General features: G+C 38.6%; 1 protein-coding gene across 1 annotated transcript; it reads right to left on the bottom strand.

Annotated features, from left to right (window-relative positions):
* Nucleotides 1–3,268: 3,268 nt before the first annotated feature.
* Nucleotides 3,269–91,010, bottom strand: SCAF8 (SR-related CTD associated factor 8). Its single transcript, XM_058802080.1, has 21 exons — nucleotides 90,772–91,010; nucleotides 70,560–70,643; nucleotides 69,040–69,084; nucleotides 65,370–65,531; nucleotides 62,496–62,652; nucleotides 61,236–61,366; nucleotides 58,234–58,410; nucleotides 54,616–54,695; nucleotides 54,092–54,209; nucleotides 51,199–51,330; nucleotides 50,961–51,073; nucleotides 50,280–50,473; nucleotides 48,004–48,104; nucleotides 46,267–46,380; nucleotides 45,474–45,630; nucleotides 44,201–44,331; nucleotides 43,080–43,224; nucleotides 42,481–42,561; nucleotides 41,670–41,891; nucleotides 39,322–41,038; nucleotides 3,269–4,230 (listed from the first exon to the last, which is right to left on the bottom strand). Exons 1-20 carry the CDS (start codon nucleotides 90,799–90,801, stop codon nucleotides 39,336–39,338), a joined length of 4,077 nt encoding a protein of 1,358 aa, XP_058658063.1. The 5' UTR covers nucleotides 90,802–91,010; the 3' UTR covers nucleotides 3,269–4,230; nucleotides 39,322–39,335.
* Between the last annotated feature and the right edge of the window lie 53,169 nt (nucleotides 91,011–144,179).

Genomic DNA, 144,179 nt, shown 5'->3' on the forward strand with positions numbered 1-144,179 from the left:
CACTGGACCAGGTTGCTCAGACCTCCATCCAACCTGGCCTTGAACACTTCCAGGAATGGGACATCACCAACCTCACTGGGCAACCTGTTCCTCTGCCTCACCTCCCTCACAGTAAAGAACTCTTTCCTAGTATCTAAGCTAAACCTTGATTACTAGACGAAGGTTACAACAGAGAAGTTAAAAAGCAAGGTACATAATTTCTTATGAAATATGATCATAGTTTCTAAGAAACTTGGGCTTTTTAGAGTAACAGCTAACAAATATAACCATTTGATGACTACTGGTGTGTTGTTATCTTACTGCAAAAGTTCCATACCTTCTCAGTGATTCCTCATGGCCAGCTCCTCACAGCACTAACTCCTTCTTCACAACACAAACAACAAACTCCAATTCTCTTCACCATCAGCTAACCCACTCTTTTGTAGCACTCTTCTTCTTATTGGACCCAGCTGTGGCCTATTAAGGGCAGGCCTGTTCCTAATCTTTGGTGATTAGTACAGCTGCAACTCTGCAGGTGTGAGACTACCTATGCACTATTTTTATTTTCTTACATTCTATCCCTCCACACTGGTGGGATTTTCTGTGTATGTACAGGCTGAATCAACAGTAGCATACACACACACACATAGTTCAAACCCAAGGAAATGTAACTGTAAGCAATCTAAAGCAAGCTGATGTTTGTAAAAGCCTGTGCTATCACAGCAGTGCAGACTGACAGCAGGAACAGAACTGCAGCCACAGGTAAGATTTGGTGTGCTCAGCTGTAGCAGACATGTCATTGAAACCTCAGCTGTGACCTGGAGAGTCAACTGTTTCTTACATGTCTACTGCCCAAACAATGCTGGACAAAAGACCTGTCTCTAAACCTACAATTTATTTCAGGTCAGCTCTGAACAGATGTTCTTATTCTTTGAATGGACTATTTTCTGCTAAGGAAATTACTTAAGATCATCTCATTTGAATGTGAAGTCCATATTCACACATTACATTTAGTCAGCAGAACCAACACTCTTGTCTGCTAAGCTACACAGTCCACATTTAGTATCTGTTCTAATTGAGCAAATACTGAATTGCTCCAAGTCATCACAATCAGCTAATACTGTTTGTAAAGCCAGCACTGCTTTACACAGCACAGCCCCATTCAGATGTTTAAAGTTGCCAGAAAATAATGACTTTTGAAACTTTCCTTTGAAGCAGACTGAAGAGAGGGTGCACTGCAGGCCTCTGCATATTCATGTCCCTTCACAAAGAAGGGCTTGTCCAGATGCCAAGGAAAAGCATGGAGAGGCATCTCAAAGGGGAATTCATCCAAAGAACAAAAAGCTTCAACCTTTGCCCTTACTGGAGTGCCAAAAGGTTTGCCTGTTTTGTTGTGTTTTGTTTTTCAATCACTCCTTCAACAGATGGGCAACAGTCACCCATCTTGTCAGAAAAAGTCAGAAAAGTTCACTCAATGGGACGGTCAGACTTCAGCAGCCTCTGATACAGACAAAAAGCCATTTCTCCAAAATAAGGCCCTGCTCTCGGGGCAATTCTTTCCTGTAATTCATATTCAAATGGTGCCATGGTCAAGCTCAAGCATGTACAGTTTTGGTGGCTCCAGCTGTCCACATACTGAGCATAAACCTCATTAATAGCTCAGGGTCTGCTAACAGAGTGGGCTTGTGCTGCCCTCTTACTGTTATGGCCCACAGCTTTCACTTCTGTTTTTCTGAAAACATTTTGATATTCAGAGTAATTTGAATGGCAAGAATGTATTCTTATGGCATTGTATTTTTCTGGTACCACAAATACTGCCACTGCACAAATAGTTTTAAAGACACCATTAATATTATTTTCTAAGGATTTTCCAGTGCTTTATTTTCCTTGTGGTGTTACTGAATCAAGGAACACCTTTTAGCCACAGGCAAGCAATGTCCTGAAACAGAAAGTTAAGGTAATAAGAACAGTTAATTCACAGAGGCACCTGAGGATGTGGGTGCTCTATCAGCAGAAGCCAACCTACAACTAAACTGCTGATTAAAAGGTGTTCCTTCCCACCCTCTCCCTGCTGTCAGAGCTGGCACATGAGCTAAACTCTTACACAAGGATGTTTTCAGTCACACCAGGAAGCCTCTTAGGTGTGCAGCTCTTTGAGGGGCAGGTTGTGGGAAGGTGTGAGCAGGGCAGAAGGTGAGCAGGAGCTCAGCTTTAGATTAGCTGAAATTGATCAGCAGCTCTGAGACGCTGCTGTCTGCCCCTATTTTTTTTTTTTATTTTTTTAATTTTAAACACATAAAACCAGTGTTTAAACGCACTGGTATGGATGCCACTGCAGTAAGCACTCCAACATCCACATGCAGCTACATAAAGGATAATAGTGATGACCAACTAAAAGATTTTGAAAGTCTGAGGTGTTCTGTTGATAGGAATACAGATATTTGCTATGAGCTAACCATAGTGGGACAAACACTTGTTTGTTGACAAACCAAATGCAGCATGGCTAAGATAGCCTTGTCAGGACCACATTTATTTTTGAAATGCCATGAGCAGTTTTTGCTCACACAAACTTCATTGGTACATGATGAATATTTTTATAATTTAAAATTTTGTCTTTGGAGAAGAAAATAAGAAGGAGGAAGTAAAAAGTATCTGATTGGCTTTTGAACTGTGCTGTACAGCACAGCTGTGTGTTCAGCACAATATATCACACACAGCAAATCAAAGCTAGCTTAGACTCAACTTTTCTGCAGCTTTTTCCTCCAATACCTTTGTAGGATTACCAATTAATAGAGACCAGATGCCAAATACTTGAGCATGGCCTTAAATCAAGAATGCAAAGAGCCTGATCTCCTTATTGTCCCGGGGGATCATGTGCAAATTGAATTTAAGCGTCTCTTTTGATTTGTTAACTTTTTGTATCTGTCCTCTAATCTGTTGTAAATAATAATACAAAGGAGAAGGAGGTTCAACCACACAAATACATTTCTTCCTAAAAATATTGCCAAATCTTCCAGGCACAGCAATGAGCAGGACTCCAATTAAGGACTCGCAGATACAACATAAAAATAGAGAAAATGCTGAGAAAAAAAATTTCAATTTAGATCTTTATTATACAGGCCCAAAGCTGTGGTCACCATGCAGTTACACTGTAATGGGAATGATTTTGCTGAAAGGCTCTCACTAAACAAATGTAAAGAGACCACAGACTACAGCATTCCAAATATCTGACACTTTAATTTTTGAAAGAGCAAAAATAAATAAAGGAATGGCAAGTATGTCCTTTTCACATATGTTGGGGCATATACATATTCCTTCTTTTCTATAGCTATTCAAGAGACAAAATTAGCAAATACTGTTCAAAACCACAGACCTTTTGTGTGATGGCTCAGCTAACTTTTAGCTGTTTCCCTCTCCTTGGATATTAGATCAAACACACATTTAGATAGGTGCATATGCCAAAAGAAGAAATGCAATGTGGGGGCTTTTGTAGTTCATTTCTACTTCCTGCCTTTTCCTTCTCCTTTTAGGAGAAGTAATGGGATGTAATTGGAGACAACCAGTCAAATAAAAACCCTAGAAGTTTTTCTTTCTAGTTTTCCATTATAATCTCATAATTTAAGGATTAATCACAAATTTTAAAAAGTTGAGGTGTCTTACAAGGCATTCATCATCTCTGGAATACAGATAGCCACAGTGAAGAGCTGCACATAGACTGCACACATAGTGTTATCTAAAAGTGGTTATCTTTAAAAAAACAAAACTTTTTATAAAATCTGTAGATCAAAACAGAGCATGTCTTATTCCTCACAGGATTTTCTTGCCACCTTCTTCAATTATTTGCACTAGGAGATGCTACAAATGATATTAGTTACAATATACAGTCCACTGTCATCTTCTGGTCCAGCAGAAGAACCTGTCTCTTCGATGGATGCAAAACTGTTCATCTGAGCAGATCATCCTCAACAGCACAAATATGGTCTAGAAACTCATAGAGTTTATTGTTTTAATTTATAAAATTAAACCTGCCCCAGACAGGTACTACTGGTGTGTAATATTGCCATCCCTGGGTTCTGTCAAGAAGGGGGTACTGAGGTGCTCAGAGCCGTCTCCGAGCGCAGCGCTGGGATCCTTCTGGCACTCCAGACCCAAGGTCGATGGGATGTGATGCGTGCTAGAACTGGGAGCACTTCTCACTTAGCTCTGCAGAGCCCGGGACATGGTAAGCTGCCAGAACTTCCTTCATCTTGCCTGTTGACAAAAGGAACAATAGCTAGTCATCACTGGTTGCTGGAGTTTAATTCCCATTTTTAAAAAGTCCTATAAACGAGACTTTTTGTTTTTTCAGCCATGCAATAGTAAATGCTTCACTAAGAAAATATTTGGGATTAAGTTTACAGTCTCTCTGTTAGCCACACAATGCTTATGAGGGAGAAAGGCCTTATTCTGTATGGTTCCTAAAACATTATCCAGGATCAACCATACCATTATCTAAAAAATAAATGTCCAGTAGCTTAGTACTTTAAAAATGTCAGTATAATACTATCCTTGTAAAAATTATTTTTGTATAGCAGATTTTCTAGATTAAAGTCCTATATTACACACTCTAATGTGTCTCTCTCACACACTGTACACAAGATACAGAGTAAAGGATTAACAAACAATGAGCAAGAATCCAACAGGTTAATAAGTGGCTTATATGAGTTTGTTGTAGAACTACCTCTAACACATATTGGTCATGTCCATTATGTATTAGTAACACCTGTAAAAGCTTCATAAATGACTCACTGAATTGGCTTCACAGAACCAAGGGTCAAAAGAGCCCTCTACATTATCTATTCTGATTTTCTGACAATTAGAATTTTTTCAGATAGTCCTCAGTGAAGTCCAAGAAAATCAAACTTTTAGTATCACAGACGGAGATAGGAAAAACTAAGAATACACCTCCAATATATATTTGTTGCAGAAAATGTAAGAGAGGCAGAGGTACCTCTGGAAGGTGATTATCCCCTCCCTTGGCATTCCAAAAGGCTTGTTCTGCTCTATGAATTAAGTGTACATTGTAACCTTTCATCCAAACCATCAGTGAGAATATTGAATATTACTGGAACAAGGAAAAAACACTTGAAAAACTCTACTAAACAGAGTATCATTGAGAACTATTCCTTGTATATGGTTTCCAAATAATTTATGCACTCACATCATCATAATTTATTCTAGCCCAGTTTCCCTACCACACAAGAACAGTAACAACTGAAATATTTTACCATACAGTCTTGTTTAAATAAATCTGCTAATACAAGCAAACATATTTCAAGAAGAATTATGTAGAGTTTGAAAATAGAAAAAATAGAACCATTATGGAAAGAAGATTTCAAGTGATAACACAGTCTTCCTAGCAATTGATTTCACATCTATATGGCTACTTTTATGAAGTATGTGCTTTATTGAAATATTGTTCAATTTAGACTACTGGAATTGTTTCACAGCCTTTTAAAATTGAATTTTGTTCAATGAAACATTCCACTGAGAAAATAAGAAACATATACCACTACAGTTTAGAAACAAATCAGTTGCACAGCTTCACAAAACTCTAGACCACAAAATTATTGTTTATCTTGCAAAAGATATCTTGATAAGAAACATACTGAAAAAGACTGTTGAGACCAACAGGACCAGTGATACTGAGCTTTGCAAAGAATAGGTTACCATTTATATTAATCTTTATGAAGATACAAGACAATTCCACAAATACAGGAGGCACAGATCACTCTTCCTAACCTAATTTAGATTATTAGCAGACCACTTCTACTTTTCACTCTATGATATATTTTGTTTGTGCCATCTGTGCTACTCAGAAATGTGAAATAACTTGCTCTCCAAGGTGGAAACAGAGTCCCCAGCTCTTTCTTGACTGGAGGAACTGGAGGCCAGCAGAAGCTGAAATACAACACAAAGCCCACCTTCAATTAACACAAAATTTAATTTGATGTTTAGGGAATATCCCACTGGATTTCCAGTGAAAGAAAAGTAAGACTGACTTCCTCTGAAAGATACGTGGTGACAGAGAGACAGCAGCATAAAGAGTACACACAAATACTTCCAGTTTTCTCCAGTGGAAAATAAGGAAAGAGGATAAAGGACAGGTGAGCCAACCTGACTGCTCATGATGTACAGCCTGCTGTCTGACTGCCAAGACAGAGAAGAAATCCCACAAAAAACACCTGCTTTTTACAGGAAGTCAGATGTCCTGAAAATGAGACAAAGCAGATGTCTGCTCCTTACTGAGAACAGCTCTAGGGGTTATAAATTACAGAGATTTAGGGGATTTTTATCAAGAATTTTAGACATACAGATACCAGAATTACTTTTGTCTTTTTGTCAAAAGGGCTAGGATCTCTGAAAGTCAAGACTTTGCTAACAGTGACAGGGAAAGAGAGACAAAGTATTCAGTCAGAAGCGTTACTGAAAGTCCAGGCAGCAGCTTGCTCAGGGCCAGAAGAGCTGATGGCTTGTTGACATGGAGAGATGTGTCATGGTGACTCCTGTCTTAAAAGATCATCATTGTTCTCTTTGCAATCCATGGCAAGCCTAAGTATCCAACCAGAGCTATCTGGAGCCAGTCAGTGATGGCAGGAGAATTTGTGCCACGCTTGCCTAAGTGCCTAACACAGGTGGCAGGAGCAGCCATGAGAGGTGTGTGGGTGTGTGACTCGCACTGCAGAGCGCTCACTGTGCTGCAGAGACAGAGCAGTCAGCTCTGCAGTGTAGATGTACGGCAAGAGTAAAGTGAGATGAGTCCCACGCCTTCTTTTCAAAAGGAGAAACAGGAGTCTGTTTTTAAACAGTGCAACGTTCCTGTGTTGGCTGACAGGGGGAAAAGTAGTAACACTCAGGGTAATTAAGACTGCAGTTATCAAATAGAGATTAATAGAAAGTGCAAAATTTCCTCATTTTAGCAAGCAGCATAGAACTTACATAATTTAACTGACTTTAAATTCCAGTGAAAATTTGTGGTTAAAGACTAGATTACTGATAATGACAAACCTCAATCTGTTTGTTCCTTGAGGTCAGATGTCTTAAGCTTTACACTATGCGAATGCTGATTATTACAATACTTGAATTAAATTATGAAGCCCTTGTCCCTGATGTTAGAGAAGCCTCTATCAAGATAATAATAACATTTGGAATGTCATATGATGTTTTGTATATATTGTGCTGTCATTTATGAAGAGGCAGGAGGAAACTTGAAAATTATCAGAGTGTTTTCTATGACTCAGCCTAAGGAGTATTAGGGGAAGAAATTGCAGTAATGTTCAATATTTGAATTGCTATGTTATTTCTGTATCTGTATACAAAAGTATTCCTATAAATCATTTTTAAAACAAATTAAAGGGTAAATATTAAGTGTTAGAGTATACCTTTGAGTCTTGATATCATCAAGTCATTGGGGATATAAAGTGAAGTTACAATGTGCTAAATTTAAACTATACTTAATTACAATGATTAACAAAGTCTCTAAAACTCTAGAGAATTTATTTAGAAGTGTATTTTTAAATTAACAAGAATTAGCTAGTTTAATAACCACATGAATCTGCTTAAAACAGTAGTGCATACTTTAAACGCAAGCAGTGTGTAATTTAAAGCAATGTAAAACCATTGGAAAAAAATCCTACCTAACATGATTCAAAAATCTGAAGGACTTTCAAAGCTTTTCTGCACTGTATATGGTGGTGTAAGTGATATCAGTTAGAAATGAACAGTCCAGTGGCACATTGCATTCTGTAGGTAAGACCTGATTAGGGTACCAAGTGACAATCCAGTTGCCAGTCCTCCAAAATCCAGGCTGGCATCAAGTATTCTTTTTTGGGAGTGGGTGAGTTCTGGGCTGAAGGAAGAATTTCACAGCCTTGAAGCAGTTTCCCTGGTGTGTGACTGAAGATGCTTGTACTGCACGGCACAAGACAACTGCAGCTCCCTCTGGCCTTTTTACTTTCCTCCCTTCCTTTCAGGTAATCTATACCTGGTGTTTTTCACTCCATATGTATCTTCTGTCAGCAAGAATTCTGAAATCTGAACTATATCATTCTTACAGCTGTGCAAACTTTGGCAATTCAGTCCCTGGCTTTGTCAAATCCAGTGTTATCAGCTCCAGAGAGTGAGCTCCACAATGTTTTTTTCTGTGAAGCTTTTCCTTCTGAAGAGAGTTGTTCCTGCATGAATAGTTTTCATTTTTTAGTTCATTTTTCTATGCTCATAGATGAAAATGTGAAAAAATGTGATTTTTAGGTGCTGATAGGCTCAAAAGAATCTGAGAAAAGCAGATGAAATGGATTTCTAGAGACTTTATTTTAAGATTACACTATTTTAAAGCCAGTCTCATAACCTTGGAAGGCACAATTTTTGAATATTTGGCATTTGCATGACAATAAACATCCAAATATACTGTCCTCCAGCTTTGCTGGCTGACACAGTTATCCTGCTCTGCCTTGCCATGATGGAGAGAAAGATTTAAGTTTGTTTGGGGGTATGCCTACACACTTACATGACTGAAACTTGATCATGAGCCAACTCTTGACATACTTGCTAGAGCACTTCATCTACATTCAAGCCAAACAGTGTTCATTGGTGTGGCTATGGAATGGCAGATGGTGCGAGCTGGAAACTGCAAACAACACTTCAAGGTGTTAATGAAGAACAGCCTTAATCTCTCCGCAGCTGAGCTCGACTGCAGGAATGCCTCTGGTTTGCTTCAAGGCAAAGGCACATCTATAAACACAGCAGGGGCACTTCAAGCAAACCCTTTTGGTATGCACTGAAGCTGTGAAGCTGTGAGGACAAGCTCGGAGTGGGTTGGTGCCTGAGCTGGCAGCGAGAGCATCCCCACAACAGTCACAGGCACCGTGGGAGAGCTGGGAGCCGACAGTGTGACTGCAGCCACGCTGCATCAGTCCTGCAGGAGAAGCCTTAAAACAACCTGGACCTCTTCAGCTTGCAGGAGCCTGTGACTGATTGAGGGAGCTGTTTGCTGTCCATGTCCCAGAGAACAGAAGTTGTCCCAAAGTGCTGCTTTGCCCCGGTGTGAGCCACTGGGAGGGCAGTGCTCGGCACCAGCGCCTCTCTCACCCAAGATGTCGCTGGATGGGTTGGACGTTGCTGCCTCCTGGCTGTGGGGCTGGTGTGCGCCTCTAAATGGGCACACTGGGACAAAGCAAATAAAAAGCCATTGCACAATCACTGAGTATCAGCTGGAATTGGCTAATAAATTGTATGCCAGCAGGACATAGCAGCTCCCTGTACTCTTCTCAAAGCAGGAACTCCTGGCTGGGCTTCCAGCAGCATGGAGGAAGCAAGCTGAAGCCCCAGTCAGTAACCCTACCCTGAAATGGAATGGAAGCTCTTACACCTCTCTAGTGTTTGTCAGGGCTGTAACACACTGATGGCTTGTGGCAATTCTGAGACAAATCAAACCACCAGGATTTTTCTTCTCTCTCACAACTGAAGTCTCTTAATTTTTTAACTTTAATTTTAACTGAATACCTATGAGCTTCTGGTTCCTGACAGCAAACTCTGGAGCATGCAAAAATAGTCCATAGCCCTTTACTATGTGGAATAGAAGGGGTACAAAGTAGGGGTATTTGAAAGGTCTCAGCATGCAGGCCTCTCCCATTCCATTCCATTAACTGCATTAACTGGCCAAGATGTATCCTAATTTTTTTTTAACATCTTTTTACTTACTGTTCCTGAAGTTCATTGCTCTGATGACTAGAATAATTATTTCCTGATTTGAAGCCTGCATTTTTATGATCAATTTATAATTGTGAGGCTTGTTTTCACAATAAAGATATTTTCTCTTTTTTTGGGTGTGCTCTTCTTGGAGGTGGTTAGAGAGACTCTATTCAATCTCTTTCCCAAATTTCCTTTTATAGGGTTAAGTCAACATTTGTTAGCATCCTCTTGCTAACATCCTCTTGCTTTCCTGTTCTTTCCCTAGCTTGCTTCTCAGTGTCTTCCACTTTTTGATTTAATCTTGCCGGAACATGAATGATGAAACTTTATCCTACAAAGTTCTGTTTAGGAGACTGATTGACAGAGTCCCTTGGAAGGCAGCTGTGAAGGGCAAAGGAATCCAGAAAGGCTGGACATTCTTAAAAAAACCCAAAGCATCTTAAAGGCCCAGGAGCAGGCCATCCCCACATCTCAATGGATAAGCTGTCAGGAAACAAGATGGGCTTGGCTGAACAGAGAGCTTCAGCTGGCATTCAGGAGAAAATGAAAAGTCTATAATCCTTAGAAGGGGCAGAGAAGTCCAGATCACTACAAGGATCTTGTGAGGTTATGCAGACAGAAAATTAGAAGGGCCCAAACCCAACCAGAACTTAATCTGGCTACAGCTACAAAACACAGCAAAAATGCTTCTTAAGGAGAAATTCCATCTTTTTCTGGATGTGGGGTGAAATATAGCCACAAAGTATGAGGAAAAGACTGAGGTACTTAATATCGTTACCTCAGTCTTTAATAGAATGACCAGTGGTTCTCAGGATACCCAGACTCCTGAGCTGCAAGACAGGGACAGAGAGTAGAATGAAGCATCTTAATCCAAGGGAAAATTGTTACACCCCTTAGACAGACAAAAGTCTATGGGCTGGATGGGATCCATTCAAGGATACTGAAAGTGCTGGCAGAAGTGCTCAGCAAGCCACTTCCCATCATTTATCACTAGTTCTGGTTTACCAGTGAGGTTCCAGATGGCTGGAAGTTGGCAAATGTGATGCCCAACCATGAGAAGGATTGAAAGGAGAATCCAGGGACCTAGAGGTTTCTCAGCCAGACCTTGGTCCTGGGGCAGGTCATGGACCAGGTCATCTTGAGTGCCTGTACATGCCATATGGCATGTACAGGACAACCAGGGGATTAGACTCAGACACTGTGGCTTTGTGAAAGGCAGGTCTTGCTTGACCAGTTTTGTCCATGGCAAGATGGCCTGCTTAGTGGATGAGGAAAGGTCTGTCCTCGTTGTCTACCTGGACTTTGACATCATTTCCCATAACACTGTCCTGGAGAAACTGACTGCTCCTGGCTTGGACAGGAGTTCCTGCACTGTTCACTGGGTTAAAAACTGGCGGGATGGCTGGGCCCAGAGTGGTGGTGGATGGAGTTCATCCAGCTTGTGGCCAGTGACAAGTGGGATTCCCCAGGACTAAGTGCTGGAGCCAGTTCTGTTAAATACCCTTATTGATGTTCTGGAGGAGGGCATCAAGCACATCCTTAGTTTGAACATGACGCCAGGCTTGGTGGGAATGTTGATCTGCTGGAAGGCAGGAAGGCTCTACAGAGGGAGGGATGCTCCCATAGGCTGGACCAGTTGGCTGAGCCAGTGGCACAAGCCAAGTGCCAGGTCTTCCACTTGTGTCACAAAAACCCCAGGCAGTGCTACAGGCTGAGGAAGAGTGGCTGGAAAGTGCCCTGGCAGAAAAGGACCTGGGGGTGCTGGTTGACAGCAGCTGAGCATGACCCAGCTGTGCCCAGGTGGCCAAGAAGGCCGATGGCATCCTGGCCTGGATCAGCAATGGTGTGGCCAGCAGGAGCAGGGCAGGGATTGTCCCCCTGTACTCAGCACCCGTGAGGCTGCGTCTCAAATCCTGTGTCCCGTTTTGGGTCCCTCAATATAAGAAATACACTGAGGTGCTGGAGCATGTCCAGAGAAGGGCAGCAGAGCTGGTGAAGGGTCTGGAGCACAAGTCCTGTGAGGAGTGGCTAAGGGAGCTGGGAGTGTTTAGCCTGGAGAAAAGGAGGCCCAGAGGGGACCTCATCACTCTTTTCAACTCCTTGGAAGGAGATTGCAGCCAGGTCAGATGAGTCTCTGCTCCCATATAACAAGTGGCAGGACAAAAGGAAATGGCCTCAAGTTGTACCAGGGAAGGTTTAGATTAGATCTTAGGAAAATTTTCTTTATGAAAAGGGTTGTCAAGCACTGGAACAAGCTTCCCAGTGAAGTGGTTGAGTCGTCATCCCTGGAGGTATTTAAAAGACGTGTAGAACTGGTCCTTAGGGACGTCGTTTAGTTGTGGACTTGGCAGAACTGGGTTAATGGCTGGACTTGATGAACTTAAAGGTCTTTTTCCAACCTGAGTAATTTTATGATTAAGACACTGATAACTTCACTTTCTCTGCTGGAGTTACCTTGCTTGATATGTCCTAAGATAGCATTTCCTTTTTTTTTTTTTTACGCAATGCACCAATGGCTCAGAAATATCTCATAACTAATAAACATACTTTTTTATTCTCACTTGTTTTGATGTCTCCAAAATGTAATTGTAGAAACTTTACTTCATTGAACACCCAACTTCATATTTGTACTACTAAATTTTATCCCAATCTTGCAGCATCCCCTTTGGATGAAAAGTACCCACCATCTGTTTTGTCAATCTGCAGAATGAATGCATTTCCTTTGTGCCCTCTGCTGTCTAACAATTGTATCTTCTGCCTGGTCTTAGCCATGTACTGGTGACCATTAGCCTGCCTCCCCACATGCCCTTCACAGTTGTCACTTTGCAGTGGCAGTACTGTTTCCAGTTGCTGCAGTACAGGAATTATGTCCCTGGTGAATTAGAAATGCATGAATAGCCAGTAAAGGTGAACCTTACAACATGGAGCTTCTCTTAAAGATCCTAAAAATTGCTTGAAAATATCAGTCTACCTTTAAATGCAATTATTCATATTTAGCTTTAATTAATGAGTTAAATAATCTTATTTTAGGTCCAAGTAATGATTTGCCATTACTTGTGGTTTCTATGCGACCTCAGCTGCTATTGATCACAAAGTCAGTAATTCTAGTCTGGTTCTGCCTTGTTGGGCCTGGAACTAAAATTATTTTGGCAACCTAATTAAAATTTATAGATTATGTAAACAAAATGCCTCTTACTTCCATACTCTTGTTATTCTATAAATGTCTCTGTGTTGATGGTAGATCAGTCCAGCATTAAATAAGCAGAAGACAATCTTCCTGTAGGTCATTTTGTTTCAGATCATTAACTCCATTTTCTAGTCAGCTGCCTCTCCACAAATTCTAAAAACATTGGCTCAACCTACATTGGTGTTACTGCTCATTCATTTCAGTTATTGCAATCAAATGCCACAACATATAAAAATACCTCAGATAATCATTATGGGACAGAGCTCCAGAGCACAGCCAAGGCTCTACACCTGTTGAAGATTACAGACTGCTGTGATGCCAGCAATGGTCTCCCAGTAACTTACTACTATTAAGTCCATGCTGGTAGGTTAACTGGATGAACTGTTTTTTTTGTTTTTTATTTTAACTTTCTCTCATATTACATTTTAGACTTTTTGGTGTGCTTAAATCTGTCTCTTAAAAAAATTTGTAATGTGCCTCTTAGCAAAACCCAATGGGAACAGCTCTGTATAAACAATTACCACAATCAGCAAGAACTTATTATTTTATCTGATCCCATCTTTTGGTTCTGAACTCTCCATATCGAGAAACATCTCCATCACCATTATTCTCCATTAGCCCTGACAAAGACTGATCTGTTTTTAAAGACTTGTAGTTGCATTCTCTTGATACCTTTGCTTTTAAAATTATCTCTTTTGCAAATGTCTACTTCTAAAATCTTGTGAAGTTCAATATTAGGCTCTTCAAAATGTTTAGCTTGTTCAAGTGTACAATTGTCAAAAGACACTATTTTTTCCAAGAAATGGGAAAAAATAATCAGCTTCAGTTGTGAAGAGACGGTATTTTTTTCTAAAAAAAGACAATCACTATTGCTAGAGTCTGCCCCTCAGCTCCACCACAGACCACCCAATCCACACAAAGTTATCCATCAGAATCAGTCAGCTGGGGAATGCAGCCTGTTCTGGATGCCAAGGATTTCCAGAGAGCAACACAGCCAAATTCATATAATTCTTGTTCACCAAAGGACTTAAACCAGAAATATTCTTCAAATTACTAAAATATCTTCTTACTGTAACTATCAACAGCATTTCTGAAGAGATCTGACATTACAGAAATCATGAAATACATTTAAAAGTTGTTTGAGACAGAGAAGATAAACTTCAGAGGATCTTTAGTTTCTGATCAGATTCAACTGCCAAGAATATTAAATTTAATATTAAAGATCATTAATAATACCTTGAAGAAATACTCTGGTTCTTGTTTTGAACAAAAATTCATCACAAAGGAAAACTCTCTTACTGTAAGCAAAGCTTTCAGTAGCCATTGCAATAGAAGGTTTTTAAGATATACAAAAAAGAACAATCTATTTCAATATCAAGACAGCATTAAAAAAACCCAAATAAAATACTGTAAATAACTTCATATCTGTTAGGCTGGGCTCTTTGGCTCATATCACTAACAGAAAAATCTTACTATCTTTATTTCATTAGTAATACTGCTAAAATGAAGAGGTATGTATTTTTTTCTCTAATTGCAGAACATATTTCCTCAGTGATCCAAATGTGAAAAGGCATGTACTGCAGAGAACAAATGCATCTGAACAGAAGTAAATGTGTACAATAAAATGGAGATAATGGAGTAAGAAGGCTTAATTAATTCATAGAAAACTTCATGCCCCCAGCTACTTTGATTATTGAATTCTTACATATGTTGGTATAAGATTGTTAAAATGCAATATTCCCCTAAATTATATACTTAGTATACTTCTTGTACAGTTACAGCCTAGGAAAATTGAGTCTGGTGCCTTTAAATACCATTTCTTTGGAGATTCCTAGGAATGTAGAGAACTTTCCAAATGTAAAGTTTTGGGGGTTTTTTTGCAAGTGCAGTGCTGCCAAATGTTTTTTACCACTAAATAAATGCTATTTCAGCTGCATTTGAGCTGTAATAGTGGTAGCTAATGGCCTATTCACTTAATCATAGTTATTCACTCCCTGGAAATGTCTCCGAATATAATAAATGTTTTGTTTTCATTGTGGACTCTTAAATTACAGGCATTATATAACACCCATGATATATAGCCTATCTGTATGAATACAAACTGAACCAAAATCACTCCCCTAAAGTATTTCTAGTATTTGGAACTTCCAAAGAAAGAAATATGCTGTTGTTACCCACAGAGCTACTAAAATAGCATTGAAAGCAGGGTAAGAAATGGTTTTAAAGAACATTCTGGTTTAACTAAAATGTGGCTATTTGTCATCCATTTGCAGAGGTCTGAAATAACTATTATAGAATATTTTTTAAACAAAGAAAATAAGAAACATACTCAAATAGCTGAACCACAGAGATCCTTCCCTAAAGGAAAAAAGGGCTGCAGATGCAGGATTTCAATCTGCCCTGTAAGAGACAGAATAACCATAAAGTCTTCACTCTGAGACCAATCCCCTCACTGTGTGATGTACCAATATAAGATGGATCTTGTTCACCTCTTTTTAAAAATATTTACATAGGTTGTAGAAGATCCTGCCAGTCTTAGCTCTGCTTTGTTCACTGCTCAGGAGAGATTATATGTATTATACTGCATGTTGACAGCCTATCCCAAGGGTAGTGTGATATATATATATATATATATATATATATATATACACACACGACAAAACAGCTGGTTCTATCTCATCACTTTGTAGTTGCCATTATATTGATGAGGCACAGAATCCTCCTCTGTAGTTTCTTCAGGAAGTATGTTCCAGATGTATTTTAAAAAGCTGCAGAATATGTTTTAAAACAATATTCGACTTCTGAGGTCAGGCTGTGTTTTTCAGCTACAATTGGTTTGTAGAAAGGATTAGATTGTAGGTCATAAAAGTCTGCCCCTGGTTACTTCAAGAAGTGAAGACAATCTTTGAAACAGTCTTCCGTTGGCTTCGCAGATGAAAGCACTTCTCCATGGAAGCATACAAAAACTCAGAAGACTTTCAAAATTAGAATATGGAGAAAGTTTGGTATTTAACACCTCTTTTATTTCTCCTGAAGAAAAACACACTCAAGTATTTGCTGAAGAAGTAATTTGGCAGGGCATAAAAGACATGGGAGGGTGTTCTGGTTTTAACTCTAGTTTCATAGAACATTTTTAGAACTTAGTAATGGAAAGGAAATCAAACCAAAGTGATTATAAAATGAGATTTCATCATTCCTAGGAAAGAAAGTGCAGACCAGTATTGAGAAGCACAGGGAATGCAGCCACAGCCAGCTTCAGAGACTAATCAAGGACACCCCTAGGCAAAGGCAATCCAGAGGGGGAAAGAGTTCAAAAGAGAGGACTAGTTTACAGAAGGGCAGCACTAAAGCACAGCAGCAAATTAACCCAGTGCACAGTAAATGAGCAGTGCGCTATACCAGGAGATAATTAATTACCTTAGAGCCCCAAAGGAGTAATTTAAGAGGTATCAGTAAGTACACATGGCTGGGAGAACTGCAAAGAATTCACCATGCAAACATGCAGGGAAAAGAAAGATAGAAAAATGTAAGAAAAATTCTGTAATAGTGTTAGAAAAGGAAATGCTGCTTTTTTTTTTTTAACAACCTTGCTAGTTCAAAATAAACTTTGCCAGTGAGAATACTGCTGCTATCCCCTGCAGCTCAGCAGAGATCAATTTAGCACCTGAACATTGCCTTTGGTGGCTGAAATGCCAGTGACCACAGGTCATCATATGCTGTGACAGTAACAGGCAGAGAAAAGTCTGACTCCATCCTATTACATAACTTCTGCTTGTTATCAATCATTAAAAAAAGGTCTTTCATGAGGTTTCTCAAAACAAACTTGTTGTAAATCTGATGCCTTTTATATTTGACAATCTCACACTTTGGTGGTAAAGTAGATTTGTAGCATCTGATACAATATATTAAACTGCATGAGGTTGCAAGCAGTTTATAAGATTGGACTAGAACTCACCATAACTGCAGTAAATTGGATAAATGTTCTGAAATTAATGCATTAGATCCACAATGAGAAGGACAAATTAACACAGAAAGAGCTGAAGGGAGTTATAGTGATCTATAAGCAAACCCAAAGTCAGCGTGCTGATGCTATCCACTTGCAGAAAAAGGGAGCCTGATATACAGGCAGAGTAATACTGTAAGCAAATCAAACAATTATTTTTCCCGTATTACCAGAGGCAAGGCCTTGACTGCATTACTATATCCAGCTCTGCCTACTGGGCTGTTGAAGCAAAGAGACAGCTGGAGGGAATCCAGGTAAAAGCCACAAAAAATTGATAACAGATGAAGAAGAATGGAAGGTTGAAAGAAATAGATTGTTTAGTCTAGAAAGAAGACATGATAACATATTTAAAATATGTAAAGGTTTGTTATGAGAAGAGGATGATAACTAATTGTTCTCCCTGTTCATCATGCAGAAGACAAGACTTAGTATGCAGTTGTGGAGAAAAGCTTTCTAACACGAGGCCAGTGAGCCAGGCAGCAGGTTATCCACAGGCATTGCATGTACTGGTGTCACAAGAAGCACTGGCAGTGGTGAGACAAACCCATGTGGAGATGAGACGTGTGCTTGGTTCTCCCTGAAAGCAGGTGAACAGTCCAGGTGATCCCGTGTGAGAACCTGTCCTGAGCCTCATGCTCAGCCACAGAAACCAGGCACAGATCACAGCTTTCCATCACAGAGACTGAATACTATGATGCAAATGACTGCCATTTGTCTCAAGATGCTTGCCAGGAAGGATGGAGCCTGCAGGACAAGGGATAAATGTCTCAAATCCATTTAGCTGGTTAATTCAATTGGCTGGAAGTAGCAGAGAGCACCCACTCAGTCACTGCTGGATGCTCTTCTACTTGTTTAAAGTGCTCATGCTCAGTCATACCTTTACCCCATCTTTGCTTTCCATAGCCCTTTCCAGGGGTTTACAGGAGTATTATCGCAGGAGTGGTTTACCCAGACTATTTAGGTGTACACTGCTGTGGGGCTACTGGTGGAATGAGTTAATGAATGTGTTAGAATGAGCTGAACAAGCTCTAAAAGCAGTAGGCAGGGTTGGTCACCAAGGCTGTACCTAGACAAGGTAGATGGCATGCACAGGAAAAGGGGTGACACACTAAGAGCTTGCACCATAGAGATTCCCACCATGGGGACAGCTGGCAGCCACCCATGCCAAATCTCTGCCAGGGAGGACAAGGCTACTGCATTGCAGGGCCAACCATCCCAGCCACCAACAGGACTGCTGTTCCCAGCTGGTTGAGAAAATAGGATCAGAAACCCCAGTATGACAGTGAGAGGGAAAGACAGATGGGAATATCTGGAGTGAGGCCCACCAGTTTTGCTGCTTTTAGAAGAGTTGAGGAGTAGAGATTAGGGAGAAAGATTGTGAAAGGTCCTATCCCTCACAGAACGGCAAGCCTGAGTGTGCAGACCCTTAAGTGACTTCACCTGTACACTACTGGATTCACAACAGCTCTCTTAGGTCTCTTACTTTTTGGGTTTTTTGTTTGTTTGTTTTGTTAAGAAGCATTGAATTTATTAACTACTCTCCATTACAATAATAAAATGAAGAGCAAGGAAAACAGGGGCAAAGGTCTGTTCTTATGCTCAATCACATGTAAAGACTGGATAGTGCACTGTGTATGTTGGATATTCCTTCTTACGTGACAATACTGACCGTAACTACTGTCCTGGCAAAATCAAAATCATTGACAAATGGGATTAAACAGCTCCTGTCAATGACTCAGTTGTTCTTTCTACTTTCCTGCTAAGCCTTATGGCTTTCTGAAAAACTTCCTCAGGTAAAGGTCATGCTTCAACCATTTTTAATGATGATTCCCATGATTTTCCTGCTACGATGTCAAAATTGCTGCATATTACAATAGCTTTTAATTATAAATGTAGACAGCTAATGAGAGTGTACAATTTAAAGACATCCAGTTTTGAATTATTTAATGGTCTCTGTAAGGAAAAAAAAGTAAAAGAAATGGTACAACACTGACACAGAAATGTTTGCAATGCAACATCCTGATTACTCCCTTTTTATTTTCCAAATGTACTGAGGGAGCATTTATATTTCATTGCCCGACACCCTTTGAAATTAATTTAAATTTAATAGATATTTGCAGCTCTAACTGCTTCAGGAGGAGGGGAGGGGGTGGGAAGGAGCATTTTCCTCCTTTGATTCCACAGTCACTCCAGAATCTCTGCAGACCATATTTACACGGGTAAGGATGACTTATAGAGTAAAGTAAATCTGAAGGTGACTTCTCTATCAGATGGTGTAACTAAGTGGGACATTATCAATTTTCAGAAAATACTTGCTTTCCTTCATTTTATACGATTGGCCTATTGGGTATCTGCTTTGGTCTCACTGTGGGATGGCAGCACCAGCTGAGTGCTATGTATGAATGTAGTAGATATTCCTTTTCTGCTATGCATCATGCCATCTTTAAGTTCCTGCGTGCTCAACAATTATTACAGACATTTATGGCAGCATAGACTGAAGAAACTATGCCAAGTAGGGACCGAGGATACAGAAAATCCTCCTAACAGTGAGCCTCCAGGGACAGAAGAGTTGTCTGTAACTTCCCAATTACATGAAAGCATCCTTGTCTTCGTTAAAGAGTTCAGTTAAAATCTCCCTGAAAGCATAGAGGTTGTTAAAGGAAAAGGCATCACAAAACTTCCCATTACCAGCAGTAGCAGCAGGGCCCAAATCTGTTCCAAATCTGTTCTGTTATGAAACCTAACACACAGAGGCAAGAATGTTCCTCGGCTAATAGGTCACACTCAAAACAAGTAAACCAAAGAATTGAAAAAAAAAAAAGGCAAGCACATTCTGTCATCATCTCTTTATCAAAAAAACTAAACTCTTTATCAAACTATCTAAAAAAACTAAACTATCAAAACTAAATGCTAAGACATAAAGCAATTTGTCCACTATCACATAAAGCCTACAGTAAGTCACATGAGATCTTTACTTTAGAGCAGTCAATCCAACTTTCATTAAACTATAATTGACATAATGGACCATATTCCTATGAATTAGTCATTTATATAACATAGGATTTTAACAGAGATAAAAATTCCTGATTCCTCTGACTTTTCTGAAATTTTACCATTGATGTGTTTGCATGAGAGCTCTAGATCCTCTCCAACAAGTAATAAAGCAAGGACACTTCTCATCTGGAACAAGAAATGCATAGCATGGAAACGAGAGCATGCTAGTCAAAATGCTCAGGTAATTAGATATGATAAGAAGGAGAAAAGGCTGCAATGAGAGATCAAGGTTTATGGAAGTTAATATGATCCCTTCCTCTGATCTCCACAAAACAAGCAGAAGAAAGAAGGAATTTACAGACAATCTGCAGGCATAATAGTTGTCACCATAAAATTCCATATTATTTGACTTGGTTTATTTTACAAGCATCCTAGCATGAGAGCTTGAAGGATAAAGCAGCACATTTTTACAACTGACCATGATTCCAGAAGAATACAGCCTTTTTCAGTACTGTACTTAACTGTGCCAAGTCAAAATCTTTGGACACAAAGTTAAGTCCTGGCTTAAGAACCTTGAGAAATAAGGTGATGGTGTGGGAAAGAGCTGGGCAGTTCTAGAAAGAAGGGAAGCTTGAACATAAGAGATATTACACTGAGTGGAAAGAAACAGGATAATCCAACATGAAAGACTAAGGAAGTGCATATTTATAAACACCCACAGAATGCTTATTCTGTGTTAATCTAATCCTAGGTAGGTTGATTTCAGCACAATTACCAAGAACCATCAAACATTTTGATCCAAAATGTACTTTACTTTCCGGGTGCAATTCCATCAGGATTTATACCCACCTGCCTGGGAACAATATTTGTGTCTATGAGAACTTTTGCTTTTGTGCAGTGCACTGTATCACACTGAGGATGAACAGATGCCTCAAAGGAAGGGAATGATGGACTTGGGTAACCTCTGAGACTAAAATTGTTATTTTACTTTCAGTACAGAAAGCCAGATTGCTGTGCCTTGTAATTGATTACTTTCCATAGTTATACAATTATATAACTAGAGAGACCAAATACAGTTAGAAGCATTTGCTTCCTGTGATGAAAAAAAAAAGATTTTTCACAAACAACCTGTCACTCTCACTTCTTGCAAAACAAAAAATAATCTATTATGGGAGAGAAGACCTCTTTTAATGTGATGACACATCAATTTTTGAATACAACTACAAGACAGCTTTATTTTGTATGGCAATTTCCATACAAAATGTATTTTTGTTTGAGCCTTATCTTTAAACAGTGCAAGTAATTTAATAATACAGCTTCAATGTTCATATGAAATAAAAGCAGATAAGGAGCCAAATAAAGGATGCAAAGCTATTTACGTGGATATCCTGACTGTGCAACAGGGACTTAATAGTGCTGTAAATTTTAGTCGATTTAAAAGAGTCAAGCTAAATATCATACTGGACTAAAAAGCAGTCCGATATCTGGAAAAATGTAACTGAAACTTCAAGGATCTTGGTGACAAGATATTTATTTATATCTGGGTTTATGGACACTCATTTGTAGTTATTAAAATATGGTTTAATAATAAGTAAAACTTCACTAAAGTGTATCTCAGTTAAAATCTTGGCCCTGGCAAATACACTTGCTTCTTGAAAACCTAATTAAAAGCCAAAGAAGGTATCATATCTCACAGTGCTAATGAAAAATCTTGTCTGCTTCTATCAAGTGAAGTGCCACTGAAAGCAGATGGGAAGAAGGAGAATCTCAAATTATTTGTGAAAGATATCACACAGAATATTTCAGAGAATTAAACTCCTTTACGTGAATTTATTTTGAAATTCATGAAAGGTAATTAACACCATCAAGTGAGAGCTTGCTGGTGGAAGGACAGTTTCTGAGTAATATTTCTCTAACTTCTAATATAAAACTTTGGGAAATCAGCCAAGTTTCAAGAAATGTCAGATTTTTAAAAAATATTTGAATGACATTTCACATTCCAGGATTAAAAAAAATGGTCTCATTAGAAAGAACAGAATAATCTCACAAGCTCATCTACCTTGAACCACAATGTCATAACATTAAAAAACTAGGAAACAGAAATAGAAACTGAACAAAAGGACAAACTAAAGGTGTGTTTTAACATATTAGAGTTTAAAACTTGTCACTGCTTTATCAATTGTGCTTACAATCAAGTAAGCAAAGGGTCAACTTTACATAAGTGTTATATTATTTTCTGTTTCTCCATTTTTGCCTTATTTGTTCCTTTTCCTTTAAGCACTAAAGCAGTGATGCTCCCACATGTGCTTTAAATGTAAGCATGTCTGGTTATTCTGGTTATTCTAAACAGACTAATCATATTTTGAGTGTTTTGATGGATTAGTATGTAGATTTTTAAATTTCATAATAATAATACAAAAGAAAGGTAAATCAATGAGGGAAGCAATTCAATGAACTTTTCAAAGTGTTGATGAGAAATCAAAAGCACTTATAACAGTTAAAGCACTGCTGGGTGTGTAAATGAGTTCTCTCACAGTTTCACAGAGATTGTCACAGAGCTGTGAAGGGACCCACAAGGATAAGTGAGTCCAACTGTTACGTGAACAGCCTGTACAAGGACCAAACACATTGGATCACGATGTTGGTGTAATTAGCATCATACTCTGACTATGCTCATCCCAGGAGCTGATCATGGTTCCAACAGACATATTCCAATGGATTATTTTTATGCTTTCTCTTTTTGGCAGTGCTGCCCTTCAACCTCTTCAAATGTGTTTTGATCCTGAAGGCTGATAAGGATGAAATAAAAGGTAGAAAAGAAGGCAGGAGAGCTTTAAATTACACACCACATACATACCACATTCAAGTATGTTTAATTATTGCTTTCAGATGATCACTATTGAGACCTCAGATGCACAAAGCAAATGTGCAATCAATAGCTACTAAATTGGAATCCATCTCATCCACTTACACAGTAGACAAAAGGAAAAAACATGTTATCTGCTCTGTAATAGTAGCATAATATGAACTGTCAGGAACTGGTCATAAGCATTCTTAAATTGACTTGCCCACTGACAAGGAATAATATAATACTTTTGAATTTATCTGTACTAGAGGAGAATCTAATCTAACTGTAAATACTTAATTTTTACTAAATTCTACCACAAGGTTATTTTCCTATCTACCTCTATATAAGCTTGAGCAGCACACTTTTTTTCTTTTTAATTACTAAAACTAACTTTATATTCTCTTGAAATGAGTATGGATGGGTACTGATTGTGAGTCAGAGGTGACCACTTGGACTTGGCTCTGGTCAGTTTGAAGGGTACCTACCTCACCCTCTCAGGCAGCTGCTGAGCAGGATGAGCATCTGCTCCTGACACCACAGTTGATGGTCCCATTGCCACAGGAAATCACCAACTGCTTCATTTGACATCCAGCAGGAATTTCAAAAAAAGGTGAGGTAGACATTTTGCCAGTCTAGGGACAGGTTCTCTCATAACTCCACGGTGGTCTCTGAGTTAATGTAAGCTACTGTCACTGGCTGTGTCAGCATTGAATATTTAAGATAAGTATTAGAATAACAAAATTTAAGGATATAGAGCATGTCTGGAGCAACAGTGAGGAATAGAGCAAAGCCCTGATAACCATAAAAACCTGAGTAATGCAGACCCTTTTCTGTGTCAATTCCTTTCATATTTGCACATGAAAGCACAAATATCCAGAATAAATTAGTTAAAATCAGTGAAAGTAGAATAAATCAATGAAAATAAATAAAATTTCAGAATAAATTAGTGAAAACTAGGAACATTTGATAGAATACATACAAAGTTCTGCTCTCAAAATCTCATCCCACTTCTAAGCAGTGAAAGGTTTGCCATGTTGGAGGTTGAGAATTGGACAAAACAAGTAATTTTATTGACTACTTCCAAATGATTTCTCCCGGGTGTCTCAGACTTTTATGAGTGTCTTAAAAGAAAGCTCATAAAGCTATAAAATAAAATGAGAAGCAGCAGTTTTTTCAAGGTTTGCTAAGTTGTCCGAAGAACTGTTTCTCAGCAGAATGACTCTGAGGTTTTGTTTCAAGCAATTCCTTTGGGAGACATCACCTTACCTCATACAGGCACGCCCAGCTGGGGATGAGCAACAGTAGGGTGGGTGGCCCAAACCTAATGACATGAGCAGGTGAAAAAAATCTATTTCCTTGATACCTGAAGTATCTTTAACAAAGCTGACCTTTGGAAACAGGTACTGTACAGCATATCCTCCCCTAGAAGATCCCAAGGAAAGCCTGTACTTTGCTCAGACAGGACTGAGAGCTTTTTGTGCCTGCATTTACTTGGCCAGCAAAGAGGTGGACAGAAGACTTCCTCATTCTTTCCCACCTCATTCCTACAGCAACTTTCGCACAGATTCACAGAATATTTAGAGTTGGAAAGGACCCACAAGGATCACTGAGTCCAACTCTAAATTAAATGGCCAATAGAGGGACTGAATCCCCAACCTTGGTGTTACCAGCACCATGATCCACCCAAATGCCTTCTCCCAGGACAGCACATGTGCCAAGCAAGGGTGGCAGCTGCTGAACAGCTACAGCCACAGCACGGGCACATGGAGCACAGGCGCTCCTCCTGCTGCTGTGGCTGACACAGGGGCCTGGAAACCTGGCAGGGAACCTGTCAGCATTTACAGTGGCAGCATAAAACATGAAAACTTAAAATTACCTTTAGGTGTTTAAGTGGAAATTATTTTTATTTTCAAGTTGTTCAAATCAGAAAAAAAAAATGAGAGTAATATGATTTATTTTATCTAGTTCTCCATTTGCAATTTTTGTTGGGTTTTTTTCTCCTTGTAGCTAGGTTTACTCTTACTAAAATGATCACCTAAACATTCTGATCTAGAATTAAATAGAACCATTCTATTTTTTATGAGAGAATATAGTATATCAACATAAATTTGTTTAGCAACGATATAGTTTAATATATATTCAGCTCTTGATTTCTAATAAACAGAATTATAGATGTTATGTATCTTATTTTGAAAGTGACAATTGTTAGTTATCTTCAATTCTCACCCTTTTGAGTCTACAGGCAGTCATAATTTGCAAACAATATTTGAAGACCTAATCATATTTCCTTTTGTTTTGCAGTCACTTACACAATGATGGTTGTCTTTTGCTTTATATGTGCAACATGGTTTTCTTTGCTACACTCACAAGTATTCCTTCATGTGCCATGTGAACAGTGTGACTCTACAGAAGCCCATCCATCTCCTTAGTGCCCTGGCTCTGCTGTGGGGAGCAGCCTTTATGCTCCCGTTACAAATGTGCCTGTGTGTTTCTCCACCCAAGCCATCTCTCTTGCCACCTCTCCAGTTACTATTCACTGAATATTCAAATGAAGCTACTCTTTCATCTCACCAGGAGCTGGATAGCCTGAGCTAGAAATCTGGAAGCTAGGAGACTTTTCCTTCGCTCTGCTGTGAGAAGAATGCACAAGTGGAGCTCTTGACAGATGAAGGGACCACAGGAGATTTACTGACATGCCTTCTGTAAGATGGTGGCCAGTTGATAAAGGAGTGACAGAATCCAAGACAGACAAGTGACAACATAAGGTTATGAATGACAAATACTGCCCTTGGCTCCACACACAGGGAAACCTGTCCAGAGTTTTGTGCTACCCCAATAAAAGTCATTCAAGCAGCAATCAAAAAGTTTAACTTCTGTGGATCAAACCTGGGCATTGCTATGTGAAAACCACTCTTTGATCCTTCTTCACACAACTGATTCTAACATGAGAAAAAGGACTTACAGATGTTTCTTTCTTTGCTGATATAAATAAAACTCAAAAAAAAAAAGCGTCATTCCTACTGTTTGGGACAAATTAGGATTTCTGTTATGAGATGCAATGAAAAAAATCTATTAGCTTGTTTTCTTTTTAAGCAGTGGTTTTTAAAAAGAGCTTATTGCTCTTATCTGTTTGAAAAACCTCATGTCCATGTAAAAACTGAAAGGGTATTTATACTGTAAAAGCCCCAAAATAAAACCAGATTCGCCTTTACTTCCTTCCTGTAATTCAGTAAAGAATACAATTTAATCCATACTCTGTACCTGCAGAGAATACTACAATCACATTGTTCTTGAACAGAGGGAAAAGATACTCACTGTAGTATGGGGAGGAAAGAAAAAGAAATGAAAACTTCAGAGAAAAGCCATGAAAGATCTTAATAAAGAGAGGGATAAGAAATTAGTCTCTCACGAAGGTTATCACATGAAAATCTCTAGCTTTCTGGGATTTCCTTTCACATTTCAACACTGTAAGACTGAACCTCTGGCTTCCTGTTAATGCACTGAGTACAAATCAACATGAAAAAACTGAAATACAAAATCCAACTAGTGTACAACAGAGGGTACACCTGTACACACAGCAATTGTAGAGAAAGCAGTGCACTGAGGCACAAGACTGAATGACTCTGAGAACTGCACTGAAGATATACAGCACGTCACCCCTACAGGGCTTAAGGCAGCAGCTCTCTGGTTTCCACAGAGCCGCACCACAGTGGGCTGGCAAGAAACAGCAATGACTGTGCATGTGCTGGGCACCCTCTGCTGGCTTCACAGCAGCAAGTCACCAGGCTTGGGAAATAAATATAACGAAGTGCGAGCAAAATCCAGGGAAGAAAAAACATTTTACCTACAAGCATGAGTAAAAAAGGAGGGATCAGAATGTCCTTAAAAAATTTAAAGAAATAAATACCTCCAGAACTTTTTCGATTTTAACTCAGCTATCTTAGCTATCTTAGCTGTTTCTACTTATAGTTACTATCAAACTAAAAAAGACACCCTGCTCTCATAAACAAAGCATTCAGCATTTCTTGCATTGAAAAATCACTTTTTTCCCCTTTAACATAACTTTTATCAACATCATGGCTAGCAATAATTTCTCCTAGTTTACAAGACTCCTCCTGAGTGTTGACAGGTTACATGTGACCCTTCATGGTCTGCAAAGCTGACATAAACAAAACTCTTGCACATTTGAAATTACCAAAAGCAGAACAAAATACAAGTATAACAGTGTTAACTCTCAGCAGCAGCCAGCTAGTTAGGCACCAATTCTACATTATAAGGAAGTGAAAACACATGTAAATCCTAATAAATTCACTTAACATTCCTCACAAATCCTTCAGTTTCACAGTTCTTCAAAACCACAGAAATCTCCCTTTGGTCACTACTGACACTTCTAAAAACGTTCTTAATCAGTACCTAAGCATTAAAGGCAGGAATATAAAATCTCAGTTTTGTTGTATCAGTAACAAAATCAGCAAGTGCTTAGAAAATTTTTCAAATGCAACACCTGCACCCTTTTGAGAGGGGTTGCCATACAGTTCAATTTTCACAAAAAAGAGGTTCTCTCAGAAGAAAAATCCTACGATACTCTGACACTTGATAACTTGCTATGTCCTATGGATATGGTTACAAAAGTGTTCAGCATTTTAGAATGCAGAATAAAATATCAATAACCACAAGTAAGATGACTGAGCTTCAAAGATCTTTTCTTGCCCACAATCCATTCCTCAGTCCCACTGGAAGAGATTTCCCAGTTTCTGTGCTGTTTGGCTGCTCATTTTTGCATCCTCCTCTAAGTCCATTAGGTTGGGATACATTCAGATGGAAAAAACATAATTTTTGAGAGAAGAAAGTGTAGGGGGATAGAATATAAGTAAATAAAGGTAGTATAGAAAGTAATCTTACCCCCTAAAGAGTTGCAGCTGGGTTAATTACTAAAGATTAGGAGCAGGCCTGATTTTAACAGGCCACAGCTGTAGCCAATCAGAATAGTGTTATAAAAGAGTGGATTGGTTGGTTGGAGGGAGCTGGAGTCAGTTGGCTGCTGTGAGAAGAAGGAAGAGTCAGTGCCTAGAGGAGATGCCTATGAGAAACATCAAGGAGGTATGAAACTCTAGCAACATGGAACCTTTGCAATATAATGACAACAAGAAAGTTAATAAAGTACTAATGCATTTTGCCAAGGAGCACGCTGTACACAGAATCAAGGTACAGGTACACAAGATACAAAGTATAAAGGTAAAAGAATAAAATGAAACTAGGTCAAATTTCTTATTCTGCAGTCTCTACAGCCAGAGAATGTGTGTTGTTTTATTGAAATAGCATGATCCAAGAAGTATTCGTTAAATTTTTCACCACTAGAAAACAAAAATTTAATGGCGCTCTGATCCAGAATATAGGATCCTCAACATATCCATGAGCAGGGGTATGAACTCCTCTCACTACTTTCATATTCATCAAGCTCTATTTTACACAGGAGAAAATTAAATAGTGGAGAAGCAATAGTGTTGTTCTCAAAGAAGCAACAGAAAAATGTGCACGTGAAAGGCAGCATTTGCCACATCACAGACAAGACCTAGCAACTCCTGTACTGCACAGGTGCCAGCAGAGTTCAGGGCTCTGCTTGGTATTTCAGGTGCTCAGAACAAACACAGCAGAAGTGGCCACCCTTCACAAAAGGCACAACCAGCTGCTGACCCTGCAATTCATGTAACACCCCTGAGCACCAATACAGATGATGAATAACCAGGGGAACAACTCATCCAGCTGCTATTCTTGTCTTCCTAAATCCAGAGGCTTGTTGCAAAGAAGGGTTCAAAAACTGGATAAGGTGTCCTGGAAAGGCAGGCTTATTCTTTTTGCATGCTCCTCTTGCTGCACACAGCTTGAGAAAATGCCCTTTGCAGAAAGTGTCAGCATGTTTTGGGGACACATTGGACTTCCTCTCTTAAGAAGGTGAGGAAATAGGCTGCAGTGGTTGGCTAGACACCACTGCTCCATGTAGGCAGGAAAAATATAGAGGAACAGTAAGAGTACATAGAACATGTTCCTTCAAAATGCATCAAAACTTCACTTTCACACTGAAGACACTGGAAACCATAATATAATAAGCTGCTTTGAAATGCTCACTGTGAAGTGCTTTTGCCAAAGAAATCAGGGTGAAAATAAAAATTGGGGCAAGTATTGCATGACTCCACCAGAGGTTTTGTTCCTAAAGAAAAACACTAAATTTCCTATTTCAATGTCTTTAGAAATGGCTAACAATGGCATCTGAAGGATTCAAAAGAGTATAGAAAGAGACCCAAGAACATCCTTGTTAGGAGCAGTGATGATCATGAGATGTAGTACGTTTGTGCTGGCTGCTACTTAGCATGGTCAAGATTACATGAGGAATGGGAAAACACACGCAGGTGTACTTGAGGTATCAGCCTACTGAGAGTATTTTGGAAAGTCAGAACCACAAAAAGTGTCAGAATTAACTTTTGGCTTTTTCCCAGAAAATGAGACCTTGAAGTAGGAACCACCTGCCTTTAGTATCTTCAGATACAATTCTGCTCCAGAACAATCCAAACAAGCACCCACAGTGATTTTATCATCTCTCTTGCTCGTAACTGGATTCCCTTCCAGTAGAGCCCCTGGTTCACAAACCTGATTTGGCAGTAATTATTATCTTGAAAAGCACACTAACTTTAAATACTTCTCCTATTTGTAAATATTAAACATGTGACAAAGTTCAGTATAAAAAGACTGCTGTAGTAATACCACTGTTGTGGCTCAGGTAGAAAAGACAATACCAGGATGAGCAGGAGCCTTGTGTCTCTATGGCTCAATAATATTCCACTCTCCAGCCTGTGCACCTGGCAAAACATAGCAGTTTGCCTGGACATATTTGCATATTTATCTCTGTGCTACCTCACAGCCTGAGATAAAAGGTTGTGGTTGGTATTTTTCCAGCCAAGTGTCAGGATACTTCAGGTTTTGCCTTTCACAGTTCACCAGCACATCATTTTCTATAGTATAACACTGGGAACCTGGTATTCTCTCATAGCAAAATCAACCACCACCAAGACTGAACCTTTCTTATATATGCAACAACACTATGTTTTGCTTTACTTTAAATAAATAAGACACTAAATAGTGTAAAAAATCTGGTGTAACCAACCAAATGTTTCATAGAAAGCTAGATGTAGAATACCAACTAAATATTTAATTTTTAAATATTCAACCGATTTTCAGAGACGATGTGCGGTTAAATCTGTATGTGAACACTCCCATGTCTAACTCTGACTTTTTTGACACGACAAAGATGGAAGTCAAAACAAATCTGTGTCAGCTGTAGGAAGAATTTAAGTGTAGCATGCATGGCAAAAGGAAGAGTGAATACTGAAGTCTGTGTTTCCTTCCACAGCGTAGACTGTAAATTCTCCAGCTAAGGTTTCCATAAGCTTCTGTAAGATGGATTTATAAATGTACACTGATAGTTCCACAATAATAAATTAAATGTGTTGTGTGTTTTGGGGTATATAGCTCAAGTCAATGTTAGAGTGTTACTGTAAGACAAGATGTGTAATTTCAAAGCTGCATTCTAGGATGCTTAATAGGACCCAGTTTTGGAAAAAAAAAAAAGTGAGACAAAAGAATAATGAAATTTCTTGAGAAGGGCCACAAAGAAAATGTAATTTTTAAGTAAAACAGCCCATTAATTACAATCTTTCCAGTTCTTTAGCAGGCTTTTTAACCCTAAAAATGCTAGAAATATGTGCAGAATTGCTTTCACAATTTATTCCTTTTGGACTTATGTTTGTCTACTTTAATGTATCAAGATGAGAGACATTTAGAACAAATTAATTCTCCAAGCTGGAAAAGTGAAAATCTTCTTAGCTTTCGTAGCAATCTGTTGGTTGCTTAAATTTCTTCACTTTGAGTAAGAATAATTAGAATATCTAGGGACAAGGAGAGGAATGGAAAAGGAAAAAACAAGACTTTGGTATTCACGACTATGTACAAGTTGCATGGGATAGCTCCTGAGGCTGCTCTAGCTTGTGCACAATTTTTCAAGTTGCATATTAGAGATGGGATAATCTGCTAGAATGGGTGAAAAATGCCATTTCAGTTAAATTCTTGAACATGCTAGAACCAGACTATCATGACAAATATATGTAATTTTGAATAAAATTTTTATTTCTCTCTTTTTTTTTTTACATGTCATTCATTACTTCTATTCTGATTAATACAGAAATATAAGAACTTTTCATGGAGAAGGAAATTTATTGAGGAGAGTTAAGCAACACATTCTAAAATGAAATAAGAAAACTTTATTAACCTAGTGCATTCATTTTTAAAAATCCTTTGAGGAAAAAAAATGCTATTTAAATAAAACATAAGCTTTCAAAAAAAGCAGTATGCAGATGAAGAAAAGAAAGCTGGAGGACATAATGGATTTTGAACAAAGAACAGTGACCATGTATTAAAGGGATGCTCTACGTGCTACAGTGAAAAGATCTACTTAGAAAGTACAATTGTTTTGGGAGAGCCAGAAGATAAGACCAATGCAGTTAAGAAGCTTTAATTTGCTTGCTTTCTTTCTCTATGAACTCTATGAATTTCCTAGCACAGCACTAGACAAGTATAGTGCTTGCAATTTTTTCAAATATTTTATACATTCTATTTCATCATACTTTTAAAATCCCAATAAAATCTTTACTAGGGTTGCCTGCTCATAAATACTTGCACAGGAAAGAGAATCTGAAAGGGAAAAAAAGTTATCCCCTAGAAGCCTCTGTGTTAAAAGCAGTAGAAAAATCAAGGAAATTAGAACCATATAATCTTCTATCACCTGCTCTTCTAAAGGCCCCTGTAAAAGAAACTGAGACCCAAGAGAGTTTGAAATCCTGGACCTAATTAAACAGTCATGTCCCACTGGTAAACAAGCGAGGCTGTATAACATATAGTGGTTTAGACTAAAGCAGCATTATTTTAAATTCTCTACCAATAACATGAAAGAATGTAACAACTTTAATCAAGAAAATGTCTTCTGCAGGTAGCAGAATGCAAGAAATGCTGCAGCCAGCACTTGTCAAACTGGGATACTATTGTGAAATGCACCCTTATAGCTACTGAGGTAATTACAAGTAATCAGTAATTATCTCTACTAAGCAGACATTCCTCAATAGTGATGTTTGAGATTGGTGATTCATACAATTTGATAATCTTCTCCTTTTTTTTCTGTGATAGCTTTGCCTTAAACAGCATCACTCCCAGCTTCTCACTAGTGTCTGTATCACAGTGATGCAACACCTACAATGTATTACTTATTGAACAGGTTACACAGGCATTAGTCAGAACATCCTGTAATCAGCACTCAGAGTGGAACCCTGAACAAGGGCAGTTCTTGGACTAGGATAACACAAACAAGGAATAAAATAATCTTGGATTTTACACCAAAACTTCAGTTTAGCACACGCCCTGCAAGTCATATAGTTCTTCATCATGCTTTTGGCTGGGTTCTAAAGTTTTTACTATTTAAAGATACCCAAACAGGTATATTAACATCTGTGTCAAGTTGTACCTCCAAGAACCTTGTAAGCTTACAAATATTTACACCTACCTGAGTTTTGGGGGGGGCTTTTGTGGTTTGGACAGAGTGAGGAGGTGTTCATTTTTAATTGACGTATGAGCAATACTAAGAAAAATGCTCAGGAGTACCTAAAATTTTTGGATGTTTGCTTGCTTGTTAATTAGTAAATATTTAATCAGAATGCACACATTAATTTCTGTCTGCTGAATCTAAAAAAAAAATAAAAAGATTCATTCATGCTTTCTAACTGTATTTTTTCTCATTTCAAAATGGGCTAACAAGCTATTGCTGCTGAAAAACCATAATCTGTCTAGTGATTTACATATAGATCCACTCTGTACAGTATTTTCAGTGACTGCTAGAATATGATACTTCATTCCACTTTCCTATTTTCCACAGTGCTCCTGATCATGAAATAAGGGTTACAGGAACAAAGCACGTGTGAAGTGTACCGACAGAAACTACAAGCAGTATGCACACAAAACTTAAAAATTACACTTCAATATTTTGTAAAAATAACATTTTATCCTAATCACTTCAAAGTTTTACATTCTAACAAAAATAATGGATGCCTCATTCATTTTATCAATTCATAGAACTTCAGTCCTCCAAGTTCATAGTTTTAATACAGTGTTTTCTAATCAACATGGAATTTGAGAGATGCCATTATTTTGCTTTTAATAAATAGCAAAAATCCCAAAACAATCAGCAAGCATTTTAATTTGCTGTCTGTATTTTACTTTTAAACACAGACAGCTTTACCACTAGGGTCCTCAACAGTGAATTACCTGCACTGGTAGTCATACTGCACAAAAGATCCATGACATTCAAGATAAAGACTTATGGTTGTCCTAGATTTTAACATCTCAGTTGTGCAACTGAATGACATAATTCAAAGATATTTCTAACCTACTGTAAGAGGAATTCTGTGATAGAACCACTTGACAAAATAATGTAATGCAAGCATGTGGAAAAAAAGGAAAATGAACTGGACAAACTAGCACAACTTTCAGTAAACATTTTTGAAGTTGAGTGTACACTTACTATTTATGTATTTGCAGAAATGAAATGACAAAGATTTTCTGGAAGAAAACCACTGAACCCAAAATTGCATTTCAAATTCTACAGACAAAAAATTTCTTGGTTTTCTCTACATTTTTGTCTGAAGTTTGAAATAGGTGTCCTTTTCAAAAGGACAAACTTAAGGCAGACTTAAAACTGCATTTCACTGCATTGCTGAATGAGATGTGATTACCTCAGAAACAGCATAAATCCAAAATATTTTTTCCTTTGATCAACTGAGGTGACAGAGCGCTCATTGGCTAGATGAAGGTGAATGCATTTTTAGAATGAACTTTATACACTGAATACACTTTATTTTTACTTAATTCCTGCTGTTGTCAAGAAAGAGTTACTTTGCTTACAATACGATCTCTACTTAGTGTGGAAGTGACATTCAGATCCAAAGTCCCTGCAACTATGGCTTAGATGAATGCTACTGACCTACATCTGAGTTAACAATTCTAGATCCATTTAACACTCTTCACCTATTCATCTGGTAAGGGTTTCTTGCACTGCCTTGCACACAATTGTAATGTTCTGGTATGCAAATCGATATGGCTGTGAAGTTACCTGTGAAGTGTTTGAGAAACATCAAGTCATCTGCTCTAAAGAATTTGTTCTTCTACATTTCAACAGAAACTTTAACACACACTAATGTGAACACATATGCATTATGAGACACATATGCATGAAGAAAATCATTCAAGAGGAATTTTGTAGCATTAAAACATAAAACATTAAAAATATTTCAGCTAGCCTATTTACAAGTTACAGTGCTCTCTGACCACACTGTTTTTTGCAAAGCACAAAATAGTCCTTTGTCTGAGGGCTTTAGTATGATTTCATTAGGTAAGAAAATTTAAAATTAGCACTAGTGACTTCACTTTAAAAGAAAAATGACAGAGTACAGAATAAGATTAGTAAACTAGTAATACAACTAATATCACTGTTAGTATGCAAGTGCTGAAATGTGCACTTTGAACTCTTGGAGAGAGTTAATCTGTAACTGTATAATATATCTTAAGATCCTCTTCATTTGTAAGAGTACTTAGACTGCTAGAATTGCCTCCTCTAATCTTTGGTAGCAGACCATCTAAAAGATATTAAGAGTAGGATATTCAATGAGACAACCCTTTTTCATCAAGTTCTTGCAAGATAGGAATAAAAGAATAACGGCAAATATAATTTTACAGCTTACCAACTTCAAGAAAAACCCTATTAAGAAACTCTCATCACTGACAAGAATGACTTTTCAGATCCTATATGCGAGTTATTACTCAAAGAGATGTAATGAATTTTCTTTTTAGTAGTTCTACTTGGCTTTTCTTGACTATGAAATATCAAGTACATACACTAATTGAATTATGTTTATTGTGCACCCAAAGAACTTGTACCAAATAAGTTAACGTTACTGTGACAGCCCTTCAAGGAAAAATGTAAGACTAGTTACAATTAAGGAAAGATACTTTTGCCATTCTCATTCAAATAAACAGCTTCAAATTTAAAAAAATAACATCCCACCTTTATGCCTTTTAAAACAATCTCTCATCTACACCAGTAAATGGCATCACAGTGAATGCCTACTTGTGGAAAGGAAGTTGAAAGAAAAATTCGACTACTGCAAAATTCAAAAGAATCAGCAGTAGATGTCACAATAGGGAAAGGAAGATCCTTTAATTACCTGAATCAACAACAACAAAAAAGGGAAAGGTTCTTCAATAACATGAATTAAAACAAAAATTTTTTTCAGTTACTCTTGATGACTCCTGATATTCTGAATAGGTTTTAGAATTATAAAGCTGGAGTATGACTTTTTACAAGAGCAAAGAACAAGGGGCAATGGCTTTAAACGGATGTACAGCAGACTTATATTAGATAGAAATTCTTCACTGTGAGAGTGGTGAGGCACTAGAACAGGTTGCCCAGAGAAGTTATGGATGCCCCATCCCTGGAAATGGTCAAGGACAAGTTGGATGCAGTCTCTAACAGCCTGGTCTAGTGTCCCTGCCCACGGCATGGGAGTTGGAACTAGATGATCTTTAAGGTCCCTTTCAACCCAAACCATTCGATGATTCTGACTGTTCAGATCTCCTATTATCAAGCAACAAAAGGTCACCATTACTGAAAAGACAGAGAATGAAATTTAGGATCCATTTTTATCAGTTTCAAATCAAATTACCCAAAGATGTTAGTTAGGGAAAAAAGTCAAGAGTACTTTCAGTTTGACCAGCAGAAAATATCTTTGCACATGGTCAAAACTGCTCAAATTGTATATTCAGAGACTTCTGTAATAAATTGGCTTATCTTATAAACACCTTCTATATGTAAGTTTATTTTATCATTTTCCAACTGTGCTTAAGGAATGCCTGACTGCCTCACTACAGGTTTGATTACAGTACTCCCATCTTGACTTACTCAGGCTAAAAGTTCCTTAACTTCATAAAGTCACTTAAATCACTTAAGTGGCTCTAGGTATGTTACAGAGTTCTCCTGAAGCAAAGGAATCTAAGTGAATATATTCTCCTGAGTCTGTAACAAAAGGAAGTACCACACATACAAAGAAAGCATACCAGTACTTCACAGGAAAAGGTTTCAGCAAAGAAATCATGTCCTTATAGCAAACGAAGGCTACATTTCACCTTTATGGATATACTGCTCTACTCAAATGCTCTACAGTGAAAGAACCACAGCCTGTTTAAAAAGGCAAATACATCAAACATCTTATGGATGCATATGGTTTTCAAGTAAATGTGAATGCCTAAATACAATGTGTTGCCTGCAAAGCTAACAGAAATATTTTTCAATGTAGCTGTTACTTATGTGAATCATACATCAGCTTCTTCAGTTGCTGGAACCCACAACCTTTCATCACTACAGCAAGCTTTAAACCGGCGTAAGCCAGAACTGCTACCCCAATGCCTGGGCCCCATCTGCTTTCTGCCCCAATCTCACTCTCTCCTTTGCAAAAGCAGAAATTAAAAGTCACTCCCATGAATCACATCAAAGATTTGCTCTGGGTGTCAGGACAGTTCCTTTCAGTGCACACATTGGCTTATGATGGCTTAATCTACAATAAAAAAGGGAAGTCTTCACTCCAGCTCTGAAACATTTAAAACTTCCTACTGGCAAGATAAAGAAACCAGAGTGTTTCATTTATATAAAGTCCCTTCAAGTTTCTAAATATGGCTATATTTTGGTAATACATATCTGCATGCTACATTATTTAAATAAGAAATAGAACAGTTCTAGCTGTAAACATAATGCAACTGAAGACTGTACAACAAACTTTTATTCTACAAAAAGACAGGGTTTAGAAACTGATAGTGTAACACATATGTACAGTAGCCAATTTATTAATGTTTCAAAGATATTAACAAAGATAATAGATTTATTAAATGCATTGTTCTATACCACTACCAACCAAATTGTTTAACAACTGTCACCTGGCAATTTACCTAAATCTTCATACTATGAACAACTTGGCACACTGCCAGTCCCAGTTTAGAAGAACAACAGATGAACTTCAAGTTTTCAGGAGGTTTTAAACAAAATATTTAAAAAGTAAAGCTACTGCCAATATGTGTTTGATTTTGAGTATTCATTTCTGTGGCCTATGACAGAAGCCTTTTCAAACCTAACATATTAAAATGAAATAAAACCCCTTAAGTTCATAAAATATCCTTAGAGCTATTTTGTGCTTTTGGGCTTTCACACAATCAAATCTGCCTGACCAGAACCCCATGAGTAGCTGGTACAGCAGCATCAGTTGAGCTCTTTGAGCCAGAGACTGCCCGTGACAATACATTTACCTCCAGCACTCACCTCAACTCCCAAGACACGTTCTGGTAATAACACATCAGCAAGGTCCATTACAAAGCAGTGGTTATTTAATGCAGACCTAATGACTACTACTTGCACAATAGATAATAATTCATTCAAGTCCACTCTTTCCAAGGGCTACCTTCATTAAGCTGTCTGTTTACTATCCAGAATAGAAGTCCCTGGAACTGAAAAGTTGAACCATGACACAGCATGAAAAATACCTCACCATCCAGAGGAAGAGGACTACACACACAAGTAGCTTCTAGGTTCAAAGGCTTGCTAATGCTTTACACTCATGTGATGTTTTCATACTTTCACCCCTTTTTGAGGGAAGCAGAAGGGGAAATAAAGCTTGCATGCTAATGCTTTAATGTTAAAGATCAAAAGTCTAATTTGAGCTAAAAACGTTTCTTTTACCAAAGGGGCATTCATGTAAGAGAACCTACCCTTATTATCTTATTATGCAAGAGGAAAACAACTTTCTTAAAACTGAGTGAAAGGGTGCTTTCAGACACAGAATTTTAACAAAACTTATTTTGAAAGAAGTTGGTGAAATGCACTTGAATGGAACAAACTGAAAATCTGACATCATCCTACAGCTTAACCTTTCCAATTAAAAGGATACACAAGTAGCAAAGCAGGTGAAAGAGGAGAGAATAGCACTACTAATTTACCTAAGCAGCCAATTAATCTCAACAGTTTAAAAAGAGGTTCAACTTCAATGTTATTCCATCAAAACACAACCCCCCAACTCTTATTTCTGTAAAACATGTAGGGTTTTTAGACCAACATCAGCTTACTTTTAATGCAACATTTCTGAGCTTTGAGTCATTAAAATCAATTAACCATGGAGTACTCAAACACTAACACTATCTATCCAGAACACCAAATATATTACAAAATAAAAAATGCAAATACTCATTTAAGTTTTGGCTTCATGCATATCTGCATTTTAAAAAGTAAGCTGGAATACAACTGCATATTCTTATTCTTCTTATATATATATTCCACCTTCTAGAAGCAGTAAGAACATCGTAACAATGAGCATGAGCAGATAAATAGAAGCTTGACAGCACTGCAGTGAAATAAGTTTTATCTTACTACCTAAAGAAGGTGAAAAGCAAATTTTCACAACCTAGTTTCATTTCAATTTTATTGAAGTGCCTACAGTATTCTGTGAGTGCTTGCACATACACAGGCACACACAGAAAAAATGGTATCTACAAACAGTTTACACAGATATTTACATACATGTTATTTACATAAACTAATATGACTGCATGATCTTTGATGTAAAAACCATATGCTTCTTGCACATGTAACTGTTGCATTGGTTTTACAAAAGTAATATAAACCTTTTGCAACAACTGGCTAAGCATATATCAGAGCTGATTCCAAGTTTTTAGAGCTTGCAGGTTTTTTAAAAAAATACAATACCTAAAACACTGTTATCAAACAAATATGCTTTATTGGCATCTAAAAACAAAATGCACCCAACATTAAAATGTACTTTTTCATTTTTTAAACCCACTGCAGTATGAGGAACAAATCACAAACACTTACTTTAGAGAAAACAGAGACTATAGTGTAGATTTTACAAAATCACTTTTAATCTCTGTGTTATGCTCCTTAAGTAACATGGGCCATTTTTTTTTCTGCCGAATTGTAGAGACATAAAATATCACAGCTTTATCTATACTTTAAAATTCTGCAGCAGCCTAAAAACACGGACAAGATACACCAGCACCTGTTTTCAAGTATAACAATTTTGATAGCCAAACTAAGGGTAGTATCTAAAAATTCCATTTTCTTCCATAGGAAGTCTTTGTTTGACAAGCTGTTAATTTATCATTGTGAAATTAAAAGCAATTGGGGGCAAGTTTATGCTTTACCAAAGAAATAAAATAAAATTTAAAAAAAAACCCAAAAGCAAAAAATGTTTACCTACCATGTTCAAATTAAGAACAGTGCTCTATACAAGTCAGTTGTACAGTTATTTAAGTGAAAGATGAACATGAACATCAGATTAACTTAATTCTGGCAGACAAAAGTGAACTGCTACGGTCCAGTCAGCCATTTATCTATTACAGAGAGATGACAACTTTACAAAAGGTATCTTTTACCTACTGAGTGATGATTATGTCCCCTCAGTTTCTGTGCTTTCTACCACTGGTTCACTCTCTATATCAGCTTCTGTGTCACTCTTCTCTTTGTTTATCTCGACAGAAGATGTCAGTTTTTCATAAAGTTCTGGATCATCCTGCACCTGTGCAGTTGGTGGCTGACTTTCTGTCTCTGTATTTTCACCATTTACCTGGGGCATATTATCAGCTTTGCGTTGAGAAGTGGCCCCATCAAAATATTCAAAAACCCTTGGATGTGGAGGTGGGATCCAGTTGTTTGACATTCTGTCTCTTCCAAACCTGTTTCCATTAATTTCTCTGCAGAAATTAAAATCTCTGTCATCCCTATCCCTCTGTCTTTCCCAGGGTCTTCTGCGGTCATCAAAATCTCTGTGAGCATCTTGTTCAAATCCTCTATTCCAGCTGGGACCACTTCTGCTATCAAACCTATAGTTTACATGCCGAAACCTCTCTCTGTCTTCATGGAAGCCTTTAGGGCCACCATAAATAGGGAAGGCATGGTGCTCTCTTTCATCATAATCTCCTCTCTGTCCCCAGTGCTTGTCTGAATTGAAACCAAAATGCTCTCTTCGGCCAAGGTTATCTATACCTGGTCTTCCAAAATTTTCTCTCATGTCTATATGTGGTCTAGCAAAGTGTTCTCTTCCATCTACTGGAGGCCTTCCTATACCTTCTCTTGGATCAACTGGTGGTCGTCCAACAGAATCTCTGACATCCACTGGAGATGGTCTGTTAAGATTATCTCGGTTTTCCACCGGAGGAAAGCGATAATCTCTGTCCCCCTCCTGTTGAATGTTATCACCTCCAAGAGGTAGCCTTTTCTCTGGATTAGAAATGTTATCGATATTTTGTCTTCCTGGTGTTCCAAAAGGTCTTTCTGTTTGATTAAAAATATCTGCTGGAGGAAAAGGACCTCGAGGTGGTGGTGGGTGAAGAGATGGATCGAGGATTGCGGGAGGAGGAATAGCACGCTGTGGTGGCATTCCTGGCTGCATTAAAGGAAACCTTGGTCCAGGCGAATGGGGCATTAGGCCTGGACGGATATCTATAAGAGGCATTCCTGGCATTCTTTGATTACTGATATTTAAATGAGGCATGTTTGGAACTGCAGTTGGATGCTGCATTGCCATAAGTCCAGAATTACTTGGAATATTTGGTGGTGGCACTCCCATAAGTCCAGAACTAGTTGAAACATTGGGTGGTGGCATTATGAGAAGCCCAGAGTTGCTTGAAACACTCGGTGGCTGTACTCCTGCCAGAACTCCTGAGCTGCTGGACACACTGGGTGGCTGCATTCCTGTCAGAAGGCCAGGGCTGCTTGAGACACCAGGTGGATGAACTCCAGCTAGAAGCCCTGAGCTACTTGAGACATTTGGTGGTGGCACTCCAGCCCTAAGTCCAGAGCTACTTGAGGCATTAGTTGGCTGAATCCCGCCAGCAAGAGAAGAGCTACTGGAGACAGCAGGTAGCTGCATTCCTCCGGCAAGACCAGAATTGCTGGAAACAGTCGGTGGTTGCACTACTCCTACAAGTCCAGAGCTGCTTGAAACACTGGGTGGCTGTACTCCCCCTGCAAGCCCAGAGCTACTTGAGACAGTGGATGGGGGCCCTTCTCCACTAAGCCCAGAATTGCTTGAGACACTGGGTGGCTGCACTCCTCCAACAAGTCCAGAGGTACTCGAGACATCACTTTGCACTGAAATGCAGTGACAAGAAAAACAATTAACAAAAAATATCAGTGTTAACACAAAATGCGATTTAATCCATGTTCAGGTAATGCATGCAGTGATGATACTGCTGACAAGGTGTGTCCTAGTTTCTATAGGTAATATATAATATTTCAAACACATTGGTGATACATAGACATTATGCCACAGAAATTAATGTCTCTGCATAGTAAAGACTGTATAGTAGCTAAAATTTACAAATCCCAAAGCCATCACCCAATTTATGCAATAAACTATTAAAATTTTTGATGAAGTTCTACAGATGTTATACTATCCTACACTCTCCTGCTCCTTTCCATTGCTACTTGTGTAATAATCAAACTGCATTTCTAAGAAGTTCTCTGATGAGTTCCCAGATTCAGCTTTACTTCTTGAGACTATGAGAAAAACATACTTAAGCATAAGCTGCTAGAAGTCACTGATCAGGTGATGACAAAGATGGTTCTCACCATTTCCCCAAATTAATTTCAGAATGACACCCTACCCAGCACAAAACCTCCTATTCTGTAGTTACTAGCTCAATGGACTATGATTTGCAAAAATCTCTGATTATGATGCTTCCTGTACAGGATCATATCATATAATGAAAACATTTCTTACCAGATCTATTGTTTTCACTGGAAGAAATCTGAAGGTCTGTAAGATGTGGTCCTTTGTCATCTGATTCTGGTTTGTTGATTGGCAGGGGATTAAAAACACTTCCAGCAGATAATGTTGGAGTAGCTAGATTGCTAGTAACTGTACCAACTGGTAGAACAAGGCCAGTAAAAGGAACATCCTTCATCGTCTCTTGTGCAATTGGTAATGGAGGCTGTACTAAAGCTGTAGAGATATAACAGAAATGTATCACAGTAATCATATAGTGAAACCTTCAAATTTAGTTTGGTAGAAGTCAGGCTGATAAATCAGAAGAAGTGAAATTAATTACCCTCACTGGTACATTTTTTGATAATAAATTTCTTATCCTCAATCAGCAATGTAATATTTAGGGATTTTTCCTAGAGATCATGAGCTCCAGGCAAACCTAAGCAATCAGTACTCTGACATATTTTTAAATGTTAAATGAATACAGTTAGAATGCTAAACTAAAATAAATTATTATATATTATTCACTGACTAAGACCAAATAATTCCAGTAATAGCTACATGTGTTAGAAAGGTCCAAATACTGAACTATGCAAACAAATAATTAACAATTTGCAACTTAACTCCATGTTAGGTATAATTTTTCAGTCTACATTATAAGCTCTGTAAGTCTTTATTCAATGCCTGCTTAAACCAGCTAAACAACTTCTGCGTTGCCATTTCCCATTACACAGAATTAACTTGCTTTTGATTAAATAACAAGGAGTATATAAACAAAGTAAACTTTTCATCACACACAAACAATTGTTACAGCAATCAAACTTACGTGTTGGAACAACTGGTGGGACAACAGGTGGGGGAACCACAGGTGGTGGGACAACAGGTGGAACTGGAGGAGGCATATAACCTATATGGAAAAAAATGACAAATGATTACATGAAAAGCAAATAAACTTTTGCAGTAAAAGACTGCCTACATTATTTATCCCAAAAAGTTGTGCCACTGTTTGCCACTGGCAAACAACATATTAATAGGAAGAGGCAACATGGTTATTGTTTTCAAAAACAACCCCATCTTCACTACAGATGATCTGCAGGTGCATCTTTAAGTGATATCTACCAATAGTATCCAAAGAAGAAAATCAAGAGTTTCAAACCTTTCAAAAGAAAGGAGATTGATTTTAAGTACTTTTAAATTTTAATTTTTCACAAAGGTAGAAATCTGTGATTCTTATTCTCAACAGAAGACATTGGTAAAAATAATACCAAGTTAGATAAAAGTAATTTTAATCTAGTATATAATTTAGGAGTCAAAGGCCAACTCACTGAGACAGTGACCAGTAGCTGACAGAAAACTTTGATGTACGCAGAGGCACACTAACTGCCTATGCTCATTACACACTGCATTTCATTTTTACTGACTTACCTGGAGGTGGCTGTGAAGGGTTGAAACTTGCTCTCAAGAAGGGTGGAGGAGGAATTGGGCTATAACCAGGAGGAGGGACAGACATTGTGACAGGAAACGCAGGTGGAACCAAGCTAACAGCAGGCACAGCTGGAGCTACTGGAATCTTTTTTCATGGAAAGAAAAACAAGCAGCTTCAATATTTAACAGTATTCAAGGACATTAAAAGGGATAAACTGATCTAACTGCAATTGACATCAAGCACTAAATGTTCCAAATGCTTTGTATATATTTCAAACACTGAAGAATTAGATTGCATTCTGAAATGGTACACTATGAACAAACAAGGACACTGGAAGAATCCTATTTTATCTTTACTTCATTCTCACACAGACAAAAATACAGTCTAACACTATGTCTATTCAAGAATAAAAATGTATTGCAGAGGGGTGAATGCAGCAATGCAGAGAGAGAAAAGGAAGAAAAATATAAATAGTGTAGCAATTTGGGGGCACTTTGAAAACAGTGATTCTAGTGTCTAGAAAAACTTAGGTATTTTAGAACAGTACTGGAAAATTAAGTTTAGTGTGCGTAATTATAAAGCTAATAATCCTGATGAAATCCTGAAAATTATTTATTATTTCCTGAATTTCTGTTTGAGCTATGCATTGTGTTACAGTGCATCATATTTATAAAGATGTAATTAGAAGCAGTATAAATGTAATATATAAATATGTATATTTAAACATATACTGATCACAGTGTACATTAAGAGATGGCTGAGATAGGAGGACTGAAGACAGTTTTTGCAAAAAGGAAAAAGCCCAAAATTCAATTCAAGTAAATGCAAATATATTAACATTCATATGATTTCATGTCAGTTCAACAACTAGAAATGTCTATATACATTTAGAAAAATAAAACACGAATAACATAAGTACAAAACTTATTAAGCAACTGCATGAAACTAAACATTATGGATGGAAACAATTCTAAAATATTTCAGAACTGAACACTAATGGATGCAGGACTAAAATCAAAAATATTTTATCACTTAACCTCAGCGTTAAAGTTTACCTGTATTGAATAAGAAGTCTGCCCACCAGTTCTGTGGGGCTTTTGCAAACTCAGACAATACCAACCTGCAGCATAGTGACTGGTTGTGTGTAAGCTTCTGTCTGTGTTGTAATCACGGTACTCTTATCCACTGTAGCACTCTGCGTCGTTTGAGTATTTTCTTTAGCAGCTTCTGAGCTTCTGGCTGTTTCCCACTCTTTAAAAATTATTTATTTTATTATAAAAAATAATTAATGTGTTATTTTTGTTTAGATGTCTTCCTTCTTAAACAATAAATTTGAATCTAGTATCTACACAGATTCATTACAAATAGCCCTCAAACTTATTTTTTAAAAGAACGAGTGCAATTATTTATGACTGTGTATTTTAAAGAACAAAACATCTTTATCTACCTGCAATGCTGTTTAATTTTGCCTGTATACAAACTGATTTTTCAAAACTTGCCAACTTTTTTTACCAATCATTCTGTTAACAATTTGCAATATAGAGTATGCTCCTGTTTTCTAAAAACTCCTGTAGCCAGTATATGTATATTACCACTTGGCAACTGTACAATGAGAAAGAATCCTGATGTTAAACAAACTTCACCACAACCTCCATTTCTTCCATCTGTCATTTCTCCAAGAATTTTGTACTTTAAGTGTAACAGAGTGAATGTATTTCAGTAATGTTACATGTTTTAATTTTTGTCATTTATACTCAATTTTTACTCAAAGCAAGATTGTATTTTGACCTGAAGAATCATTGTCACTATTGTGAAAGTCTTAATCTACTGTTTATTTCAGTATAATCTGTTTCAAGAAATCGCAATACAAGTAAATCTTTCATAAACCTGACAAACTATTCAATTGGGTTTCAGATTAAGGGCTAACACAATTTATTTTCCTGTCTCTCTGACTTTATGAAAAAAATACCATAAGGTTCTGCTAAGCTGTGCCTATCAGGACAAGTTCTAATTTCAACTTAATTCTTTAACCAGAATACAAGACTTTCCTAATCACAAGCAGATAACAATTTCTACACAAATTGATATTTCACATACCAGTGCACAAGAAGTTCAAACCTCTTAAAATATGCTAACCTTTATTAACTGGCCTAAACTAATTATCTTCTGTCACCAGTTCTTCATTGTCATGACAATCAACTAAATCCAAAATTATTTGATTAATCTAAAACTAAAATCTAGATTTCATTATTACAGTGCCATTTATATTGTAAACAAAGAGCTGGAAAAATCTAAGCAAATGAAAAAAGACTATGTATTTCCTAAAAAATAATGTGTCTGAGAATTTGCAATTACCAAAATAAACACACTATCAGAATTATTAATGTTTGTACCTGTATTTACTGTTTCCTGATCAATCATGCCACCTTCAGCAAAGCCCTCCAAATCATCCAATTTCACTTTCTCCCATGGAATATAGGAAACTCCCAGATCCACATCCCAGAATTGCTTGTATTCTGTTTTCACACCTTTATTCAAAGCCCAAGCAATCTGAAAATAAAACCCAATCAGACAGTATGGTAAATCATATAACCTAGGAACAGAATATTTCAGATTATTTCCTTCAAGTTTCTGTCACTGCACATCAATCCTCAGCGTCTATTAATTAAAAATTTTAACAATGTTTGGATTTTAAATGAACCTGCAAGAAGTTTACTTGGCCTCTACAACAGGTACATGTATGATTAATTATATCAGAAAGCTTAAATTTGTTCTACATCAATCCTAACATATATGTGGGGAAATTAAAAATACAGAATTTCAAGGACTTACCCTAAAGTATCAAGCAGGTAGAAGAAATCCCTATAGCATTTAACAAAATACTTATCTCTAAGACTACTATAAAATTTAATATTAAGTGACCCAAACTGTTAGGTAGAGGATTTATTCTGTATGTACATAAACTGTGGTCCAGGTGTTTCCTAAAGATCAAGTCATTTTTCTACCTTTCATATTGCCTGTTAAAAGCTGCATTTTACACAGCGAAAAAGCAGTTTACACCTCATTGCTTCATTCTTCTTCTCCACATTGTACATTTGAGTGAACAGCTGCTAAAAGACAAACCATCATAGTAGAATTGTACTGTGTTTGAAATGGACAGCATCCTTAAGATTGAAATCACCTTACCTTAATAATTTTAGATCCAATTTTATATGACCCAGAGCTAAGTTTCTGAAGAGCACGATATGCATCTTGTCTGTGTACCATACAGACATAAGCACATCCTCTTGGGGGAATCATCTATGGAAAAACAGCAGAGGTTTTAAAAAGCAGGAAAATCGGTACTTCAGATTATGTATATAGCATTTCTATAGTATTGTATATAATACTATAGAAAGAAAGGCATACACTGTAAGCAACTGTTACCTTAATTGGCCATATTAACAAGTTTGGGCCTGGAGAAAACTTAGTAGTGATACTGGCAGGCTACTTCAGTTACAACATTTCAAGAAGCAGCAGCAAGCTGAAGAATGAGTGTCATAAATGACATGAAAAATTTGAACAGGGAGCAGACTGGGACATCTACATTATGACATCAGAAAAGCAAAGTTTGCTACCTCTTCTTAAGCTCCAGATTGTCTGTGAGCTGAGCAATAACCTCTCACAGAGGAGTAAAATAGTGATTAAAAGTATATTGCATTTTTAAAGGGCAGACTCCTCATTCCTGAATGTTATTTTTTTTAACATTTTACTGTATTTATGTAAGTATAGCATGTTTTATTGATTGTATGTCATAGCACATAACCCTTGCAAGCTTATGCTAGCTGAATTGTCATGTATGACAATCGCTTACATCTGTTTTAGTCAAAATCTTGGTGTGCTTTTACACTGTTTAAATGCACTAGTAACATAACAAACATGTAAGATGACAGACTGTAAACATATTTTCTAAGAACTGCATTAAGATATACATTGTTATTCTAGGTACTTAAGCTTTGTGGAATGCGTAGGATGAACTATCTACAATATAGTTTGCCTTTGAAATATAACAGGCACTGGGACATATGTATAGCTGTTACATCTCTTTCCTTAATTGATAGCCCCTGCAAATCAAAATGAGGTTTAAATGTCTGGCTACGGGGCTAGTTTTTTCACTTGTGAAACTTTTTAGAAGATTCTGTAAAGTCACAAAAAAGTATTCCTTATTAATTACATATTTGACTATGCTAACATGATAGAAAAACAGTAGAAGTTTCATCTGAAATGAATGAAATTGCACAAGAAGCATTTTAAACTGCTGAAGCAAGAGGAAAACCCAGATTCCTCTCATGCAGATGTGCTGCTTTAGGAGAAAAATACTTCCTTTTGAAGCTGAATTATAGGCAACTGAGGTACTGCTCTAAACACCTGACTCTAAATTATTCTAAGTAATGAGAATTGTATGTCCAAATTATAAGCATCTTTTTAATTGTCACATTTTAGAATAAACATTTATTTACAGTACAATTTCTTTTCTTCTAAATGTTTTATCGAGAAGGATTCAACTTAGGGAATCCTCTGTTAGGAAAGTAACCAAGAACAATGAGGATACACATCCATAGGTGTCCGTAGGCCAAGGAAAAATGATACCTGCTCCATGACGCATCACTAAACCAGAACAACCATAACTTTTTGGTTAAACTCTAGTTTAAAAACTGCATAAAGTGCTAGAGCTTAGGAAGAGCCTTTTTACCTTGAAGTGTAGTCTTTAGTGCTTCAAAACAGAGTAGATCAAAACCAGGTGGCAAATATCACGGCCACAATTTTTAACTGTGATAGAAAAGTCTCCTAAATACAAGTTTAAGCAGCTGTAAAGAATTCAGAGACATAAGCATGCTTAAGTTTCTAGTCTAACATTTCTGAAATACCAACATGCTTACTTACATTAATTGACTCTATTTGTCCAAATTCTTCAAACAAGTTTGTTAAATCTTGCTGTGTAGCCTTCTTGTCTACTTGACCTACCCAAAGAGTAGTACTGCAAACTGTCAAGAGACACATTCACATCAATCAAAATATTGAATGTTAGCTTCTGAAATATTCTATAGCATCAATGTAAAAGGTTTTGAAACTACCCAGGAATCACTGCTAAAAACCCAAGAATGGTAAATCTGTTACTTACTATATAGAAAGTACATTAAGAAAAATTATAAAGGATTAAACAACATCAAACATATTCACCACAAGCATTTCTTCTTCTTGTTTCATATTCTTTTAAACAAAATAGTTGTTTTCATAGAAATAAAACTGTAAAATTCTGTAGATTAGCACTTAGGGCAAACTGAATTATAAATTACTTCTGGAAAAAAAACCAAAACATTTCTCTTCTAATTTCCATTAAAAACCCCATGCCTTTAGGATTCATGTCAATTTTAACAAAGTAAGACTAAGTTCTAACTGGCTAAAAATGTCTTACAGATGGAACTTAATACAGCAGTATTATGCACTGCATTTTCACAAGAAAATAGCAACAGTACTATTAATTTACTATGGGCAAAAACCTGAAAAGAAGTTTATCTGAGGCAAATCAGGCTGAAGACATGCATGATACTTCTGATTCTTGTCAATTCCACCACAAGCCCAGATCCCTGCCTTCAAATTTCCACCCACCATCCTCACCAAACACAAACACTCACTGACATGAGCCAAGACTTCCTTCTGCCATATGTACATGGTTCCAAATCCTCTGTCTTCCAAATACTGCCCAATCTATATGTGCAGCTTGGATTTCTGGGTTTGCCCTATCCTTTATGAAAGAAACATTCTTTCTTCATCATTACCTTGATACATCACATCTCCTTTCTGTACCAATCCTGGCGCACCAAAATGGAAACCAGAGCTGTGCATTCTGTCAACTGACATTTTAAACTGACTCTACTCTACAGTGGTGAAAATGACCAGCTGTATGATTTCTCTTGGACAAAACTTGTCCCTCACATGCTTGTAGATATCCCTTTTATATCTCATGGTGTTAAGCTCTAGGAAACAATTCTTTAGATCTCAACAAGTAATAGCGGCTGTCACTGAACAAATTTCATGAAGCAGAACACTTGTCAGGTGAATTACTTGTTTATTTAATCGCTTACCTCCCCCCAAAGTTTCCACACTTCACTTAGCCTACTTAATGTCTCCTTTAAATTTCACAGGACCTCAAATGCTGCTGCTGTTTGTTAGGTTACTTAACATCTCTGTCTCTCAGCTCCAACCATTTTGATTATAGCTCCCTGCCTTGTAGACTTCTGGGAGAAATCTATACCATAAAACCAATTTGTCTCTTTTCATATGAAAAACCAGAGAAGAAGAGGGAAAAAAAGTGCATTGGAACTGTTTAAAGTCACCTTGGAATGATATAAAATATTAATGTGAAGAGAACAGAACATTCTTTCCTTTACAAAAATGAGTTGTGAGCTGCTTTCTTGTCAGATAAACCATATAGCTCTAATACACAGGATAAATGCAAAACTATATCAGAAACAGTTTATAACCTATCTGAACAAAACTAAATTCTCAAAATACATTTCCTTTGATTTAAGCAACCGGGTGGAGGAAGTTATTTTTTTCCTTACTACCTTCTTTTTTTTCAGTATGTTAATTCTCTGTGTAAATGAATGCAATACACAGCAGCACTCTGCAGAGGCTGAAATCCACTTGATTTTTGAATACTTCCTTAAGATACTACCATTATGGTCCATCTTACACTAGCAAATTCCACCTGTTTTGGTGCTACATTCCTCTGAAAATCTATCTAAAAAACAATGTTAACGTCTTAAAACCCGGGCCTCTAAGATTTCCATCAAAGTGTCTGAAGTGTGCACCACACACTTTAACATTTTAACAATTTTCAGACCAACTGCTGGACATGTTCAAATGTCAAGTTAAAGACAGCATTAAAGAGAAAAGATTGTAACTTAAGAGACAGCCCTTGCTGCTCTCTGTTTTGAAGCATAATCAGTGGTGCAAGTGTGACTAAAAACATCAGTAGAAGAGTATGACACTTGTTCTTGTCTAAGATGACATGATGTACCTAAGCTGCAAGAAACATCAGAAATTAAACTTACAAATATATAAATAGCCAAGATAAATCTTGTTCTGTCAATGAAAACAAAGCCTTTTTTCCACTTAATCCCACATTATTAAAGCACTACACAGGTACTACATACCACTGAGTGTTTTTGACCGTATAGGAGGCAATCCCTTTTTCTGACGTTCCTTTTCCCTTTCCCGAGCCCTTCTTTCACTGGAGTATGACCGAGATGACTTTCTCTTCCTTTCTCTGGATCTCGAGCGCGAACGTTTTCTGTGTTTCCGCTTACGAGAACCAGACCGTGATCTAGACCTTCGTTTTCTTGGTGACCTACAAAATACTTAATTTTAGTATGCTGAGTTAAAAAAAAATACTCTGATTTAGTCATCTTTTAACTGTAAACTTTAGGCACTACACAGACATTTCCATTATATTTACTAAAACTACTTCAGGAAATAAATTTAATGCCATTTGGGTGAGGAACAGAATATACACGTTAAAACAAAACACATTCAAAATGTTCTGTAACTACAGTACCTAATTCTCTGGCACAGAAAGTCTGTCCAGCTGACTAGTGTCAGCTATTTCTGTAACCTGAACAGGTCTTAAAAAATTTCAGTTAAATCACACACGTAGCAAATAAACTGTCATACCAAAAGTTTGCATCTAATACACAAACATTTAACAAACATATCTTTTTTTTTGCCAAAAACTGCTTATGATAATTTTGGAAAATACAGAATTAAGACTGACAATCTCAAACTGCAACTTTTTTTCAGAAAAACTTCCTTTACTTAATGCAAGGTAATTACAAAACCTTGAACGAGATCTTGAACGAGTTCTTGATCTTGAACGAACAGCTGATTTCTTTTCTTCTTGTTCAAAAATCTCTTCTTCAGCAATATCTTGACCTTCATCTATATCCATGTCCTGAGATCAGACATAAAAATTGTTCAGTAATACTTAATAAATTTACTCACAATACATATGACTTGGAATCATATTAGTTTATGTTTTCTTTTCAATTTCTGTAATAAAATTTTAAATAATTTTACCTGTTGTTGAATATCCATGGAATCATCTACATTTGCTTCCACTTCTAAAAACTGCTGTTGACTACTCCCTTGTGATGGTGACGCAGAGTGCTCTGAACCAAAATTTCCTTCTTGATTCTCCTCAGGACTTGCCTAAATAACAGTTAATAATATACCATAAAGCCCCTTGCAATTACAAATGTAATACTATATGAAAATAATATTCTAATTTCTCATCAATATGAAAGCTGAACTGGATATCAATCCATTCTATTCCTTTTTTATGCTATCATCCTTAAACACAAAACTTTGAAATAATTAATATTTCTGATTACAAAATATTAGTATCTATTTGCTAAATAACAAAACTACAGTACACACAGAGTACACAATTTACTGCTTCAAAACAGAAATTCACAGGACAAACACAGCCATGTGTACAGTGACCCTGAAAGACAGCCACTTGTCCCCCATGCATATGCATTAATAAATGTCAATACTAACATAATAAAAATATTTGGAATACTAATTCAACTAGTTAAAAAATTTACACTAGCCTGAACTTTTTTATAGTGAATGATTTCGGACAAGCAATTACTGAAAAATAAGAGAGGAAGCTGTGCCATTTGTGTCAACATGGCAATTTCAAGAGATCTAACAAAATACACAGTTTTGAAACAACCACCAAAATTAATGAATGTGGAATACTCAAGGTGTTGATGATTTGCTAGAGAAAAAGCTGTAACAGCCTGTGCATTGCCTGAAAGTACAGATTTGGAAAAAATATCTCTAAGGTACAAATAATTCAAGAACTAGAAAAAATGAAATTAAAATATTCAGAAATTATATGAGAACAATTTTGAAAAGCAATTTAAAATCTATAATACATTACTGCAGGTAAATATTTCAGTGATCCTCACTATATTTTAACTTTAATTAAACAAGTCCTTCATGTTCTATCTGCCCAGAGAATGACAGGAAGTTAGCAGAATGATTAGTAGTAACAATTTTATGTTTATATTTTTAAACATCTTATAACAAGTTTGTAAAAAATATTCTACTATAATTCAGTTAATTTTTTTGCCTTCTGACAGAATGTTTTGTCTCATTTTCCTTATATTTAATTATTCTGCAACCATCTGTTTCTTGGTATCAATGCCTACAATTTTTGTTGCTCCTTCTGTTTTTGTCTTCTGTCCTCTCCTCCCTTTCCCTCTGCTCCTCATCAGATGCCTAATAATTTTGTTTTGTGCTTTATCTTTCCTTCTCTTTCCCTTTCATCTTTCTTAATGAAACTTACACAAGGAAATCAAGAAAATATTACCCATAACATACTGCAGTCACTACAAAGTAGTTTCAGCAGCAGTTTGTATCTTTTAGCTGTTATCAAAGTGAAAAAAAAATCCTTTCTCTCCATACTGACTAGACAAGAAGACTGGATCTGAAGGGAAAATTCATCAGGTCTTGTAATAGAAAATTAAATAGTAAGGGGAAAGTCAAGTAAAGGTTCTACCCATAAATATATTGTAAACTTTGATTTTGCTGATTTTACAACAAGGTAGGCATTCAGTATTTTTATTTTCAAATTAGACAGATACTTTTTGATATGACATATCAAAAGCTCCTCAAACAGATCATACCTCTCTTTATTCCTTTACAGCATTTTAGTGTTAAGAAACAGAAATAGCCAGATATCCACCAAGACCCAAAACTATTTAGTCTGTAGCTATACTGTATATTCTTTTCCATTTACTACACTTAAATGAGAAATGAAAACAAATCAGTAAAATAAAGCAGTAAATAAACAGTATTTAGTAAAAATTAAATTAATAAAGTCAGAAATTCGAAGCTTAAATGGCATTCTTGATTGAAAGCTGAGCCCCTTGGCTCAGGCAGTGGAATAGATTGTTCAGGGAGGTGGTGGGGTCACCATCCCTGGTGGAGTTTAAGAGGTATCTTGATCTGGGCTGGGTGATGTGGTTTAGTGGTTCAGGGATTACAGTGGCAGTCATGGTTGACAGCTGGACTGGATGATCTTAAGATTCCTTCCCACCCTGACTATCAATGGTTCTATGACTTGGCCTTTGCACAGCTTGAACTAAAGTCTCCAGCAGATGTTTGCTAAGTTTGTGATCCCTTGTCTTTTCTTTCAATCTGAGATTTCTATTTTCCTGTCAAAATATATCCAAATACACCACAGGAAGTCCACTTCATACCTGGCCAGGATCAAGACAAAATACTTTTGTCTGCTTTGGTTTGCTCCTTTTTTTTTTTTTTAATAGGATCAGGAGGGGAAAAAGAACATTTAAGTACAGAGGACTAATCTCAGTAGAAATAAGTCAAGTTATGTCAGCATAGAGAGGACACAATTCATGTAGTTAAGAGGAACCTTGAGTTATCTGAAGCACCAGTTCTTAATGAATTTCTCAGGAAATACATGACTATACTTTAGCTCAGATTCTTCAACAGAATTATTTCATCAATTATTAGTCAAGACATAAAGGGAAATTAAAGCTACCCACAGTCTTTATTCTGTCCTCCCCTCAGAGACAGGAGCATAATCACTTTATCGCTCACCTTATTCCTTCTGCAAGCACGGGAAAGCATTTTTTCCCCATGTAAAGAGCTGAACAGCCAAAGCACAGTCATGTCTAACTCACCTAATGAGTACTCTTTCCTAAGAGAAGCAAATTGTACTCCCCACACATTTGGTTGAGGGTTTTTTCTGCTTTAAGCACTTTTTTCCACTTACCCCACTTACTCAGCAAGTTTCTGTTACATGGTTAGCTAGCAATAAAGACTTTAATTATATGAAAACTGTTAGTAACAACACAATTTTTTTGTCCTGGAATATGCTTTTTTTAATCAGAGGAGAACATAAATTACAACAATAGCCACAAGGTGGAGTCCTTACCTTTTGAGGCTGCTGCTGCTCCAAAAGCTGCTGTCTGAGATGCTCTAAATTTTGCTGCTGTAGCTGTTCAGCTAGTTGGTGAAAAAGTGAGTTGTTCACAGATTCTGGTACTAATGGCCTAAAATGAAATAACTTAAATTAAAAAAAAAAAGCCTACAGTTTTTCTGTTTGTTTAAACAGTTAGTAAATAGATTTTCACAACTGGGTTTCAAGTTTAAGTAAAATGTAAAATAATGAGGACAATGGAGTTAGTTCCACCTTCTAATATCATCACTATTCCACCAACTGTATAAATATAACTATAAAAGACAAAGAACATGCTAACTTTATCCTAAAGTAAAAAAATATTCTGGAACACAGACTTAGAGTAAATGTGTATGTTAATTCAGAAAACTGTCTTTTCTCTTCCTAGTGTTTTAGTGTACTTGTGCTCTGAAATAAGTATTTTCCTTACTTAATCCTAATTTTCAACTAGCATCAGGCAAAATTTAGTATTTTCCATAAGAAACATAGCTTGGTCTTACAACTGGGAAGAGGGAGTTTCCTTTTTAGGCTCTTCATTTTGTTCAGATTCTTCCCCAAAGTCAAACCTGTCCATCAGCTTCTAGGAGAAAACAAAATAAGCATTACTAAACACTCCTTATATGTCCCTTTATGCATATTTCCTTTTCATTATGAAGATGCTGTCATTTCTCAACTTAAAAAAAAAAGTTTGGCAAATATCCTGAATAGAAAATTAAGTGGCATACTGTTATTGTTATCAAACTCTTGACTGCATCAGATTTTGGCCCAGTTTTCCTGAGCTCTGCTGCAACAAGTACAACCACATGTTCTTTCCACAGTAACTAAGAGCTATTTTGGAGTAAAGCTTAAATAAAGATTAATTTTTTGTAATGGTACCTTTAATTAGAAGAAATTACTACGAAGAGGCCAACTATTCAATCCTTTGGTAATCATCAAACTGCTCTGCTCATATCAAGAGAAGACCTACAGCTTGATTACTTCACAAAGAATTACTGTATTTTCACACACATGTGTCATTTAGACAACCTGAATTCCTTCAAATATACTGCTCCTTGAAAAGAACTTCTCAATACTCTGCAAAAAAAAAATCAAAGCAAGCAGTTATCATGTAAGAGGAATAATCCTTCTAACGGATAAAAAGAAAGGTATCTGAAAAGGAGAAAAACTTGGATAAACTTCCTGTGTTATCTGTGAAGATGTCTACACTGGAGTTCTGCTTAAGTAAAAAAGTAAAGTTTTTAAAAACTTTTTAAAAAGTTTGGAAGTATTTTAACAGCACCCTCCTTTCTTGAAGAGAAAAACTAAGGAACAAGCATAAAGAAATACAACAGATGTTATTTATCAGTGAGATTGCATTTTTTCACTGTTTAATGAAAGAACCATGCTATTAAAACCATGTCCATGCATCTTCACACACCTTGGAAGTTTTCTGAAAAGCAGAGCTAATGCTATACTACCAAGCACCATAACTTCCTCTCAAATCTTAATCTCAGAAAAAAAACCAGAGGATGAGAATGTATGGCAGCAATTTTGAAATACTAAGGTAAAAACATCTTCAGCAAAAAGCCACGATTATCCAGTACCCCATATTCTTTCTCAGGATGCTCTATTTATTCTCAGTTACTGGAGTCCAGCAAGAAGAACAAAGCATAAGCTAACTAGAAGATGGATCAATCACTGATCAATCAAGAATTTTTAGAACCACTTTACCCAATATAATATTTATGAGAAAGCAGGACTGAATATGTCTCTGAGAAAACACAGTAGAAACACAGACCATTCAGCTTATGTGAGATGGGATGTTAAAACCCAGAACAACTTTCACCATATATATCTAATCCATTAACAGCAAGGTGATCACCTTTTTTGTTTGTTTTGTTAGAATATTTCCAGTGAGACACTTACAAAATGTTGCTGCTCTGAAAAAAGTTGTGCATTTCAGAAAAACAACCTCAAACTTAAAATACTATTAATCATCATGTATCTTCCATCATGATAAAGCAGGAGGCAAAATAACAGAATATGTACTGTTTACACGGCTGAGAAAATAAATAAATAAAAACTAGTCACCAGTTCACAACAAACAAAAAAAACATTCAGATTAACCAAGGCCAGAGAAAAGGAGAGAACTTCCAGCCAAGACAGGTAAATGTGCAGCATGATTTTTTTTATATTTGGTTTAAGTAATATTGTACATACTGAAGCAAAAAATCTGAACTGAAATATCTTGATTTTACATAGTTTGTAGAATAATACTCTCTATAGTGAAGTAACAGAAATTAAACCAAATGATATACTAGGATACCAAGTTCAATGTTACACACACATGCACATAAAAGATGCAGAACCTTCCCTTATGCTACATATGTTACTTTAATTATGTAAGAAGAAAACATGTTCAGAAAAAGCAACAGAAAGGAATAAAGACATGAAAAAAGGTTTTTATTAGAAATGAAACTATTTTTTTCATAAGAATCAGGGTATGCTCTTTGGAAATTAAAAGAAAAGGAGTAGGGCAAATCCACATGTAATGTTCATCAATTTTTTTTTTTACTGTAATACAGTATTTGGTTCTATAGCAAGATCAGAAAACGTGCACATTCAATGTTGCCGAAAGAATTTTTCACATAATGCAGATTAATTTGCACGATTAAGTAACACAAGATGCTACAGATTGAAGAGATTGAAAACAAAGGATTGGAAGAACTGACAAATAGGTTCTTTTAAAAAAAGATGGATACTTATGCATTCATCAAAATTATTTTCTTGCACTATTTATTATTTCTTATCCAATTCACAAACATGATGTCATGGAATGAAAACTATGCTTCACAGTTTCCTTTGGATCACAATACTAAAAAATATTTGGGTTTTTCATAAAAGCTCCCCTTTCTTTTATGTCTCAAATATCTCATCAGGATATGAATTCCTTCCATTTGCTTCAATTTAAGATGTCCAAAATTCAAGACATCCACACCTACAAATAAACCAATCCATGGAAATGCTGGAATTCAAGTCTGCAGAACAATGCCACACTATAAAATACTTTCTGTATGTAAATAATACAGCAGTCCCTATTAACTGATGCCTTCATTCCCTGTGATTATGCCCTTCTCAAGCTGATGGTTACAGCTGTGGTACAGTAGAGTACAGGCCATTCTTTTCCTGACTTATTTTTACAGCTGCATTACTGTCAATAAAAAGAGATTATCTGAGTGAAGAATAAAAAAGGGTTTTTTGCTTCTTCAACTTCCTTATGCTTACTATTTATTCACTCCAGGACAATCCTACAGAGATTATGTACACACAAACTATTTCTTCCAAAGACAATAGAACAATGCTTATTTATTTCTTTCTTTAGCTAGTTAGTTATAATTCTTTGAGCAGAAGTTCTTCCTTTTTTATTACAGGTATTATACTACTATGACTGCAATTGCCTGCATGGTTGTTGCTACCTGGCATGCAATAATATTAGTATTCTTAAATTCCTGCGTTCTGATTTTGTTTGTAATTTGGTTTGGGGGTTTTTGCTCTTTTTTTGGGGTGGAGGTGGGTTGTTGGTGTTTGGTTTTTTGGTTGGTTGGTTTTGGGTTATTTCAATGAAAGTTTCTTTACCTACAGGCTTATTTATTCACTTACATCACCTTGTGGTGAAACTTAAAGTTTTCTTGGCACATACTTTATAATGAGAGAAAATTACAAATCCAACTTTTTTACTCTTCTGAGAAAACAGTGTATATTAAATTAATTCCTGCATATTTTCCATTTATTTCCTTGTAAGAAACAATTCTCATTGCTATGTTACAAAGAGTGCAGAAATACATGGCTTAACTTTGCTAAATCATAAATCAAATCCATTACCATATTCAATAACCTTTGTGGGTCTTTTCCAATACTAGATATTATACAATGGGCTATTTAGCCCTAAACTCATATAAAACTAATATTTTCATTTACACTACTGTCTAGACATTGTTTTTCATTTTCAAGCTGTATCACTTTATGGTATATTAATGTATTTTTAAAATGTCCAAAGTCAAACAATAAAATCCAAAAGAATTTCTAAATTTAAAAAAAAAAAAAACAACTTCTTCAAAGTTCTATTATTTTACTTCTACCTTATTAAAAGAGACACTCTGTTCCAGTGGATTAAGTGTGTTAGCAGCAGCAGCTGCAGCTGTGAGTTGTGCTGTGAGGGCCTGTAACTGGACAACAAGACCGGCATCCAGAGCTTGAAGTAGCGAAGGCTGAGGTTTCTGCTGCTGTATCTGCAGTGTCTGTATCAACTGCTGAAGCTAAAAGAGAAAAGATAACAAATACATTGAACAAGATTTTTTAAAGCAAAAAAGCCAAGTACAAAATAGACTTTTCCCCTTCCACTTAGTAAAAAAACTCCCAGGAATGAAGTATCATCTAACCTATGGCTATTGTTTTGTCTTTAATTTATTTACAGCAAATTTTGTTCCCACTTACTGGCTAATTTGTTTTCTGGGGCTGATAAGATAGGCAGATGCTTCTTCTTCCTAACTTGCTCTGACAGGTTTCATGATGATGCCAGTCACCACTCAGGATTTCCTGCTTTCTAGTGTTCCCCCTCTTCTGCTTCTCCAGTTTGATTCCTTTTGACCTGAAAAAAATCTGTTAGCCTATTCCAGCTTCCTAAGGGCCTACCTAAATTAGGATAATCTGTGTCCTGTAACAGCATTTGTACAGAGAAAAGAACTGCACTGTGGCAAGCTCCACAGGTTGCCAATGCAACCTGTTCATAGGGAGAGCTTGCACCTGTGTCTCTGCACAAGTCACAAGTGAAATCTCATGGTGAAACTCAGGTGTGGGTTGACAGAATGCAATTCTCCTACCATGTTAACAAAACATCAAAAGCAAATGTACAAACCAATCACTTGGTCTATCTTGATGTCCTTACTTCAAATTCATATCTGTATATAATCTTTTAGAGAAGCTGTCCTAATAAGGAAATAAAAGGCTTTCTCATAGGGAGATCAATTTATCTGTAGGACAGGAATGCTCCCAGAAAACTGTGCAATTTGCCTTAAGAAAAAATATTAGTCCTACTGAAAGAAGCTCTCCTAAACCACTGTGGAATTAGAGGAAGCAGTTCTTTGACACTCCTTGAGATAAATCTCTAGTCTTATCTTTAGATATTTGTGGGGAAAGGGTTGAGCAAATTCAGGTAGTTCAAACTTGCTGACATAAGTCCCTGATTACCCTTACCTTCAATACTCCAACCCCTTATAAGTTTCCCCACTAAACTCTTAAAGGGTTCAATGCCTCCCTTCTTACTAAGCCTCATTAGAAACTTCATAAAGTGAATTTCTTTTCTGCAATGCATCAAAAGTGTGTGACCCTTTTTCAAGATAGATTTAGAGTAACTTTCTGATAATGTGAAACCATTTTCCCTATTCTTTTAAAAAGTTATACAGATTTCTTATACAGCAGGGCCTCTGAAAAGGCTTCAATTGTTGTTCTACCTCAGCAGGAGCTTTCCCTGATTACTGCAATATGCAAAGCTGAAGAGTTCTCCCCTCACCCCTTTTTGTCTGGTACCACTGGTCCAGCCTGTACATTGCTCTCAGTAGGAAGGAATCAAACTGAAGAGGCAGAGATGGAGGCCCTAGAGTGGAAAAATCCTGGGTAGGCACCATTCTTGCTGTTTTCACATTCTTGCTGGTCACATATGTCTAGACTCTCAATTTACCTACACACATTCTCACCAATAAAACACAACTGTAGGATTAAATCAAGGTCTTTGGAGCTGGGGAGAGGCTGTGGCAGAGGACTGGTTTGAAGAACAAGAAGAAAAGAGACGGACAGGATATAAGCAAATATCATAGTTCCTCTACCAATCCTAGACATCTGCATGTACATATTTATTATGTACCCAGTCTGTCTCTTCCCTTCTGCTTAAGACTATTTTGAGCTAAATATCCAAATGGTATTTCTTTGTGATCTGCTGTCTTTAAAATTTTAATTCCCTTCTCATCTTCATTTTTTCATCTTGCTTTTCTGTTTTTATATTCTCTAAGCAAAAATCTTTAAAATTACCTCACTGACTTTCCACATATTTACCATTCTTATTTCATATCCTTTCCTTTTTAAGAGCTAGTCCACTATTTTTCCTTCATATTTCTCAAAGTATCTCAGAAATTCATTTTGCTTTACTTTTCAGTGACTTCATTTCTTCCAGTGTAAACCTCCACTTGACTTCTGAACAATTACAGACAACTCTAGCTAGCTAAATACTGTAAAACATTCTCATTAAGTAAAGTTGTTATTGCCAGCACCAGAGCTTTCACTGGCCACTGCTTCTTATTCATATGCATGAGATTTTGTTTTGAATGCCAGCAGGTAAAACAATCTCAATCCAAATAAAAATCACAATGCCAAACTTATGCAGGTGCCATAGCTCTAGCACAGCCTGAAAAAATTATCTACATTTTTACAGAAAGCCAATTGTGTGTGCTTAACTTATGTAACCACAGGTTACAAGGGCAAGAAGTTCTTGTGATGCTGGAAATTAAGACATTTTTGAAGTTGAGCATTTAAAAGATTGAAGAACATAGTAACTTCCAAAATCTTATTTTGAATGCTGCAAAATAAAATCTATGTTTAGCTGATGGAAAGATAAAAAAAGGAATTAATGTACAGTACACTTCCTGAAGAAGTTTGCTCCCATTCTGTAATGCTGAACAATGTTTAGCTCTTCCCCAGGCATCCAACAGAGACATATGCTTTAACTGGCATTCTATTTCATACCTTTATCCATGAAATCTTATTGTTGCTCTTGATTTAGTCATCTGCAATAGATCTGTACTTGTCATCTACATAGACAAGCATGTATTACAGATCATCTTATCTGAAATCATCTTCTGAGACTCTTTAAAGATGCTGGCTTTAAACGGGGCCGGCTACAAAAGGGAACACGGAGTTTTAACTGACCTGGAACTTACTTGTGGTGAACAACCTCATGGGAAAGTTAACATGGACATCGGATATAAAGACAAATAAGAGATACACGTGAAAGCATTCCTTACCTGTACCCCAAAGTCACAAAGTATCAGACAGTCTACAGTGTCTACAGTGTAACTGTCCACAAAATTACCTGTTGGCCTTGAGGACTCTGTAAAATCTGTGCAACAGCGGCAAGGGTGTCTGTGTTAGCAATCTGAGATACCCAAGGATCAGGCAAACTCTGTGTCACATTGGCTGGGGTAACTGGAGTCACAGGTGTACCTAAAAACCAGAAAAATCAGTATGCTAAAATATTTCACACAGAAAATAAAAATAGTATTAGAGGAGACAAAAGCCTGCTGTAATTAAACACTGAGAAAGCACATCAATTGAAACTACTTTTCTGACATAAACAAGAGCACACAGAAATAATACAGACTCACATCAACATTCCTCAAGTAGCAGAATTACTTAGTGTTAGTTGGGACAAGTGGGACTACTAACAAAAACACTGATGAAGACAAAATAAATAAGTTTCACACAGTATTCCAAAATATTCAGTGGAAACTACATATACCAAAAGATAATTATTAGCAATTTACTTGTCAGCTTGTCCAAATCTCACTGGACTTGCACTTTATCCCCAGGAAGACTCTTAAAGATTCTACTAAAAATTTCAACCTGTATCAGCTGGATTCATGAGGATTGCTTGTTTTATTGTTTTTTGTCAAGAGAAACACTGAGACTAAATCAGCACTCTGATAATTAGTTTCATGCCATAATCCAGAAGAATCCTCCATACCCGCAAATACTTTTTTATTTATAGCTCAGAAGTAGAGGTATACCAATGAATGCTAAATATGACTAGATTACTGCTTTGAAAGTCAATTTGCATCAAAATTTTAAAATTATGATTCCAACAATTTAATGTAGTCATTCTATATAAAAATAAAAAATACTGAGCTGGAAGATGCAGAAAAGGCACTCCAAGATCTGAAAATCTTACATATTTACTTTGTCAATGAAAGCTAAGGTGAATTTCCATCTCATTCCTTTTCAGCATGGGATCAGCAAAAGGTGAGTTACAAAAGCAGGTGCCAAAAGCCATTCCTATTTGACCAACGTACCATATATTCCAACTTCAAATGAATAAATTTTGATGAAGTGAAAAGTTAAAAATCCATTTTCCTGCTATCTACCTACATAAGCAAGGCAGATGCTCAGAGCACAAAATGATTAAGCCCACTTTTATAAATAATATTTTCCTGTTTCCCTGACCTTGATGGTGTTGGTAATACACTTCTTTCTAGCATTCATCTGAGTGAGATATTTCAGCATGTTAACAGGCAACATACCAAAGCTGACAGAAGTGTTTAGGTTCAAAGTATGACTTCCATCTGGTTTTGTTTACCTGGCGTATTGTTGCTCATAGCAGCTGTAGTGCTGGGCAAGACAGGGGTCACAACAGGAGGAGGAATTCCTGCTGCCATATCCAAGAGAGGCTGAATGATTTCACTCTTGAACACATTATTCTTCTGCCATAAATTTAGCACTCTAACAATTTTACTCTAAAATGAAGAAAAGACAGCAAAAGATCTGAGTCATGCTTATTTTTCTTGTTATTGATCATGGAATTCTTAGCTAGAAACTTTATAATCTGTCTAGACTAAAGAACCTTTAGGTTTGCAAACAGTAAGGACAGCTATACTGGGTCACACCAAAGATGTCTTAACTACAAACCTGAGACTGATCCTAGGTAACAGCAAAGAGCTACTACACACAGGTGACAATGTTCTCTCAACCAAAAATGTGCCTTTAGTTTTGGACATGAAATGAAAATTATTTGAAGGAAGCATCTTAAAGCATTACTAATAATTAAAATAATGAATTATTAGTCTGCTAATTTTTTATAGTTAACATTTATAAATGCAATTCTGTTCTGCCTGTGAACCAAAATCATTTAAGTGCACTGAAAAATGCACATATCCTATTAAGACTGCTAAATATTTTCATTAAAAAAGCAGCTTCATATTTTGCAAGCTCTCTTGATGAAGTGCGGAATTTAAAGTTTAAACTGGAATACAATTACCTGCCTGTTGAAAATACATAGCAATATTAAAAAAGGTGGATCATGGGGAAGGGAAAAAAAAACCCCAATTAAGACCTCATACAATTCCATTAGTTGTAACTCATTGTTCAGCTTACATTTCTATTATATTTTTTCTATTATGAAAAAGGCATTCTATTACATCACAAACAGATCATCATTTTTATCTGCTTATAATCTTTTTTCAATGTGCTTAACTTCCACCAAAAGGAAAGATTTTCCTCTGTTTTGGGAAAAAAAATCAGTTGCATTACAAAGAGCAGGAAATTCTTCATAGGATCTGGTGTTTGCTGTCACAAAGGTGGTTTAATTACTTGAGTTCTATAAAACAAGAACATAGAGCACTTAGCCACAGTGTTCAAAAACAAAAAAAAAGAAGTCTGTCCAGAATTACAAGAGGATCCTTAACAGTAATACAGAAGTGTTGAATTTTCACTGCATGGAAGATGCAATTTAGAGTTCCCTTAAAGAAATCTCTGATGGCTTCCACTCAGCATTTCACTATCTGAGCCCTTCTTCTTTAGAGTCTGTGTTATAAGCAGTCCTTGTCAAGTCCATCAGCGGCTCTAACTGCCCTCACCTCTCCAGAACAGGAATACAAAACTGTTTCTGGGGCTCCCTATCTACCCACACCTTGCACTTTCTCTGGGCCAGACAAAGGAATCTGTGGGGTTTTTGTTGTTACTTTAAATGAAATGTTACTCCATTTCTGTTTGATTTAAAAACAAATTCTACATTTGCTTGTATAAAGACAACTGCTGTGTTTCTCCATCATGCCTTTCAATCAAATTAAACATCAAAATGTTACAAACCAGGTACATATCTTGGTCTCTGACAGCTCAGTTTTTTGCTAGGCAATGTATAGGATAACTACTTTCACAGTACAAAGACCCTCCTATAATATTGAATCCATATGCAGCACAGCAGCAGCACTTAGGACTGAAAAGTACAGTTTTATGCTGAGGTGAAAAATATCCTAGAAATGAACCTGACAGGACTTTTGTGGACCCTAAATAGCCCAGGTTTTACCCTCTTTCTTCACATCAAACACCTCTAATGCAATACATTAATTGCCATGCATTGAAATATCACAGGCAAATAGTGCAATTTCTTACCCAATGAATTTATTTTGTATTTTTTAAACTAGACACAAAATAAATACTTGCATCCATCCTTGTTCTAACCTATCCTTCTTCAATACATCAGGGTCTTTCTGTATATTTCCCAAAGTAGCAAGCTAAATGAGTTTAGAAAACACACTAAAAAAGATAAATTCAAAAATGGTGCCTATTTATAAAAAAAAAAAACCACAGTAAAACACTGTGGAATCGAAGCAACACAAGTTAATCACACATATAACCTAAAACCAGATTGGAAACATGTCATTTAACCTAAATAACCTGTTCAGCAACACCTCAGAACTCAGTTGCAGAAGAGAAGACAGATACCCTTAGCCAAATTTATCCAACCAAGCAAAACTTCCAGGTCCTGACACATTTTTCTGCAGTAGTCTTAACTACTCTAAAAAGGCAGGATTCCTAAGATAACACAATGGCTGAATGTGCCTTAATCACCTTCCATGGATGCCTTGGGTTTTCATATCTCTGACTGAAAAATACAGCTCTAGGAATGCATGTAACTATTTTAAATACAACTCTTCCTGTAGCATCCAGCCTCACTTACTACTTTACCTAATGACTCTATTACACAAATTTTTGTCAAGACAAAACCCTTAGAATCCTCCACCTTTCTGCAGTTATTCAATAAGAAGAAACACTACCTATTTTACAACTAAGAGACAAATATGAAGGAAGTTGAACTGCCTGCACTCTGCTATTTCCAGCCAATCTCTTAGAAACAGAATTTGGTGGCTATCTCAACTATTGTGATCCAAGGGAACAGCTGAACTAGTGAGTCAAACTATACAAGTTAAACCTTATTTAGCTGCTGGATAATCATAGAGTCAAAGGAAAGACAACCATTTCAAAACTCTAATTAATCTCATTGGATACATCTTTCCAATCCCTACACTAAGAGAAGCATCATTAAGACATACATATACAGGGCAAGTTTCTAAGTAGATCCCCTCCAGCAAGTAGAAAGTGAGATGAAAATCTTTATTCTTTATAGATGGTATGTTCAATACTGTTTAACTAGAAAGATCTGAAAGTGGTTTACCTTGTCATCACCAGGGCAACGGTACAAGTTCTGGAAAGTGCTGATGATGTTATTGCTGAATCTTGGTGCAAATACATCCTTTTCTTGTCCAAATTGATGCCGGGACTGTCTCACAATGGAGTCAATGACATACAGACCAGGCACCTTGTACTCTGGTTTGCACTATAAAGAACAGTCATTTAAAAAGAGCATATGTGAAAAATAATCAAAACCATTAATGGCAGAGTAAATACAAACAATCCTCTCTAATTTTTAAGTGGATCCAAGTATACTGAAATGTTCTTTATTTTATAAATTGTCCTGGAAAATGAAGCTTTCTCAAGTACCATCCAACCTCTAATGTTTCAATTATCACATCTATATGCATTCTGAAGATATGTAAATGGTATGAAATCAATTTCTTACTGCTAAAGAGTTAACTTTCAAAAATCTATCTATTAAAAAAATTAGCACACAAACCACATATCCTTTTAAAATGTGCACTCTATTTTAAAAGTACTGCATAAAGCATGACCAAATTATGATCTTTATGATCAAAGTAAACATTAAAGTGAAAATTTGTTTACTTCATTTTACACTGTTGTAATTAGGGTGTGGTATATCCTCCCTGCAGCAGAAAAACATATTTATGGGGACATCTGTTTGGTTGAGAATACAACAATATTTATTTTACAACTCCGGAAAACTTGCATAATTTACAAACAGCATGATATATTCATAAGGCATGTCTGCTAATTAAAATACTAATTAATTATGTACTTTTACTTTCTTAACAACTAATGGTAAAATTTTTGTCTTTTAACTGCAAAGTAATTGCATGACATTACTGCAACCAGTTTTAAGACAGAACAAAACATGGTCCAAAAGTATAATGAAGTCATCATCAGAATATATTATGTTATGGATTCATTTAATAAATATTGGGTGTATATCACACAAGATATTATGGAAAACATAGGAAAGGACACCCTTTTCCTCTCTGGTCCTGTAGACATATTATGCAATACACTAAGTTAATAATCTTTAATAAAATGCCAAACAAACACTTCAGAATATTAATTTTACTATGCCCTAGATACAAATGTTCTGTTTTGAAAAGTGTTGATTTGCTAACACTTGCAACCTTTAGAAAGTCACCTTTCCTTAGCTTCTAAACATGGTTCAATGTATTTAAGTAAGGCACTCTGTATTTTTAGAATGTGTGCGACATCCTTTTAGGAATATATGTGCATCATTAAGCTTAAATTGGATATAACACACTGTCTTCAGAAAATCACTTCAATGTATTGCAGCCTCTGAAATTTTATTTAAATTATTGAACAAGAGTATTCTGCACACAGAGCAGACAGGTATATAACTTTTCACAATATTCAAATTAATAAAGCTCACAGAAATTCAAAAAGAAAAATCGGGACATGTATTAGCTGAAGTATTTTAAAACATGGCACATGAAGAAAGCAAAGTATGACAATAATGTAATAATATAGATTATATGGAAAAGGCAATAAAATACAAGTAGAAAATTAAATAAAAATTAAAACTGGGGCAGTGAACCTGCATATCCCTAATCTCAGATGGAACAGCCTTTACACACTAATATTTACTTATTTTCTGGGTGAGTAATCAATAATGTAATTTGATTACTCAAAGAAATTAAATCTGGCTCTCCAATGGAATAACCTCACATATATGAAATGTGATCATTTGACACCTGAAGTGATCTTCTGCCAAAGAATAAAGCAGTTGACCAAAATAACAATAGACCAGTGTGTTAAGTGGCACAAAATTAAGAAAGTCACGAGCAACTATTTTATCTGAAGTTTCAGTAACGTCATGAAATTACAAAATAAAATACTGGAGCTGTGAAGGATGAAGTGCAAACTATCTGAGATGGCATTGACATCATTCTGGTCAAGTCTACAGCAGACTTTAATGGAAGATTTAGTCATCTTGAGCTTTAACTTGAAGTAACTGCTCGCAGAAAACATCCAATTAGTCTCCAAATATACAATTTAAGCCCTTTAATATCAAATACTTAGCTTTCATCTGCTTATCTCTCATTCTAGTAAAGCAAAAACTTCTTATTTAAAGTTATTAATAAGTTGCACATTTCACTAAATTGTTCATGAAATAATTAAAAACCCCTCAGCAAGACCACTAAGGCGAATCATCTAATCCAGGGCGATCATTAACAAGGTTATCAATCAAAATGTACATCTGCCTTCTCTAATCAGCAATGAACAGTGCAGAGCTTCCTCATCGACCAGTACTGGACACTGAAGGCATGCAAAGATAACTCAAAGTAGCTTGTGGAAGGGTCATGAACAACCAGTCCCAATCCTGACAAACTGCCATTCATTCATGCAGAGTGTAAAACTTCTCTTGTGCCTATGAATACTGAACTGCCAATCACATCCACTGGAACTAAAAAGCACTGTTGGAAGTCAGACAATTCTGAGCTAATTTCAGGACATGGAACTGCAAAGTTTTACTGGTCAGAGATGAATAATATGTATTCCTGCTCTTCTCCTCCTGTGTTTACCTGCAGCATTGAACAGGGATCAAAGGGTAGTGATCCCTGTCTCAGAGATGGAAGAAGTCAGAGTCAAGGACCCAAAAGACAACTACTTGACAAAAAAACTAGCAATGTTGATAAAGTATACTACCTGTCTTTACTACTGCTTTGAAACACGTATATGACACTTTGTTCACATAGGACTGATGTACCAGTACCTAAATATTTAATTGATAAATAGTTCTGAGACAGATAAAAACACCAGGCTGAAGCTGAAACCTGTTTACACTGCCCAGTCACTGTAAAAAGGCAACACAGAGCAACAAGGAATAAAAGTTAATGAGGAAGACGGGTTACTAATACAGAACAATTCAGACTGCTTTGTAAAAACAGTAACAGAAGGAAAATTGCATCCAAAATTGCAACCTTAACAGCCTAACTTCTCTAGCTTGTCAAAACTAAATTTCAATTTGATAATAATTTACTGCTATTTACAAAGAGTGAAGAAATTCAGTACCAAAATGACCAACTGAACAATCAGGTACAACACAGATAAGGAAAGAAGACTCACAAATTCGAATCCATGCATTTCCAACTGGAAGTAAAATGCAGTTTTACCCAAAAATAATTAACTGTTGCAAGAAAAGAAAGTGCTATAAATTTCTTTGCTAGAAAGAATCATTAAATTAATACTACCATCTTCCCAAAAAGTAATTCTAATCTAGCCATATAAATTTTTTTGTTTTAATTTACTAGCAAGAACCACCAATTGAAATGCTACATCTCCTGCTACAAAAAAGATGAGGCTGAAGGTCATCTTCCCTTCAGCTTTAAAATCAATGGGAAAACCTGGCAGAAAAGCAAAAGCACCTGTCACCAGCCAAACAACTGTCAATTGTTTTGCTGTTAGCTGTTCACTGACAGTCTCTTTTAACATTAAATAAATACACACAGAAGCCGTCCTAAAACAGTACTCACAGTGATTCAGATCAAAGGACAAAATGAGAACAAAGTATTTGTCATTCTGTATCATGAGTTATGATCTGCTGCCAATTATTAGCAGAAACTGAATGCCACTAAAAATGGAGATGAACTAGTAAGTGCTAACTAATATTATTCTATATGTGAACCTAAACCCCCACTTGACTGACTTACCTTTTGAATGAACTTCTCAACACTCTGTACAACATGCTTGTAGAACTGAAAAATACAATAGTATTTCAATAGAGAAAATATGAAGACACATATACCTGTTCAAGTATGTTGCTACATTGATAGCAAAACCAGAAGCAGAAACTTTGGATTATTAGATAGCAATCCAATATCCACAGCTGAACATGCAAACTTCCTTAAAATACTTAATAGCCTATAAAAGAGTGTTTCTTCTTTTTCTTGAAGGTTTTTTACACTGGATTTCTTAAATAGCATGCTTATTTATTGAGACCAAGGAGAATAATCTAATTGTTCCACCAAAACACATGGTTATTTTACTGTACATGACTGAAGATGTTCACCTAATGTTACTAAAAATACAACTTCTCTGCATTTCATTAATTTATAGCATCGACTGCTACTTTTTCTTTAACGTTTGCATGTCTTTCATGGAGTTGTTTTTTTTAATCTCACATATAATCACAATGGCTCTAAATCATGTCAATAATTGCAATAACCACTTGCACAATTAAATGTTATCATTGAAATGGTAAGAGAGGAAGTAGGATTTCCAAGTTGAGTACATAATAAAACATTTGGGCATAATTTAATTGTTTAATTAATAGAACCATCTGTTATGATTTACTGCTTAAGTTCAATACAAGTTTTCAGCATTTCCATTCTATAGCAACACACAGGCTTTAACTTACAGACATACTTAAGAAAACCACTGAATTTCACTCTTCAGCCATCAAATTACCCTTTCCCAATTACACAAAACACCAATATGGATTTCATTATCTGAAAACATATCTGCATTGTCCGTAAAGGAATGCAGATAGGAAAAGCATAAGTTTGGTCTATCCTCTTTTCTACCTCTCCAGCCCTCACTGAGTTTCTATTTGTTTTAATGCTTAACACTAGTGGCATACTTCCTTCACCATTTTTCAGTGACTTTTTCTGCTGTGCTGTTGTTTAGCAATTAGTTTTACTTTGTGGCAGGAATAATCTTTAATGAGTGTACTAAAACTTGAACTTAAAGACAATTTGTATCCAAGCAACAAGAAAACTGAAATCTATGAATAATATCCATGAAAAGGCATGCTAGGAATTCAGAAAAATGAACAGTTGTATTGATCCAAAGGCATGCATAAATTTTGGGGAGGGAGGGAGAGAGGGGAGAAGGAAGGGTGAATTGCAATTTTCTATTTATTCATCTGTTAACAGGCATGTCAGTGTTTCCTTTGTAAACTAAGGAAAAAGCCCTGTCTTTCAGATCTGATGGAATTCAGATGGAGATAAATTGGTATAATTCTCACATATGACAACCAGGAAATGAAAGTCACACACCACTTTCAGCCTTCTGCTGTATTCCTGGATATCACATATGAACGTAACTTGGAAATTGTAAGCACAAGGGAGGTGGAAAGTTCTGAAGCAAATTCTTTAGACTATTTCACAAAATTATTTTGACATACATGAGAAATGTAAAAGAGGACAAAAGAAGATAACTGGTTTCATACCTTTATAGCCTTGATTGCTGCCTTGGTGATCTGTGTCATTTTAGCTTTAGAAATGGGTGGCTTATAATCATTTAGCGAGTACAACTGCAAGAAAAAAAACACTATTAGAAATATAATCTGCAGAATTGTAAGCAGAATACATTATTTTTCCACAAGAAAATATAATTTCTAATTTTCAGTGGATGTTATGTATTAAGCAAGAAAAGACATTCCAATTTAAGAAAAAAAAAAAGGTCAATAACATATAATGTAAGATTCAAAATGCTTAAAGGAGAGCAGGTTCTTCTTTGCAATGGTCCCTATATATACACCTAGCTTCACCAGCACTACATACTGGAGGCATTTCAGGTGAAGTTACAAAATAAATACTTCAAACATGCAAATACAGTAGCTCTTACTAAGTTTTCCAGGGCAAAGACTGATATACTTGACTACCTTTATGGAAGCACAACAAAACCTTAACTTAGTATATTCATCATCATATGCCTGCTGAATCTGGTCTTTTCATTTTCCATTAAACAAACGAACAACAACAAAATCAAGCCCAGAGAGCATGAGCATGTAGCAATTTGACACTTTAAACAGACTGTAAAAAGAATAGACTTCATTCATTCACTGCATTAACCCAGGAAAGTAACATATAGAAAGTATTACAAATGTTTAAGCAAAAATCCAGCTGTGTTCTCAATTTCAAGCAGAGCATCTTAACTCCACTTATATCTAACAGCAAAAAATCCAGAGCACACAGGCAGTGTAGTTTTGCAACAATGCTCTCCCTGGATGCAGCATTAACTGTGCTCATTTGACTGGTACATACATCTCTCAGCAGAAACAATCCAGCATGACAGGTATTCATCACAAATTTGTTGCACAGTGAAACTTTAACTAAATTCACAGCTATGACTGATGGGTTGTAATTAGAAGTAACTCCTCCCCAAAGCTATTTACTTGTTGTGAAAATCTCTGATTATCTACAATATATGATTTTGAACAAAATGCTGTTATTTTCTCCCTCAGGTCTAAGTGTTATAAGAGAAGGGACTGGCTGATGTTTGCTACTTTCAGGCATAAAAACACCAGACACAAAGTGCCAAACCTGATTTAAGGACATCCTTAACTTATATTTTATTTTTGTTTACAACACGTTTAGAAGCATTTTAGTTCAAAAATGTAGTTCTGATAAGAGGAATGATCATCCATAACCAAATTTTTATTTCCTTTCTAAAAAACAGGAAAAATTGCAGTTTTTCCATAAAACAGTAATTGAAACAGAAATAAAGCCAAAACCCTTTCTCCTCTCCTATAGAGCTTGAGAAATGCAATATAATGAACCAGATTAATATCCATACAGATATTTACAATATCTTTAACTTCCTAATATTTTCTCAATTTGTGGCAAACTGCTAGCTCAGAAAACATAGTTCAGAATTTTTTATATTTAATAAAGCAAACTGTAAGACTGAACAGGATCACACAGTGGAAAGGATTAGACAATCTTAAATTTAGGTCATGCTCCCCAAGTTGCTTATAATAATTTATTGCTCAAGGTAATAAGTAGATATTCTTTCATCATACTTGAGTTTCCAAGAGACAAGGATTTGTTCTCCTTGTAAACGAGGTACTTTTTTTCTATCCTTTCCTGTCAAAACCAGTTTTAACCAAAACCTCCTGTAGCTGTCAAAACACAAAGTGAAACAAAAAAGGTTTGTCCAAGCATAAGTGTCTGTCTTCTCAGCTTGAAAGGATCTCCATTAAAACTGTGAAATTATAACCACTTCACAGCTAGACATCCACTTTTAAAATAACTGTTACTACTTCTCACTAATGCTAATGCTAATTGCTGTTGCAAAATATTCTGAATTATTTACATGCTGCTCACATGACAAAAATCAATACATTTCTAAAATGTAGGTATATGAATGCTCTTCACCATCACAGGGAAAAGAGAGAAGAGAGACACAAACCCAAGCCACTAATCAGTTTCTTCTGTTTTCACAGAATCACAAGGTTGGAAAAGACCCTCAAGATCATCGAGTCCAACCCATGCCCTAACACAACTAAACCATGGCATCAAGTACCACATCCAGCCTTTTTTCAAACACATCCAGTGATGGTGATGCCACCACCTCCCTGGGCAGACAACTCCAGTACTTTATCACTTTTTCTATAAAAAAATTTTTCCTAATATCCAACCCTTGGTGCAGCTTAAGACTGTGTCCTCTGATTCTGTCAGTTGCTGCCTGGTGAAAGAGACCAACCCCCAGCTGACTACAGCCACCTTTCAGGGAGTTGTAGAGAGAGGTAAGGCCACCCCAAGTCTCCTTTTCTCCAAGCTAAACATCCCCAGCTCCCTCAGCTGTTCCTCATAGGGCTCGTGTTCCAAGTCCCTCACCAGCCTCGCTGCCCTCCTCTGGAAATGTTCAAGAAGTGTCTCAATGCCCTCGCTAAACAGAGGGGCCCAGAACAGGACACAGCACTCACAGTGTGGCCTCACCAGCGCCAAGAACAGGGATGACCACCCTGGTCCTGCTGGCCACACTATTCCTGCCACAGGCCAGGATGCCAGTGGCCTTCTTGGTCCCCTGGGCACACTGCTGACTCATGTCCAGCCAGCTGTGGACCAGCATCCCCAGGTCCTTTTCCGCCTAGGCACTGTCCAGCCACACCATCCCCAGCCTATAATGCTGCAGGGGGTTATTGTGGCCAAAATGCAGGACTCGGCACTTGGACTTAAACTTCATCCTCTTAAACTCTGCCCATCCATCCAACCATTCCAAGTCTCTCTGCAGAGCCCTCCCACCTTCCAACAGATCAACCCACGCTCCCAGCTTAGTGCCATCTGCAAATTTACTGATGACTCAATCTCCTCATCCATGCCATCAATAAAAATACTGAAGAGAACTGGCCCCAGCACCGACCCCTGAGGGACACCACTGGTGACAGGCTACCAGCTGGAGGCAGCACCGTTCACCATTACTCTCTGGGCTCAGCCATCCAGCCATTTGCTAATCCAGCAAAGAGTGCTCCTGTCCAAGCTGTGGGCTGCCCACTTTTCCAGGAGTGTGCTGTGGGAGACAGTGAGTTTTGCAGCTCACTGTTCAGCTTCCAGTTGCTCACAGGTAATTACCAAAATGTAATCACTCATCCTGGCTACTGTTTGGCTGGATGTTGTGCAACTACAACTAAACTACTTCTGGGAACATCATAGCACCAGAAACTTTTTGTTTGTATAGTGTTTCTTAGTAGAGTCATTTTGGGTGTTCCTGGTCAGCATTCTCAAGCCCGAAATACTCATCAGTAAAAGCAATTTACAAGTACATGAGCAAATGTGAAATCAGCCTAGATTCAAGAAGCCAAGCTTGTCAATCTAAAAACAGTCCCAGATGGGATTGGCACAGGAGCTCCTTTACCTACAAAACATACAGCTGTAAGGAGGGAGAACCACTGACTCACACAGATACTCACAGGGACCACACCTGACCAGGCCATCAGCTCTGAAATAATCTGCCCTAATGCCCTAATGGGACAGTTCAAAGTATCAAGGAAGCCACCACACATGGCTGGGAAACAAGCAAGAGTTGCACACAACTGACTCTGAGACATCGGCTGCGTGCAGTCAGATATCCTAGCACCGCTTATCAGGAATATGCCAAAAGCCAACAGGTCAACCTGGGTTGTTGCCAGCATCCTGATACTTTATTCCAGGTAGCAAACAGGCAAATTTAGCATTAAGGACTGATAATTCAAGGGGAAAGGTGGTGGTGGAAAGGTATCAATAAAAAGAGTAAAACAGTACTTCTGCAGAGAGAGACTTTTTGGACAATGGTTACATCTGTTACAGATTTTAAAAGCCATTTTAAAAACACACAGATCCCAAATTTAGTACCTGCAAAAAAAAAAACAAGAAAAGAAATAAAAATTCTTCAAAAACTATTTTTCCTTAATTGTCTTCAAGATGCTTTAAATTTACTATAAAACACTGCATTCTGAAAAGTGCATCAATTGCACCTCACTGCTGAGGCTGCATTCAATCCCATTGTCTAAGTAATCAAAAAAGATATTAAATAATATCAATCCCAGTGCGGACACCTGCAGGACACCACTTCATACTGGTCTCCTTTTGGACACTGTAGCCATTAATTGCAACTCTTTGGATGCTGACATCCAGCCAGCTCCTTATCCATCAAACAGGCTATCCACCAAACCCACTTTCTCTAATTCTAGGCTGACTAGAGAAGCAAGACTTGGTTGTTGCCTCTCTCATAATGAAAACTTCAGTTTTTCATCCAGCATAGATGACTATTTTAAACATTTGGAATTTGAAGAATAAGGAATTAAAGACACATGCATTATTTTTAAAATCTGTGCTTATATCCTAGTTTAATTTTTCCTGTGCCATCTCCTGGAGATGTTTAGCTAAACCAGTTTGCTCTCTAAGACCAGAGTCTTAGTTTTCTAAGACACTCATGCTCATTTGCAGAAGCTTGCCCTCACATAAAAGAAGTCTTTAAATAAACCAGGAAAAAAAAGGCAACGTGGTTAAATAGTAAAGTCAAGGAAACTCTCTGAAATAAAATGATACACTCGAGAAAATCAGTAGTAATATTCAAAGGCATGGGGAGGAGTGGGAGTGACCATAAACTCTGGCAGGCAATGTATGTGCAAAAGATAGTGCAATCAAGTTTGAGAAACAAACAGGAGAAAGCATGAAAATCAGTGCTTTTCAGAAGAGGGAAGGAATTGCAAATCTACTAAAGTCCTTGTCCTGGACAAGCAGCACTTACAAGAGATAAAGCACTCATAGGAGATAAAGCCCTACAGAAAAAGACACATACATACACCCTTTGTTTTTTTAATCTATACACTAAGGAAAAACTGATCCCACACCAGAATCATCCTGAAGTGTGTTTACAATACGGTAAATAACAAGCTCACAATGTGAAAAATAACAAAGTTTTAGAACAGAACTCCAGAATGCAAGACTTGGTAGCTATGATTCATGAATTCTCATTTAAAGCAGTCTCAAACTTATAGCTCTGAAAGACAGGAAAAGCAACATGAATTTCTGACAGGAGTTCAAGGGGAGAATTAGGAAACAATGGATCAGTTAGGTTAAATGTTAAAAAAATAGCATAAATTACTTCAAAGAAATGTATTAGTGGGGACACAGATAATTCCGTGCAGCTGTTGTAAGGAAAGGCAACATCTCAGTATATTGTTCTTCTCAGAAAGACTCCAGAAGCACAGTGAGAAATCACTAATATAAAACCAACTGGACTACCAAAACACATTTACCAAAGATCTCTCACGAAAGGCTCCCAAGAAACTAAGCTATTCTAAACAGGCCCTTGCATGACAAATGACCCAAACAATTAGTCCTTAAATAAAGCCAGCAAACAATCTGAACAGTCACTTGGTGCAGGGTAAAGGGAAGTCCCAACAGAACCCAGGTGGGTTCTATATTCTGGCTAGGACAAAGTCAGACTCTCAAAAGTTGGAGAGGCACATTGGTGACACTACCAAGTAGTAAATGCACAGGAAGTAGTGGACACTGGCTTTGAAGCTTGAAGCTATCGCCATTCAGCAAAGAGATCTGCTGATCCATGAGAGATGGCACTCTAGATATCAAGTCAAGAGCAAACCAGAAAAATCTCAATAGTAAATGCAGTAAATGGACATTTGGATCTACATTATTTAGGCAACAGTGATAACCTACAGGGCACTCTCAACTGTACAATCTCCAAAGCTGGCATGAAATCATCAGGGATAACTAAAATTGTGGAGAAGCTTTCAAGTGAAGAACAAAGGTTCCTCAGTTGGTGAACAGGATTACTAAGGAGAGGCATATGCCAATACAACCTCAGCACTGAAGATCAATTGGGAAGGATCTTCCTCACCCAAGGAGCACACCATATGAGATGAGCAGGGAGTATGCAAGAGTCCAGTTGGTGGATGTGGTTCCAAACTGCCCAGTGTGGTTTTCCTTAGCCTGCAAGGACAGCTCTGGCATGCCTCAGAGGGAATTGACTCAGAACCTAAACTGTCACCATGAGCTTGCTAAGTCTGTGCCCTGATACCATAATGAAACCCACCCACTCTTTTAAATAACTGTATAAATTACAGTCAGCTATCTCTATGATAGTATAAAATGTTGCTCTCTATTTAAAAGGTCTTATGCAAATGAAGTTCGAGCCTTATCACATCAAGCAGCTGCATTTTCTTCACAGTAGAAATACAATTCTTTTTAGAGGGTCGAAAGTGAAACACTGTAATCTTCAAGTGCCAGGTAAAGCCATAAGTTTCAGACATTTTGAAACAGACTAGTTCATATTTACAAGCTGGCAGAACAAAGAAAGGGAACAGACAGAAACCCATATGTAAACTTAAAAAATAACACTTTAAAGCTGAACTACCATATGATTATGAAAAAAAATCTTCCTTTTACTAGCCACTTACTGCTTTTCTGGATATACATCAACCCATATGAAACATTTGCTCAAAGGCAAAAACTGATCAGTATCTTTAAATATCTGATTACTACTAAAAGATATTTGAATACCAATTAAAAGTTTTTTCTAGTTATCTTCCTAAGTTTCATGTTACAGATTTGCAGTGAAAGTATTTGCACCATTTCGTATATGAAAACCCAGTAAGTACAAACATTTACTGTTGAAATCTGAGGCATTGTTGTGGAAAGCACCACATTGTGTGGAGTCTCTTTTTAAAATATGCATTGAGAATTTCTCTCCAAACACTGAACATTTATCACCTGTTGATGATGTACATGCATAATAAAACCTAATTTGAAAACCACCCTACAAGTTGATGGATCAATTTATTTTTCTTATTCATTTAGTAACTGATTTTACAGCAGAAAAGAGAATAGGCTGATTTCAATCAACCCAAAATTTATCTCCCATCTATCCTACCATCTAGAGAGAAGAAACAGTCTCCTGATATTTGCCCATAAAAGAGCACTGCTCCAGTGATCTATGTATTGACCCAAGAGTCACTCTGACACAAAGACTCTCCTAAGCAGTCACCACAACACAAACACAACATCTGGGAGAATGCTGCTTCAGTCAAAGTAGAGTGACTTAAAATAAACTGAAAGGTTAAACTCTGATTAAAAAGAAAAACAACAACAAAACTGCAAATATACTTTAAAATTTATACAAAGCTTTGTTTTGTACTGTCCGTTCTTGAACTATGGCATATGACTCAGAAAATTAAAGCTGAAACATTTTCTGTCTAAATGTAGATGGCAAATGGCATTATCACACAAGGACAAGGAAGGAACAAAGACTAAAATTCTACAGAATGGGGAGGGGGGGGGAAACAAGAGAGGATGAGGCAAGAGTTACACAATCAGTGCCAAGTCACAAGGAGTCTGACTGGTAAGGTAAACCATTCTCAAACTGTTAGCCCAGGTTTTGAAAAAACAAGTGTTAAATAATTAAGTCAGAAAGAGCATTAATGCATGATTCCTGTATGACCTTTTGGGAATAATTTTATTTTCCTCTAGGAGAAAAAGCATAGCCAAAGTTAAGAGAATACTTTCAAGTTGCTGTAAAAAATACCAGTGTTTTTTTCAAGACAGCACACTTAACAGCAGCATACATTTGATTTCAATGTAAATGAACGTTTAATGATCACTTTATACTAGGAACCTGTGGACAAGACTATTCTGCCTGCCTCAAGCATTCTAGATGACTGAACATGCTCAGCTCCAAATACACTGCCAACAATACAGGAAACTACAAAATAAAAATTAACATTAATCTTCTCAACCCATTTAAGCTAAAGAAAACACCAGATAAAATTTACAGTGTATTTGTGGGGGGAAGTTGTTTTACTGGTTTCCTGTATGATGATTCCATCCAACCATGTCCTACACACGCTGGCATTTTCATAATTAGGTGGGGGACAATCAATAAATCTTTGATAGAAATATGCATGTTTAATTAAATGCTTAATGTAAATCACAGGGAAGACCTCAATATGAATGGCACCTCAGGGACAAAGTGACTAGACAAAGATATACATGCTACAAATCCTAATCTTGTCTCAATGAAAGCAATTCCTAGGGTCATGTTCTTGCAAAGTAAGAATCAGATGACAGCCAAATGTCCATGTAAAGCACATAACAGCTTATTACACAGACAGCATTAGAATTCTTAATATGCTCAAAGTAATAGTGCTAAAAGTGGTTTCTAAGACTATGTCTTTCCTACAGAAATGCACATCTGTGTATCAGGACCAGGCCAGCAATTAAAGCCAGTTAATTATATTCACAAATCTGTATTTTCCTCTATCTGATAAAACAGTACAATTATTTGTACAGCAAAAAGTAATGATGGGAGAGCTAAGGCACTCCATACAAGGCAATATTCCAGTGTACATAAAGGTCAACAGCATTGTTAATACTCATTTTCCCCAATATAATTTTAAATAAACCAAGTCTTCTTTCCAAATTTTGAGGGAAAAAATACAGACTTGCTCGAAGATCTAATGAGCTATAAAAAGTACATGTTGGGTTTGGGGAGAAATGCAAAAGATCAGGTTGATGCTATAAATAAAGCAGTGAATTTCTGCTCTATATTTTTCTCTTTAATTCTGTTAAGAAAAGTAGTCTTCAGGAAAAGCCCTACCAAAAGTCAGGGAATTTATCAGCACATTTCAAATTTTCATCATTCACTATCACAAACAATATTTTTATGATTACAATCGTAACGAAAGAAGTACTTAAAAGTGAAATCTACTGTAAATACCCATAAAAAGCAAACTCTACTGCACACAGCTGTAGTTTACAAGGCAGTACTACAGGCTGCTAAGCTACAGCCTAAAGCTTCTCAAGTGAAGACCAGACATCATGCACATGAGCTTTCATCCCCCGAGGATGGGCAGTCGCTTACACAGCAAGTTACTACACACATCCGTGGAAGCAATGGCACACTGCACTTCTACAAAGCCCAGCACTTAATTCCAACATCTTTCAGTGCTCTTATTCAAGAGGCAAAAGAGCCAGACAGCTGTTCCTGTACCAAAATTTTGAATACAAAAGAGAAAGCAGTACTAATTTTATTAAAATTTTAAAAGCTTCATAAATAATATATCCCTTTTTTTATACCTCTGCCACATCCTATAAAGACAAGAAGAGCAGCTAGGAAATAATTTTTCATATAATTTTGCCATATAATTTTAAAAGGCTTGAAAGATGTGAACAACTCTAGTCTCATGAGATACAAAGGAACAGATATTCACAGAGACAAATCTCTGCAACACTGATACAGCAGCTAAGGGAATAAACATTTTGATGCTGATAGACCAGGACTCAGCCCATCTCTTAAGCATGAGATAATGACCAGTGTGAGGGATATCAGTTACAAATCCCTCTACAGAAATATTTTTGAACTTTTCTCTGCCTGCTACCAGGATACAACATTAAAAAGACATCAAGTAATGACATGACACTAACCAGACATCATACATACTAACAAGTATCTGCAATTTCAATGCAGAAAACCCAAAATAAATAGTTAGAAGTCAAGCCAAATACATACTATCTTAATAAATCAGTTTAATTTATTTCATATTTCAATAGCATTAAAATAAATAAAATCCAATTGGAAATACAGAAATAGTCACTGAATTGCTTACTAAATATTAATATCAACACACAGTAGAGAACAAGAAAAGAGTATTGTTATTTATTGCTAAAAAAAAAAGACACTTATCAACAAATTTCTATTAGGTTACATTTTATACACTTTCCTGAAATTAAATTTCTTGGCAAAGTTACTCAAAGTGCATGCCCTGATCTCTCAGTGAGTAGGATTTTAACTTGATGCTGAGTAGGACCTACCTGTGAGAACTGTTATTCAAAACCTGTCAGCACTTTGTTACCCTCAGAGCTGAATGTAAATGTTAAAATATATACCGTACATGTGCATGCAGGATGACCAGAATGGCAGATACTCCTTCCAGCATACGGTATTTAAGTTTGTAAAAAAAAAAAAAAAAATTCTATTCTTTCAGTTATCAACCAAGATGAATTGCCAAAATTCAACATTAAAAAAGTATAGAACAAGTGGGTTCCAGGACAACAGCCACTCCCTTAATACAACTGTTTTCATAAACAAAGCGCATGACACATGGTTTTAATTAGGAAACATTAAAAAATAGTGCATTTTCTTGATATCTAAGTGCATGTTCTTAAAAAAATTTTTAAAGCAACCAACAACACTCATGACAAAAACTCAGCCTCTCTCTACACATCAGCTGCATTATACACTATTTATGTTTAAAGAGGGCATTTAAATATTCATGCCAGCTACTACACAAGCAACTAAGTGAAGTAGGATGCAAAGGTAACACAGCAGTCCCTCAGCCCATCAGACACCAGCTCATGAAGTCAGGTGTTACCACTGCTGCACTTGTCTAGTGCTTCTCCTACTTCTTTTGTCTTAAGAAAACACAACTATGACTTTCAAGTTTACTGAACCTAAACAATTTGAGATGGAATGACAAAATTCCATTTTAGTTTTTACATTTCTGACCCACCAGCCCATTTACCATTTTCTTTAAACCCTCACCATTACTCCTTTCAAAGAAAGCTTCAAAGTACTCTTAGTACAGTCTGCTTTGTACAAATATGAACATAAAACCGGAATGTAAAGAAACTACCTGGATTTGGCTCCACTTTCCTGAACTCCACACAACTGCAAAACAGATGCTTACTTCATATAGTCTCTAGAACATGCTCCACTTGCTCTTAGGCATTTTTAAGTCATCAAACACAATTCCCCTTTTTCTCTTCAGAGTAACTTGGGGTGTTTGCTGCATGGGAACAAAAAGCTTAGAAAGACCAAAATGGACCAAATGAAATAGGTAGGTGAGAGTGAGCACTTCACCAATGCCTGAACTCCCAATCACAGAAAGGAAGGATTGACAAAAAATCCAGTTAAGAGTATCACACAAGGAAACAAGGAAAATAACAGAAGCATTTCACTTCAAGCAATTTTCTCATCTTTCCTGCCATACGGCTAATTTCCATCACTAACATTTTATCATTATTATATAGCTAATTCTAGATCAAGAGGAAAATGGATCAGCTTCTGCCACAATGTCAATCTTCACAGATATCCAGATGTGAGCTTGGGGGCTGCTCACACTGGAGAAGTACCCTCTGTCCTTGTTGTAATGCACTAGTTTGGTAAAGTATGGCACAATGCAGTTAAAAGCCTCAGAGAAACCTAACTACAATCATACCTCTACAATTCTGAGATATGAAATATAGGAACAGATCTTAAACATTTTGAAAATCAGACTCACACATTTTCTCTGCCAACTGTTTTTAGAACTCATGACAAAATCTGTCTTGTGTTGATTTCAAAATATCTCCTTGGATATAGTTTAAAACCCCTGCATTCACAATGAAAGTTAATGATTCAAATTTTTTTTAAAATGTAATCCAGTTTGTACTGGATTGGATTTCTCCAACCAATACACTTGTCATATAAATGGTCTTCATTTCCTGTTAAGTGCTTAAGTGCTCCACTTCACTCTTGTGAAAATTAAGCAGCAAGTGGTTACTACTACACATCTGGTAACAAGTTCTGAAGATCAACATGTTATCTGAAGCTATTAATTTTCATATGAACCAGCTGTGGTTTTTAATACATATGGGAGATTTGGTATTCTGAAAGAGTCTGATTTGATTTGATTTGATTTGGTCAGGTCTTTCCACTGGTTTCCAACAATCTGGTTAATATATTCTAAGCTCTTACCCTATGAAAAAGCCAAAAACATTTATAAGTATGAATATTTCTCTTTTTAAAACTGCAATCACATCACTAGCAAAATATTAGAATCATATTTTTATCTATCATACTGATTTCTAAATTATGCACTGAGAGCTCCTTAAAGTCCTGCTACAAGGCCAACATTTTTAAACCAAGAGTTTTATAGTGAGAGCAATTTACAGTATTTTGCATTTTACAGAAAAAACAAACGATAGAATAATAGGGGTGGAAAGCAAAGAATGCACATAATTAATTCTACTTAGGATTTTGAAAGTAACTAATAAATACTGAAGATGGAGAACAAAAAAAAAAAGTATGGAAACCTTCAGCACTCAACTCTAAACTAATTATTTGGAAACACTGAGCTCTAGACTGAACCACTCAAGATGATGGATCTTCTAAATTACCTTTCCCAAAAATGCATGCTATTTCAATAATAAATTTCAATTCAAATACATAAGACAGCTATTCACCTCCTTGCATAAAGGCAGTGCACCTTGTTCAGCTGTTATAATTTTTTATAAAGCACTATTTACTTCAATCTTTCAAAACTAATGTTATAAACAGTATGTTATAATAAAGAAGCTCAAGGCTACAAAATAGGTGGCTTCAACCTCTCAGGTGTTGCTACCCTCCACTTTTTACTGCTCAGCCACCATCCACCCAAACCACCATTCCTTGCTCCTGGATCTTAGCTCTACCACCCTTCTTTGGGGCACATCTTCTTTTGTGCCTTCATTTTAAATGAGAACCAGAACACTCTCTGCCAACCCTCAAAACTATCAACAGCAGACACATTAACAAAGGTGCCAAGCCTCATTTTCCACACGTGTAGTTTAGTAAACTAAACACATGCATTATATTTCTGAATGTCAAAGCACCAGCCACTCACTCATATAACCAGGGACAGGAAAAAAGAAAAACCTCATACAATCAAAGACTGTACCCAGTAAAACCAGCTAAGTTATGCAAGTAAACTCTGGCAAAAAGAAGTGGAAGCAAAATAAGTTGTTGTATATCCATAGTAATCACCTTTGTACAAATGCCAGCTCACTTCCCAAAAGCCTAACAGCAGAAACAGCAGGTTATTACAAGAAATATGCACTTCTAGTAGGGGTAAATCTGATAGAGAGAGGGTCACAGTGACAATGCACTAATTTCTTCTTATTTCCTCCAAATGTTAACATTTTAAATTCTACTTATAAAAATGTCTCCTTTTGGTCAGTACGTATGGCAAGAACAGGTAAAATAAGTACTAGTACAGCAGTAACTGGACATTGTGTTTTTGCCTCAAAGAACATGTACCCTAAAGTGAAGAAGCAACTCCTGAATAAGGTTAATAAAATTACCTACCCAACCACAGCTGTGTCAGTGCTCCTGAGAAATACTGCAGAAGGTAGCTCCAAAGAATTGAAAAAATGGAAGAATAGAAATACACGTACAACTTACAAAAAGTTCCAAACAGGAACAAGGACTAATATTGTTTGGAACTTTTTTCAGAAGTTGTTTTTGGTTTTGAACTTTCAAAGCCAAGGTCACTGAACTCTGACTACACATATGAACAGCCAATTATGCACCTCTGTCCTGGGCCTCACAATGGAATTACACCAGTGAGCCATGAATGTGGGCTGTAACCAAGGCTGAAGGAGCCACCCGGGATGAATTTCTTTGGTGGCTGTCCAGAGGTAAAATGATGAATTCATTTCACAGACAAGAAAATAGAAGACCTCCTCCTAAGTGAAAAAACATGGGAGTAACTTAAGTACCTTAAAGTATTTTTTAACCTGCCTTACCAAAAAGTTCTGTTCTGAATGGCTTTTTTCCCATAAGAAAGCCATCTGGATTACCAGACTCCACTTCTACAACTGCCATAGGAAGACACACTGTTGGTCACAGAATGGTTTGGGTTGGAAGAGAATTTAAAGGTCGTCCAGTTCCAACCTCCCTGCTATGGGCAGGGACACTTTCCACTAGCCCAAGTTGCTTTAAGTCCCATCCAACTTAGCCTGTAACACTTCCAAGGATGGGGCACAGCTCGAATAGTGGCATATTCAAACAAGACTTGTTAAGATAATTTTAAGTACTCTGTCAAAGACTGTAGCCCCAGGTATAATCTTGGTAAGCAGATGACAATCAAATGATCTGAAGGTGTAAGAGTTCAAAAGGGCATTTGTTTTAAACTGCAAAATGGCTTGCTGCTCTCTAAATGAGTAGCAAGTAGGATCAGTACTTGTAACTATCCAGTTACAACTCCAGAGAGTTTGCAGCATCTGGAGATCTACTCAACTGCTCCAGGCTCACAAGGATCTGATCTAGATCACAGTTTAAGAACAAATTTAAAGTCTATGTATCTAAGACTGAAAACCTATCAATGTCTGTCCTATACTGTTTCACTAAAGAAATTAGGTTCTAGAGCAAGACATGCACCAAAATAAAACCAAACCCTAACATTTCGGGCCTTTAACACACACTTGCATGAGCATGTCTTTACAAGACCAGAAGTCAAGTTTCTGTGGCTAATGAAAATCAAAGGTCAGATCAGTCTTCAAAAGTGTGATATTAAAACTGTAAATATTTATTCAGCACCATGGAGACATTTAACCAGGTGAACATCAATTTAATATTTACTGTATCTTGAAAAGAACTTTCCCTACACTCTTAAAAAAATCATTGAGAGCCAGCAAAGTTCAATTCTTGCTGGGAAACAACAGAGTAAAATACTTACATTTCACTGACACTGCTCCTAATGCTCCTGACAGTAAACAGGAAACTAACAAATTCTTGTTAGTTTGCAACATATTTTGTTGCATCTTAAGGGAATTCGTGTAAATATCCATGCTTTTTTTTTTTTTTTTTTGAGAAACACTACAGGATTATACAGCCAACTAAAATGGAAGACGTTTTTCACATCCAACCCAGAGGTTAAGAATGAAACACAGAAACAACTTTTCGTCTGCAGATGCACGTATCACTTTTTCTTCTGACAAAAGACAAAAGTAAACCAGAAGTTCACATCCCAATTTGTTACAATAGAATTTACAAGTATCTGACTATAAATGAGGCAGCAGATAAACAAAAAAGAAAGTTTTAAACTTATCACAGCTGCAGAGTCCTTTGAACAGCAGAGGATATGAAAGAAGGCAGTTCTCTAAAATATAGTGACAGACAAAACAGATAGAGGTTGTGCCATTGTCACAGCAGCTAGGAAAAAAAACCTGTAGATGTTTCAGGTGCTTCAGCCAACATGAAACATGCAGCAGAATCCAAGAAAAATATCTTGACAGGTAGTAGCTTATGTGTCTTCTCACTGTTTCTCAATATAACTGTTAGTATCTACTTTTACTAATCAAAGCCCTGGCTGCTCATTTTACAGAGAATCCCTTTTTTCCCCACTTTCCCCAGCTATTCAGCATCAATCTCTATTTAGCATCTCCATGAGGCATACCATTTAGCATTTTTTAGCGTCAACTGGCATTCTTTCATGAAAAACCCGCCTCGTTGACTTAGAATACGCCATTTAAATAAGGTAGTCTGAAATAGAATATTTAGTTTAGCCTTCTGTATTTTTATGCACCCATACTCCAATGTTCAGTATTTAAGATGTGGGTCATTTCCAAGGGTCACATTTCTGAAATTGTAGGCCACTGAACTGTTCCTCACTGACTCTCAAAATACACCCTCCAAAGAATTGTCATGATAAAGGTGGACAACATAAAATGAAGCACAAATGAAGTATAGAGACAACAGCATTACCAGTAAATGATCAGTGTCTGCCACATCTCTATCTCTGATCAATTTCAGAATGACAAGTGAACCCAAAAGCAGCAACAGCCACTTTATGCATCATCTTACTTGACTCTCAAAAGCATAATGCACACCAGAAGCTCAGTGTATTTTATGATGAACTATGCAAAGAGAACCATTTTAATTGTCAATAACGGCTCAACACCAACCTAGCAATGCTGCAGAAGTTTTAATTATGACTCTCACACCCTAGGAAAGACACAGCAACCCACACCACTCTTTAAACAAATCGTAATCACTACCTTAACCTTACAGCACTTTGTGTGCATCCCACTTTAAGATGGCAGATATTCCAGGTCTCCATGATGACACTTCAGTTTTCTATTCAATTCCCTTGTATGAAAGTATCAGCACCCAACTGCACAGACAAGAGAATCTGAGCTTTTCATTCAAGCACACAAGGCGTTTGTGAAAGGAATCAGAAGACACAACTTTCTTGTTCCTGAGTTTCAAGGGACCAACTCTGCCTTATTCTATGTTACTCTTTTAAAAAATATATAATTGTCCTTTTCTCAATTGCCTCTCCAATGCCATAATATACTGCATTGCCTGACAAATACAAATACAGCTGAAATTTGTGGCACTGGACAATAACAACTATTGTGCACTGGATTCAACAATGTAAATTCCAAATCTAGATATGCTATCTAACTCTCCTGAGTAGGTTTTACCACTACTGACCTTCTAAATGGCTGTAAATCAAGGATGCAAGTACCAGTCTCAGCTACTCAAAATGAAAACAATATTCAATTATTTGACCAAAGCACTCAAAGCTTATGCAGGAGCTATTTTTGGGTGTTTTTTTTTAAGAGAATGCAAAACCAAAAACATCAGTAAACATCATGAACAGCAAGACTTGATGAAGCTCATACATGATGAGATATGTGCCTGTATGTGAGTAAAGATATTGACAAACTTTAAATTATTAGAAATGCTATGTTTAATTGAACCAGATCAGTGAACTACTACTTTTTAAAAGAAATAAATACCTCAGTTGAGTTTGCTCTGTCTTTTCAAGATTCCTATTATTTAATTCTTACAGATGCAGTTAGTATGGCTAAACAAAGCACAACTTCAAATATTCAGTTTGTATTGCACTTAAAAATGAATTTGTGATCTCCATTCCCCCTAAAATAAATTACAATCCTGTGACTATTTGACTTCAAAACTATTTATATTTATTCTACATGTTAACACAGAAATAAATTTTAAAATAATTAAATGTGTTTTAGAATTAAAACATCCATTGCTCTTCTTTTTCCACACGGTCTTCATATTACAAAGTGAAAAATAATTTGGCTTGCCACTGCAAAAAGGACAAGTATAGCAAGAAAACTCTGTGCAGTATAGCTCCACTCAAAATTAACTTCAAGACCAGTACCTGAAAGCAACATGACAATGGCCAGCTAGAGTTGATGATGACAGCAGGACTTTAACACTGAACAAATGTAACAAATACTGAATTTTAATTATATACTTCTGCAATTAAATCACTGTCATCTAAGCACTTTAACTGTGACGATACACATGCTTGCCTCCAGTCCATTTCAAGTCCTCTTTAACAAAATATGCGTTATAGAACATATAGAGAATTTTAAATACTTGACTCATTTTCTTCTGTCAGGACCTGTTCTTGAATATGATTTTGTGCTTTTCTGAAAAATCTCAGGGCCTAAACTGAGGCCTGGAGGAAAGTGGCTCTGCAGTGGTAAGCCTTGGTGGTGCCAACTGTAGCAAATGATAAACTCTGTGGTACAAAACATCACCAATTACCTCAACTCTACACTACGTCAGTCATCTATTATTCCAATTTCCAGTTGCCAAACAGTTTTAATCAAATAGTAAAATGTCAACCATTACATGAAAACAATCCTGAGCATGTTTTATTTAGGAGCTTGACTATTTCTCAGCTTTAAATTTACCTTTCCCAAGACTTAAAATGTTAGGGCTAATTTTATATGTACAAGGTACAGCACAGACAGTACTACCAGACATTGAACAGCTTTCCACAATAGCCTCCATTATTACTGTTCAAATAAACTTGGAATTCTTCTTTCTAATCAAATTAATGACAAGCCCATTCTAAGCACTTCAATCCTGACTGCCATGTAGGATAGTCACAATACAAGATATTGCTCAGCTCATGTACAATTCTGGAGTTAGCTGTACTCCCTAGATGGATAGCTGCCTTTATTTTAGCTTCACTGCAGAATCCAAACACAACTCCTTCCTTTAAAAAAACCAAACAAAAAAATCAACCTGCAAACTTGAGTGTTTAAATGTACTGAAATTCTCCTTCTAAAGCATCATCTGGTTTTCACCAGTAAGTTACATAAACTGTTGTAAAATCATTAACTGAATGCAAACTGCATAAGAAAAAGTATGGTAAAAGTTTTTATACTATTTACTCTGTCCCATCTGCTGCTAAATTTAATTTACATCTATTTTAAGCCAAAAAACTCTAAAACAGGACTCAGACGTCAGTTCTGGAGTTTAACATGACCTTAAAACATAATATAAACAAAGAACAGGGCTTTACAAGTAATATTTACAACCAATATTTTGTAAATGAATCAAAACTATTTAAGAACAGCAATAAATAGATTCATACACTTTAGCTAATTCACATATTTAGTGATCATTTCACAGTTCTAAATTGCAAAGTGTGTATAGGCAAATTCAACCAGAGAAAATGACAGAAAGTTAAATTAAAGTTCAGTTCTGTACTGGGTACAGAGGTGTTAAGAGTGGCTAGCAATGACACATGGGATTCTTTAACTGTAGCAAGTCTGGTACCATTTACTTCCAGGATCAGGGTTTGTTTAGTCATGGCATCTTTAAAACCTTCCCATCATTGTAGCCCAGCATTCAAATACAGAGGTCAAATCAGACATACTGTCTATTTATACCATAGCAGGTAAGTTGGTTAAAATGACACTGTCAGATCTGCATTTTCTTTTCCAAGAACCTACTGTCTACCATTTTTAAGCATTTAGAAAATCTAAGGCATAATCTAAAGCTCTCCTCTTCAGCACAGCTGCCACCTTAAGTCTCAGACTTATTTTTACAGTACTTATACCCAAGTGCTCAGCAGGTCAGTCAGAAGCTGTTTTTCAACATGAAGAGGAAGACTTCTGCTCCTGCTGATAGGTATATAGCAGGAAAATATTCTGAACAACTTATGGTCTTCTGGTTTTGTGACCAGATTCTTCCTTTTCTCTGCATAACAATACAGCACATGTACCAATCAAGTAATAACATAGGAATAAAATTTTATAGCGTTTATTTTCTTCTAGTGGCCACAATGTGCTTATTATTCTACTTAAGAATTCAAATTGCATAAAGTGCAACATCTAGAACTGCACATCTAGGTTAGAGCTGTACAAGTGTTACTGGAGAGTACCTGCTCATTTTAGAAATCTATCTTACTGTACTCGTAGAAACAACTACATGGTTGCCACACTGTTCCACCACAGGTCAAATGAAACAGCATTACTTAAAACTATTCAAACTGTACTACATCCCTGCTGGGACTAGCGAGAGAGCAACTGGGAGCTTCAGTATGAGAGCAGTCTCTAGAAGTATACATTGTAACGAATGACGATACTATCTAAGGTCAACATAAGTTAAAAACTACTTTGTAAAATGTAGGACTTGGTAAGAAAAATGTGTATTTGTTTTTCTTGCTCGTACATTAACTTCAAAATACAAATGATACTTTCATAATGACAGAAACAAAGAGTTGCCACAAGAACAATCTTGCAATAAAATAAACATTGGCTCTCAGCACAAAAGAGAAGCCAGGTGCAATATGAACACCTCAGCCCATATGTGTGTATGTATGTATGTGTTCTTGGGTTCCATAGCCTGCTCTCTGCACAGTGCTTCAGTGCAAGATCTGAGCTCTGTGCAGCATGTAGGGAATGTCTGACTCCATCCCGACCACTGCGAATATACGACTCAAACACGGAGACGAACCTCCAATGCCTTTGTATTCCTTTACCCAGATTTAAAGCTTAGCAGCAAGAGGTGTTAAAAGTGCGCGCTGGCGAGGTTCGGACACACACGCGAGGAGGAAGAGGGTGGCAGGAGAGACGAGGGAAGGCGTGGAAGGGCACAGTCCCCGTGCCCGGCGAGCCTGGACCCCCCCGCCGCCCAGCGCAGCCTCCTCGGCCGCTGGCTGAAGTTGGCCGGGCATCACCCGCCCCAGCGCAGGCCAAGCGCAGGGAAGAGACCTCCTTCTCCTCCTCTTCCTCGGTCTCCTCACGCGTCCTCCTCTTCCTCCAGCCCGCCGCCAGATCTATTCTTCCCCTTCAGCCGCCCCCAGCTTCACGGCGGAAGAAGCTGGGGGGGAGGGGGATGTCTCCATTACCCTCTCCACCCTCCCGCTTCCCAGGGACGGCGACAACGGCCCTTTCCCGCCCGACGCGGGGGGAGCCCTGGGCCGGCCTGCGGGAGCGCTCCCGCACCCCTGGGCCTCCCGGAGCTGCCCCAGATCCCGCAGCTTCCCCACTGCGAGGAGGGGGCAGGGAATGCGCCAGGCCCGGAGCCCCGCCCGCTCCCCGGCCCCGAGGAGGGGAGGCCGCCGGCAGGGGGTTACACACCTCGCTGTTAAAGGCTTTCACAGCCTCCATGTCGCGGCGGAGGCGGGAGCCGGGCGGCTTCTCTCCGCTGATGGCGGCCGCGCCGGGCCGGGCCGGGCGGGGGCAAGTCTCGGTCCGTGCGTGCGTGCGCTCCTCGCTCAGGGGCCGCCCGGCCTCCTCTCCATGGCGGGTGGCGCAGGGGGCGGGCGCGGGGGGACGCGGGCCCCGGTCGTTTCCGTCTCCTCCTCGCCCCGCTTCCCGCCCGGCGGCGCCGGCGTTCCCTTCCCTCTCTCCTTCCCTCCCTCCCGCGCTCGGCTCCGGGCGGCCGCGCCGGCAGGAGATGGAGGAACAACGCGCGGCGGCTGCGGCGCGGGCGCCAATATGGCGGACACGCGGGGGCTCCTCGCAGTGCAGCGCCGGAGCGGCGCAGGCGGCTACAGCGCCCCCTGCCGGGCAGCGCCCGCAGCGCCGCGCCGCACGGGCGCTGCTGGGATGGCGCCGCGTCCGCCCCGCCCGCTCTCCTCCCTCTGCTCCGCCTCCCGGAGCGGGCGGCGAGGAAAGGGTTACGGGAACGAGGTGTTAAATGCCGCTCGTTTCGTCACCGGAGGGCAAATCGAGGAGTTCCTGAGGCGCCCTTTTCGCCGTTTCCACATCCCCGAACCGTTCGCCTCCTCACGCCCGGGCCGCTGAGCCTCCCTCTCTCCGCAGCAAGGCCCGCCGGCGAAACTGGGAACGGCATGCAGGCTTTAAAAAAGGCAGCGGGAAAAAGAATCAGCGAGGCGTAGGAGGGCAAAACAATTCTTAATTCGATAAGCCCACTGGCAATCAGTACTATTTTTCAAGAGGAAAGGCGAAAACCCAGGTAATCGTAATGCAAATCAGTCCCAAGCCTCAGTGCACTTACTGCATGAATATTACAACTCAACAATTCCACACCAAAAAGTCTCCAAACCCACCAACAGACGTTAAGGCATTTCTGTTTGACTAACCGGGCATCTTGTCAGGTTAAGTTTCGGCTAGAGCTCACTTCCCCGTGCCCCCAGCACCATGCCAGACCGGCCGAGCACCTGCCTCTCCCTGAAGCACAAACACTTTCCTTAGCTGAGAAATCCCAGCAGGAGCAGCTCTGTCAAACAGGAGGACTTTCTTCCAGGGCACAGATTTTTGTTCCCTCAAACACAAAACCACCGCATGACTCACCTTTGCTAGGAAGAGCCTCCAGGGTCTCAGAAGCACTGAAGATGAAAACTTAGGTTTGTCTTTTGTTGCTGCTTTTCCCTGCTTGGTTATGTCCTTTCAACTCTACTGACGCAGTAGAGATATGACAGTTCCCATCTGAATTGCATTCCATTATTTCCAGCCACAGCTCTAGGTAAGGCTCTGGATGTGCCTTGATGGTCTCCAAAGTGCCCCTCAGGCTGGAGCCACAAAGACTCTTCATGGACAGCGAAAATCCCTCTTCAGGCCTGAGTCAGGGACTTCAAACTCAAGTGGGCTTGATTCAACAAACAAGGGTAACATAAATTAAGATAAACCCAACACTGGAGGGAGACCTGGAATCCTACAGCTCCATTCTTACAGGAACAAGAGAAATTACTAAGTCTTTTTATAAAAGGAATTGGAAGTTCCTCCCATCTTACCCCCAACAGTCTTACTTAAGAAAAAAAGCCCATCTCTAGCAACCAGCCTTGCTGCAGCATCAGGCCACCACGAGGGTCAGGAAACAAGAGCAAATACCTTGCTAGCATGAGAGGACTCTGTCTGTTCAGACTGAAAAAAAGCCCAGATGGCCATGGAGTAGGAAGGACACCCAACGCCTGCAAAGTAAAATGTCTGACTAAGGCTCAATGGCGTTTGATTGTTTTTAAACAACTGAATAAAATTCTTTGCAGACCTCCTACACAGCAGGAGGTCAAGAGGTAGTAGTCTTCATTTAAAGCAGGGGAGTTTCTGACACAACCCAAGAAAAATATTTTGGTTGTGAAGATGGCCAAGCAGTGGGGTAGGTATTCCAGACAGGCTGTGCAGTCTCTAGCCCTTTATGAAGTTCCTTGGGATAAGGACCTTAGTAGGCTACTCAGAGATCACAGCCTGACCCTGCTTTGAGCCAGAGCCTGGACTAGCCAGGCTCCCCAGGTCCCTTCTAATCTGAGTGGCACTGATACTCTACCAACTACAGCGTTCAGCGCTGCCTTCTGGCAGCCCCTCTTCACAGGTGATTCAGGAGAAGTACACTAGGTTTACCAGGAGGGACAAGGCCTCTGTTTCTCTTTCAGGTTTTGTTTTATTTGGGGCTTTTTAAATTTGTTTGGGGGTTTGGTTGCTTTTCTGTTTTTGTTGGGTGGTTTTTTTGTTTTTTTGTTTTTTTTTTTTTTATTTTTTCCTGTGGGAGTTAAGAGTAAATAAAATATGAAGAGACAAAACTCAATTCAAATCATTGTGAAAGCTTTACAGGGTACTCATTGTACTACAAGAGTAACTGCTGTAACTATTTATCTTGTACTCCTCTGGAAAGCTTACTGAAATACTGCAGTTACAAACAGTCCTCCAGGATCTGCTAATTTCCCTTTTAGGTGAAATTGAAGCAAGCCTAGTTTTCCCTAGCAAAATGGATGGAATTCCACACTGCAGAAACTTTTTAAACAAGGTTCTGAAATTGACTTCAAAGTGATCACAAACTCCCACTCAGTTGCTTTTCAGGAACATTTTTTCCAGAAGCATAGAAGTTATTCCAATAAAGGAAAAGCCAAAGAAGGAGGGGTAGGATTTTCACTTAGAGATACATGCACAAAGCCTTGACCTCAAAAGCAGAGCCTGAATTTGAAAGGACGTGGCTCCCCCCCACACACATTTTAAGCTTGCTTTCTGTAGGTCTCTAATAAACATTTAAACAACTATTTTTACCATTTAAAATATTGAGGTAGCAAAAGCTTTTAACAGCCCTTTTTAATTCCAGCAGTAGAAAGGAGAAGAGCAGCACATTACATCCCTGATCTCAAAAGGAGCCAGCTGTCCCCCAAGAATGAGAAATAGGCTACAGAATGAATACTGTAAAAAACATCTCTGATTATATTTACATGGTCTAATTAAGAAAACATACAAATCATGTAACATTGAAACAGTGTTAGTGCAGAAACACTCATTTATTTTGGGGCAAGGTGGCCTTGCCCTGCAAGGCTCTCTAGTTCAGTGACTCAGTATCACTCCTGACATACCAAAGCCAGCAGAGTTCTCATTGTGCTGCACAGCAGAGTAAGCACCAGCTTCCTGCACAGCACAAGCTTTCTGCAGTTCCAGTGCTCTGCACACTGATCAAACTCATACCAGAAACATTAGTTCTGCACGTGAAATCCCACTTGCTTCCCAACATCTCGATGAATTATAAGTGGGATTTGCAATGATGGGGCACACTTCCTGTGTGGGTACAAACACCTAGGTTTGCAATTCTGATGGAAAAGCAGGACTGAATACATCTTTAGTCTCCTGTTATTCCCCCCCTCCCCCCATAAGAGAAGATAAAATAGGTATGCTTGCTTTTTTTCCTATTTCAGACAAGTCCAAATAGAGACTCAATAGGTCAAACAAGTGTCATGCTGGCAAATGCCCTTAAAAAAGCTGTCATCCAAGTAAGCAGTTCCCTGTTTCCTCTCAGCAGAGGAAACCACATGGAAGTGTCTGGAGGGAGAACAGGTGTTCCAGTTGACAGAGAAAAATAGATCTGTTATTAGTAACTTAGCTTCAGGTGAGAGAATATCGCTCAGTTTTCCTCGTACTAGCTCCACAATTTTTTTTGAATGCACAGCTACAAGTCATCCTCCATGCACCATTTCACCATTTCTACTTATTTTTCCTCTGCCTGTTTCTACTTAAATTTTCAGTGCATTTTCAAAAATTCTCTTACATTTTTTACTGAAATTGAACTCATTTCTCCCCTCTGTCCTTCTTCACTAACTCTATCTCATCTTTCTCTTTCATTTGCATTTTCAGTCCTCTTAACCTCTATAACCATTTTAAAAGTTTAAACTGTAAGAAAAACAGTATGGAAATAAATCTTATGTTGAACTTTTCCTAAGTTTGTTACAGACATATGTTCACATAAGGAGCTCCTTCTCAAATTTTAAAAATTTCAGAGGTTGAAAGAGAACTTTTGAATCATTTGTAACCACATGTTACTCATGATAGCCTGACAGTTTGGAGCTTCAGTTAGTTTACCATGCAGTTCCTTCTTGTCAAGCTTGACTGACTCTTGTACTTATGCAAGCATGATGGTGTCAGACTCTCTCTCCACAACAGCACAGAAACAACCTCAAAACAACTTTATTGAAAAAAGCATTTGGAGCTTTAATTTACAGGCCAGCTACTTCTCCTGGAGGCACACTCTATAAATCTCTGTTGATGTCAAAGCAAACTGCTTTAAGGAAAGGAGAACAAAGTCTTGGAAATTACCTTCAAGTAACATTTCTCAGACTTGCCCATAGGAGGTTTGGATAACCTGATGCTAAAGCGTGCTGGCAGTACAAGTCACACCAACCGTGGCATTTCTAATAAGCTTAGCCAGAAAGCATTTACTAATGTTTTCTTATTCTGTGTGGGCTTCTAATCCTGAAGCTTGAACTCTGGCATCCTGTTTATTGATTGTAGTGTACAATTACAAGGTAGAACAACCATTGTTTCCTACAGCTGCATAGTTACATTTCGTTCTGCTCCTAACAAGGCAATTCTTTTAAAATAAAGGCCAGACAATGATTTTACAGAAGCAATGCTTGCATAATTTTAATGTAACAGCAGAAGTACAAGGATAGAAAACCCACTAGATTTTAGCTTGCAAACATCACAGAAGACATAAGAAATGTTTTACAGTAAATTCCAACTACAAACATATCCATTTATTGTTTAAGGGAAGCTGAAATTAGGAAAAAAAAATCAGTAGATATGTTTATAAAAACATATGTTTTTATACTCAAATTGCCTTGAAGAATTCAATCTAAAGAATTCTTGATGAATTTGGTAAAAACTAAAACTTTCTAAAATATACTTAGCTAATTCAAGGACAACTCCAGGATGATTCATTAATAAATTTTAGACGTAATAAACAGCAGAAGACTCCTTATTTGGAGTACTGCTTGTAGAGAATCAAGCAAATATAGGGTCAAAAACCTGAAGTAAGAACATTAGAGATGATCAACAGAGAACAATTATACTTACAGAAAGTGTTTACCAGGTAGCTTTTTACATACAGGCTACAATGAGGGCAGTCCATAACCAGCAATTTGGGCCATTCCTTTGCATACTGCTACTTTTTCTCTCCTGCCATACAGCTTAAATTTCCAACTTGCAATGATAAGGCTGCAAAAGCAGAATTATTTCTCCCTTTCTGCTAAACCAGCATAACAAAACTGAGCACAATACACTAAGAGTGATTTCCATAATGTCTCTTTTCTGTCTCTAGCAAATTACATAGGAAAGTGAGCAATTTTGGATCAATCTTTTTTACTTTGCTTTGACCTCAACATTTTAGATTTAGAACATCACACTCATTATATTAGAAATCTACAAAGACTTGAAATCAAAATTTTAGCCAATGATTAAGATTACTTTCTAAATCAAAAAATACCACTACAAAGACAATAAAATCAGTAGGCAGATCTCCTAGGCACAGGTCTTTGCCCCAGGTATTTATGGAACTGGACACATTTTTCTGCAGTGGTTGGTCCAGACTCACCTCATGCACCTGTACTGTGATAGCTACCTAAGCCTCAGTCTGCAGAAGGCCAGAAATGAAGGAGTAGCCAAGGTTTATTTAATACTGATTAAACCTAAACATCTTCAATGTCTAACTGACTACGAATAAAAAAGGCTTTCAAGGAAGATATTCCACAGAGAAGAAATATGCCTCCCTATCACTCTGACAGTTCTTTCATCATATTCAGCTGCTAAGCCTGACTTTCCCAGTTTCAGATCTTCTTTTCTGTCAAGTTATGACCTCATTGCAGTCATATCATTGACACTTTTTTTGGTCTAAAGAAATGGAGTTATTGTGTCATCCTTTGCATTTCAATAAAGAGTAACTCCAGTTAGAAAAGTAAATCATTTCCTTACACTTTCCTCTGTTAGATCTTGGACAGCGAGACTCAGCTCATTAACAATTTACACTGCAATAGGAGACACCAGAAGTCCATGCTGGCACAAACCATACAGAAAGTCTGTTCTCTTTCTAAAAGCATGCTCATCACTTAGAAAAGAACAGCTCAGTCAATGAAAGCTTTGCACTGGAAACGTTAAATGGGAACAAGCAGAACAGAGATAATTGCATACACACACATAAGGTGTGAGCCAGTGGACAAAAGTCCAAGTGGACAAAAGTCCAAGGAATTTTAAATAGCCACCACCTTACCCCAGAATGAGAAGGAAAACCCTGGCAGGAAAAAAACCAAAAACCATTAGCTACTTACAACTGTTGCAGAAGAAACTTACATAACTATGCTTTCTGCATACTTGTGTGTTCCCATTTCAATGTGTTTACTGAAAATAGATACTGTAATGACAATATTTGCTATTTACACTACTAACTCTATTTTGTAATAGTATATGTTCCTGACCTGGCAGTTAGCTTTTTCTATGAATCATTAGATTTCTCTCCAGATGCCCTAGAAAAAAATTACTCTATTCAGTTATAGGTTAGGATAGGTTAGGATGGGTATGGTTAGGATAAAACAAGTTTTAAAAAGTGATCTCTTGAGTGTAATGCTCAAATTCTACCAGAGGAAACATTGTCCTTCTTGAATGTTATTAGGCAACACTACATTTTTCAAGCTCGGCATGAGCACATGTTCACTAGTTTAGGCAAGCCATTAGTTAGACCATCTGCAAGAATTATTAATCAGAACAGAGCAAAGGAATGATGGCGAATCCATTTCTACCTCCTCCAAGAATGAGACTTATCTGTGTAGGCTCACAAAGAAAACATAAACATGTAATAAATAAAACTGCACAGAAGATATTAAAAAAACAATAAAATCACAGGGTATGAAGGTCAACCATGTTGAAAGCATAGGCAGAATAGAGTAAGCTAAACCTGCAGTGTAGCAGATGACAGTATGGCACACATGGAGCTTGGCAGGAAGAAAAACACCCCCTGTGTGGGCAGAATCCTTTGTCCCCTAAAGCCTAGTGGTTAATAATAGCTCTTAATCCTTCACCTATCCAAAAGATGCAGGAGTCCACAGACCTACACTCTGTTATTTCTTGGCCCATAACTAGCACAAGACAGTAACTAATATAAAATTATTTGTAAACTCCATCCAGGGAGGGAAATGCTCAGCACCTGAGTATACTTAACACTTTTGAAGCTGCAGTTTCCTAAAGAGTGTGCTTGCCAGACCAGAAACCGTACAGAAATCACCCACCTGATTAACCCTGACAACCACCTGCTTGTGAGCATTAAAGCCAAGAATGCATAAGATAATATTTGGAACAGCACACTGTCACAGTGGTTGCTGGTGCCTGAACTAATGGAATTGCTGGGGATAGAGAGCAAAATGTTCATTATTGCCTCTGTAGGAACACTGGTATGGACTTCTCAGTACACTCCAAATGCCTGTTTGCTTTAGCTTTGCTACAGGACAACCTGTAATCCACCTAGCCTTTTTAAGTAAATACCTTTACAAACAATGTATTGCATTGCCATGCTTGATATCCCTATGTACCTAGGATACCCCACCTTCAACTTTCAGGCTTCTAATTTAGACTTCCTAAGGGCATTTATAGCCAAAATGTAAGATAATGAAAGGTATGTGGCCTATATAGCCTTTAAATTCCATATAGAACTATGATATACAGGCAAAAAATTAATGCTACAAGGATGGAAACACTAAGAAGCTTTATATGGACTTATTATAAGACTCTCAGTGTAATAAAATATTTTTTTTTTTATTTACCAAGCAATAACAGGTAGTAGATCTTACATTGGTCAGAAGTTACGAGATGAGGCATTCAAAAGCCCTTTACTGGCTTTCTTAAGACTTTGTGGCTGTAAGAGCTGAATTGTTGATTCTAAGAGGAAATCATTTTGTCTGGCAGAAATCATCCTGTCAAGTCTGATGTGTTTTACAGTGGCCACTGCCTTTAAGAAACTAACACTGCTATACTGTTTTTGTATTGAAAGACTGTTTTGCCACTACAAGAACATGAACAATTGAAAGACTGTTTTGCCACTACAAGAACATGAACATCCAAGAACATTTGGTTATCATCAGATCTGCTCTTGATGTGAATGCATTAATCAAAAAATTGCTCCCATTAATTCCAAATAACTCAAAAGGTGCTAAATAAGGCATTCAGGAGCACAGTAGGGCACAGCAGAGAGACAAGCTTCGGATGTGTTTGTGGAGCTTTCCAGTTCGACAGCAAAGTGATGTTAGTAACAGTGCTTTAAAAACACACCTCCCCAAAATCCTCCAGACCAAAATGCAAATAGTGTAGCTTATCTCTCCAGACTAGAGCTCAGCTGCTGTTATAAGCCAGGTGAGACTTCTCAGTCTTATGCTTACCTTGTAAAATTCACAGAACAAGATTATATAATTCAAAACTTCTTATGCAACCCAAAACACGTGCTGGCCAGAAAACCTTGACCAAACTGAGTATTGAGCTTCATATGTATCTATTCCGGTATAATTAAATTGAGAATAAACTAACCTGCAATCTGCAAAAATATCAGTCTCTTGAATGACCAGTATAGAATCACTGTAAGGATGGTACAGAGAGAAATCAAATGCATGTAGTAGACAAACAGCATAAAAAACTAAAAACTATTAACCTATTAACTTTTTCCCAAGTTTAAAATAGTTTTCAAATGCAACCTTGTCTTGGTTTAACTGTGTTAAAATCCACGTAACAAGATGTACTAAGATTTATTCTTGTGTCCTTCAAATAGAAGATACTGAGAAAGTGGCTTCTGATGAAAGCTTTCCCTGAGCTACAGTTTTCCTGGCATGCTGGTGGTGTTCACCAAAAGCTTTACAGCTGCATTCCCCAAAGGGAAATTTGCACCAGCGGTCACACTCCGCAGGTTAAATGTCTGAAAATGCCCTAGCTCCTGGCCCCTGACTTTTTGGGGACACAGCCTGTAGTCTCTTTGCAGCTTTGGTTGGGAAAGAAGTATGACACAAACTTTTGTTCAAAAACCACATGGAGGACAAACAACTCTCTGGAGCATGATCACAGCGTCATGAGCCATCAGGACCGGACACCTCAACTCGAGCCCTGGCCTCGCTCATCCAGCCGCAGACCGGCAGCTGAGTAACGCTGAGGGCAGCGCTAAAAGGGGAAAAGATGGTGGCGAAAGATGTTTTTGTGTTTTCGCTCTGCAGTTACAGTCCTGAAGGTTTTTTCCTCCCCTTGCTGCCCCAAAAGCCTACAAGGCAGTCCCGGCTCCCCGTGGAGGCAGACCTGCAGCCCCCGACAGCGAGCTCAGCCCTTTGCGCCCCTAACAGCGGCCCGCGTCGGGCGGTACCATTACTTATGATTCAGGCCGGTGCTCCCAGCTGGCTGCCGGAGCCCCGGCATTGCCCGTGCCTCTCCCGGCAGGAGAGCGCCGCGGCAATGCCCGTACCTTCGCCGGCAGGGGAGGGCCCCGGCATTGCCCGTGCCTTCCCCGGCAGGAGAGCACCCTGGCAATGCCCGTACCTTCCCCGGTAGGAGAGCACCCCGGCATTGCCCGTGCCTTCCCCGGCAGGAGAGCACCCCGGCATTGCCCGTGCCTTCCCCGGCAGGAGAGCACCCCGGCATTGCCCGTGCCTTCCCCGGCAGGAGAGCACCCCGGCATTGCCCGTGCCTTCCCCGGCAGGAGAGCACCCCGGCATTGCCCGTGCCTTCCCCGGCAGGAGAGCACCCCGGCATTGCCCGTGCCTTCCCCGGCAGGAGAGCACCCCGGCATTGCCCGTGCCTTCCCCGGCAGGAGAGCGCCCCGGCATTGCCCGTGCCTTCCCCGGCAGGAGAGCCCCCTGGCATTGCCCGTGCCTTCCCCGGCAGGAGAGCGCCCCGGCCCCGGCCCCGCCGCCCCTCAGGGCCCTCCCGCGCCGCAACAGCGCCACCTGGTGGGACGGGAAAGGAAAGCGCCTTCCCTCGGGCAGCCTGGGCCGTCCTCACAGGTCTCTTTTCTTCTTCTTCTTATTTTTTTTTTTTTAATTTAATTTTATTATTTTTTAGCGAAATAAGGTTCCTTTCCCTGCGGTCGGCAATCCTTGTTCTCCTGCTCACATAACCCCTGAGGGCTTCACGCATACTCCCCGCGGCGCTTGCTCCAAGCGCTTTGCAACACAAATCTGGAAGCAGGATTTGTGCTCCCGGCTCTCTTAAAAATCCGTGCATCTCCCCCCAACAGCATGGCCTTAACAACCCACCTGAAAAGAGGTGGCTGGTTCATTAGCCAATCTTTTTTATCTCCCTCTACCCTTTCCCACTGGTGGAAGTGATTTTAAAAACAAACAAAAAATCCCCACTATTCTGCTAGCAATCTGTATTAATAAAAGATTCCCTTTACTTGCATGCTGCTATGCTATGCTGATTATATATGCCACATCAAAACCAAAGCCAGATTATTAGCATATGATTTGCACTTCAGCTATAGTTTTTGCTGATTTTTATTCAGTTTATGTACTTGCCCCCAGTGTGCTTTGCATACTGAGGACCATAACTTGTGAACTCAGCTTTTGCCCATCAATCACCACATTCATACAGAGCTCTGCTCAAATAAATGCAAGTGGTGAATCACCTATCCCCTCCTAGTAATTTATGGAGAAATGACACAAAATGTAAATACCTATGAAATGGGAACCTAGCAATTTATTAGTGCCATTATAAACTCATTATTTTTCTCAATTTAATGACTGTTTTGTCTTTTTAAATTTTTGTAGCATTCTGAGTAAATATGGTTCGGTCACAAGCTACCTAAAGCCTAGGAAAATGACTGCCTCTTACAAAACACACAGAGGTGGGACTCCAGTCTTAATTTTGGCCTCTCAAAGCTCCTAGTTTTAAGCACTGGTGAATTTTCAGACTTCTTTATACAATTCTGTACCCCCTGATTTAGCATCAGGTAGGGCGTATTGGTCATACAATGTAACTAGGCTGAGGTATACATGAATAAAGTGTATTATAACTATAGGCATAAAGTCTGTCAGCTATAGCACCTATATTTGCTTAATAGGTCTGACAATCCTGTAATTAAAACATTAATTCTAATAAAGGGAACCCTGGCACTAGTCATTTCTGCCTGGTAGTTCTCTTCAAAGGATGGCAAATGATGATCTAAGTACAAAAATTAAAGAGCAGAACTCCAGTTCTCTCTATGTTCAATACCCAACAAATTGTTCATCCACCAAGTTGATGCTAGAAAACTGACAACAATAATCAAAATATAAGAAGACCCTTTAGTAACAAATGCGACAGCAGGCAACAATAAAAAGGAAACAAGCCTATGCTCCTATCCAAATATACTCCCAAAATAATTAAGTTAACAGTTACATGTTCATGAACTAGTAAAAAGGTAATATATGGCATTTGGATCTTCTAAGCATGCTGAGTAACTGTAGGTGATAATTTCTACAAGCCCGATTCCTACATTCATAGTGGAATCAACTTTTGAAAGAGAAAAAGAAGTACAGTACATCCCTAACTCAACATGCTATTCTTATATTAGAATTCTCTCTGAAAAATAACTCCCAGAACATAACAAATAAAAAAAGCATTTATTACAAAAATTTGGTCCTAATAAGTCAGTACAGTAATTATTCTCAAATCTAACATCAAATTGTCTGCCTGAGTTGGTGGAGCTGAGCAATCCCCTGAAGTTTTACAGAAAGGAACAAAGTGGCACCCAATTATAGGATCAGACTGCAAGACTGTAACTCATGTTGACAATTCCCTGGGATTTCTCTTCAAATCTATTTGAAGAAAGATTGGCTAGACTTGGAACACAAGGATTCAGTCATGGGCAAAGCTAGATTTCATGCTTCTGTTGCTAGTGAGAATAAAACAAGCAACAACTGTTCCTCTAATAAGGAAGGTACAATAAATGCTATTGTGCACAGTTTCTTTATCACAAGTTAGATGTAGTCCTTAAAATGTTGGTAAGTTTCCAGTGCCATCCTTCACACAGAGTTACCGACCAAGAAATTAGTATTCAGTTTTCATCTGCTGTGACTTATTACATATTGTTCTAATACCTACACAAATGAACTTTGAGATTTGAGGAAGACCCGGAGAAAAGTGGAAAGAAGAAAATGCTACAGAAGAAAAACAACTTCAGAAAGCAGGTTAACACTAATTAGACTGTAGTTAAATACAAACAAACCAAACCTGTTAAAAAAATCATGATATTTAGATTACTAATTCTGCATCATTTCTGTCCAGACACCATTTCTGGTAAGCTTTACTCCACCAAGTAAAGGAAAAAAACATCTTGCATGCATTTTGCATTTATTATTAACATAGCTAAATTCTATTATCTCGAAAGAGTGATGCATAGTTTTTTAGGCATCATTACTAGTAATACACTTCCTCTCCAAAAACATGACTCTCAAAACCATAAAGTAACACCTTACATTTCCAGGTTAAAAGTCCTTACTTCACTCTAAACTATACTGTTAATACTGGGTTTTGTGGAAAAGAGAAATACTGTATCAGTTTTTCTAAGGAGGCATATAAAATGATTACATGGGGGAAAAGAAGAGATAGATTTAATCTGTCCATATCTATGGAACACAAAATTAAGGTATGGAGCAAATACTGTTTTAAGAATAAAAGCATTGTTGTTTTAACAAAACATCTTCCACCTAAGATGTAAAGAACACACTACAGGATGATCACTCTGTTTCTGTGGAGTGTCTATCCTTTTTCCTATTCTCTTATTGGGCAGTTAAAAATACTTACCTAAAAATACTTACCTGCAAAGCCTGAGCACTTACCTGAAAATCCTCTCCTAGAATAGGTAAGAAAATTAATGCCCAATACTAGCAAATTTAGACTACTGTACAAGGAGTGGGATTTAGCCTGAACACAGCAATTTTTATGATGAAGTATGGGAAATGGAGATGGTGCTCTCGTTGACTCAGAGGAGCTGTAGTACCCTGGCTCTAGAGGGATAGACACCAGAAAAATTGCAACACAGCCACATAGTCATAAATAAAGTTTACACAAAAAAGAAGAAAAAAAAAACCAAGCAGAAAGGCTTTTCCAGAACTGCTCTTGTATTTGAAAGCTTTAATGCCTGTATTTGAAAGATTTAATAAGGCAGCCTTTTTTCTCTGTCTTTTTGAGTGCATCCTCAGCTACATCTTTCTTCATCCAGTCTATCACAATAGTACAAAGGCTTCCTCAGTAAAAGGTAGAATAAGTGAAAGTGAGTCAGAGCTTCCTTAGGCACAAGAAACAAGAGAGGAGCTCACACTCTGCCTAAGTGCCCATGAGAAAAAAATCCCTTTTTTTTCATTCTACATAATTAATGTGCACAGCAGAGTCTATAGAAGACAAATGCTTGCTGCTACTTCTTAGAAGAGAACCAGGAAAAAGAACCCACTTAGCTCTGACTTAAGACTGTCTTGACACCCAGAGCAGATGCAGCACTTTTCTTGCCTCAGACATGAGTTGCTAACAACAACTGGTGCTCTGAAAACACCTGAGGAACTGGAATTACTTCGGTGATGTCAGCCAGACACCTCCTTGACTGATAAGAATGGGCAGACTTAAATCAGGAAAAAATAATTCCATCCTGATTATTTATCCCAGCCGTGGAAAGTGCTACCAAGCCTAAGTAAGCATCTTTTGATGTACTAGTTTATTACTCTGCATATTTAAATGCTTCTTGACCTTAGTGTGGCAGACCCAAAGCCACAACTCTTGGACTCTGGCTTGACACAAGGTTCAGCTTTTTCTGCCAAGGAGTTGCAACCACTGGAAGAGAGAAAAGAGAGAAAATTAGGTTCCTTTTCCATTTTAGATCCCCTTATTTTCTTGAGTTTATGCATTTATATTGGATGGTAAACTAGTTAAGCCAATTCCAAATTGTGTAACAGCAAAAAGAGCTCATAATTGAGGTATCAATGCTTTAAAAGTTCTGAAAAATTAAAACACTTTAAATTATTAGCATATTTAGATTAGAATGTTACAATAATTAAAAATAGCTGCTCTTTTTCCATTGTAATGAATATATATACTGAACATTTTACATCTTAGTTCCATTTATTATAGAGGGAAAAAAACCAGTAGATTAAATACATAAACCACCTCGTTTTTTGGCTTGACTTGTCTTTGAGGTGGTAGTGTGAATAAACCCACCTTAAATATGTTACTTCATCTTCTTGATGAGAATAAGATACAGGTGACAGAAACCTACTTAAGGTAGTTTGTTGAGATGGGGTGGTATACTTATTTGAAAGGGTAAGTGCCATCTCTCTATTAAAAAAGGTTTTTGTTACCATATGTAAGGTAGTTCAAGAGATTTGTTTGTTGTAGTGTGGGAGTGGGCAGACTTGTTTGTTTGCATCTTTTCTGTTTCCCTAAAAATTAAAATCTTCATTCTGGTGTTTTGCAGCTAAGAGTTTTTGATGTGCATGCTCCTGTTAATAAAAGATATAGCTTGTCTACTTCTCCTTGAAAGGCTTAATTAGTTCAGGGACAGGGGAAAGCATGCTGTGGCTGTATTGAAAAATGTTAGTCTGTAAGTCTTTCACAGAAAGAAAAGACATTAATGCTTACAGCTACTGTATTATTGGTAGTCTTCCACACTGTGCTGCTGCGTGGGCTTCTTGCTCATCACTGATCAAGGTGGATGCTTTCTCTCAAAGCCTCACACAAATGGATGAAGTAGCTTACAAAAAATGAGTGTGTTAGAAAAATGAACAAGGAAAGGGAAGAGCTTAGATTGTCTAGGGAAAGAAGGTAGAAAAGGAAAAAAACCCTTATGCTGTTTAGTGAGCTATCTCTTGTGTAGTTTAATCAGTATGTGGCTTGTGTGACAAGTAAAAAAAATTCTGATTTGTATTTTTAATTTAGATTCCTATAGGGGCTTGATATAGAAGAGTAGGCTTTTATTGTCGGGTTCAGGGTTTTTTGGTAGCTTGAATTCTTAAGCTATCTATGTGCTTTGTGTACTTATCTTGTTCTGTCAGCTCTAAAAGCCGAGATGGGACTGTCTGGAGTTGAACATAATGAAACTTTAAGCCCTGATGTTTATAGTAACCTATAAGTTAAGAGAAGTAAAAATTACCTGAGAAAAACTATTTCTCCCTGATGTAAAATATAGTAGCTGACATGAAATTATTGACCTATTTTCAAAGGTGGCATTGTTTTTAACCTAATTGAATATTATTGAATTCTAGTACCTGTGAGATAGTGCTGCCTGGAGTCTTGAGTTGTTTTGTCCTTTTGATTTGAAATCTCCGTGAAAATAGTGAAAGTGTGATGTAGAAAGTTATTAAAATTTCTATAGAGGTATCTAGTTCATTACAGCATAGGAAAAGTTTAGGGAAACTAGCTTAATTCAAGTAAGACTTGATATCTTTTAAAATGCAGTTTTAGTTCAGTTAACAAATACAATCTTAATACTAAAAAAGGAAGCTATACAGTCCTTGTTTCCATTACCTCCTTTTGGAACAGAGCTGCAGCTATATGATGAATTACATGGTCACACTCCTTGTAGAGTTTGAGCTTTGTATATAGAAATTTGCAAAGCCAGCGTTACTCCCTTTTCACTGCAGATTTTTTATAGACAGGTTTGTCCTCGTGAGAGCTGGTTTCTTTTTCTCATGGAGACTAAGCTGTCACCAAAGGTCATTCTAAGAGTAGTAGGAGTTGAACACTTAGTTACAAATATGTACTTTTTCTTTGGTCTCTTATGGGGATCAGGCTGTTCCCTGGACAGTGCTGGGTGCAGACCTCTGGGGCCATCAGCTTCAGGCTGCCCTGGGGCAGGGACCAGTGCTCAGGTAAGGAGCAGAGGTGGCTGCTTGGGTTAGTTAGCCCTCAATACTTGAGGTTTTCTTGCCAAAGTCCAGCTGCCAGTGAAAACTCTGTGTAATGCCTGCCTAATTTTTTCTGTAGCCCTTAAGCCAGAGCACCTCCCCATCTCTTTTTCTGCCTGTGCTAATGAGGGTCAGTTAAGGCAGTTTACACAGAATAGGTTTTCTTGGTTATATGGAGATCCTCATCCAATGACCCCAAAGAGAGGGTGGCTGTTACACTTGTAAATTCAGTCCCTCTTAGTCTCAGTAAAACTTGCGTATTTATTCTCTGAAAGGGCTTGCATGTAACTTGTGCTCTGTTCCTTTAAAATTAAACCAAGAAAATCCTGCTGAATAATGCTTATCTGCTTGAGAAAAATGAGAGAACAGAACAAATCTTGACATGCACACTGTAAAAATCTGTTTTAGGCCCCAATAGCAGTGCATGGGTGTGTTCCAGTTTGCTTTCCCTCCTCCAGCTTTGGAAGTAGATAACCATTATTTTGATACAATGTTACTGTGTTAGATGCAAAAAGGTCCCTTGACATCACATGGCTAACTGGGGCTCCTCGGTGAATAGGATCTGGCCTTTTAGCTGTGTTCTGAATGCACTATTGACTTGCTGACAGGAAGCCCTGTAGCGATAACAAAGGAAGAAATGATTCAGCAAACACCGGAAAGCCTCCCTTGATTTCACATCTGCTGGCCCATCTATTTCCATGCTGGTGGAGCTGCCTTCACATGAGTGCAAAGTCTCTCATTGTTCAGCACTTGTTTCCTCTCTTTTTTCTTCTTCCATTCTTGTTACTTTAAAATGTCGAATTTTCCACAGGCAGTATCAAAACCAAAATAAAACAGCTGCTAGATTGATGGAGTGTCAAAAAGTAGTAAATACTGCTGACTGTAGCAGAAAATGGATACGTGAAGACAAAGTGCTGCATTATGAATGGCAGAGTGATTTCCAAAATTAACTGAAGAAAGTCCGAGGGATAAGGGTATTGTCTTACTCAACTGTGGCAGGCCATTATGTTTCTAGTGTGACCAGACTCCAACCCTTTAATAGCACAATCCCAAATCCTGTTTTAGATAAGTTGGTTTTGGTTTGTTGCTGTAACAGAGGCAGCATTCAAAGTTTAAAATGCTTTTGCTTTGTATTACAGAACCCAATGTGCCTAAACAGCTAAGAAACTACTAGGAGATTATTTTACTTAAATAATAAAGCAATAAAAAAAGCAATAAAGCTAGTTTTTCTGTTGACTCATGTTCCTTGTGAGGGTACAGCGTATACCAGCATATTTAGCTTGACTTGGAAAATTCTTTCACTGTGTTTGGGCAATACATAGACCAGGACATTTTTTTTACTTATTTGGATAAACTTAAAACATCAGATGTTCTGGTCCAGATACTGGAATACAGTCAAAAGTAATAAGTGCATTAGGAAGTGCATACATAGTAACAGTGGTCTAATCCCAATATGTTTATTTCAAAATGTGTCACACACTGTGTTACAAGTCCTTGTTTTAATGCAATTTGTGACTTAGGAACCTCCAAATTACTATAGGATGTCAAAGTAGTTGTCCATATACTTTGTCATTTAATCTCCTAATTAAAGAAACAAGTCTGAGGAATCCCTGAAGTTGTTCTTTGCCTTAATTAAATCAGAGGGAAATACAATTTGCTCTGCCTGCTCATGGAGAACACTGTCTTCTTCCTGAAGCAGCTTATCTTTTCCACACTGTGACTTGGCTAACTCCTTGCACTGCTCCTTCTCTTCCAGCTCTTCCATTTTTTCCAAGTGTCTGGGTTTTCCATGATGCTACATGACTGCATGGTTTCTGAGGTTTTTTTTCTTTGTGATTTAGGCCTCTGGATTAGTTTCCCTTCTGTGAGGGGATGTAGGAGAGGTAAGGATTGTTTGCTGAGTCATCCTTAAGGTCTGGTGTGAGATCTTTCTGAAAGCTCAGGGAAAATCCTGGCAGACTATGCCCTTTTGCAGAGCTGGTAGGGATGCAGTTTTGTGTCAGAGGCACTGGAGCCCAGACAACACATGGCAAATTTCTGGTTGATCCTGTCTGGGGAGAACATAAAATGATTATATTCAAAACAATGAAAGTGAGTCCTAACTTTGGGTCATATCTTTGGAAAATGGTTGTAGTTACCACTGTAGGATTCTGCACAGTAGGATGGAGGTGACCTGGGGAAGGGCAGAAGGCAGAACACTTTCCTCCATGGCCTGAGCAGGATGGTAATCTCTGTAAATGTTTTCAGGGTCAATATGAAATACAGTATTAAGCTGGTGTTAATCTACCAGTGACACCAGTGCCCATATACTCACTCCAAAGCAGAAGTGTCACATCCAGTTATGATCCTTAATGGGATTTTTCTGGAGGGTGCCTATGGATCCCAAAGGCAGGAGGCATTTCCAGTGTGCTTTGGCTGTTCCCAGGGAACTCTTACAATTGTTTTTGGGAAGTGTTTTAGGAGGACTTTAAAATTCTCACAAGAGTTTTACAGAGGAAAATATGACTCAGGAGCACAAACCCCTTGGTAAAGGGAGTGTCAAGCTTTAATTATGACTTTATTGCTATGTATAAAAGGCCAATCTTATGGAAAGCTGGGAATAATAATAATCACAAAATCTTAGGAGAAGGAAGGGAAGAGAGAGAGAGCATGTATTTACAGAGCAAGATGTTCCTTGTCGATAGAGAATTCAGCTGTGAAAATGAAATGAGGATGTAAAGCACCATCTTTATCACATAAGAACCTTAATTTGTTATAGATATGAGAATTCTTTCACTTATCAGTGTTTCTTCATCACACCTAGCACTACCCTCACGCATTAATTACTGTACTGTTTGTCCCATGTGCTGATATCTACAACCAAAAAAAAAAAAAGTACAAATGCATTGTCTGTGTAAAGGTGCTTTTGTGTGGAACAAGTAAATATGTACTTGTAAAGGGGAGTGTATATGTAATAAAAAAGGGGTGTGTGTATGTAATAAAAATATATCTTGTGGTAGATATATTCATAGAATGCTTATAGTTCTGTGACATGGACATAGCTCTATAGATATATGAATAGAATGTATATAGATCTGTGAGCATGAAGCTCTCCACATGTCCTTGCTGCAGTTCTGCTCCCAGGAGAGCCGTGCGCGGTCCGCAGCCGGTCCCGGCCGGGGCTGAGCGCAGGCGGCTCCCGGCGCTGGGGGGCAGCGCTGCCCCGCTGGGACCGCCCGCGCTGGAAAACCCCCGGATTTGGGATGCGAGCAGCGCGCCGAGGGCTCCCTGAGTCTGCAGGGCAGCCCTGGACACATGCCCTGCACGCTTCACTCTTTTTTTGTTTCAAATCCCTGATCCTGTTTGCCGTGCGCGTCCCTCATGCGCTGTAACCTGTTAGCAGGGCGCGGGGAGCTCGTAAGCTCTGGCCCGGGCTGTGAGCAGCTCTGAGCCAAGCCGTCCCCACAGCCCATTTTTGCAGATCTGTCTCTGCCCGTGGAGTCACAGCAGTCCAGTCCCTAGAAGGCCTGGAGTGAGCTGATTGCACACACAGAAAAGGAAAAGTCAGGGGGATAAGTCTGGCTGTCCCAGGCAGTAAAAGCATCGTCTATGTCCCGTTGTTTATTGAAAATATGTCATTCCTGTATGTCTGTAGGAATACAGTGATTAGTTTTGTGTTTCTGCATGCTTCATCTTTACATGTCTAGCAGCCCAGTGGATGCTGAAGAGATGCACTACCTTCTGCTGGATTTGAAAGAGCAGTCTATTACAGGAAGCTGCACATTATGCTCTCATGGAAACATTTTTTCCCCTCATACTGCTATTTTTCCATTAATTCTAAGTGACACTTACAGCTCTTCTCTGGCTATGTGAAGTATTAGCCAAAGTGACAGAAGATGTATCCCATATAAAGGAAATTCTTGATCACCAGTGAAATGAAAGTCCATTCTAAAAAAAGCTAAATATTTAGTGAATGCTATTGCTAACATGAATTTTTTAGCTGTCCTGGGACAAGAGGACAGCAAGCAGTAGTATATTCTATAAAACTGTATATGGCATCCAGCTTTTTTTCTGTCACTGAGGAGGCTCCAATTCTTCAGGAAACATCAGATATATTTTTTAATTGTCCCTATCAATGATTCTCTTCATTGATGACTTTGGTTTGTGTCACTGGGGAATTATAATTTTTTTCTTATCTGCTGTCTTGATGCTTTCTTTCTCTAGAATGCCCTTTGGAATCAGATTCCCTGAGCCTCTATTCCCTATCAAAGCATGATGATTACTTATGGACTTATTTGTCTGTCTAAAGATTGCTCACAGTGCTAAGAATGCTGTGATCAAGCTATTTCTGTGTGGGTTTCTTACATTGTATGTAGGAAATCTTACATGATAAATAAAATCTCTCACTCCTCTTTTTAAATGTAGTTTTTAAATGTAGTTCTTATACCCAAGTGGGAAAATGATGCTATGAATGAAGGGCATTTACTTGTTTTGTTTCCTGATGGAAGAGGTATCTAGTCCTTGTTTATTTTCAGAGCATTAAAACCACAAAACCAAGTGGTGAGTGTTTCCTTTGGTTTAGCAATAATGATAATATCTGGTTCTGATATCATGCTGTTGGATAATATTATTTCCATTTCATATGTGGGGATCTGAGCACAGCAAAGTAAAATGAATTCCTGGAAAACACCCAAGAAGCACATGGCAGAAGCTGGAAAACAATCAAGTATTCTCAGTACTAGTCATCTGCTTTGTGCACAATGGCCCTCCTTCACTAAAACTGGAAGGATTTTCTTGGGAATGAGGAGGTCAAGCACTGTGTGAGAGGCATTTAGAATCTAATGTAGCTTCAACTAGCTGAAAAAAGAATACAACAATCTGCACTTTTTGAAAAGTGATTAACTTAAACTTTTTACCAAAGACAATTTTATGTAATAGGGGAAGAGAAGGACTTGGAGATGAGATTTCAAAGCAAAGGAAGAAAGAAATATAAGTAAAAAAATGAAATTGCTGCTACTATATTACTATAACTAACCTGTTCTAAGGGTTTGCAGGCTTAATTGAACTAACCTGTCAAGACCTATTTAAAGAACACAAAGGTCAGGCTAAAATACATTTTATAGGTACCTCAGTTCCATATTTTCATTGTTCTTCTCTTCCATAGCAAACAGGAAGATGGCCTGTCCCATGTCTCCCTGCTGCAGGTGGTCCCTCAGCCCCAGTGTGCCCTGGAAGGTGACAGACCCTGTTTTCAGGACAGGTGCCATGAGGCACATGCTTATCAGCCATGGCTGAGCTACGCTTTTGATCCTGGCCAGTCACATTTTCCCTTTGAACATACATGCGCAGAAAAGTGCCTTGTGATGCTGAAACTGCTTCTTACAAAACATCAAACCTCCCACTTTGGACATCAGGAAACAGACTTGCTCTGTCAGACTGGAAATAAAAATCTCTCTTCCTCCATCATCATCCTCTGATCTCGTGCCAGTAGGTCACAACAAGGGTGATTGTCATTGCGGTGCTGATGCATCCCACTTTTCTTGTCCTCCTCCCCTTGTGACTCAGCATAATATTCTCCAGTATTCTAGCTACCCTTTATTGTACCTCTATCCTAATCCTAATCTATCTCTATTCTACCCTTTTTTGTAGCTCTGAAATAGATTTTCAGGGGTGACAGTATGCCCTATGACACTTCATGTTCATGTTATCTTAGGCCAGGCTAATCTGCCTTTTTGTCCATCATGAGGTGCTTGCTCTGAGCATCCTGTAATCCCCACACTGTTGCAGGAGTAGACAGCAAGCTTTCCTCAGATGGAATTTCTGCCTGTCCATGGGTTGATATTTTTGGTATGGGCACTCTGACAAAAATAAAAAGAGTCTGCAAAGAGATTCATGTTATGGTTTGACATTAATTCTTTTGAGAAAACAATCATATCTCCAAAGAAGTACTTGCTTGAAGGCAACAAAACTTCAAGATTACTCTGGGACTACTAAAAAATATCAGTACTTCCATCTCACGATCCTTCAGAAAGTGAAAAAATATGCCAGTCCTGGTGTGATTTAACAGTCAACTGGTTAACAATTAAAACCTTGAATAACACACAATGCCTATTCGCTGAGAGAGTATGTAAAAGAGAAACTGAAATTTTACTTTCTATTCATTTCCGTGACTGAAACTGGGTGGTATCGTTTGTTATATCAGAGGACTTAATTCCTTTCCTGTAATAAGTCATGTCATAAAGAAGACTTTGGTAAGTGGAAACTCTCCAGTATTCCAGGACGATACAAGATGATGCCCAAAGATGTGCATGAGACACTGAAGGCAAGAAGAAGCCATTTCCAAAACTATTTCATTTTGCAACAGGTCTTTATACTGTTAACCATGTGCAACACTGTGCAAGACAAAAGACAAATATTTTTCAAATGGGCTCAGGTTGGGACACAGCTGACTTGCTGTGCTCAGGCAACCAGGAAGTCTACTGGTTAATACTGGCGTGCCTTAAGTGACAGGGAATGGAAGAGAAGAGTTGCCCTGTGGTCTTACATGCTGGAAATACATGGCAATGTTTGTGAGTTTCTAATTGGAAACTCTTTTCCAGAAAAAATGAGCTAGAGATCTATCGTAGTTATTTCTGATGATCACATGAGTTTGCTGGTTTCTTTGCAATACGTTATTATTTAAGAATGTAAAAAGATGGCTATTCTGGTCATTTTAGGAATAATTTGTTCATTACAATTTCAGTGTTATGTTTCACATAGGCCTTTATTTTGACTGTAAGAATGTAGTTGGAAAATAACGTTAGTCCCTTCGGTTTTTCAATGTTTCAAGCATTATTCAGTTCTAATAAAATCCTATAATTTATAAATATCTTTGAACTGCTGCATAGGAAAAAAATTTCAAGTTCTTAAAGACACAGTTAAGGGAGGTGTATGAAGGTTTGACAGATGACTTGTCTGATAGCAGCTTGAATATGAATTTTTGAAGGTATAAGCCAGTGGAAAAGCAAAGTAAGCATTCTTGGTTTTAGTTAGTCAGTGTACATACAAAATGCTTAAAACCTTAGTCTTAACTATTTACATCAAAATATTACAAACAGACTTTTTAACTTTCGAAGGAAGATTTTAAATCAGATTTGATGAAGGAAGAGAAACTGAGGGCTAGAGGTGAGAGAACACTGCAAAGAAAGGGATGGGAGCAGGGAGGTGAGGAGAGGGAAGTGTGCCTGGCAGAAGACAGTCAGGAAGACTTTGACATTGCCACTCAGAGGGGCAGGGTGCTTAGAGGCTTATTTTGTGTAAGTGGCACTAACACACTGAGCCTGGGTGGCACAGGAATGCTGGAGGTCCCAATGCAGTCAGGGGGATGTGTATGAACAGATGGTGCAGTGTCATAAGGGTGCTCTCATGCCTCTTTCAAACCAGATTTTTGAGCTGGTTAAGCATGTGCAGGGCCTATGGCTGTGTTGGATTTGTCTGCAGATGGACAGGATGCAAGCATTGCTTAAAGCCTTTTCTCCCTGCCTCGACTTCTAGTACAGCGCTGATTCAGGCCAAAGAATCTACTGGACTTCATCCAGATTTCCCTTGTTCTTAGGGCTGTATTTACTAGAATTCAAACAACGATGAAATGTGAACTGATTTTGCCAATCTGGCTTCTCTTTAGGTCTGAGACCTCTTTGTCTGCTTCTACTACTTTATTATATATATATATGTAATAAAGGACCTTTTCCAAAAGTGATGCAACCACAGGTCTGGCAAGCCAGGATGTTGCTAAAATCAGTGCATGTAGGAGAAAAATCAGGGCAACGTAGGAATTAGATCTCAGAATGCCAAAACTGCTGGCTCCTGGTCTGTGCTGAAGATCCAGCAGTGGGGAGTTCTGGTATCCTTGCATTGATATCTGTCACTCTGGTTGATGCTTTACGTGCTCAGACCTTTGCATCCAGAATCTTCCCCAGAGCAGCTGCTGCCTTTGGTGAGCCAGAAGCACAGCCTAAATAGGTTCTGGGGCCCTGTTCTGGGCTAGCTTGGCCAGAAAGCAGCTAGAGTAATAATTCCAGTCTCAGCTCAAGGAAGGCTCCTTATAAACAGCACCAAGAGGCACAGCTTGTTTGGAGGAGAGAAAAAATTACTTTCTTGTTACTCAAGTACCAGCTCTGGTCAACCAGTTAAGGAATATTTGGTGGTGCTTCAACTTCTCCTGCCTATTAATGGTCAGCTCTATGGCAACTCCAGAGAACTGTTCCAGGTCTCAGTCTCCCCATGTAGCTGCTGAGACACGTGGGATGTGTACATGTGATGGTGTGTGAAGGCAGTGACCAATTGCCTGGAAGAAGAGGTGGAGAAAGCTCATGATATGAACAATGTGAGCTGGGGTGACAGCTCCTTTCCGAGCCCTCTGCGAATGTCCTGTGAGAGTGTCTGACCATTTGTAGGGTGTTTACATCCTCTTTCCTTTTCAACCAGCTTGCTAACTTGCAGCTTGTTCAGAGCACTGAGATCACGTAACAAAACTGACTCTTGGAAGCATTCAAGTTTGTGGAAATATCTTTAAATTCTCCTTCCCAACCAGAATTTTCCAAACCTAATATCTGTTCTTTCCCTTCCCAGTGTGTTCAGGGATTTTTGGAAAGTTGGTTTTTGGTTTTGTTTTCCTGGTACTCACATGATCTGAATCAATGCAAAGAGAAGTTGCTTATTTGAATGCCAAAATTTTCAGAGTGGTCTGATATTCACAGAATTAATTATGGCCTTATTGATGTGAGGCTTGTTTTTTTTTTTTTTTAGAACATGTGAAACAGTGCCTTGGTAGAGGAACCTGTAACAATAGAGGCTGTAACAATTTCTTTGATGAAGTACAAACATGCTTATCTATTGAGCAGAACATAAGCTTCTAAAGGGTATATAATTTGTATAGAACTGGGGAGGCATTTGGAGAGGAACTAGGGATAGAAGAGGGTTCGTCTTGGAAGGATTTTCAGGAAAGCTGGGGTGTTCAAGGCTTTTAGTAAGCTGAGAGCGCCAGAGGAAAGGTGATGCAAACCAGCCTCTCGTGGTTCTGTGTGGGGCTGGGCACACTGGCTGGCCCTGCTGCCGAGTCATGGGCAGTCCCACAGGGATCTGTGTCCAGCACCTCCTGCCCCAGAGGCTGTGGGTGCACAGTGCCAGCAGGCAGTGTCTGTTCTAAACCTGGGGGGAACATCTGTCTGGCCAGTGATGTTTTCTTGCAAGATAAGTCAGCATGGGATTTGACTCTTGTCCTTTTCCTCTTGAAGTTTTGATTGCTCTACTCATTAATACAACAAAGGTTGATATGTTGCTCTATTCTATTAGTTTATTTCTAGCTTTAAGAAGCCAGTGTCATCTGCTTGCTGTACAAAAGGTGAAAAGGCAGGAAATGGAAAATGGGTTTGAGTTGATGGTCAGGAGGTTTTCTGGGTTCTAAAAATGTTTTGTTTCACGGTTTTGACTAGAGTACTGCAGCATGGGGGAAAAAAAGGGAATTTTTTTTTGCATAGCAGCAATAGTGATAATATAGTGTTGCTGTCTGGAAGTATCATGTTTAGTGGGAGTCCAGGTGGGAAATCTGCTGTGCAAACATCCTGCCAGAAAATCCTCAAGCCCCTGAGAATGCCTTCCCTGCTTTCAGAAGTTTCCAGTTCAAATAACTAAGACAGAAAGGAAGGCAGTCATTGAAGTGCCTTGGAATTGCTGTAGGTAGAAGTTTGCTTTAGCTATAGACCAATCTATCTCTTAAATGGCTAGAAAAATATAGAACCTATAAACATGTATAAATCTATCCTTTCCATGTTTATGGGGCCTTTCTATGACCTGAAAATACTTTTCCATCCAAACAGACTGCACTAGGGTGAGCACCTGTGTTCAATTACAGCACCTGTGTCCAAAGAGCTTGTAAAAGCAACATTCCCTCATTCAGTTAGCATTGGATATGGCTGATGAAGGTGATAAGGAACCTCTATGGCCACGGAATAGTAATAGCTCTTCTATAGGAACTTTTACTGTATGAGGAAGAAAGAAAAACTATAAAACTGAGCTGCTGCAGCACAAGCACTATTATTTCTGTTGTTTTATGTTGTATTTACCAGGAGTTGTCCAGAATATGAGAAGATAGAATTGTGTGGGCTCTAAAATGATGGTCAAAATTCAAGTAGAAGACTAAGAATTATTTTGTTGACAATTTTTTTGTCGCCCCCCCCCCCCTTTTTTTTTTTTTTTTTTGGTAAATATAATGTTGCTTCCCCATTCATCGTCACATGTTCGTGTATATTTAACAATTCTTGTCTGCTCCTAAGCTGGTTTGGGGGTAAGCAATACAGCTTTGTGGAGATGCTAGTTCTGGTATTCATGTACAAACAGAGAACTGTTCATAATCCTCTTCCCTAGCTCTGTTCTCCTCAGCATGGAGAGAAAGTATTTCAGACAATAGCTTCTGTATTCTGTAAACACACCAAAGGTCATAAAAATATACAGTGCTAACATTAGCTCTGGCTTTTCAGCCTTTGCTACCCTCATTTGACTCCACATGATTGCACAAAAAGGTGAATGAATAGCTGTCTTCAGCCTTAGCAGTGAGGAAAAAGTGAGTTTGAGCACTTCTGTGGTAGAAAAAACATTTTCTGTGTTGGTGTTACTGGCTTTTGAGAGTTCTGTTTGCTTTTTTTGTTTTCCTGTCCTGCCTGCACTGAGGACAACCATAATAGACTTTTGCCTAGAGTTTTACTTGAGTGGTCAGAAAAAAGTCTTCTTTTACCTGTGGTTACAGTTGCTTTACCCCTTGGTTAAAGTTTGCTTACTCTGCTGTCTGGGGTCATTCATTTGACTGCACAAGTGGCAAACAGCAAGAATGAAGCATTTAAGAGTCTAAACTTTTAATGGCACAGGCTTGCCCTTTCCCACTCTGATAGGTTTTTATTCTGTGGGTTTTATTCTGTAAAAGTAATGAAAGAAATCTGTGCTCTCTTTGAAATACTTGACGAGCTCTTTCAAGAGAGGCATTAAGTTACATGTCAACAAACTGAAGTCAGGCCCATAAAACTGAGCTTAGTTTTCTCGTAACATTTACTGATTTCCAGGCTCTGTGTATCTCTGTCAGGCCTGGCAAGGCAGTGAGGACATCTGTTTCTACAAATGAGCAGAAGGTGTGTTTCATACTATGGTATCAGATTTTTGCTGTAAGAACTTTCAGGCCATAGCTTCTGTGTGTTTAAGGTTGGTGGCAAACAGTGTGAAAAATATGGAAAGCTACTCCTGCTGTTAAGTTACACCCCTTCCTCTCCTCTCTTCTTAGAAGTATCTTATCTACCCTCTTAAAGAACAGGTAATGTCAAGGTCCTAACTTTCCCCAGCCTATGTAAAAGGATTTGGAGTTCCATAACCTCACTGTAAGTTGACGTGTCCAAGTGGGCGGCTGGAAAGAGCTGCATTCAAAATAGTCAACTAGCTCTTTAAACTCTTGTTTTCAGTAACTTTTGTTTGGAAATGTATGATCTGAAATCTGCTGTTTTACTTAGATTTGAAAAGTTTGCCTTTTTAATCTTGTTTGCTCTGCATGGCTCTGAGGATGCCATCCTGGCCCCTTTGCAGCCAACAGTAAAACTCTTATTTGACATTAGCAAGAGCAGGATTGGACTCCCAGTGCTCTGCATCTTGCTTGCAGTGCACAGTCAGCTTCTCAGCTTTTCAAAAGGTTGATCTTACTGGAATAAATCTGAAAAGCCAGCAGGTTTGGGGACCTCTTGTCTCAGCCAGGTACCTGGAATCCCAGAGCCACAATTTAGGCAGTGGCTTCATCCTAGAGATGCAGTCCAGGGCAATGGCCACAAAACTGCATTCCTTTCTGGGGCAGCAGCACTTCCAGACCATTTCTTCCTTGCATGGAGCTGGGGAGCCTTGGGAGGGTGAAAGTTGTCACCAAACCTACAGGAGGGTGCAGGTTGCCACCATTCAGGGTGCTGCATTGCTGGAGCTGATGGACACAATGGGCAGTAGTGTCGTATTGTATGAGCACTTTTGCTAGCAAGCAGTGCCATTCTGCTCCATCTTGTGTATTCCTTGCTCCTCTGGAGTCATGGAGAAAGAATGTCTTTGCTTAGGCTGTGTTAAGCATTGCAGGATGCCATCCCTGTATTTGGCTAGATACTTTTTTCACATGAGCCTTGCCGTCCAGCTCTGGGCCTCCAGCTTCCTTCTTAATTCTGCCTTTGCTTTTGGACTGACTTGAAATCCAAGGCCACCCCACACTGCTGTTGCTATTTAAATATGTGACTCCCCATGCCCTTAAAATTCTTTTAATTCTTCAGTTTTGCACTGATAGCTTAGAAAATGATAGCTTAGAAAGAAAAACAAAAAGAGAGCACTTCATGTAACCCAAACTTCAGCTCCCCTGATCATTGGCTCCACTTTCACAGCTTGTGATGTCAACACAAGTCTTGAAGATTAAGAACTCATATCAAGTTTCACTGGCTAGCTTAAAGTTACCCTACTGGGAAATGTTGCTTTTCCCTCTGCCAAGTCCCTTTTTCTCTCTGCCAAGTCAAATTTTAGGAAGTTTAATAAATAAATAAATAAATAAATAAGGTCTGAGGAAAAGGCTTCTACTGAAATGAAATGGATGTGAGCCTCCCGAGCAGGCCGTACACTCTTCTGGCCAGGATTTGTCAGCACACCACCTGCCCACATCAGGAGTTCTGCTGCATCCCTTGGTACCTCCACAGCTGTCACTCCTGCTCCCTAATCTACACCTGGGCTTCAGGTGCTCGTGGTTCTTGCCCAGCTGCTCTAGGTCTGCCCTTCCTCCAGTGCTGTGATGCTCTCAGGAGTTTGTCTTTTCTGTCTTCTCCCCACACCATCAAATAAGAAAATCCCAGCTGCTACACTGTGTTTCCTTTCTCTAAATAAATCTGAATTTTTTAAGATCTAAAAATGAGATTGCGATGAAGTTTAATACAGAATAGAAGCAGTGGTATGTTTTTACTTATAATGTGTTTGCGCACATCTAACACAAGAACTTCGGTTTTTCCAAGGGAATTGCATTGTCAAAATACAAACTTCTCTTGAAAGTCCAATTGCATTGTCAAAATACAAACTTTTCTTGGAAGTCCTTCTAATGTGGTGAAAAATAGACCCAGCCCTTGCTCCCGTCTGCGCTCAGCCACGCTGTGGTCAGCAAGTGGGGAAGCTCAGTGTGGATGTGTTATGACAGTGGCACCAAATCTTACACCTTTGCTATGCACTCACTGCCAATCCCACGCATTGCTCGTTATCTGCTTGTTCTTCAGGACACAAACTGTGCCTTTTGGGGATTCAAACACATAAGGGGAATGACTAATTTAAAGCGTGTTTGGGAGTAAAGGGTCCGTCCAGCTTCTGGGATGGGTTCCTGCTTTCCCTCTCTGATCAGGCACTGCGTGACGCTCATGGAGGGAGCAGAGCCTTCATTCCCTCTTGTATTTGCATCAGATAAGGCAGTAATCTCTGACTTAGGTTTTCCGTGGCAGCAAACTTTCACTTCATTAGCACCGGCGTCATTAGTGGGCTGGGGCAATTCCCCGTGCGATCCAGCCCCGGCTGCGGCCTGCATGGAGCCATCCAGCGGCAGTGCTAATTAGCGCCTCAGTGCCGCTTGAACCCTTCCCCGCAGCCCCTCGGCTGAGGTCACGACTAATTTCGCATGAATCACTAAGCAGCCATTGCCTGGTAACTAATTTTGACCTCTAACTGCTTCGGCAAGACCTCCAACCCCGCTGCTGAGGATAAATGACATCCTGTTGTTGTTATCTGGTGTCTGGGCAGCTGCTGGATTCCCACAGCAGCCTTGGATCGCCCTCCCTGTGGGAGGATAGCGCTGCCGGCATTGCAGCTTGTCCCCGAAATGAACGTGAAGAACGACTGTGACCAGGGCTGGCTGCACACACACCCGTCAGATCTCGGTGGCACAAGCTGAAGTTGGAGCCTGGAAATATTTCTTCCTTTTAGGTCTAGTTTTTGGATGAAGGGGGAGAAGAGCTAGGAGCAGAAGTGCTGAGGCAGGGCTAAGAGCTTTCTCCTGTTCCCAGGATACACAGCCAACACTTCTATGCATCCACTTCTGCCCCTGATCATTTGGTGTGGCTGTGCAGCTTACAGCGAAGTGCACAGCACTGTGAGAAGCTGCAGGGGAAATACCTATGGGGAGGGATTGTTTGGAAATGCAGGGGAGGAGAGAAGTGTGTTTTGGCAGGGGTGCAGGCAGAGTTTACCCAGGAGATGTAGGAAAGCATTCAAACTCTGATTAGCTGTGCTTTGGAGCTGAGCAAAGCCTTGGAGTTAGTGGTGCTAAGTGAGCTGGTACCTACAATGAGAAAGTATCTTCTTGCCAGCAGTCCAGAATGTTCTCTAGTCTTGTTAAATTGTAGTTTGGTGTTTATCCTCAAGGGTTTTCTAGCTGTTTTCCTAGTGTTTACTGTATTAGACAATTGAAGCCGCCCCTGTTGCCTCAAGAACAGGCCCTGTGTGATCAGAGTGAGCTTCAGTGTGTGCAAGCATGTCCCGAGAGTGTGTTCTGACTGTGGTGCTTCACTGAAACCTGCCAATGGAGTTATCTTCATCTGACCTGTTGACAATAGCTAAGATAAATGCTGTCTTCATTAAAACCTTGGGAAATACATCAAGAAGAATAATGGAAAACCTTTTATTTGAAAAAAATCAATCAAACAAAACTCTCAAGCCACCCCAACTTCAAAAAACACCCCCCAAACCCAGTGTTAGTACAGAAATAAAAATTGCTCCTCTGGCACTGTTCTTAAATGTAATTGCTGTTACAAGTGGTCTCAATTGGGCAATATTCTGGTAACTAATTTTGAATATCTACTTTTGAAATTTTCCCTGAGGAGACAGTCTCCATGCTGGTGGAGTATTGTTGGTGGGGTATTTTTTTTCCTCAGGTGTTTAGCTTGCCTTTCCCCATGAGAAATCAACCCTTTTCCACAGAAAAGTTTCCGAATTGCAGTAGGCACTTCAGTAGTAAGTCGAGGGAATAAAATTAGGCAACTGGAAATTCATAGTATCTTTTACAGATGGATTATCATGTAAAGATATCCACACAGTTCAGTAAGTCTGGATATCTAGCATTCAGGGTGTCAGGTTTCAGCTATGGGACCGTGCTTTACCCTGAGATAGATATTTATCTACTGATAAAATGAGATGTGTGGGTTTGAACCTTTGCAATGAAGCAGAAAATCAAAGCCATTGACCATTTGCAGTCAGTAAAACTTAGACTGCCCTGTTTATAAGGGTCTTATTCTGTGACTCAGGATATATTTCAGTTTGTGCTGATGTCTGACCTGCTTAAAATATTTTCCCCCTGTTTTCTGTATTTCACTAAAGTTGTACTCTTTCCTTTGCTCTACAAACCATCGCTGTATACCATTCAAAAATTCCAAATTGATTAAGTCTAGTGAAGGATGAAGTGATCCCCATTTGTGTGTGTTTTCTGAAGCACTGCTGACAAAAGCTATGTAAATGTAACACATGACTGCTGTTTATGGTAGATTAAGCTTGTTCAGCTTTTGTAATGTACCCAGTTTGCAAGTAAAAGAAAAGGATTTGTGATGGGGTTGTTTTTGTGATTTGTGTTAATAATTAACCTAATCTGACAAAACTGTCTGGCAAAAATTGTTAGACTGGACAGAAATGTGGCAGAAGGCTCCACAGCAGGAAGAGGTGACCTTTGGAAGTGAACAGCAAAGTGAATATGTTAACTAACAGGCAGCCTATCTAGATTTTTTGTTTTTCAACAGTGAAATATAGTTTAAACTGTCCCTTTGCAGATCCCTCCAAGAACAGAGCTCTGTGTGATAGCACACAAACTATGTTATGCAAGCATATACTTATTATTACAATTATTTATTATTAGAGAATTTGTGGACTCTGGGAATAAAGCTCTATAACAGCTTTGACCCATGGAATCACACTAAATTTTCTGTGTTTCTGGGCTAATTTCACTTCTGTTTTACCTGTGTAGTTTCTTTAAGAGAGGTAAGCTTCATGTGAGAAAGGAAAGCTACAGTGGTCATTGTCTAGCAGGTTTGTGAGAGTAAAACTGGTCAGAAACCAGTTTGGATCTTGAAGCTACAATGAGAATGGAAAAGGAACTGGTGCTGTGCCTGATGGCACACAAATTGAGAGGGAAGCCAACATGTGTGGAGGGATGTCTTGGACTTTTTGGCATTTAACAAATTCTCCTTGACCTGCCCTTGCATTTTGCCCTTTTTATATAAAAACTAATAAAGAAAAGAAAAAGCTTATGTTTTTCATTATCAAGGGCAGTGGAAAATCTGAAAAAATTCAAGACTACAAAAACAAGGCAGATGAAGTTAGTGGGTGGTCTGTGTTCACTGCAACATCTTCTCAAGTGTCTGGACATTGAAATTGCTGTAATCACTCTCTTTATAAGCATATAACTGGGTGGGAAGGGAGTGGGGGAAAGAGAAAAGTAACAAATGTTATTTACTGGACTATATGTTCCTACCAGTACTGATTTTAAAAAATAAAGTTTTTTTCTTTTCCAGAAAGGAAACATGAATCAGTGTCCTGTTAAGAATCACATTGTTTATATTTTTGTACCGCAGTAGAGCCTTTTGTGTCACTGAATTTCATTTCGGTTTAAATCTTTCTTTTGTTTCTTATTCAAATGAAGCTCATGTTAAAAGCTTCTGGTTCCTTTTAAAAATGCTGATCAGCCCACGGATGCTTCATCTCCTTGTTGGCTAGAAGAGGCAGACTTTGCTTGCCTTTGAGTTTCGGGGAAATGCCTCCATATGTGGAGGCATACTATGCACTTGCCAGTAGTGAAGGAGGCTTTTCAGATGCACAGTGATGGACACCAGCAGACAAAGCTTTTTAAGCTTTTCTCTCTCTCTCTTTATAGAGGAACAATGAAACTTTTTTTAAAAAGGAATGGTTGAGAAAGCCATTTTGTATTTAGTGTGTCTGTCCAGGGCTGCCTTCCCTTTCCCTGTATAACAACTATAGTACAGAGATCATTTTCCTGTGCCGGGGATGGCTGTCCTCCCCGTGGGGTCACGGAGGAGTTCCCTCCCTGCTGCCCATGGGTGCCAGGCTCTGTGCAAGGTTATCTGGAGAGGCCTTTAGCAAAGGGGCTTTATTTAGTCTGGTTCTCAGCCTGTGAGCCCCGTGCCTGCTCCTGAGCTTGTCTGGGTGCATGTGCTGGACACCCCTCCCTGCAGTCATGGGACAAGACCCAGTGAATGTGTCCCTTCTCCTCCTCCTGCCTGGGGAAATTCCCTCGTGCTTCATGCTGGGGGGCAGCATGGTATTCTCTGGCATGGTATTCTCTGGCATGGTATCTTCTGTCACACATGCAGTCTAATGAGAGAAGGAGATAAGGTCCTGAAGTGCGCAGGTTCTACACACCCAAGCATATTGGGGCAACCTCTATGCAGGAAATCTGCAGTAGATGGTACCATGCTTGTAAATAAAATGTCATGTTTCCAAACACCTGCTGTATTACATCACTCTCTACATTATTGTTATGACCTTTTTTGGCACTTTCTCAAGGAGTTATTCCTTATTTTTCACTTTTTATCACAGCAAGCTGAACTGTGATGGTGAAATTGTACAGGGAGTATTTTTGTTCTAAGGTAATCGGGTAGTGCTCTGTATTGCTGATAGCTGAATCTGACTGCCTTGCAAAATTGTGCTGTAGGAAGTTCCTCAGACAATGTAATTTTGCCAGAATTTTTCATGTCTACATCCTCTGTACTCCTCTTTCCCTTGGCTTACTGGATAAAGCTGAACTCAAGCAGAAAATCTGACTGCTTCACAGATGGGTGAGGTTTATAGCAACTCTGACCTAATGCAGAAGCCAATTACATTATTAAGTTGCCTCCTATGATTGTTTTGTTCCTAACTACTGCTACTGTGTGCCACCTTAGAGCTGATATAATTCAATTCTCAGACACTTTCACACACTTTCCCGGTTGTGTTGTTTTTGGCTTTTGGTTTTAGTTTCTTTTAATAAAAACTCTTTGGTACTCACCGTAGTGCAAAGCAACTTGCAGGAATATGCAGTATGCTGTCCCTGGAGCTGAGTAACCCTCCCCATCACTACCAAGGCCATGTCCCACTTTTGAGACCATTTTCTCTTGGGGGTTGCCAAAGATGCAGAAGCAGCTTCCAAGTGCTTTGAACTACCTCATGTTATGTGCAGGGATGTGTCTGCAGCCCATGTCCTTGCTTGTGTGCATAGTCCTGCTGCCTCTGAGTGAGCTGTTTGCAAGCACAAGAGGAGATATTTTCAGCTGGGACAGTTCTCCTTGGGAAAAAACATAGTGGGTGAAGGAGGAACAATCCATATTCTGGATTAGTTTTAGATTGTGCATCTAAAATTAAATTTATTTTTATTCAGTTGCAATAACAGAGGTTATTGCATCTGAATAAAAATAATTTAATTTTAGATGAACACTTCATTATTTGTAAAGGTTGAATGCCTCTTATGTTATTGGTATCACAGAGGATTTCAAAATTCAATTGATTTTAAAGTGTATGAGTGAATTATGTGCTGAGTTTTATGCCATGCATTATATAGCAGCTAATTCAAGGTATCCCACAATTTCTCAGGAAAAAACAAATGGATATGAAGCCTTGTATATCAATGTTCCTTTACCATGTGCAGAGTATTGTAGAGTTGTTTGGATTTTTGAGTTTTTTGTTCATCTTTGTCTTGTTCATTTTTTTAAACTAATGGTGGTATGCCCTTTTTACATTATACAGTTGCATGCAGTTTAAGTGTACCTTCTTCAGCTTCATGAAGGTGACCTTTCTTGCATGACCTGCATCAGTACTCAGCCCTCTATATTACCAAAATGGTGCAAAAGATGAATGAAGACCAAAGAAAAACTAATTTTGCTGGACTCTACAGATCTTCCTTCTCTGCATGTTACTGACTAAAGAAAAAAATAGCATTTATTTATAAAAAAATTTGGTGGATTCAAATTCAAACTAGTCTAAGTGCCAAAGCTGTGGATTTAATTGTACGGTATATTCCTACAATTTATAGTAGAAGTTTAGTTATCTGTAGAATTAAATGACTTTGTTTTCCACTGCTGTGGGTCTCTATTGAATTTGGCACAAGTTCAAACGGCCTTGTAGCATCCAGCATTTGCAGGATCATAAAGCAAAGACCCTCCCTAGGAACACAAATGGAATTTCTTTCCACCACTGCAGTGAGATTAATGACAGTTTAGCAGGGTTTGTTCTCCCCCTTTGTCCTGTAAATCTAAGCTCTATTCGACTGAGCTGCTTTTTAAAGAAAACAAACTAAAACTCAGGCTGCCCAAGTTCTCCTGAGGCACCATGCAAGGGGCAGTGTTTTGCTCTCCCCACAACCCTTGCAAGGCACGGAATTTCGGGCAGGAGGTGTATACAGGATCAGGCATGCTGGCAGAGACTACGGGGTTGTAGGCAAAAGGGGCTGCACATCAGCTGATGCTGCTGATGTGGTGATGGATTAGTGAACAGAGAAAGGCTTGCATTGTGCTAAAAATGGAGGGATTAGCAGCTGCCCTTGTTGAGTCAGGCTAGAGGGAGGAGAATGAGGAGGACAGCAACATACTGTGACACTGGTCTGTATTAAATTGCTATCAGCAGCCTTCTCTACCACTAATCTCCCTCCCCTTTCTTCAGTGACAAAAATAAATTTTATTTATTCTTTCCTCTTTCTTATGCTTTTAAAAAAATTTCTCTGCTTATTACATTTTAAGTTTTCAAATATTTTTAATATGAAGTAATTTCCAGAGAGAAAAGAGTTAGTAGTACTATCTTAACTGCAAAGGCAAACATCCTGAACAGCCAAACATCCAGCCCTAACACCCAGAGAGGGTTGTGCATATGAGTTTATTAAATGCAATAATATGTAGCAAGACACCATATTCTCATTGAGATCTGCTCCTTCAACATGAGGTTTGAATTTAGATTCATCTCTAAAATTCATAACCCACAATATTTTCTGTTAATCTCCTAAAACATATATAAAGTAATTGGTTACTTATGTTGATTTTTATCACTTAGTTCTTTATTAGAACTAAGGAACCCTGTTTTGATGCAGATCAGCAGTTAAGAGCCTTATGTTTGGCACAAGACCTGTTTCAGTAGTGTCACCAATAATGCCATTGCTGATGGACTCTGGTAAGAGGAGCTTTCTCAGACACCTGCTGCCTCCTGCTCTGTGCTCTCCCCTTTGCTGAGGGCTGTCAGCCACTGAGGTTCACCAGAAAGGTCACCTGTGCTGGAAGGGGCTGGAGCTGAACCTTAAATCATCTCTGAGTAAGGCTCTGAGCTCAGCTCTTGGGGTGAGAATGGGAGCAGCTGTGTGACTGTGTGAATCTCCCCTGCCTGCTCTGCCACCAGCCCGCAGACCCTGGCCAGGCGATGGGGTGTGCACTGCGGCTTGGATTTCCCGCACCTACTGCAGCTTGCAGGGCTGTGCTTCGGTGTTTCACTGAACTAGGCCACTGCCCCTGCAAGTACTTCTAACATTTTGAGTGCTATTTGGCCAAAATGAATTGTACTCCTCAAGGAAACAGCTTTTCATCAACCGGACACTTTTGATCTTAGCGGAGAGCCCAGTCTAATTGTTGGAAGTGAGTGAAATTCCCCTTTTCTTTTCATTGCAGCCAGTGAAGCTTCTCTCCCACAGATGAATCTAAAGTTTGGGTTCCTGTGTAAAAATGAGGGCTAAACCAGGGCGTTTAAGTTACCTGACTGTTGAGTGGTGAGACATTGCAGTGGCCAGAGCACTCACAGGGCTCACTGCTCTCAGCCACTGCAGCTCCCCACCAGGTCAGCAGAACACAGAGCGTTCATGGGGACAGCAGCTTTGTTCAGAACCCAGAACTTCTACTAGGGGCAGCAAAATTTGGCTTGTACTAACACAGGATAATGATTTGTGGTATTCTTTTAAAGCAAAGAGCTTTGTGGATTAATATTGGTATTTTAGATCTAACTACAGCTTTTAACAAAGGGAAGCCACGAGATTGCTAAAACGTGTTGTTGTATTGGCACAGCAGGGAAAATTTATCTGGACAGCTTTGCATAAGACAGCGTGCCACATCTCTTCACACTTCAAATTTCTTTTAATTTAAGGAAAAATATAAGCCTAAATTTAAGTCCTCAAATTCTCAAACTGAAGCACTTAAATAAAAATTTCTAGTTCATTAATTTATTTTATCCTGTATGGGTCAAGTTCTTGAGAGTTCTTCAGAAAACAAAGCCATTTTATCCAATGTCTCACTGTGAATGAAATGCTTCATTTGAGTTAATGCAGTTGAAAAACGTTGTCTTTACAAGACAGCTTGCTCATGTGAAGAATTTTACTGACAGATAAAGAAAGTAAAAGAAGTTTTTTTGAAAGGAGCTTGATTTTAAAAAAAATATACTGCTGGGGAGAATAAAAACTATAAGTGCTGTTCAAAACAGATGATTCCTCTTCTTTGAAAGCAGAGTCTCCTTGCAGTGCTTGGGGGTATTTGCTGTGTGGGGTCTGCTCAGCTACCTCTCTTCTGAGGAAGGAGAGAGAAACATTTGAAGATGAGTACACTCCTGGCCTTTTTTTAGAATCATGATTTGCTGCCTTAGTTTGTGTCACACAATAATGTAGAATATTTGAGATCTGCAGCTGAAAGGAAAAAGAGGCACTGTGGGTACATGTACTGTTTAGAGAAAATGATAAGAAGTTGCCAAGTGAGAAAGCATTTCACCATTTTTCTTCTCAGAAAGTTACTTGGGGAGTTAGGGGAGAAGGAGGCTAGGAAGAATTTGGCCATATCTCACTTCCAGATTTTTCTTCTCCTTTGGGGACACAAACCCATTTTAAAAGCAGAAGTTAGAAAGAAGAGTTAACATCTTACCTTTCTGTCTTTAGGCTGCAAGAATGAGTTTTTCCCCATCTCTAAACATTATTGCTGCATGAGGCTGTCATTGTGATGGGCACTGACCAGAGCTATAAAGGACATGCCTGGGAGAAAGCTGAAATTAACTCTGCAAAACCACCAAATCTTAAAGAGTCTGAAAGGATCTCTGTCATTCTGTAGTTTGAACTCTCATACAGAGAGTAGGCCATGCCTTTACCCATCAGCCAAGAGAATTTCTGGACAAGATTTTGGCACCTTCTGTGTGGACATTGCTCAGGTGCCCTGGGTACTTTTGCCAGGCCTCCAACAGTTTCCTTGAGAGGAAAGTAAGGAATTTCTGCAACACATAGAGCAAACATGCTCTCATTACAAGTATGTACTGTCGCAGACATTTCTCCACAGAAATCCTTTCTTTCGGATTTCTGTGTCTTCGGGAGACCAGAGGCCTCTGAAGACAAGGTAAACAATTATTATCAGCTGCTGGGGAATGCAACAGGGGCACCTATTTTGATTGGTGATTGGTTCATGTTTTATGTTTATAATTAAGGGCCAATCACCAGTGCAAGCCAGGGGACTGAGTCCTTGGCCACAGCTTTGTTGTGGATTCTTTTCTATCTCTTCTCAGCTAGCCTAGCTGCTCTGCAAAACCTCTCTCTATATTCTATTAGTATAGTAATAATGTATTATATATAATATATTAATAAATCAAGCCTTCTGATTCAAGAAACAAGATTCACCGTCTCTCTCTCACCAGCTGCGCCCACTCAGGTGCGGTAATGATGCACCAGTCACCTTTATCTGCAGAGAGGAAGATGATGGAGAAGATGACCTTTCTGTTTCTTTTTAATCCCTAAAACACAAGAAGCTTTTGTAGCCTCAAAAAAAGGGGTGAGCTCATTTGGAAAACTTATTAGCTTGTTCTAAATAATATGGAATATTTATAACATGTACTTGAAAATGTAGCTTATGTACATGGTAATATCACTGTGTTGGTTAAATGTGTCAAGGCAAAGAACATGACAAGAGTGTGAGGTTTTCCACACACTGCTAAGACAAGGAATAAAACTCACTCTCATCCATATTAAATAAATACACCACTTAACCCAAAATCCACAGAACTTGTTGAGGTACTCGAGTGGATATAATGGTAGGGCTACAAGACTCTTTGTTCAATCATTCATTTAAATTAATCCACTTAGAAACCAAAAGTAAAATCAGATATTGTAATTTCCTCAGAAAGAGAGGGCAATAATTAAATATACAGAGTTCTTATTGCATGCTGATATATGTAATTTTCAGGAAGGTTACTGCAAGAATAAATTTGACAGAAGAAGAAGAAGAACAAAAATATCTTCCAGCTCTCATGGTCAGTACTCTGAGTTGTTTGGAAAATGGATGTGAGAAATCTTTACGGGAGTTACTCATGGGATCTCAAATTCATTCCTTTCTCTGTTACAGATCAAACTGTTTTGTAAAGAACTCCTGGGGTTTTTTCGTTTGAGTTTGTTTTTCTTTTAACATCTCATAGCGGCTTAACACACCTCCTTTCCTTCCAAAGTACAATAAATTTCCTTCTCCCCGTGGAGAAATAGCAGGGGAAAGGAGCCCTTCGGCATTCACCACTCCCGATGTGCCCAGGCTCCTCCCTGTGCTCTGCCAGCTCCTCGGCCAGGCCGTGGGAGCAGCTGTTGCCAGCCTCCATGCAGATGGCTGCATCCAGCTGGTGCCTGAGCACGTCAGCAGCTTACGCTAAGATTAATCACTTTCGAGCATTAATCACTTTCTACCCCTTTAAAAGTCTGTGGTGAATTGGGCTGAATCCTGCTTCCACAGCAAGAGATGGAAGCTGTTTAATGCACGGGCCCAGCCTGGCCTTCAGCTGGGCTGGCAGAGCAGTGGCATGGTTTCTCCAGCGCAGGAGGGGTCCCTGAACACCTGAGTCACAGGTGCCTTTCAAACAGCTCAAGTGCTTGTGCTGTACTGCTGAAAATGCTCACGACATCTTGCATTTCTGCTGACTTCAATGCAAAACCGGCCTTTTAAGCAGGTAAAAGGCTATGTCAACATCTGCATTTTATTTGAATTATATTCCTCTGTTATTTCAAGAAGAGTTTGAATTATTTTGACATAGCCCAAGATCTACCTGCAGCAAAAAGTGCTGAAGATTCCATGATGTCATTTTTTAAGTCCTCGAGGTCATCTAAGAAAATATTATATATTTTCTGTGTTCTAGAAAGTTTAGATATGACCTTTTTGAAAAATTGTACTTATGCACAGCCCAAGCACCAAAGCTGTTAGGATTTTATGAAATTTTCTTTCACTTTCATAACTATAATTTTTAACAACCTTCTTCAATAAACTGATAGTGACAAACTACATTTTTGGCAGTGGATCTCAATTTCTTTTTCTGCATACAGGTGCTACCTGTTAGGATTGCTAGGACATTGTGAACACAAAAGGCCAATTTCTTTGTCAGGAAATAACTTTTCCTGAAAAATTTATAGCTAAACTCATAACTGAACAAAGTATGAATCTCCCATTTAGTTTCAGTGATAGTGAGTCACTTCCCTTCCTTTTGTCAGCCATTCAACAGCAAAAGATAAGAAGATATCTTGAACTCTGTGAAGTTTCCATTTTTTTATTAAATGGGCTTGTGCTTGCCAGTGATCTTTCAGCATTGACACTGGACGTGACTCTTGTCTCATGCCACTCTCCAGTTTTTAAATTTGAACAAAATTATCCCAAATACATAATAAAAACATAATTTGAGAATAAATACATTTTAAAAAAACCCAACAATGTAAATCTCATGCCATCCAAAATACTTGCTTTCACTTTAGCTCCACAAAATGATAAAGCTACAGCAGTGATGTATGTGCATAAATATTCCATATGAGATAGATAAGCATGTCTAAGTCCAGTTTGTAGGGTGGATCACATCCCTACCATTCAAAGCCTCACTTTCCTTCTTCAGATAAATGTATTCTGCAGTTACTAATAATCAAGTACGTTACTCCCAGGCAAAGGGAAGTGGGGAAAAAGAATCACTGAGAATTTCTGACAACCCTCACAATCTATGGGCCCTTGAAGAGACTCACAAATGCCATTCAGTCAAGGGCCACAGTACAGTGCCACGAAGGTGATGAATTTTTAAAGTGAGGTTATGGTCTTTTGACTTTAGGATGCCTAGAAAAAAAATCAAGATGAAAGGCAAGCTGGCTTCATGAGCAAATCACCTTTTAATGGAAACTTTTGGCAAATGACTGAAGATATAAAGAACAATATGGTAGATGAGCTGTCAGCTTTCTGAAGAGAGAGGGGTCCACAAAGGTCTAGGCAGTGTAAAACCAAAACCAGCAGAAGATACTACACCTCTGATGATAACACCAAGTCTTCATTTTACTGACTTTTGACAACCAGCTCTGGTGGCGTTTGAATCTCCCAGCTCTGAACAGCCTCCTTTGAAACACACAAAAAAAAGGAATAGTGTTTGCACAGCATACTTGGCCTTGCCTTGCATTGCCTTTCACCTGTCTTTCAGAAACCCAGCTCTGACAGAGCTGCCACTTCCACCCCTCTTTATTTTCCACACACATAAAATCATAGAATCGTTAAAGCTGGATAAGACCTTTAAGACCATTGAGGCCAGCCATTAACCTAGCACCACCTTGTTCACTATTTCCCCAAGTGTCACATCCACATGCCTATTGAGCACTTCCCTGGGCAACCTCTTCCAATGCCTGATCACCCTTTCAGTCAGAAATTTTTCCAAATATCCAATCTAAACCTTCCCTGGCACAACTTGAGGCCATTTCCTCTGGTCTGGTCTACTTGTTACTTGGGAGAAGCAGTCAACTCCAACCTGGCTACAGCTTTCTTTCAGGTATTGCAGTGAGTGATAAGGTCTCTCCTGAGCCTCCTTTTCTCCAGGCTAAACAACTCCAGCTCCCTCAGCTGCTCCTCAAAGGACTTGTGCTCCAGACCCTTCACCAACTTCCTTTCTCTTCTCTGGACATGCTCCAGTGCCTCAATGTCTTTTTTGGGGGCCAAAACTGAACACAGGTTTTGAGATGTGGCTTCACCATTGCCAAGTATAAGGGAATGAAACACTTCATGGTTTCCTTGTGTGGTGGTCATGCAAAAATGATCACATCAAGCACAGTGGATTCTCTGCTTTGCAAGAAAGTTTCCTCTAGAAAACGTGTCCTACTCATGCCTATGGGATAGGCACATGTTGAAAAACTCTTTTCTAGCTTGGGACCATAGAAGGAGTGCAAACAGATTTTGCCTTGTCTAGCTGAGATGTGCAATAAGTACTTTAGATAAAGATTTGAGAAGAAAGATGAAAAAACAGTGGAGAAAGACAATGCAATAAATATTCTAGGGACCTGATAGAGCTTGTGATCCCCTCCAAGTGTAACAAAAGAAATCATCCTCTTTATTTACCTGCATCTGTGGTTAGAATTAAAGGAGTCTTTGATAGGAGTCAGGCTAAACTGAAGCTAGAGCTGCTCCATCAAAAGACAGCACATTAATGCTTTTAATTTATGAAAATATGTGCCATTGATACATGAAGTAGACAAATGTTAAACAAAAAGTCTGTACTATAAATACAGAAAAGAACTGTGCAGCCTTATTTGTTACCAAAGACTCAAAGCTGGAGATTGTTTTCCATGTACTAATGATATATCTCAACACTGACATCCTTTCAGGATAGCTTAGCTCAAATGCTGTTTGGGATCTGGAGATGGTAGCTAGCTCTAGTGAGCAATGCTACTGCTGGAATCTGGCTCAGATTCAGGTATGCAGGAACTTAAGACTGTTTATCCAAAAGCTTGAATCACCCTCACTTGCATCTGAGCAGTCTTGGCTGACAATCAATCAGGAAAGCAGAATTCTTCATCAGCACAATGCTAGAGGCAGGGATCTGTTTTATGGATAGGGAGGATGCAAGATGTCATTGCTGAACTGGGAGGAAAGGAAGCTGTTGCTATGATGAAGGAATAGAAACAATCAAGTGACTCTGTCTTTGAAGATAACAGCATGACTGTGAACCTAGACATGTCTCCAACCTGGGAAATGCTGCAGTTGCCCTTCTGGCAGCTTTATTGGTTTATTACTGCTTACTTGTGTTCTTGGGAGCCTGTTCTCCCTGAGGTTGCTTGTCTCCCTGCAAGTCACCAAACAAAATTGTTGCTAAGGGGAAAGAATTTGTGTGAATCCAGATGCCATTCAGATATGGAAAAAGAAGTTAATATCTGATGTCTGCTGAGGTTAAAGTTACTTTGAACTACAGAGACTACAAAACTGTAAGGCACAGAGTTCTGCAAAGCTCCTTGGCAGCCCAAGGACTGGATTTGCTGGGCACAAGGGTCAGCAGGCTTCAGTAATCTTTCTTTCTATATTTTTTTGAAAATAAGCAATTTGAGTAGTGGTCAGAGTGTAGAAATAGAAGAGAAGAGATAGATTTGGGTTTCAAAACTAGAATTCAGGCATCAGAAGGCAGTTTTGGCTCAGCTCTTGACTTGTTGTGTGGCCTTGGACAGCCTGGTTTGTAAAGAGGGGAGGGGAAACTGGCACAGGAACATCTGAGGATTAAAAGATGTTTACAGATGCTTTGTACTTGCATAATTTTATCCTTTCTAAGTGTTTATTATTTTGGACTAGTCTCTTATGCCACTCTAATAGTACTGAACTTCCCTCAGCTGGATCTGTTTCTTCACAAAAAACCCTCACATGGACATGAATAAGACAGAGCACTCTGCACAAGTTCTAACCAGTTAAAAGCCTTAATATCATCTTGTAGGTATTCACTGTGGAAAAAGATTGGAATCCCAAAAGGGAGAAAAAGACTTTGTGGGATAGCTGTCTCATGAAGGCTTTCTTATGTCTGCATTTCTTAACTGCTCAGTTAAGAAAATATTAATTTCACTGATAAATATACCTTATTCTTTTTTAAAATTCTCGGCAAATTTTATTTTATATTAATTAAGTGACATATTCTGTGGCCCAAAGTCCACCCACAAGTGGATGTTTCTGAGCATCCAAGCCTTACTTTTCTGTATCAGAATAAAGGAAAAGCAAGTGCTAGTAGATTATCCTGCCCACAGGCATTGCTGTGCTTGTTTGGAGAAACAAGAAGCCACATATTAATCATAATTTCAGTATGAAAATTCTGAAATAGGGTCAATTTCAGGATTTGTGCATAATGATTCCCCTAAACCCATTTGGCTGCATGGCCTGGCTGTGTTCTCTGGGAGACATTGGTCTGTTGAGCCACTGAGGGAAGTTAGCTTGTGAAGAGCAAATGAAGGGGAAGAGGAAACCTGAATTCTGAGGTAATGCTGATAATTGGTATTATCATGAACAAAATGTGATGAGTCAAAAGTCTGAAAAAATGCAGAGACAGATGTCATAAATTTATGCAGTGAATACTCAAGACTAATAGGATTCAGTCATAAAGGAAAATATGAAAAATATGAAGAGAATGAAGATTGTGAGCAGTTGCACAAACACATTCTATGCAGATGTAGGAGATCACATTTTTTGCATGCATACATTGAAAGTATCGAGTTCTATGTACAGGAGCTGTAAAGGAAACATTTCTGTGCTTGTTTAAATGGCTGATGGAGTTCAGGAGCTCAGGAGATACAAATATCTGAAAGCGTAGCTAATATCTGCCACTGCTAAACATTATACATAATACATTGTAGTACTGTTTGCTTTAGCAAAGCAGCTCTGAGCATACAACAGTCATGTGGCATGTGTTTTGGATGGCTGGAGCCCTTGGTAGGTTTGTGGTTCCTACTTGCAGTTCACTAATTGCTGAACTGCAGGTACATTTTCAATAAGTTTGAGAAGCAAACTAGCAAGGTCAGGGAATGAACAGGTACACCTGGTTCCCACCCTTGAATTTTTCAGGTGTGGAGTCATGAGAGAAACCCCTTCAGACTCAAGTACCTTGGTCCAGAGAAACACATTCAATGTTGATGTATAGAGATAAGCAGTCTGGTTTCCAGGAATGGCAAGAGGCACACAAACTACAGACACAGAGAGATTTATGTAACAACCAACAGCTCTGAAAACCAGGCCCTGATATTAGGTGCTTACCACCAGGCACCTAATCTTGAAAATGTTGGCCAAAAGCTACAAAACTGTGCTCCTTTATGGAAACAGAATCTGGGGATTGTTTTTTAATCAAACTCTGCAGTACTGGATCCTTGTAAACAATCTCAGATATTTCCGCTATAACATTAATGAGTAAGTCATTTACCAAAGGAGAAATAGATTGGCTAGTTTTCTCTCATTGCCCTTTCTTCTGAGGTCAAGGTTGAAACACTAGAGCCAAAATGATTACTAAAGGAAGAATGCTCTCTACTTCTGCCTTTCCAGCTAAGAAACTTGTAAGAGAAAGAGTTTCTCACTCTTGGTGGTCATTCCTGGGGATTAGGCAGCTGTCTCCCCAAAATGTTGTTCAGTTTGCTTGAAGTGCTTCCCCTTGCATTTTTATTTAGTGTCTATGTACAATTGGAATGAAATACTCTCATAGGTAGTTAATGCAGGTTGCAGGGTATGAAATCTTCGTGGTGTGATGGCATTCAAACACAGACTGAGTGAGACTATTATGAAGGAAGCATGGCACTTGTGCTGAAAAGTGCTGCTCAGTCGCAGTGTCTGTTACCTTGTGGTATCTCAAAACACCCCTAAACTCCTAAAGCCTTTTTCCCACTTTCAAATAATTTCTTCGGGAGTAAAATGAAATGAGAGTGGGCTGGAGCATAGCATTCACAGTGGGTATATCTGTTGGGTTTCTCTAATGTGCTTTGTCTTTTGACTGTTTCTTCCTGTCTAACAGGCTTTAGTAAAGTTTAAAAATTTGCTTCAAAACTTTCTGCCAGTTCCAGGTGCCTTGGTATTTTTCAGTAGTACAATCACCTCATTATTCACTGAAATGATTACAAAAGATTAATTAAATAAAGATTGACAGGAATGTCAATGGATGTGTGAGAGAGCTATGGAGTTCAAATGGCAGAATTTAGACATGGAAACTGAGAATGAACACTCATTCACTTTCTTGATGCATCCCCTGGAGAACTGAACCTTGATCTTGCTGAAAACTGTTCGCCTATTGCTTGATGGGCCTGATCAGCATTCACATTGCCACAGAGGAAGAGATCCAGAGATGTCTTTGCAGGAGAAATATATTCTGATATATAGCATTAGGTGGTCCAGTAGCTGGGCTTAATGATCCAATAAGACTTAACACCTAACAGGTGCACAATTTTTTGTTTAAACATGTGGCACTAAGCCACTCTGCAAAGCTAATTGCCTCTCTTTCTTTGTGGCTTTGACTGCAGAAGCTCTAACTTGACAAGGGATTTGAGATATGCATGCATGGTGCTTGCCACCAGCTCAGTAATGTCAGCAACATCTTTGTCTTAGCAAAGCTCCGTGAAGACATTCTAGGCATGCTGTTGTCAGGGTCCTCAGCTTTCACTGCCAGCCACAAATGTCCAGCACTTGGCAGGGCAGAGCAGAGTGAAGAAAAAGGAGCGAGGGAAGCTATTCCAGCCAAGAAAAGAGGGAAACCTGCAAATGGAAGCCTCAAGGTCAGCCACCAAAAGGGTAATTTGAGCATTAATTCTTTGGGATCTCCTGTGAATGCAAAAGGGCTCAAGGAAGGGACAGATTTATGACTTCAAAGGCAGGAGGAGGAAAGTCCCCAGAGCCTTTCCTTTTCTTACCTTGCATCTATTTTGTGCTGACCACCACGGGGGGAGGCTTTCATGGGCAAGGATGTTTTAGTATAACAAGAAAAGAAATGCAGAAGCAAACTCTTGCCTGCATATTTCTCCTTTTAGAGCTTTCCAAAGAAATTTCTTTCCAAAGAAATCAGAGTGTAACTTCTGACTTGCCAGCACACTAGGAACAGGTTCACACTACTATACAACCAGGAGCTTTTTTGCTGTGCTGTTTCCTTTCTCTGAAGCATCTACCTCAGGGGCCCTACTTTGCTTCATCAGGCAGACTTTGTGGTGAAATGAGCCACTCTCCACACACTCTACTACGCTAACACGTAGTAATTTTTTTCTCAGACAGATAATTCTTTTCTATCCCTTATGTCCCATTGGGGTTAGCAATTAATGTTTTAGTCCCTGCCTGCTATTTATTTATTATTTATTGACAGTCTTACCCAGACAAAGCAAGTTTGGGAATACCAGGCTGCTCTCAGATAGACAGGAGGTAGAAGGAAGTGGCAATGGCTAGGGGTAATATAACAAATTGAAGATGAGCATCTCACCCACATACCTCAAGTGCAGAACTCCAAGTGGGAGCCTCCCAACAGGACAGAAGGACCTGGGAACTGAAGGAAATAGGAACACCCAAAGCTGTGAGGAGAAAAAGGGATTGGAGGTATTTTGAGGCAGAACTGAGGACAGCAGGTCAGAGCAAAAACAGAACTGAAGTAGGGGTTGGGAAGCTGAAAAGTGGGAGTGCATTAGGCCAGCAAGGAGAATGAAACAGGATATACAGGGTGGGTGAGCTTAGGCCTGGATGGGTTGGAGAAGGAAGAGTTTTGGAGATGGTGAGGTTGTATATGGGAGGAACATTGAGAAAAAAGAAGTACAAGGCTGGATATTCACCTTGGGACTTACTGGGAGATTCTGAAGAAAGAGCAATGGTGATATTTGATCTCTTGGGCACTCTGGAGTATGAGAAGCTAGAGAGAGAATCTGTGAGACAGGAGCATTGCAGCTGGCCTCTCTGGAATGTTAGGGACTTACAGTTCAGAGCATCAAGGATACTCTGCCAAATTTCCATTCCACTCTGCTGTGATGGGAGGGACATCACTGAGGTGCTCTTCATGTGTCCTCTCAGTTACTCTACTGCCTTACACCGTCCCCTTGACTGTTTCCTACTTCCATTGGGATGGTCCAATTAATTTTCAGTCGTGTAACATCCTATGATGGCTAGAAGAATGCTGGCTTTCCCATAAAGAGTTAGAGGTACATTTTAGCTGCTAATTATGAATATAATGTAAGGTAGTATGTACTATGTTCCAAATGCAGTTTGACTGTACCATTTAGCAACGGGAAACAAAAAGACTCAGCAAAATATCCCTCATGTAGTGCAACAGAAATCCTTCTTCTCCTTCCCAAGACTGTCAACAAGCTGTGGGGAAGGGTCCATAGTGATGCAAAGTCCCCAGGCATGTGCAAAGAGAGCCACTTTATTACAAGAAACCTTTTTAAGGAGTTAGCCCATTTTCAGTTACATAGTTTTAAAACATAACAAGCATAAGTTAACCAACCACTATACACCATGATGTGAGCACGCAATGGTTACATAACTTGTTTTTCTATCCCTAATTCAGCTCAGTCTCTTTCCCAAAGTCCTTTTCTACAGAGCCAAAGTAACAGGCCTGAGCCATGATTTTACAGGGCCCTCCTTTTGCACCTTTATGCAGCAATAAGAAATCTAAGAAAATTGTAAAAGTTAATCTCTGTTTCACTGGAAATAAAACTGCAGGCAAATGCCCTACATTCAGAGAGATTCCTACAGATAAAACTGAGCCCATGGAAGCAGAAATTCCATTTTATAGGCATATGTGAAGCTGTGTTGGGGTCACCTCCTACTCTGTGGAGAGATCACTGTGGTTAGTTTTCAGCAAATTTTACCAGTTTTGCTGAAGCCAGTATCATCACTTGGAGAAAAAAGTTTTGTAGCCCTATCAACTGCCATTTTTTAAAAGAAAATTTCCCTTCCCAAAGACTGGGAGCCCATCTCCTTACAGGAGTGGCAATGCTGTCTCTCTGCTCTGGAGGAATGAAGCTCACCCTGAAGGAGCAGTTTGGAAGCCAGCTTCTGAACTCTGCCCGTGGTAGCTGGAATGCTGCTGAGGCGAATGCTGCTGAGGCAAATGCTCTGGCGAGTGTGTGGGCGAGCACATCATCTTCCTGCTGCCACCCCGCCTGTAACCCGTGTGTGTTCCTCTCTTTTGCCTAATTTGTAGTGTCTTCACCTCAGGTCTGTTTATACTGAACAAGTAGATTTATTACTTGTTCTTTGCTTACAGTTTGCTTGCATCCAGGTTACACTAGGCTCGCTGGCAAATTATACTGAATTTGTGATCTTCATATAATTAACTGATTTCTTAGTATGTAGTTTGCTATCAGTTGACAAAATTTGACAGCGTAAATTTTTTATGTTATCCAGGTCCCAATGAGGTGTTTTTAATGAGGTTCAAAATGTGCATGAACTGGGCCTTATTTGGCTAAGCTCTTGAACAGACTGTCATGTTAGTGGAATAAAAAAATGGGCTATATATTTTAAGTGGGGAGAAAATGAATAATTCAACAGTAAGGGTCAACTCATCCTGCCAAGAAAAACCTACTGAAAAGGAAGTACATGGAGTTATAGTTATTTGCATTGTAGATAATAATATCAATTATAGCTCCCAGCTGGAATCAAGCCTCCATATTTTGGCTTCTGTACAGCCCCGGAATAACTGTTGCAGTCACAACAAGTTTCAGCCTAATAAAGACAAAGCTCAATTAGCAAAACAACACAAATTTGCAGAAGCATACGCTTGAACAATATGAGACTGATGTTTGGACACAGTTACATATGGCAGTTCAGTAACAATTAGCAGCTCTAATCATTTATAGTTAATGTCATTTTGCAAACACAAAATTTTAACCCTTACCAAAAGCTGTAGCAAAGAAAATCACTTGTTGGGCCCACTAGAAACCATGTGCAAAGGTTTGAGTCTATGTGAAATTGCCAGCCCTCTAGGCTTTGTTGTAAATGTTGTACTATCAGCTTGTTGTAAAAGTCCCAGCTTTTGAAATCCAGTTATTAAGGAAAAAAAAAAAAAAAGAAAAGTCATTAGCAAGGAGCACATGCTGGCAGGTGCTGAGGCAAAAGGGGATCAGACTGGCTTGAGACAAAGGCAAATCAGGCTGCTGCCATGGCAGACTGATGGGGTGGCAGAGAGCTCTGAAAGCCAGACTAACACTGCTGTTGTCCCAGCAAAATATAGGGGGATCTAGGGTAGGAGCAATGTCAAAAGGGTTAACCCCCCTTCCACACCTTCTGTGACAATAAGAGCAACAATCTTCACTCTCTGAATTTCTGTTCTACTTGCCTTTTCCTAATTTCCCTCTAGTTTCTGCATGTTTTCTGTGTCTTTCACCACACCTCTTTTCCTCCATAGAAGTAGCTTTGGTCCCTCCCAATTAGGGTTGCAAAATTCATGTTTGCCTACAGAACAGAAAAGCTTCATGTAGTTTGCTGTCCCAGGTGGGGGGGGACTAACTTTTCTATGGGATTGAGTAGAGAGACCCTTACAGAATTTAGAAGGCACAGAGCTGGCTGAAAACCAGCACCCCCCTTTCTGTAAATGAAAACATTGACGGAGGACATCAACCTCCCTGGTGAGACATAAAGCATTCTTACATGTCCCTGATCTCCATGGAGATAGCAAAGGTCTTGGCACATTGCTTGGTAGAAATAATCTTCATATACTTCTAATGGCTCTGATGGTTCAACCATCCCACACCAAGTCCTCAGATCCTGGGTAAATCCAAGTATGTGTCACAAATGGGACAGAGGAACGTACCAGGAAAAGGCAAAGAGAGAAATGACTTTACTTGTTCCTGTGGAAGTACGTAGAACTATGGTCAGTTCTTTGAAGTAGTTAGTCTTGACTTCATCTTTGCAAAACTTTTTTTTTTTAATTAAATCAAATTAAATTTAATTTAATTTCTAGGCAAGCCCAGCAAATTCTAAAAGGTGTCATCAGTGGAGTAGACAAAGGCTTTGTGTCTTCTTGTGTCACCTGTCCCGTCCCTGCCCATTGCATAGTGTGCTGGTTTGCACCATGCTGATTCTTTTTCACACGCCCTGTGTTGCTGACACATGCAGAAGCTACTTTTCTAGGACAATAATCCATGGTGTAATCACAATGGATTGTCATTTTAATAACCAATTGACAGATGAATAGAGGCACTTCTTCATTCTTCATGCCTTCCTTTCTAGCTCATGGAAGAAGACAGTCTTCTCTTCAACTTCCCATCTTTTAAGAAGAGGAAACTTTTTTTCTTCTCTTGCTTAAAAAGAGGGCTCTTCTCCTTTCCTGACAGCAGTTGTGGTCACCCAGAAAGGTGACCTATTTTTGTCTCCCATTAAGGCAACCTTTGGGAGACAGATGATCCTGGCTATCTTGTCCCTCTTGGGGGAATCACACATGCTCCCAATTTCAGATTATATCTCAAGGCCCCAACTTTCCTGCTTAGCAGCAGGGTTAACTCAACAGGCCCAACTGGATTTGGCACATACACACCCTTTATCTCTGTTGTGACAGCAGTTAATTAAAGTGACTCAGAAAACAGCTTCTCCAAAACAAAGCAGTGTTTATTTGCCAAAGATGTACCCAAAGAAATGGCCTAACAGCAAAGAGCCATAGCCCAGCTTGACCTGCTTGTAGGTCTGGCTCTGCCCCAGACTGGTAGGGAAGCCTGCTACAGCTGCACCACCTGGCTGCCCAGAGCTCCTCTCTGCTCACCGAGAGTGGCAGCTCATCCCTCCTCCTTGCCTAGCCAGCACCTTCAATCTGTGAAGTCCACTGGGATGTCAGCTCTTGGCCTGAAGAAACCAGCTGAGAGAAGCACGCCTGGAACATTGCTCTTTTCTTCAGAGGCACTGTCTTACTTTCCCTTCTTCCTTCCTTCCTTTCTTACTTCTTTTCCATTACAATTTAAATTGATTTTATTTTGGTTAGTTTGTATCTCAGCAAGACTAAGATATTAGTGATGGGCAAAGCCCTAAATCTGGGTAATTGACTGCTACAATTTTGGCCATCATTAATAAGGAGAGGAACTGAAAACTAACATTCCATCTTTGATTGGGAAGATGGAGCGCCATTCCTAATCACTGCACAAATAAAACTAATCATAGCACAAAAAATGCAGTTGCCTAAAGAAAACATACCATTTCCTCCACATGAAGAAATCGTGTCTGGAAACTCATGAAGGTATTGCTGAAACTGCTCTGATGATTGTAACCTCCGCATGCTGCAAAGCAAGCAGGTCAGAGGCTGTGGCTTAAAATAAAGAGGCCTGAGCTGAAAAAAAACCCTCAAAACTTCATTAAATTCCTCTTGCAATGCCTTCCTAATCTTGTAAAGATTTGGGACAGAAACCTGTCAGACCAACACTTAGAAACATTTCTGAATTTATAAAAGAATATAGTAAGTCTTGTGTTTTCTGCTCTGTTTATTCAGTATGATAAACAAATAAGATTTATGAAGAAAGAGAGAGACGAAAAATAAAGCAAGATCCTTCAGGTCACTGAGGAAGAAACACTATAAGAATGCAGTAACTTACTGGTGATACCACATTCGAGGTCCCAATAAAATTTTTATATTTTAGAAATTTTATGCATGTTAATGAAATAATAAGGCATTAAGGAACTGTTTTCTTGATTAAGGAACTGTTTTCTTTTTTCTTCTCTTACATGGTTTCCTTGGATATTTGGCTCATAATTTTATGGACGGAATGCTTCACCCATACTAAAAAAAGTATTTCATTTATTAAAAGGCAAAACAGGGTTCATTTTTTTTTAGCATTCGCCTTTTCATTCTTTTTATTGTTCTTGGCACATTTTCCTTGCTTACACTCAAAATTTTCAAGTATTAATGTCAGACTATGAAAGCAAATACTCTTTTTATATTCCAGCAGTTTAAAAAATGCAGTTTATTTATTTCCTTTTCATATATTTTTTTTCAGTATTCAGTTTTGGCGCTGAGTGTATGAATACCTTTATTTGAGTGTCTCAGGCATTTTGGTGTTCCTGAAATAACTATAAAGTGAGAGCATAATTCTGTATGCTCACTATTAAAATAAAGGTTGGTATTTGTGACATTCACAGCACTACTTTCCACAAGTTGTGACACTGGGAATGCTTGAATCATAATTTTATTTTTGGTTATACTTTCACCCTTGGTTCTTTAAAAGTCTGCAAACCCATACTTTATTGGGGCATCAGGGGATGCTCAGAAACTCCTAGAGCCCCTATGGCAATTAAAACCCACTGGGGACATGGTAACACTCCAAGAACAGGTAAGTTCAAGAAGAAAAAAACCATTATGGAATAATAATTTTTGGCTGTGACAGAGATTGGATACATTGACTTGTAGACAGCAAGTGCTCTATACCAGGTTACTGTGCCTGGTTTGAACCTCAGAGCCGTGTTTGGTCCTGGGGTAATGAAGCATGTCGCAGGACCGTGGGCTAATTTCAGCTTTAGTTTCTGAAACAAGGCTTTAAGTAATTAGCTCCTTGGAACTGAAGTTTGTAGGTTTTGGAAAGCAATGTTTTAATCTATTTTTTACAGCTTGTTCTCCTACTAAAATGTAACTAAGGTTTGTACCCTAAGGGAACACTGTTGAGTATTAGCTCCTGATTGCCCTCTAGTTCTAAAGGAATTCCCTTCTAATAAT

This window comes from Ammospiza caudacuta, chromosome 3, assembly GCF_027887145.1.
Source record: "Ammospiza caudacuta isolate bAmmCau1 chromosome 3, bAmmCau1.pri, whole genome shotgun sequence".
NCBI classification, from domain to species: domain Eukaryota; kingdom Metazoa; phylum Chordata; class Aves; order Passeriformes; family Passerellidae; genus Ammospiza; species Ammospiza caudacuta.

Excerpts from the sequence above, each read along its gene's own strand:
- SCAF8 (XM_058802080.1), bottom strand. The coding sequence starts at position 90,801 with ATGGAGGCTGTGAAAGCCTTTAACAGCGAG. Across the intron at positions 62,653-65,369 it reads GTTGCCCTGGTGATGACAAG|AGTAAAATTGTTAGAGTGCT; the intron begins GTAAACCACTTT and ends TCTTCATTTTAG. Across the intron at positions 58,411-61,235 it reads AGAGTCCTCAAGGCCAACAG|CTTCAGCAGTTGATACAGAC; the intron begins GTAATTTTGTGG and ends TTTCTCTTTTAG.